At 46.7% G+C, this 139561-nt stretch overlaps 8 protein-coding genes and 1 non-coding gene across 30 annotated transcripts in view; 3 read left to right on the top strand and 6 right to left on the bottom strand.

Moving 5' to 3' along the window:
- LOC129519167 (paired immunoglobulin-like type 2 receptor alpha) overlaps positions 1-3830 on the top strand; it is a 16703-nt gene extending 12873 nt beyond the window's left edge. The window contains exons 4-6 of one of the 6 annotated variants that reach the window (XM_055339381.1): positions 3-33; positions 2323-2372; positions 2780-2893. In XM_055339381.1, coding sequence (XP_055195356.1) covers positions 3-33; positions 2323-2371 — 80 coding nt within the window. In that variant the 3' untranslated portion in view covers position 2372; positions 2780-2893. Of the gene's footprint in view, positions 1-2; positions 34-2322 lie in introns of all 6 variants that reach the window. The other 5 variants (XM_055339385.1, XM_055339379.1, XM_055339383.1 and 2 more) reach the window with 5 other exon arrangements.
- A 3461-nt stretch (positions 3831-7291) lies between these two features.
- MBLAC1 (metallo-beta-lactamase domain containing 1) lies at positions 7292-8783 on the bottom strand. Its single transcript, XM_055339376.1, has 2 exons — positions 8560-8783; positions 7292-8319 (listed from the first exon to the last, which is right to left on the bottom strand). The coding sequence occupies exon 2, from the start codon at positions 8301-8303 to the stop codon at positions 7551-7553; it is 753 nt and encodes a 250-aa protein (XP_055195351.1). The 5' UTR covers positions 8304-8319; positions 8560-8783; the 3' UTR covers positions 7292-7550.
- A 168-nt stretch (positions 8784-8951) lies between these two features.
- Positions 8952-13547, bottom strand: CNPY4 (canopy FGF signaling regulator 4). Its single transcript, XM_055339377.1, has 6 exons — positions 13290-13547; positions 11299-11425; positions 11107-11203; positions 10752-10874; positions 10136-10253; positions 8952-9728 (listed from the first exon to the last, which is right to left on the bottom strand). The coding sequence occupies exons 1-6, from the start codon at positions 13399-13401 to the stop codon at positions 9580-9582; spliced, it is 726 nt and encodes a 241-aa protein (XP_055195352.1). The 5' UTR covers positions 13402-13547; the 3' UTR covers positions 8952-9579.
- Positions 13548-13757: 210 nt separating this feature from the next.
- Positions 13758-22347, top strand: TAF6 (TATA-box binding protein associated factor 6). 3 transcript variants are annotated; one of them, XM_055339372.1, is made up of 15 exons: positions 13758-13835; positions 17413-17628; positions 17733-17819; positions 17963-18116; positions 18277-18333; positions 18448-18567; positions 18798-18943; positions 19050-19127; positions 19235-19336; positions 19443-19625; positions 20085-20159; positions 20281-20406; positions 20904-21077; positions 21323-21520; positions 21780-22347. In XM_055339372.1, the coding sequence occupies exons 2-15, from the start codon at positions 17473-17475 to the stop codon at positions 22158-22160; spliced, it is 2037 nt and encodes a 678-aa protein (XP_055195347.1). In that variant the 5' UTR covers positions 13758-13835; positions 17413-17472; the 3' UTR covers positions 22161-22347. The 3 variants fall into 3 exon arrangements, with proteins under 3 accessions (XP_055195347.1, XP_055195349.1, XP_055195348.1); XM_055339374.1 differs by having other exon boundaries at positions 13827-13875; XM_055339373.1 differs by lacking the exon at positions 13758-13835 and adding an exon at positions 13867-13941.
- Positions 22264-26140, bottom strand: AP4M1 (adaptor related protein complex 4 subunit mu 1). The gene is made up of 15 exons (XM_055339375.1): positions 25929-26140; positions 25744-25832; positions 25295-25401; positions 25119-25215; positions 24877-24987; positions 24718-24798; positions 24425-24487; positions 24252-24318; positions 24093-24146; positions 23842-23948; positions 23646-23740; positions 23362-23406; positions 23075-23125; positions 22864-22975; positions 22264-22763 (listed from the first exon to the last, which is right to left on the bottom strand). Exons 1-15 carry the CDS (start codon positions 25984-25986, stop codon positions 22542-22544), a joined length of 1359 nt encoding a protein of 452 aa, XP_055195350.1. The 5' UTR covers positions 25987-26140; the 3' UTR covers positions 22264-22541.
- A 143-nt stretch (positions 26141-26283) lies between these two features.
- Positions 26284-33592, top strand: MCM7 (minichromosome maintenance complex component 7). 4 transcript variants are annotated; one of them, XM_055339367.1, is made up of 15 exons: positions 26284-26442; positions 27581-27660; positions 27958-28122; positions 28287-28411; positions 28488-28668; positions 28974-29111; positions 29417-29566; positions 29749-29863; positions 29953-30084; positions 30336-30419; positions 30699-31092; positions 31390-31473; positions 32050-32218; positions 32953-33062; positions 33224-33592. In XM_055339367.1, exons 1-15 carry the CDS (start codon positions 26412-26414, stop codon positions 33423-33425), a joined length of 2160 nt encoding a protein of 719 aa, XP_055195342.1. In that variant the 5' UTR covers positions 26284-26411; the 3' UTR covers positions 33426-33592. The 4 variants fall into 4 exon arrangements, with proteins under 4 accessions (XP_055195342.1, XP_055195344.1, XP_055195345.1 ...); XM_055339369.1 differs by lacking the exon at positions 26284-26442 and adding an exon at positions 26950-27009; XM_055339370.1 differs by lacking the exon at positions 26284-26442 and adding an exon at positions 27213-27345.
- Positions 33593-34475: 883 nt separating this feature from the next.
- Positions 34476-37186, bottom strand: COPS6 (COP9 signalosome subunit 6). The gene is made up of 10 exons (XM_055340564.1): positions 37039-37186; positions 36692-36817; positions 36367-36498; positions 35924-36012; positions 35769-35831; positions 35406-35453; positions 35214-35328; positions 35028-35120; positions 34835-34935; positions 34476-34728 (listed from the first exon to the last, which is right to left on the bottom strand). Exons 1-10 carry the CDS (start codon positions 37160-37162, stop codon positions 34588-34590), a joined length of 1032 nt encoding a protein of 343 aa, XP_055196539.1. The 5' UTR covers positions 37163-37186; the 3' UTR covers positions 34476-34587.
- A 16030-nt stretch (positions 37187-53216) lies between these two features.
- Positions 53217-121862, bottom strand: ZNF3 (zinc finger protein 3). 12 transcript variants are annotated; one of them, XM_055339935.1, is made up of 9 exons: positions 121662-121862; positions 111608-112123; positions 110789-110942; positions 108517-108608; positions 108127-108253; positions 104839-105657; positions 74563-75108; positions 74443-74449; positions 53217-59752 (listed from the first exon to the last, which is right to left on the bottom strand). In XM_055339935.1, the coding sequence occupies exons 2-9, from the start codon at positions 112031-112033 to the stop codon at positions 59047-59049; spliced, it is 2877 nt and encodes a 958-aa protein (XP_055195910.1). In that variant the 5' UTR covers positions 112034-112123; positions 121662-121862; the 3' UTR covers positions 53217-59046. The 12 variants fall into 12 exon arrangements, with proteins under 12 accessions (XP_055195910.1, XP_055195903.1, XP_055195901.1 ...); XM_055339928.1 differs by lacking the exons at positions 74443-74449; positions 74563-75108; positions 104839-105657; ... (3 more) ...; positions 111608-112123; positions 121662-121862 and adding exons at positions 61774-61900; positions 62199-62290; positions 63329-63466; ... (2 more) ...; positions 66224-66261; positions 66866-67824 and having other exon boundaries at positions 53217-60116; XM_055339926.1 differs by lacking the exons at positions 74443-74449; positions 74563-75108; positions 104839-105657; ... (3 more) ...; positions 111608-112123; positions 121662-121862 and adding exons at positions 61774-61900; positions 62199-62290; positions 63329-63466; ... (1 more) ...; positions 65935-66056; positions 66224-67824 and having other exon boundaries at positions 53217-60116.
- Positions 115488-115592, bottom strand: LOC129520331 (U6 spliceosomal RNA). Its single transcript, XR_008666567.1, has one exon. It is a non-coding gene; the product is annotated as a U6 spliceosomal RNA (small nuclear RNA).
- Positions 121863-139561: the final 17699 nt, after the last annotated feature.

Raw genomic sequence — 139561 nt, 5'->3', positions numbered from 1 at the left:
AGGTCTACAGACTACAGCCAGAACCGTAGCCAGGTGAGAGCTTGTCCTGCTTGGGAAACAGGAAGTTCCTCATGGGAAAAGCACAGGGTACCTGTCACTGCTCTCCTCCTCCTTTCCCAGTGGGCGTCTTTTTTTTTTTTACATATACTTTATTTTTTATATAAATTTATTTTTTATTGGTGTTCAATTTGCCAACATATAGAATAACACCCAGTGATCATCCCGTCAAGTGCCCACACCTCAGTGCCTGTCACCCAGTCACCCCCACCCCCCCGCCTACCTCCCCTTCCACCACCCCTAGTTCATTTCCCAGAGTTAGGAGTCTTTCACGTTCCGTCTCCCTTTCTGATATTTCCCACTCATTTTTTCTCCCTTCCCCTTTATTCCCTTTCACTATTTTTTACATTCCCCAAATGAATGAGACCATATAATGTTTGTCCTTCTCAATTGACTTACTTCACTCAGCATAATACCCTCCAGTTCCATCCACGTCGAAGCAAATGGTGGGTATTTGTCGTTTCTAATGGCTGAGGAATATTCCATTGTATACATAAACCACAACTTCTTTTTTTATTTTTATTTATTTATTTATGAGAGAGAGAGAGAGAGAGAGGCAGAGACACAGGCAGAGGGAGAAGCAGGCTCCATGCACTGGGAGCCCGATGTGGGATTCGATCCCGGGTCTCCAGGATCGTGCCCTGGGCCAAAGGCAGGCGCCAAACCGCTGTGCCACCCAGGGATCCCAAACCACATCTTCTTTATCCATTCATCTTTCGATGGACACCGAGGCTCCTTCCACAGTTTGGCTATTGTGGACATTGCTGCTATAAACATTGGGGTGCAGGTGTCCCGGCGTTTCATTGAATCTGTATCTTTGGGGTAAATCCCCAGCAGTGCAATTGCTGGGTCATAGGGCAGATCTATTTTTTTTTTGTCTAATATCTTTTATTTCATATCGTATTTAGTATTTTTTATAATAAATTTATTTTTATTGGTGTTCACTTTGCCAACATACAGCATAACACCCAGTGCTCATCCCCTCAAGTGCCCCCCCCTCAGTGCCCGTCACCCATTCATCCCCACCCCCGGCCCTCCTCCCCTTCCATCACCCCTAGTTCGTTTCCCAGAGTTAGGAGTCTTTATGTTCTGTGTCCCTTTCTGATATTTCCCACACATTTCTTCTCCCTTCCCTTATATTCCCTTTCACTATTATTTATATTCCCCAAATGAATGAGAACATACACTGTTTGTCCTTCTCCGATTGACTTACTTCACTCAACATAATACCCTCCAGTTCCATCCACGTCGAAGCAAATGGTGGGTATTTGTCGTTTCTAATGGCTGAGGAATATTCCATTGTATACATAAACCACGTCTTCTTTATCCATTCATCTTTCGATGGACACCGAGGCTCCTTCCACAGTTTGGCTATTGTGGACATTGCTGCTAGAAACATCGGGGTGCAGGTGTCCCGGCGTTTCATTGCATCTGAATCTTTAGGGTAAATCCCCAACAGTGCAATTGCTGGGTCGTAGGGCAGGTCTATTTTTAACTCTTTGAGGAACCTCCACACAGTTTTCCAGAGTGGCTGCACCAGTTCACATTCCCACCAACAGTGCAAGAGGGTTCCCCTTTCTCCACATCCTCTCCAACATTTGTGGTTTCCTGCCTTGTTAATGTTCCCCATTCTCACTGGTGTGAGATGGTATCTCATTGTGATTTTGATTTGTATTTCCCTAATGGCAAGTGATGTAGAGCATTTTCTCATGTGCGTGTTGGCCATGTCTATGTCTTCCTCTGTGAGATTTCTCTTCATGTCTTTTGCCCATTTCATGATTGGATTGTTTGTTTCTCAGCTCCTGGCCTCCCTCCTTCCCTCCCTCTCTCTGGAGGTTTCTTCCTCTTTACCCTCCCACCTCCCCTTCTCTCCAGTCCATCTCAACTTCTTTCCTTCTCTCCAACTCCCCCCCCCCTTCTCACCTGGGAACCCACCAGAAGACCTGATATGGGTGGAGCTGGTGTTCATTCTCCAGTCTGTACCAATACCATGCAGCAGACAGGACTTCACCCTTTCCATGGCTCTTCCAAGAAGGCTGCTTCTCCAGGATCATCTGCCTTCAATGGGCCCTCGAGATCTCTACTGGCTACACTGCAAACTGTCTCTCAACCTTCCAGGAGACGTCCTGAGAGTCTCAAACCGTAGCTCATCTGAGACTGTCAGGGGGTCACAGAGGCCCCACACAGAGAACCAGCCCCACACAGGTTTGAACTCTCTTCTGCACAGCCTCTTAACACACTTCCCACCTTCTTCTTCCTATACAGGGGATCCCTCCAAAATACTGAGGAGAAGTATGAGAACATTGGGATTTAAAGTAAGTTCTTAAAACCATCACTCTCTGTCTATCTTGGCCTGTCCTTCCCCATACACTCCCTGCTCAAACACGTGCCCCACCCATCCCTCCTGCCTGACCCTGGTCCTGACTCAGCAGATGACCTCACTGCTGGAGGCCTCTGCCCATTTCTCTACCTTGGCCACCACACCACCTGACGCCCATGTGCCTTGATTTTTTTCTTGGAAAACAAAGACCCCCCCAAACTGGACCCCAAGGTAAGTAGCTCAAGCTAGAGCTTTAAGGAATCTAGAGAAGTTTGGAGAAGGTGGGATGGAGGGAAGAGAGGGACTGTGGTCACTTAGGTGTGCAGCACCTAGGCGTGGGATTACTCCCTAAGGTGGGGGCAGCTTCCCTTCCACTGTCTCACCCCCTTCTGCCTTCTCCAGCAGGATGAAGCCCAGGATAACGGCGGCATCCTCTATGCCTCCCTTACCCTCTCCAGTTCCTCCTCACCAGCAGCACATCCCACCCTTCCCAAGAAGAGCCCCCAGGAGGAGACCCTATACTCTATCCTAAAGGCCTAATGGGTGGGATTGAAGGATGACCTCCTTAGACTAAGCTGCAGAGCGGGTCACAGCTTCTGATAACAACTCTGGCCAGACACAGAAGACTCAGAAGTCAGGGGGTGTGGAAGGCCACCAAGGACTGCAGAGAAACAGAGCCATCTGCTCCAGTGCCCTCTCCACCTTCCCAGCCCTGCCCACAAGAATAAAAGTACCTGTTGAATTTGCCCAAAAGCATCTAAGGAAAAAACTGATAGCACCTTCAACTTCTGTCTTTTGCCTCTTGCCAAAAATGAACTATAATAAACAGCTCCCACCCCAGATCCCTCCTCCAGCACTGGAGTTCCGTGACTGCCTCCAGGCAGGGAACAATAAACCCCAAATGCTAGTAACCAGCCCAGAAGCCAGGGTCTGCCCCCCCAACTACCCATTCTACTTCCCCTACCATCAGAACCAGCATGTACCGTGTGAAGTGCACCACCTCATTTAAGCATCTCCAACCACCTGACCCTGGACTGGTCACAATCACCTGAGGCGTGAAGAGATCTATAAGTTTGTGCTTTTCTCAAAGCCACACACCTATTAAGGCTGAGCCCGGGTCTGAACCCAGACCTGCCCATCTTGACAGCCTCCTCCCCGAACTCGGGTGTCCCTGCCTTCCCAGATTCCTATACTGTGCAGGCCTCCCACAGAAACAGGGATGCGCCACATCCTGGGATGCGCGGAGCAGAGGGAGGGAAGCCAAAGGAGAGCATGTAGTTAGAGACAAACTACTTAAAGCAGTAACCTGTTTATTAACACATAAACCTGCACAGCTGTGACTGTGGCCGATCAACAAACCCCACATGTAGCAGCTTCTCAGGGACCCTCCGAGGGGCTTTCTCTGATGCTCACAGGGAAGGGGGTGAGAGAGCAGCAGGGAGGCAGGAGCACACAGCTAAGCTATTCCTCGAAGAAGGCCAAAGTGAACTCCCTGGGGTCGTCTCCACACTGTGGCTCCTCCAGCTGCTCTGGCTCTTTTCCAACATCTTCCAGGATTTGCTCCAGATCCAGGTCACTGAAGGCTTCATCGTCAGGAGGGACACTTCCAGCTTCCTGAGGACACTTCCAGCCTTCTGTCCCCATCACAGGACAAACCGCAAGATGAGCTGGTGGGGTCAGGCCCTTTGGTGCCATCCTAGCTTCTTTGTCCTCAGACAAGCTGGTTACTGAGGCTTTGCTTTGGGGAGCTTGTTACTTAGTATTAAGTTTTTCTCCCTTCTACAGCTTTGATCCATCAACTCTCATACCACCCTGGGATCCCGGCCCCAAAGCCCTCTGACAAGACACCCAGAGCCTCTTATAGGAAAAGGGGAACAGGGGAGTCTCTGAGTGGTACCCCTGTGTTTGCAGTTTGGACGAGACACTGGAGCCTCTCCAGCGGAAGAGCAGGGACAGACACTGAAGTCCTGGGCAAGAAGTCAGAGCTGGGTCACAGATAACAGATGCCCAGAAAAATCAGAAAATAGCATGCATTTATCACATGGCATTTACAGACAAAACACCAAGCTCTGGAGCATTCAGATAAGCATTTTTTCTTACTTCCTGCTCTCTCAAAGGGCACAGTGGGAAGAGGACATTTCCAAAGAGATCACCAACACCAGCCATATCTAATGCTAAGTGAATAACAGAGAACGCATTACAAGAGTTTAAAGTAGGGCTGGAAAATTCAAAGTTTTTTCTGTGGGAGATGAGCTGAGTTGAGCCTGAATGGTTGGGACCCTACAGAAGAGGGAGGAGAGCAGGATCAAAGGGGGGTGATGAAGAGGAGGACGGGGAGAGGGAGGAGGCCATGAGTTGGGCTGGCAGCAGGCAGTCCAGCCAACCTGGAGCAGAGTTTATCTTAGACAGGGCTGGGAGAGAAAGTTTGGGTTATTCTGCAGGTAGTGTGGATGGAGCCCCTGAATATTTGTGAGTAGAAGTATCTAATCATAGGGGTCAGGTTTTCCCAAGAGTTTACACAAAAGGGAAGCTGAGACACTTTTCTAAAGAGTACAATCACTCTGTGCCCACCCTTTAACACTGCTTTCCCTGGGTTCCTGCCGCCTCATAAGGAGTCATTTCCACCAGTGTTTGTATCCACCCAGGACTCCTCTTGTTGGGACTGGAAATGCAGAGTAGCTCAGAAGCAAAGGGGGTGATTAGGTGACTGAGGTATGCAGGGGTGGATCTGGTTTTCCTAGCTCAAACTTGTCTGCCATGGGGTCTGTTTCTCTTAACTGCTCTTTTCTGCTTCCTACTGGTCAGCCTTAGCCTCAGCCTCCCGCTTGGCCCCAGCGCCCATCGGCTCTTCTCACAAGGTGGCATATAACCTATCCTCTCACGTCAGGTTTTTTTTTTTTTTTAAGATTTTATTTATTTATTCATGAGAGACACACACAGAGAGAGAGAGAGAGGCAGGGAGAGACACGGCAGAGGGAGAAGCAGGCTCCATGCAGGGAGCCCGAAATGGGACTGGGGTCTCCAGGACCACGCCCTGGGCCAAAGGCGAGAGCTAAACCGCTGGGCCACCCGGGGCCGCCCTCACGTCAGTTTTTTAAGTTTATATTTAAATTACAGTTAAGTAACATACACAGTGTAGTATTGGTTGCAGGTGTAGACATGGTGATATATGTAAATATAGTGACTCAACACTTCCATTCATCTCCATGTCAGTTTTTCAGGAAAGAACTAGACTTTTTTCCATCAGCTCCAGCAAAACCCTGAAGATTGGCCAAGCCTGGATTAGTTTAGGTGACCTGTCCATCCTGTAGACAATCAGTGTGGCCAGAGATGTGTTGCTCTAGATGAGCAGATCTGAGTCATGGGCAGAGGGTCATGTTCTGGAAAGTAAGTCAGGACTGGACTTTTTATTCATACGAGTTGAAAGTACATAGTTCTTAATAACCCCATCTGCTCCTTCCTTCTCCCTACAGCCCTGAAGCTATTGGATCTTCGCTCCACATATCAGACAGGGACCCTGATGACCATGGAGACCATTCAGGGCACAATGCTGCATTAGTGGGCACATAGCTGGCCCCTAAACTCCCTCCACACACCAGTGGATTCCCTGCACTCCGTGGCCCAGAAGCTGGAAAACCTGGCCAAAGACCTCCACACCAAGCTAGCTCTGAGGCTGGGTGCCCACATTGCCACCTTCACTCCATTTGTCCTTATCTGGTGACTGGCAGGGATCTGGGCAGCTGTGGCTGCACTGTTGGCCTGGGAACTCTGCACTCTGTGGTCAACATGGCCAATACCAACTACAAGTCTGTGTATGGCAGCTACTTGTTCACTCTGGGGGAAACGGCTCCATTGGGCTGCCTTTGGTGACCTCCACCTGGGCTTTGTGGACACTTAGGAAATAATCCCCAGCCAGCGCTGCCCTGTGGCATCCACTCAGGGAGGCTCATCATCTGCAACAAGGAAGACTTGCTCCTCTCCTTCATCTGGCCCACCTGAGTGCTTCTATGGGTCCCAGAACTGTGTGGATGGAAGGCCTGGGACACAGTTGTGAAGAGGACCAGAGCCATAATAGGATTTCTAGGACTAAACCAGGTGCCACTGATTTCTCTTGCCTGGAAAATCCCAAGTTTCCTAACCAGTCCAGCTGATTCTATTCTTGCCCCATTCTGATCTCTTCTCCACACAGAACAAGAGTAGTTACTTTAAAACATAAATGAGACCAAGTCATTAGTCTGTTTAAAAGCCAAAACCTTCTCAGTATAAATCCAAACCCCTAACTATAGTCCATGATGGCCCGGCCAAACTCTGCATCCCCATTTGTTGTCCTTCTTCTCTGGCATTCTGCAGTCCAACCCCCAGCTCTTCTTGCTGCTCAACCAGGTCAAGCTGTCCTGCCTCAGGACCTTTATACCTGCTGTTCCTGTGCCTTGGCACATCTGCTAGATCATCATAGTTGGCTTTCTTCTCCTTTGGCTCCCTGATCAAACATCATCTCCTCAGAGGTTTTTCCTGACTGCCTTAAATAAAAGAGGCCATCATCCCATTCCTGCACTCTATGCCCTTCTTGCCCTCTTCTTTCATATCACTAAACACAATCTCTAATTATTTACTATTACTACTTGTCTTTCTGTCTCTGTAGAACGTAATCTCATAAGGAACAGGGAGTTTGTCTAGCTTGCTCGCTGTTCTGTCCCCATGACCTGGAACAACGCTTGAATCACAGCTGCTATGTGTTAAATATTCCTTGAATGAAGAGATGGATGAAAGTCAAATGACTAAGGTGTTATTTCTATGCCCTGCACCTACTTGCAGCAAGCCTTCCTCTTAGGAGAAATAAGCAATTGGCCAAAGTGCCCCCCCCCATTGCAGTTGCTAACTACCAAATTTGCATGATTATTACTACTAACGATGCACATTTACATTGGGGCTGCATGATTTTCCACGCAGCTTCCTATTTTTATTTTGGATAACCCCCTCAAGAACATTCTTCCATTTTATGGAGGCCCCAAGAGGTGGCACACAGTTGAGCCAGTCCTTGGTCCTCATTTGGCTGCAAAACCAGTGATATCCATGACTGTTCTCGCTAGGAACCCGCCTCTTGCGAGGGCTGGAAGGGATCACCCCGGACTCCTCTGGCGCGCTCTCACTGGGTCCTCTGGTCTTCTGGACGTCAGTTCCTTGGCTGAGGGGCTTCCCTGATCACCCTAAAGGGGGCTCCGTGACCAGGCACGACCACGTCCGCAATGCCTAGGACCCTCTTACGGCTGCGATCCTGGGCCACCGGGTCTTCGCTCAGCGCTTGCCATGAGTCTTCGTCTCCACTGCGTTCAAACACATCGCCCGCCACCACCACGGTGCCCAGGGCCGTGCCCGCCACCACCACACTCACGTCCCGCTGGCCCCCATGGCCCGGCGTGGCCCACACCTCGAGCCCCGGGCCCAGGCGCAGGGGCAGCTCCTCACCCAGCCCATAGGGGAGGTAGCGGCCCCCCGGGAGGCAGAAGTCGTGCGAGACCAGCAGAGCCGCCGTGGGAAAAAGCCCCAGGTTCCCGATGTGATCCGAGTGTCCGTGGGTGCCCACCACGAGAGTCACGTCTCCGGGGGCCACGCCCTGCCCCGCCAGGGCCCCCAGGAGCGCCTCCCGAGCCCAGGGGCCCCCAGTGTCCACGAGGATGGGCCCACGGGCCGCCTCCTCCAGGGCGGTTTTCGCCCCAGCGCCCTCGGGCGCGGCCTCTCGGTGGCTGGAGGCTGAGCCCCAGGCCTGAGGCAGCACGAGCGTCACGGAGCCGTCCGCCCGGACCGCGTCGTCTACCCCCTCCGGCTCCGCGTAGCCCTGCAGCAGGACCACCACGGAGTAGGGGTCGCCGCGCACCAGCAGGGGCGGCTCCCCGCGCAGCGGCTCGGTCCGCACTAGACCGCTCATGGCAGGATCGGGACAGCTGGAAAAGGGAAGTGGGGCTGTGGGTGACCGTCCAGGGCCTTGGGGTTCCCACAGGCGCCCCACCTTCCAAGTCGGTTCTCTGCCACCCCCCTCGCACCCTTGGATGGTATCCCCCTTCCGTAGTTTCCCCTCAGCGTGAACCCGCCAGTCCCTCGGTGTCTTCGGCCGTCGCCACACTTTTCGTGCGGTAGGTCCTCACCCATCATCCCCCAAAGGGCAGCCTCTTTATTTCCCTCACCTGACCCAGGCCTTGGACGTCGCCTCGTCGCTACTCCTAATCCTTGCCGCACTCCAAGGGAAGATCGGCCCTCGGAAAAGCGCGCGCGAGATCTTGTCCTCTGCGAGCTCCCGTAAGCCCGAAGTATGGTGGCCGAGAGGCGCTGCCGCACGCTGCTATTTAATTCCGGTGCGTTCTCCCGCACGAGTCGAGGGGGGTTGCACAGACCCGCGCCTAAATAGTTATCGGCCCTCCCCACCCCCCCGCCAGCCCCTGCCAGCCTCCCTGGACTGCAAACTACAAAGCACCATTAGCTTCTAACAGCCGGCGCCCAACGGCCCTATTCTCTGGGCGCTGCTACATCGGCCAGGTATGACGTGTGCAGGGCAGCTGTTTGAAACTACGGGCCCAGCTGATATTTAAAAATATTTTTACTAGCGATTAGAAAATTTGGCACCTGTGAAATTACATGGTGGGCCCTCGGTGAAATCGGTATTAAGTAGATAGATATCTACCCCCACCTAACTTAACATCGCTCCTCATTAGTGTCCCCTTCGCCGGTTTGTTGGCTTGTAGCCTCCTAGACGCAGGCAGTGTGCATAGGTCGGAGAGAATGAATGTCCATGCTGGAGTTTTTAAGGTCTAAAAAAACAGACCCCGAGAGCAAAGTGACTCCCAAGACCCTCAGCTCCAGTGCCTTCACTGACCTTTGGTGGGGTGGGGAGTCCTAGAGAGATTTAAAGGGGAAAGCCTTCAATGCCGTCATCACACACACCTGACACTTAAGGGGCTAGATGGCAGGCAGAGGACTCATCTGTTGGAGCAGGCCTTCCACCTACTGCTCCTTCCTTTGTTGCCATAGCTGTGCCATGCTGCACCACCAGGATCCTGCCTGAGACCAGACAGGAGAGAACAGCTATAAGCTCTGGGGTGGGATTACGCACACATACACATATGCCCTTATGTGGAGCAGGGGGACCTTAGATTTCAGAAGGCTCTTCTCCATGATTCCTGCTCTTCCTGGGGACTCAAAGGCAATGGTCAAAGATCCTCTGGGTCATGCTTGGAGTGCCCTGGGGTGTTGATCATCTCTTCCTCTTCCTCCTCCTCCTGATCTTGCTCTTCCCCTTCTGTTTTCTCTTGCCCATCCGTGATCTTTTCCTTTCCAGTCCAAGTTTCCTGTAGACACGCTAGGTTGGGTGATAAAAACCGATTCAGTCTTGTGTATTTGCAAACTATATCAGTGTTTTTTTTTGTTTTTTTTTATAAAGATTTTATTTATTTATTCATAGAGACACAGCTAGAGAGAGAGAGGCAGAGACACAGGCGGAGGGAGAAGCAGGCACCATGCAGGGAGCCTGATGTGGGACTCGATCCTGGGTCTCCAGGATCATACCCTGGGCTGCAGGCGGCGCTAAACCGCTGCGCCACCGGGGCTGTCCTATATCAGTGTTACTGTTGACAAATAGTTGAAATAAAGTGATAACAGATGAAAAAACAAAACAAAACAAACAAACAAAAAACCGATTTAGATATTACTCTGGGAGGTAGAGGAGGTTGTGGCCTGGCAGGTAGTGGGCCAGCCCCACACACTTACCAGTTTCAGCACGGGGGAGCACATGACCTTCGCAGAGAAAATGCTGTAGGGGCTGTTCCTGATGGTGGAAGTACCAGTCTCCTACGACATCTTCGAACTCCTCCAGCATCGTCTCACACTGATCAAGTGGAAGTGTCAGAAGGGAATCTAGACTGCTGGGCTTTGGAAACCCTCCCCTCTTCACTCCTGTCTGCCCACTCCACCTTGGAGAAGCAGGTAGCCAGGAGACTAAACTTGGCTTACTAGATGTGTGATCCTTACTCATTCAACAAACATTTACTAGAACCTGTTCTGCCAAGTAGGCTATTAAACTCTGTGTCTCGGCCCCTTGCCTAAAAAATGGGAAATGGTAACAGTACCTACCACATGAGGTTGTTTTGAGGGTAAAATGAGGCAGCAGCTGGAAAGTATGTGGCCCAAGTCTGGCACATAGTAGGTGCTCAGTATGTGGTCATAGATATTATTAGCCTCCATTATTACTCCTGTAATAATGCTCAGTCAATGACAGGGTCCTCACTCCGCCCCCTTCTCTGTGCTCAGGTGGACCTCCCAAGAATCTAGGTCTCCCATCAGGTTCCTTTCTCATTGCCCTGGGCAGTGCAATATCCAATCCTACCTGCTTCTTGAGGAACGTGACTTCCACACTGGGCTCATCCCACAGCTCCAGAGGGATCCCCAGATCCACCTTCACCCCCTTCTGCACCAGACCTTTCAGTGTTGCCATGGTCTGACTCTGACCCTGAGAGACAGGAATTTGGGATCAGCCCAGCTCACTGCCCCACCCACCCCCCTTCCCCTTTCTGCCACAGCAGCACTGTCAACTACCAGGGACTGAGAGGTGGGCTCCATGAGGGTGACATGAGGGAGTCTAACAATGGAGAGGGGACACACTCCAGAACTGGAGGGAGATGGGTCCCAGGGACCCCTGTCATTTCTGTAAAGGGGAAGGCTGCTCTAGGGAAAAGTCTGACCTTGGCATATCTCAGTGAACCCTTGCGCTCAGCATGAACACTGTAATCCAGGATCCTCTCACACAAATTCTCCAAGGCCTCTTCCAGCCTTGTCTCTCTGTGGGAGGAGGGGAAACAAAGATTTCTTGGATGCTGTAGGAGCTCCCAGGGCTCCCCTAGGGGTTGGAAGGTAGAGGAGCACCAAGAACTCACGAAACACTGTAAGGGACGTGTCTCTTTCTCTTGCCTGTGTCTAGCACCTGCCCCAGTTCCAGCACTTCTCGAGATCGGCCAGTGCGACTCAGCTCTTCCTGTAGCTCCAGGCTCAGCAGCTTACACACTACATGTCCAAAAGGATGTGAAAGACAAACAAATATTCCAGCAACTCATTCTGTAGATGAGCAAAAGCAGCAGAGCCTAATGGTTACAAGTGCAGACCAGAGCCTGACTGGCTAGGTTAGAATCCCCTGACTCAGCCACTTAATAGCTATGGGGCAATTCTGCTGTGCCTTGGTTTCTTCATCTCTAAAATGGAGATAACAATGTAGTAGAACCTCTTTTGTAGGGGTGTGGTGAGGATTAAGTAAATCAACCAATGTAAAGCCCCTCGAATAGTACCTAGCATATAGTGAACACTGTGTAAGTGTTTGCTTTTATTCTGCAGTTATGTATTGAGCTCCTATATACACGAGACCAATAAGGCCCATAATTCCTATTCATGGGGCATTGCTGATGTAGTTGGGGACAGATAAAAAATGATGACAATGTGGTATGATGGGCTCTATGCTAGAGGTTAATAGAGATTTAATCTCTTTAGGAAATGCAAAATTCATTCAATGGTCATTTGACTTCCTGCTAGCTTGTGATTCCCTTAAGGATGAGCATTGCATATGTTCCACCACTGTCTTCCAGCAACTAGCACCTGCCCTGCCCTGAGGTGGGTCCCAGGAAAGGGAATGGCCTATACAGAAGTGCCAAGCAAAGTAAACCCAGAGCAAGTAACAAAAGTGCCTAAAATGTTCCAGGCACTATGCGAGGACTTCAGACACACAGGTACTCCTTCCCTCCAAGGGCTTACAATATAGTGGGAGGTGACAAAGGAAGAAGGCTTCCAAAGAAATTGACATCTCAACTAAGTCTTTAAGAACCAAATACAGAAGGGAGAGGGTTTTTCCAGGCACAGGGAAAAACAGTGTACTAAGGTAATGAGGTGCAAGAGGATAAGGCAGGCTCAGTGATAGCTGAGTTCAGTGTGGCTGACGGATGCGCACGTGGAGGATGGGAGCTGAGGTACGGAAATGTGAGAGAGGTGGACGCCATACAACAAAGAGACTTAGATGCTGTGCCAAAAAATGGGTGTATTCTAACCACAGTGGGAGGCCTGCAGAGGTGTTACAGAGAAGACTGACAGGACTGGGCCTATAGAAGTAGTGACAGGAGGAGAGGTGAAGTTAGGCTCAGGTCATGCGGGTGGAGCAGGGTGAAGGGAAGAAGAATCCAGGGAAGAATTAAAGTCAGGAAACCAACACACTAGGGAGCCAGGGCACTCAGTGGCCCAACTCTGAGGTGTTTCTTCTCAGCTGCCCCCCTGCCCCATCACCGCCCTCATGCAGCCACAGAAGATGCTGCTCACAGTAAAATCCAAAAGTACACACCCTCTGCAAAGCCTCAAACGTAAGGGGAACCTCCTCCACTTATGTGGCCGCCTCTTTATGAGCTTCAGGGGCTTATTCACGTATCCCCAAGCCCTCCCCAGGAGAGCGTGGGGCCTGTAATTTGAGAGCGTCGCTGCATGGGTGGAGCAGAGGATATCCACAGGTATGAGCCTCACACCCCCGTCCTGCAGGCTCCCCAGATTTAAGTTTAGTGTCATGGGGGAAACACACTTAAGATGCTCAGTAGAGTGGGTAATCCGGAGCACAGAGTCTCTCAACTACAATTCCCACAGATCGCTTGGGGCTACGCTAGCAAGAAAAAAGCGTACTTCCTCTGGATGTCTCATGGGAATTGTAGTGCCACAGTTGTGGGATAGCGCTCTGTTGCTCCTTTCCTCCCCCCCCCCCCTTCGAATTCCGCCAGGCTCCACCAGAATCTCCCTCAGGTCTAAAAGGAGATCGAGCGACCCACCCATCATGGTCCATTTGGTCCGGCCCAGACTAAAGAGATGGGCAGAGAGGCAAATAGGAGCCATTCCCTTTAGATACCTTCGCATTTGCTGGGCAAGCGTTCTGTGTCATCGTCCTCCTTCGACGTCCCAACCCAAGCGCCGTACACAACCAAAATGAAAAGCAGCATTCCCAACCGTACCGGTCCCATGACAAAGTGCTGTCAACACCAACAAGCCCTTGCCTCAAACCAACTTCGGGAAGGCAACGGGCCCTTTAAATTCCGAAGGGGTCGGAGGGAATGTCCACCCAGTCAGGCTTGAGATGCGCACGCGCAGTCCCGGTTCGGAAGGAGGTGGGGCCTCATTGCGCTGCCCGCAATCCCGCCTCGGGTTTTGTGGCGCCTCCTGGGTCCTGGCTGCTGGGTAGTGAAAGAATAAACTGCAGTAATTGCAGCAGGAGGGTGTGTTCCTTGCTCGTAGACAGAAAAACTCATTTGTTTATACCACTTCAGGCTGTGAGCGTAGGAGACTCATTGCAGCTCGGGAAGGGGCAGTGACTCCCTCTCCTCTGCCAGGACCTGCTCCCGAGAGGGGGCGGGGCCAAGATGGCGCCGAGCGCCGGGTGAGCGGCGCTTTGGCGGCGGTGAGAGACTTTTCCTGCGTGGGGCGTTCGGCTGGAGGGGGTGGGTCTGAGTGCTTCCCCGGAGTGGGCCCTTTGAAGGGCCTATGTGGGAACCTGGAGGAGGACGGTGGGTTGTGTGTCCGTGCGCGTGGGGACTCCGTGTGTGCATGTGTCTTTGCATTGAAGGATGTTGGGGGGATGAGGTGGGCTCTCCGTGCCTTCTTCCCCGCGCTACCCCATTGCTTGGGGGACTCGGCTCTTCCTTGCCGGGGAATCGACTACACCCACATCTAGCTCAAGTTAGCCCTCTTCTGTGAAGCATTCCTGCCGACTCCGCTGACCTGAGGGCTCCTGAGGTCGTAGCGTGTTTTGTGAGCCGTTACTGGCAGAGGGTATGGAGGGTGTTGAAGGGTAAGAACTCGTCAGTGACCTGGGACACCTGGGACAGCGTTCTGTATACCCAGCGCCAGGCACGGAGTACATGTTGAATAAATGTGTTCCCGGAACACGAAACAACGGGACGAGGAGACCAAGCCCTTTCGTCCCCGCGCTCGCCCCTCCAGCACGCCGCCGTCAGCGCCCCGCAGTCAGTCCTAAACACTTTGGACACTAGTCTTCCTAACGCCAACGTCAAGCGAGCCGCTCTCCTTTTGGCCACAAAGCAGGTCCCAAGCTTGGGCCTAAATCTTGTTCATCTTGATAGTAGTGGTACCGCGTATTTATTGAGCACCTGCATCTCTAAGCCTTATAATTCACTGATTTATTCAACAAATTATTTACTCAGTACAGTGGCTCAGGCACCAGTGTGGGATCCTGTATACGTTGGTGAGCATAACAGATTTCTGTCCACACAGTAGGGGGTGGAAAAGGAAGATGTGGTGGTGATAGACAATTAGGAATGATACGGTATACATTAGCAGATGTTAAATGTCATGGGGAGAGAAAGCAGAGTGGGGTTGGAGTGTGGTGGTAAGTAGGGTGATAGGAATGAGCAGCCAAGCTGGCATCTGGGGCAGAGCATTCCAGGCAGAAAGAAGAGAGCAAAGCCTTAAACCAGAAGCTTGCCTGTGAGGTTTGAATAGCAGGAGGACAGTGGAGCTGGATCAGTGTGGAGAAAAGAAGGAAAGCAGATCAGAGATGTAATGAGGTGAGGGCAAATTGTGAAGGCCTTAGAGACTGTAATCAGGATTTTCGATTTTACTCTGTGGTATACGGGGAGCCATTATAGGGTTTTGACCAGAGAAATGACCCAATCTGATTTATATTTTGATGGAATCACTCTGGCTGCTATGTTGGGATAGATGTGGGGAGCAAGGGTGGATGCAGGAAGACCTTGTCGGGAGACCCTAGAAGTTAGCCAGGTAGGAGGTAATGGTGACTTGGCTATGCAGTGGGAACAGAGGAATCGGGTTGGATCACCTGGCCAATGTGAGGGCTCAATGAAGAGAGTGCCTGGGTAGATGGCTTTGCTGTGAAGATGAAGAAAACGAGCAGGTGGGAACAGGAGATCAGGAGTTCAGTTGTAGAAGAGATTTTAAGTCGACAGTTTGATATACAAATACGGTGTTAGGAAGAAGGTTCTGGGCTGAGGATATAAACTTGGCCACCATCGGCCTATAAGCAATATTGAAAATTGAGGGTAGTTGACATCACAAGGGAATAAGTGTAGCTACAAAAGAACACCAAAGACCGAGCCCAGGATGCACCAGCATAAGGCCATGAGAAGAGGAAAAACTGCTCAAGGAAACCAAGAGGAGGGTGGCCAGTGAGGTAGGAGGAAAGCCAGGGGAAGACCATGGAGTCAAGAGTTTTCAAAAGGGAGTAGGTAGCTATAGTGTGTGCTGCTGGTAGGTCAGGTATGATGACAATGGACCATGGACCTTGGGTTGGGCAATGTGGAGTCATTCGTGACCTTGAGCAGTTTCAGGGAACTGGTGGTGTCAAAAGCCAGCTTGAAGTAGGTGCGAGAGGAGAGGAAAGGAATTAGAAAGTTAAGATAACTCTTTCAGGGAGTGTGGTTCCAAGGAGAAGCCGAAAACGGTATATGTTGGAGAGAAAGAAAAATGAAGAAAATACTGTTTTATATTTGTAATTGTGGTGAAATACACATAAGCTCACCATTCTAAATCATGTGAAGCGTACAGTTTAGTGAGATTAAATGTGTTTACATTGTTATACAACCATCACACCATCCCTCCTTCCAGAACTACTCCTTATAAAACTGAAACTCAGTTGCCATCAAACACTAACTCCTGATTCTTCCCTCCGCTGGGTCCAACCCAGTTCCACTTTCAGAACCTATGAATTTGGCTCCTCTAGGAACCTCATATAATTGGAATCAGACACCATTTGTCCTTTTGTGGCTGCCTTATTTCACTCAGCATAATGTCCTCAAAGTTCTTCCATGGTGTAGCATGCATTGGAATCTTCCTTTTTAAGGCTGAAAACTTCCATTGTATGCATAGACCACCATTTTGTATTCTTAAAATGGGAGGAATAACTGCATTTTGTAGGCTGGTAGAAATGACTAATTCCTTAGGTTGAAAACTTGATGGTGGTGCAGGGAGGTGGAAGCAGTGTTGGAGTTGGTGAGGGGCTGGAGCACCTTCTCTAAAGTAACAGGTGGGTGTGCCTGGGCGGTGAAGCATCCGACTTTTTTTTTTTTTAAGATTTTATTTATTCATGAGAGAGAGCGAGAGAGGCAGAGACACAGGCAGAGGGAGAAGCAGGCTCCATGAAGGGAGCCCGATGCGGGACTCAATCCCAGGACCCCAGGATCACGCCCTGGGCCAAAGGCAGGTGCTCAACCACTGAGCCACCCAGGGATCCCAAGCATCTGACTCTTGATCTTAGCTCCTGTCTTGATCTCAGAGTGGTGAGTTCAAGCCATGTAATAGGCTCTGTGCTGGGCATGGAGCCTACTTAAAAATATCTAAAGAGGTGAGAAGGCAGAAGAGAAGGATGTGGGTGCCAGTGCTATTATGTTGGTGAATGTGAGAGTCTGTGGAGGTCTCTTCTGATGGCCTGAAGTGAGGGGGAGAGGAGATGTCACTTAGGACAGAGAGAGATGGGGTACATGGAGGTGTGGTATGATTGTCCGGCAGTGTGTGGGGAACCATTGGAGGTTCACAGCTACAAGTGTAAAGTGAGAACTGTTTGGGATGGTTGTAGGTTTTTGCATCATGTTCAGTTGTACGGGTGTATAGGCTCCAAGTGGGAGTGTTGTATTTAACTGTGACTGCGTTTGCATCAAGCACGAATAATGGTACAAGAAGAGGTAGGAGAGATGCAGGTATACAAGAAACAACCTTAGGAAACAAGGCCTTTCCACATTCCACATACGGGATAGAAACCCAGAGCTGGGAGAATGGAAGTACTTGGCTCAGATAACCAGCTACGGAGTCTAGGGCCAGGATTTCAATTGAGGCCATGTCTATTCTACTGTGCACGGCGCCCAGCACAGAATCAGAGCTCAGCACATTGTGTTGAACTGGATCGGCTTGCCACCTGCTTCTGTTACACCCACTGCTGACTCACATTTCTTTTCCTTTCTTTTTTTTTTTTTAAATCTCTTCTGCCTATCCCATCCCCCTGCCAGGGTCTCCGTCTCTCCACCCTGGGGTACCACTCTCTGGAGGAGGGCAAGAGGGGCTCCAGAATGGCTGAGGAGAAGAAGCTGAAGCTCAGCAATACGGTCCTGCCCTCGGAGTCGATGAAGGTGGTGGCTGAGTCGATGGGGATCGCACAGATTCAGGAGGAGACCTGCCAGCTGCTGACCGATGAGGTCAGCTACCGCATCAAGGAGATTGCCCAGGTAGCCTGACCTGCCTCCCCAGCCCTGCATCATACCCATGTGCTGCCGGGGCCCCCTTCTTCCTCAAGCTGTCAGACTGAGGTCCTTCTGTCTCCCACCCCCAGGATGCCTTGAAGTTCATGCACATGGGGAAGCGGCAGAAGCTTACCACCAGTGACATTGACTATGCGCTGAAGCTGAAGAACGTCGAGGTGATGGGGACATGTGGGACTGAGGTTGGGGGGAGGTGGAGGGGCCGGATGGTGAGATCCATCCTCCTAGATACTGCATTTGCTGTCAGCCATTCATCCTCAGGCTCCCTATCATCCCAGTGTCTCTCTCTTTCCTGATACAGCCACTGTATGGCTTCCACGCTCAGGAGTTCATTCCTTTCCGTTTTGCGTCTGGCGGGGGCCGGGAGCTTTACTTCTACGAGGAGAAGGAGGTTGACCTGAGCGACATCATCAATACCCCTCTGCCCCGGGTGCCCCTGGACGTCTGCCTCAAAGGTTGGGGATGGGGAGAGCAAGGTGCCCGGGAGGAGGGAAACTCTGAGATCACTGGCAAGTTGCAGGAAGTGGGAACAGGATGGAAAACAAATTCCTAGGGTGGAGTGACTCCTTAGGGTCCTTGCCCAGCAGTTGAACTTGACACCTTCTTTCCTCGCAGCTCATTGGCTGAGCATTGAAGGCTGCCAGCCAGCTATCCCGGAGAATCCACCCCCAGGTAATCTTGTCCATGCCCAGAGTCCCCCTCTCTCTATCTCCCCTCCCCTCCCCTCTCCTTCCTTTCCATCCCCTGCCACTCTTATCACCCCCGCTGTGACTGCTTTGCCACCAGCTCCCAAAGAGCAGCAAAAGGCTGAGGCCACAGAACCCCTGAAGTCAGCAAAGCCAGGCCAGGAGGAAGACGGACCCTTGAAAGGGAAAGCTCAAGGGGCTGCTCCAGCTGATGGCAAAGGTCAGTACTGCTAGGCCAGGCCTCTCCTGGCTCCTGGCCTAAATCCAGATGGCCACCTGTAAGGTGGCTGAGATCTGGGCAAGGAATGAGGGCCAAAGGGCCCAGGTGGGGATTAAGAAATCTGAGAGGAGCCGGGCTCCAGGTCTCACTGGGTAGGGAGCATAGGTTTGTCTAGTCTGAAGCCTCTCCTGGAGCTTTTGTTTTCAAACCTGTCTTCCCAATTCACACAGGGAAAGAGAAGAAGGCGCCGCCCCTGCTGGAGGGGGCCCCTTTGCGGCTGAAGCCACGAAGTATCCACGAGTTGTCTGTGGAGCAGCAGCTGTACTACAAGGAGATCACTGAAGCCTGTGTGGGCTCCTGTGAGGCCAAGAGAGCGGTGAGGCCCCACTGACCACCTGTTTTTACCCTGGGATTCCTTCTCCTGGAAGTCCCATGAATCCCTTCCTGATTGTCTGCCCCGTCACTCACTCCTTCTCCTGCAGGAGGCACTGCAGAGCATTGCAACAGACCCTGGGCTCTATCAGATGCTGCCACGGTTTAGCACCTTCATCTCTGAGGGGGTGAGAGGACGCAGATGGCCAGGACCCAGGAGGGGGCTCTGGGCAGTGAGAGGGAAGTGGGGGAGCTCCTCCGAGGGTCTCACTGCCCCCTTGCCTCCCTCCCACAGGTCCGTGTGAATGTGGTGCAGAACAACCTGGCCCTGCTCATCTACCTGATGCGCATGGTGAAGGCCCTGATGGACAACCCCACTCTGTATCTAGAAAAATATGTGAGTGGTCCTGCCCACCCACCTTTCCATCCAGGGTTGGGGCACCTTGCTGCCACCAATAGGAAGCCATTTATCAGAATTAGCCAAATTGCCACTTATCGCCTAGGTGCATGAGCTGATTCCAGCTGTGATGACGTGCATTGTGAGCAGACAGCTGTGCCTGCGGCCAGATGTGGACAATCACTGGGCACTCCGGGACTTTGCTGCCCGCCTCGTGGCCCAGATCTGTAAGCATTTCAGCACAACCACGAACAACATCCAGTCCCGTATCACCAAGACCTTCACCAAAGTGAGTGAGAATGAGGGGTGCAGGGGTCCTTGCGGGGCTCAGTTGGTGGGGTGTCTGGCTCTTGATTTCAGTTCAGGTCATGACCTCAGGGTTGTGGGATCGAGTCTCCCGTGCTCTGCACTCAGCAGGGAGTCTGCTTGAGATTCTCTCTCTCTCCCTCTGCCTCTACACCCCACTCCCTCAAATAATTAAATCCTAAAGAATGAGGAGCATAAACAGTTTCATATCTGTATCCCAAGGTGGTGACTAGGACAAAGAGCTTCAGCCAAGCCAAAGGCGGGTCCATGTGGTGAAAGAAAAGGACACTGAAAACACAGGGCAGAGGGATAGGACCTGGAACTTGGGCCACATCTGTAATGTCTTAATGATCCACAACAAAAACGTGTTCATGAGACTTGGTCTTTAACAGTTAGCCTCTCGGGCCCCTTTACCCAGATTTCTCTTCCTTCCCCTTTACAGAGCTGGGTGGACGAGAAGACTCCATGGACGACACGTTATGGCTCCATTGCAGGCCTGGCAGAGCTGGGACATGATGTGAGGCCCTGGCTTGGCGGGAAGCACTGGGGTATCCTGGGGCCTAGTGGGAAAGAGCGCCCCCGCTGGGAGACCCTGTGGTGACCCAAGGCTCCTGGCTTCTCCCCTTACTTTCCAACAGGTGATTAAGACTCTGATTCTGCCACGGCTGCAGCAGGAAGGGGAGCGGATCCGCAGCGTCCTGGATGGCCCTGTGCTGAGCAACATCGACCGCATTGGAGCTGACCATGTGCAGAGCCTCCTCCTGGTGACCGGAGCCCCCCTCCCTCCCTGCCCTCCCCCGTCTTCCCACCCTTCCCCTACACACACAGAGGTACAGTGTTTAGCCAGCATCGCTTGTCTTTTATTCACTCATCCCATTTTTGCCTCATATATTCAGAGTTTAATACTGTTGGGCAGATGGAGACCAAGGCACCAAGAGATTAAGAAAGAAGTAAGAGGTCTTAACCCTCAGCCTATGATGTCCCCCGGACTGGGCTGCCCCCAAGGTTTCTGCATCCCTGTGCTCCATTCTGTGCAAGGTGTCCCCCTATGGACCAGCCATCCCTTAAAAACCACCAGCGTATTCAGCAGGTTGCCCCATCACACCAGTTGGTGCTTGGGTTTTCCTCTCACGCACACTGCTGTCCCAGGCATCTGGGACACACAGAAATACCAGGCACTTTCCTTTCTCAGCCTTCCCTGGCACACTTTCCGAGGGTCCCAGCCTTTCCACCTACCGGCTTTCCTTTGCTTTCTCTGCAGAAGCACTGTGCCCCTGTTCTGGCAAAGCTACGCCTACCACCTGACAATCAAGATGCTTATCGGGCAGAATTTGGGTCCCTTGGGCCCCTCCTATGCTCCCATGTTGTCAAGGCCCGGGCCCAAGCTGCTCTGCAGGCTCAGCAGGTCAATAGGACCACTCTGACCATCACTCAGGTCAGTGATGGGTAGGAGGGGTTTGGTGGAGAAACATGCAGGAGGGCGGGACAGGGCCCTGGTTCCCTTCAGGGCAGGGACTCACAGACACAAGCTTGGTTTTGTAAAACACAGGGTCCTCTGAGCAGTGTTGGCTGAGTCTGGGCCCTCTTTAGTGTGTGATTCCCCAATCCCAGTGAGACCTGCTGAGGAGCAGCAACAGGTGCCTTTCCTTGCTCTTAGACCTTGATGCTTTCTTCTTGCAGCCCCGGCCCACTCTGACCCTCTCACAGGCCCCTCAACCAGGCCCTCGAACCCCTGGCTTGCTGAAGGTCCCCGGCTCCATTGCATTGCCTGTGCAGACACTGGTGTCTGCGCGAGCTGCTGCCCCGCCTCAGCCTTCTCCTCCCCCAACCAAGTTTATTGTGATGTCGTCATCCTCCAGCGCCTCATCCACCCAGCAGGTACTAGGAACCATGTGGGACCAGGGAGGGTGGGGAGCATGACCAGGGTTACCTCCAAGTACCCAGTTCCCTCTGTGCCCAGAGAAAGGAGCCGGAAGGGGCATTTCGAGAAGGCCCACAAGGCCATGGCTGCTTGTCCTGAGCATGGCGCTCAAGTTAGCAGCAGCCTCTAGGCTCCTAAGGACCTCAACTATCATCAGCTGTTCCTCTGGAGCAGGTGAATCCTCCCCCACGCAGTGTCTTTTCTTTCTACCCCCAGGTCCTGTCCCTCAGCACCTCAGCCCCCGGCTCAGGCTCTACTACTACCTCTCCCGTCACCACCACGGTCCCCAGCGTGCAGCCTATCGTCAAGCTGGTCTCCACGGCCACCACTGCACCCCCCAGCACTGCGCCCTCTGGTCCCGGCAGTGTCCAGAAGTACATTGTGGTCTCTCTTCCCCCTACAGGGGAGGGCAAAGGGGGCCCCACCTCCCATCCTTCCCCAGCTCCGCCCCCATCCTCGGCCCCCTCCCCGCTTGGGGGCAGTGCCCTGTGTGGGGGGAAACAGGAAGCTGGGGATAGCCCCCCTCCAGCTCCCGGGACTCCAAAAGCTAATGGCTCCCAGCCCCCTGGATCTAGCTCTCCTCAGCCTGCGCCTTAATGCTGTCACACATCTGCCAGCCTCCTGTCCCCAACTCTCTCTCTCTCTCTCTCTCTCCCACATACACACATACATATATATGCTGGGTGGAAGTAAGTAATAGTTTGCTTCCTCCATGTTATTATTATTATTATTATTTTTTAGATATTGTACAGCCAGTTCCTCAGAATAAAAGTTTGATTTGTAAGTTCTGATCCACCCTGTCCCTTCCTGTGTCAGGTACCACAGGAAGGTCAAACTTGTGGACCAGGACTGGTATCCTGGCCTCTCAGGACTCTTCGGCCAGGTCTGTAGCCACAGGCCAGAAGGGGAGAAAAAACACCATCATCCTCCATTCCACGGGCTACCATGTTTGCTGCCCATGTCCCCATCTGGAGAGCCTCAGATCCGGATGACATAAGCATCGCTGTGGCTCAAGTGTCGCACCCACTTGTGGGGGCTGGTGCTGCCACAGGGTCTGAATGCCAGCCTGAGGAAGCGAACCTGGAGGCCTGAGCACGTGTGCCGGGGAAGTTCAAAAGAGAGGCTGGCAGGGCCCAGGCCCAGAGGGGCCATGGTGGAGTGTCCCTGGCCAGGAGGCCCAGGGAGGCCTGGAACATCCATCTGTAAGGGACAGAGGCCAGGGAGGCTCACTGTGAGGAGGGACAGGCTGGGGCTTAATGTGGGGTGGAAGAGAGGGTCTTAGAAAGTCAGCAGCTTGTACCTGGAAGAGGCCCGACAGCTGGGAGCCACCTTGAACCCGAGGCAGGTCCCAGCGAAGTGCTCCCTCCCCCAGCTCTGCTTTCTGCTCAGGGCCACTCAGCTCCTGGGACAGGCTGCAGTTTGAAGGAGACAGGCACTGCGCTCAGCCCCAGCCTTCATGAGGCAGGCCAACTCCCTACCTCCCCGGTCCACTCTGTGGCTCATCCACTAACCTGACCACCCCTCGTGGCAAGGGAAGGTGCAGCCTGACATTGAGAGCTTGGCTACAAAGGAAAAAGGAAGAGAGTCAGCCCCCAGAAGGCAGGGACTCGTTCCCACTCTTAATGTCACAGCTAGGGCTCAGCACAGTGCTGCCCCATCCTCTTCCCGAGCCCTCCTGCCTCTAACTGAACAGGATTCCAAAGCCAGTGGATACATCTGCAGGCAGGAGCAAAACATATGTGAGCCCTGTGTCCCACCCCACAGAACAGAACCAGGCTTGGCCAACCCCCACTCATACCTCTTTGGGGGCAGGTCACATCGTAACTTCAGGTAAACCTGGAGCCTGGGTAGAAGGGCACAGTACTGTTATGCACTGGCAGCTCACCATCCCTGCCCGGCGCCTCCATGCTGGGTGGGTCGTGTCCCAAGCAGTGAATCCACTAAGGGCTGAGTCCCTATGCCAGGAGGGCATCTTTTTCTGACTTCAGCCCTATTACCACCCCTCCTCCACAACAAGTTTGGGGAACATCTCTGTATCAGCTTAGACTTCAGAGCAGTTCCAGGACAGGGAAGTGGTCTCACCTGCCTGAGCCTCGGTCCCACTGCACAGAGGGAAAGAGCCTGAAGGGGAGCGGGGAGGGGAGGTCGTCTGAGAGTTGGTACCGCATCACTGTCAGCTGAGACCAGATAGAAATGGAGATCAGTTTGGTCTCCTCACCCCTGAACTGCCTCCCTTCCCCGTGGTGGACAGAACATGCTAGGCCAGCCCAATCCTGACCTCGCCCTGAGGTGGCTGCAAGCGCAGAATTCGATGAGATTCAAACTCTTCCAGAAGCACCGAGCTGTGAAATGAGACCTCGTCCACCCGGATTCCTGGTCCATAACCTGGAAGGAGAGAAAGTCTCCTCCTCGAACCCACATCATGGGAGGGGTGAACAGCCAGGGGAGAGGCAGGGGAGAACCTGTCTCTGTGTTCCAAACAACTTCTGGCGGTGACCTCTACGGAGGAGAGCAAGACCTACTTCTCACCTCTCAGTTCTGACTTCCCCACACAAAATTCTTCTGTCAGGCCAATGCGCATCTCTGTCAGAGGAAAGAATGTCAGAAAAGGCTGCCAGATACCACCATATACAGCACCGAAGAACCTGTCCCAAGCCCCGCCCTGGGTCAAGCCTGCAGACTTCTCACCAGAGCCACTGGGAAGAAAACTCTTGAGCCGGATCTCTCCCTGCACGTCTACCTTCAGCAGTGAGCCCTAAGAATGGCACAGAGGTCAATCCCCAGGTTACACAGCCCCTGCTCCCAAAACATTTCCCAAGTGCCATCTGTCCTCAGTTCCAGACTTGGGGGCCCAAACTTACATTAGATGCTATCAGCACAGACAGCCTCTCAACCACATCCAAAAACACTTCATTCTTCTGGCTCTGAGGAAGAGAACGGATTTGGACACTTGGAGGCTGAACAGCCTGTGTTCTAAAGTGGACAGGCAGAAGGGACAGGGCAGTGGAGTCTAGGACCCGGGGGGGGGGGGGACACACGGGTAAGGAAAAGGATTATCCACATTTGAGGATATCCACATCCAATACCAGGCTCTTGGTCTCTCGTGTCCCAGAAGAAAAATCAGAGGATCTGAATCCATCATGCCCCTGCTCACCTGGTCAGAGCGGCTGGCCAGGACCGGGCGGCTGGCTGCAGTGCTGGGGGCCACTTTGCTCTGCTGTGTCTCAGCCCCAAACTGGAAAGCACCCAAAGCTATGATCTTCAGGTTTCACAGTACCCACCAGCCTTCCTCCTCTTATTTCCCTCAACTAACCAAGCCAACGCTGCTGAGGTCAAAGAGGCTGAAGGGCTTGCTGACCACAGCCTCTGTCTGGATGAAGTTCCTCAGCATCTCCATGGATGTGGTCTGCACATAGCCATAGTCCTGTGGGCAGAGGAAGGACAGCCTTTGGGTGGTGAGTGGAGGAAAAAGGTGAAAGTGAATGGACTTAGTTTTCCCACCCCAGCCCACATTTGCAGGGCACTGGGCACTTGGGGGAGACCCCTGGCCCTCACCAGCACTTCATCCAGGAGTTCGTAGACAAGAGCCACGTTACGGGAGATGGTCCCCTCACTCAAGGAGCCACAGTAGTCGCCCAGGAGAGTGGCCAACCTGAGAAAACAGGGCTGTGTGTGCATACCCTTGTACGGTCGTATCCCCGCGCCCAGGTGCCCAGCCCTGCCCTCCTCACCGGGAGAGCAGCTCTAGAAGGCTGAAGGGAGAAATGTTTTCTGAAGTCGTGGCTACCAAATAGAGGCCGCTGTGTCTGATGTGAATGAAATGACGGTCATCGTGGTGCTGAGGCAGAGGCGAGGAAGAGAGCGTTAGGAAGAGATGTGATTAAGGACCCGCGAGACTTGCTAGCGGTGGGCCTTGGGGCGAGCCAGGAACCTCGCCCCCGCCCCGGGACCCAGCTGCCTAATGTGGAAGTGGAAGTGGCCCTGGTACCTACCCCGGACTGGTGGAGCTGCGCCCCGTAGAGTGTTAGCGCTCCAGAAACTGTCGCTCCGATTATTTGGCAGAATGTACCCCCCGCCCAGCCCGCGCCCCCCAGCGGCAGCTCTCAGGGAAACGGTCCGGGGAGGAAGGAGGCGCCCCCCAGCCCTCGGGGAGCCTACCCCAAGCCCCGCCGCAGGTTACCATGACAACCGGGGACTCATCTCCGGGCAGTCCCGTTAGCTTCCGGTAGAAGAGCTCGGCCACGTCCCGACCGCCACTGTCCCCGCGGACTGACCGGGTGGAAGGACAGCTAAGGAGTCGGCGACACGGGCGGGCTCTAGGGCACTACTCCCACCCAGGCCTCCCGCCCCGCAGGTCAAGGATACAATCCTTGTAGATGAGCGGGTCCCCTTTGGAAGACAGAATGAAGAACTGGGAGATCATGGTGGCTGGAGAGTCTGCAAGGAGAAAGCGAAACTTGGGCCTGCCCCGCCCTGCGGCCCCGGAACAAAAGGACGCGCGTAGGCTGGTCCTTTAAGAGCAATTTCTCTCGGTCCCAGCCAGCTCGGACCGCGGGAAACCCGGCGCCCGCCGCGCCCCGCCCCGCCTCTCCGCAGCTCGGGTGCCCGCGCCGCTGCCCCGTCACTCAGTCCAGACTCACCTGGTGATTGGCCGAAGCTATGGCCTGCGGGAGAGTGGGAGGGGCGAAGGGCCTCCTCTGTGATAGGCCTGCACGCAGCGGCGCCCGTCACGTGGGCGGCGACGTTTCGCGCCAATTTCGGTTGGTCGGCAGGAGCCCGCCGCGCGGACGCTTTTCTGCTGTCCTGGGAGTGAGCGCCTTGAGCCCGCCAACCGCTGCCGCACGGGCGATGGCAGTTAAAGACTACGTGCTCGAGAAAGGTGAGGATATGCAAACTTGGGAGGAGCGTCCCGCGCGGGAAGCCTGCGGTCCAACACCTGTTGGCGTGAGCCGGCGTCCTGGGGCCCTGGGGCCCCGGGGCGCGCGGCCAGAGGCAGGGTCGAGAGGCTGCAGGGCAGAGGCAGACGGTGCGTGGGAGGCGCGCGGGCCGCCGAAGTCGAAGAGCCAGTCATGCCTGGGGAAGGAGTGGCGGATCGCGGTGGGCGGGGGAGGGGTGGATAGCGGGGCTGGAGGCTCGGGGGGAGGGTCGCGCCCAGGAGAGACCGGGACCTCAGGAGACCCAAAGGGCTTTCCGCCCCCAAGGACAGGACCCCGGGCCCCCCTCCCTGCGCGCCCTTAGACGTTCGGAGCGCCCGCGCCCTCTCGAGACGCGCCGGAGTCCCGGGGGCGGGCGGGCGGGCCCCGGCCGCTGAGTGCCGGGATTGGCCATTTTAGGCCAACCTCTAAGCGGAAGTGAAGGCGGGCGGAAGTTGCGCGACGTCGCTGGAGGGAGTGTCGTCTGTAAACAGTGTCCTTCCGCGCCGCGGCCTCGGAAAGAGCTGCTCAGGGTGGGGGCGTGCCTGAAACTGGGGGGCTTCGCGGGAGGCCGAGAAAGGAGGTGGTCGGGTGGGACGGAGTGGCCCTTGACGAGCCGGCCAATCGCCGGACGGGCTCCCGCCCTGGGCGGAGGAATCCCGGGCTGTGAGGCGGCTGCATCTGGGCCCATGTGCTTCTTTGTTTACTAAGAGCGGAAGCAGTGGCGGGAGAGGGGGTGGGGTGCAGGACGGGCCTAGTGGAGAGACTGAGGAGACCGAAAGAAAAAGAGGAATCTCAACGCGTGGAAGAAAAACTGAGAACCTTGAGCTCAGAGCGTGTGGCGGGGTGTGAAAGGCCTTTGGGAACGAGTACTGAGATTTGTAACTAAGGGAGATATTGGGATTCCCTGGGGGAAGGTTGTTGGGCAAAGCTCCTGACTGCCCGGGGCCCCTTCTCTAGGTGAGAATAGACCTGTTAGAAGGAGTTCTGCTCTACTTGGTAAGAATTACGAAGTAAAAGCGAGTTTTTTAAAGAAGCGTATCAAGGGGTTTTGTGGTAAAGTATCTGAAAGACTCATTCTCATGATTTACGTTTTCCTTACAGAAAAGGTTAAGAAATTCCTACAAGAGTTTTATCAGGATGATGAATTTGGCAAGAAGCAGTTCAAGTATGGGAACCAGTTGGTGAGTCATAGAAAAAGTGGAGGGAATGGGTGGTTGCTTAAGGAGCTGTAAGAGGTGGCCTGGCTTGCTTCAGTAAGTGTACATGTAGGTGACAGCTTCAGTGTGATTCTTAATATTTAGTAAGTGGAAGGCATTCTATGTGGGTAATGATCAGTGTGTTCTTTAGAAGTTAGAGGGCTGTCTTTGGGGGGCTGAGAAGTGAGTATTGCTTTGTCTCATGCTTCTTTCTACCCTTGTGGATGGGGGACACTGCTGACCATGGTGTACACAGCTCTTACTATCTCGTCCTTACCCCAGGTTCAACTGGCTCATCGGGAACAAGTGGCAATGTACATAGACCTAGATGATATAGCTGAGGATGACCCTGAGTTGGTGGACTCCATCTGTGAGAATGCCAGACGCTACACCAGCCTCTTTGCTGATGCTGTACAAGAGCTGCTGCCTCAGTACAAGGAGAGGGAGGTGAGTGGTTGCAGGACAACACAGGTTGCTTTCCGGAAGCTTCTCAGATACCGGTTTTTCAGAGTTGGCAGAAAGGGGGCAGTAATTTCTGCCTGGTTCCTTTTGTGGTCTTTCGTTCTCTAGTCCTGCCACACATTTTTTCTTCTATTTTTCTTTCTCTTGAGGTGGTAAACAAAGATGTTCTGGATGTTTACATTGAACATCGGCTGATGATGGAACAGCGGAGCCGCGACCCTGGGGCAGCCCGAAGCCCGCAAAACCAGTACCCTCCCGAACTCATGCGCAGATTGTGAGTGGTCTCAGCGAGGAAGGCTGTGGAAGCTTGTGCTCCAGAACCTTTGTAATGACTCTTTTCTCTCCCTTAGTGAGCTCTACTTTCAAGGCCCAAGCAGTAACAAGCCTCGTGTGATCCGGGAAGTACGGGCTGACTCTGTGGGGAAATTGGTCACTGTACGTGGAATTGTCACTCGTGTCTCCGAAGTCAAACCCAGGATGGTGGTGGCCACTTACACTTGTGACCAGTGTGGAGCAGAGACCTACCAGCCGGTATGTAGGGAGCAAGGAATAGGAACATACTTGTTAGTGGTTTGCCCCAGAATTACTTTTAACTGCTGGTAGTTATCTGCTGTTTGCTGTGTTTGTTATGAAACACAACTGTGTGTTCACTTCTCATTGTTTTTCTGCTCCGTGGTGGTCTTTCCATCATCCTTTATGGGTTTTTGGTTCCTATGATTATTGACTCAGGACAGGTCAGAACGTTGGCAGTGTGCAATGTGTGCTGTGGGGAAGAGGAAATGTTGACTCAGGTGACGGACTCATGGCTTTTTGCTTTTTCTTTTCTTGCATCCTAGATCCAGTCTCCTACTTTCATGCCTCTGATCATGTGCCCCAGCCAGGAGTGCCAGACCAATCGCTCAGGAGGGCGGCTGTATCTGCAGACACGTGGTTCCAAATTCATCAAATTCCAAGAGATGAAGATGCAGGAACATGTGAGTTTGTGGTATGTGGCCCAGGGAGGGTGGGGTTCTGGTGTCCACTTAGGTTCTATAGTCACAGAGCAGAAGAAAGAAAAAACAAAAGGGGCTAAGGCAGAGAGGTCACCTAGAGTGGGAAGGAGGTTTAACTTGAACTTTATAGTTGAGTTGGGAAGGGGCAAAAATCGCAGGCTCCCTCCAGCCGGTTCATCTGAGGCTGAGAAGTAGGGTATGGGATGCCTGGGCCCGAGAAAGAGGAGGTCCTTATACATAGGCTTTGTATTCCTTTCTCTGTGCCCATGGGTCTTCTCCCCTTGTAGAGTGACCAGGTGCCCGTGGGAAACATCCCTCGTAGCATCACCGTGCTGGTAGAAGGTGAAAACACAAGGATTGCCCAGCCCGGGGACCATGTCAGCGTCACTGGCATCTTCTTGCCCATCTTGCGCACTGGGTTCCGACAGGTGGTACAGGTGAGAAAAGGGCTTGAAAGGAGGAGGAAATGTTCCTCTTTTTCCACTCTCACCGCCTCCACAGAGAATTGTCAATGATAAAGTAGCACATAAAGTTTTTAAGCAACTCTTGAGGGAATCCTGTTAACAGGCACATTAAAGGATCTTCATCCATAAAGATGGCCCTGGTTTTCTTGCCCAAGGGTCTCCTCTCTGAAACTTACCTGGAAGCCCACCGAGTTGTGAAAATGAGCAAGAGTGAGGACGACGAGTCTGCAGCTGTAGAGCTAAGCAGGGAGGAGTTGACGCAAATTACAGGTGAGTCCCCTGGGGGAGCCTGGGAACACAAACTACTTCCTGGCCCCCACCCCTCATCCCTCTCCCAAATACTCTGAACTTTTCTGCAGAGGAAGATTTCTATGAGAAGCTGGCAGCTTCCATCGCCCCGGAGATCTATGGGCACGAAGACGTGAAAAAGGCCCTGTTGCTCCTGCTGGTGGGAGGGGTGGACCAGTCTCCTCGGGGCATGAAGATCAGGGGTAAGGTGGGGAAATGAGGGGGTGGTTGGCAGGGAGCCAGGATGGCAAGGACCAGTACCCTGTGACACAGATCAAATCTGTGATGCTATGTTCCGGGACAAAAAAAAGAGTTGGCATCTTGGCTTCATGGGCCTGGGGAGGGATGAGAAGAGACGGTACTGGTTCCTGGGCAGAATCTCAAAAGAATTGGTCTGTTGTTTGGCACTTGCATGGACAGAAGGCTCATCTGGGGGCTTCACCCCTTCTTTCAGGCAACATCAACATCTGCCTGATGGGGGACCCAGGTGTGGCCAAGTCCCAGCTGTTATCCTACATCGATCGCCTGGCACCCCGCAGTGAGTAGCGGAATCCTGGGAGGGGTGCATGTACCAGATGGTGGGACCCCGGCACTTAGTCTGTCCCTTGGGTGGGGAGGGGGGGTCAGGGAGGAGAGGGCTTTCCATTGCATACACTTGATTCTTCACTGCCTCACAAAAGCCTGAACCTAATAGGTCGGTGGAGTGCTCCCAGGCAGACCTCATTTCAGCCCTGTTCTTGCTTCTTTCCTTGTTTTATTCCTTTTCCTCTTCCTTAGCATGTCTGCTTTTTTTCCTGTTCCTGATCCTGCCGTGTAGGCCAGTACACGACGGGCCGGGGCTCCTCAGGAGTGGGGCTCACAGCGGCTGTACTGAGAGACTCTGTGAGCGGAGAACTAACCCTAGAGGGCGGGGCCCTCGTGCTGGCTGACCAGGGAGTGTGCTGCATTGATGAGTTTGACAAGATGGCCGAGGCAGACCGCACAGCCATCCATGAGGTCATGGAGCAGCAGACCATCTCCATTGCCAAGGCCGGCATTCTCACCACACTCAATGCCCGCTGTTCCATCCTGGCCGCCGCCAACCCTGCCTACGGGCGCTACAACCCTCGCCGCAGTCTGGAGCAGAACATACAGCTTCCTGCTGCGCTGCTGTCCCGATTTGATCTCCTTTGGCTGATCCAGGACCGGCCTGACCGGGACAATGATCTCCGGTGAGTAAAGCTCAGCACTCCAGGGGACACACATCCCTGATGATCCGTAGGGAAGCAGAAGACATTGGAAACTCCTCCAGTTCCCTACTTATAGAAATTCCCTTCTTAGTGTGGGAGCTAGACCATAGTTCTTTAGGAAAATGGAGGTCAGGAGTGAAATACTGGTGAGAGTTTGCTGAGAGAGACTCCCAATCACATTGTGAAGAAGAGATGGTAGAGCTGAGGCATGACTAGAGAGCTGGGCACAGGGTGTGGAGTCCCAAGGACGTGGTTTCTACTTGCCTCTGCTCTTCCCAGGTTGGCCCAGCACATCACCTACGTGCACCAGCACAGCCGGCAGCCCCCAGCCCAGTTTGAGCCGTTGGACATGAAACTGATGAGGTAGGAGAACCAGGGAGAAAGGCCAGGATGCGCGACGTGTCACCCCACGTAGTAGCAGTTGGTGCTGTGTGTCTCCGGGAACACAGGGTGGTTTTCACTATCGCCCCATGTCTGGGGCTGAGGACAGGGAGTCTGGGCACCCCCAACCTGGCCTCACAAGAACCTGGCATCAGAACCTTTCACACCAACTGCCAGTCTCCAGGTGGAGGCAGGTTCAGATCTTGTGTAGTTGGATGCTGCTCCAAATATTTGCCTGTTTGCTCCCCAGGGTCTGTCCAAGGGGTCCCAGTAATCACTTAGTTCTCCTTCTCTGTTACCTTGTTCTCTTGAAGTAAACAAGGTGTATTCCTCCTCACCCCCAGGTCCTAGCTTCAGGGAGGGGGACTTGACCATCTTTTATGACAGATGTATTTATCTTATCTAACTCCTGTAAAAACTCTTGGGGAACTCCCATCAGTGATGTTCAAGCTAATTTGTTTTTCCCCCACTTACGTGGCAGGGAGGGGTGTCCTGTAAGTGTTTTTCTTAAATGGAAAACTCTGGGTCCTGCTTTCCCGGGAACCTTCTCTCCCATAGACGTTACATCGCCATGTGCCGGGAGAAGCAGCCCACAGTGCCAGAGTCCCTGGCCGACTACATAACAGCAGCGTACGTGGAGATGAGGCGAGAGGCTTGGGCCAGCAAGGATGCCACCTACACATCGGCCCGGACGCTGCTGGCCATCCTGCGGCTGTCCACCGCCCTGGTGAGCGTGGTGGTGGGGGGCCATCCGCTGCTTACCGGGCCCCCGCCTGCTCCGCCCCAGGCCGCCTCCCTCCCACTCAGGCCCTGCCGGTGCTAAAGTGCTGACAGTGCAGATAGCGGTCCTCCGTGCTACCGCACTGTGGGTACTTGCTGCTCCGGCAGGGCACGCACGGCGTTCCCGGAGGGAAAGGTCTGCGCCCACCGTTCCAGCCTCACCCATGGGATGGACAGGGTCGCCTCCACTCCCTGGGATGTAGGCCCCTCACTAGAAAGCGGCCTTTGTGGCCGCACGCCTCGGACCTTAGTCCCGGGGGCTCCAAAGTGCTGTTCGTGCAGGTAGTGTGATTACCTGACCTACTGCTGAGCTAGCACTTCCCGAGCCCCAGGGATGCGACCTCTCTGCCAGTCGCCTTCTTGGCCGAGCTCCCCCTGCCCTGTCTGTCCCGCTGTGGGGGAGCCCCCGGGGGGAGCTCAGAAGGGTCTGGTCTCCCTCCCAGGACAGCTGAACCCCGGGACTGGCCAGCGTTGAGAGGCGGAGACTTGGGCAATTGCTGGACGCTGCCCGCGCATTGCACTTGTCTCGGTCTGACAGTGCCGGCCCCGCACTGCGGCTGCTGGGCGGGGGGTTCTCCTCTCAGGGTTGGGGGTGCCTGGCTTCCAGCCGCAGCGAGGGGGGCTCCCTGACTTGCTTCCATTCCCTCCTCCCGTTCCCATCTCTCCCTACCTTCCCCGCAGGCGCGTCTGCGGATGGTGGACACAGTGGAGAAGGAAGATGTGAATGAAGCCATAAGGCTAATGGAGATGTCAAAGGACTCCCTTCTGGGCGACAAGGGGCAGATGGCAAGGTGAGTGGTATGAGCGGAGAAGGCAGCAGGAGGTGCCTTGACTTTCTCTGAGCAGACTAATCTTTATCTTTACAGCTTCTGCATCCACACGGGGGGATGTTGGCCTCAGATCCTAACACTGGCCTGGGGTCCTTTGCTCTTACACACCCATGCTCTTCCAGGACCCAGAGACCCGCAGATGTGATCTTTGCCACTGTCCGGGAGCTGGTCTCCGAGGGCCGAAGTGTGCGGTTCTCAGAAGCGGAGCAGCGCTGCATATCCCGAGGCTTCACGCCTGCCCAGTTCCAGGCGGCTCTAGATGAGTATGAGGAGTTAAATGTCTGGCAGGTTAATACTGCCCGGACACGGATTACTTTTGTCTGATTCCATCCAGCTTGCGAGACATTGGGGTCCCCCTTTGTGCTGACCCACCCCTCCCTCAAGAGACCTCATGATGCCTTTGAGGGGAAAGGAAGACCCCCCCCCCGTTTCTCCTGAGCTGCACTTGTTTTATTCTTGCTAATAAAGTGTTTGTAGATTGCTATATTCTATTCAAACAGGGTATTATGGGTTTTCTAGAGTCTCGTTCCCTTCAGTGTCTTACCCCGTAGACTACATAAATTTACGGAGTTAAAGCCCCCACTCTGCCTGCCAGGAACTGATCCTCCCTGCTGTGTCCCTGGCCTGTACGTAGGTTCTGTGTGGAGATCATATCTGCACTAGATCTCCAGTCCCCCTGGGCCTACTGTGCCCCCACCCCCTGGCTCTGGAAAGCCTCTGAACCAACACCTCTCCTTTTCCACTTGTTGAAATGCCTCAATGCTCATATCTTCCTTTATCCCCAACTCCTACTCTAAAGCTCTGTCTAGGGGCGATGATGGGACTGGAGGGTGGCAGGTGGAGATGGAACAACTGGCACACATAATTGTATATACCAGTCTCTCTAAAGTATGCGCTCTGCCTCCTAGTGTTGAGGGGTGCTCCTGGGTCGGGTATGGATAAATAGCGCTGTAGTAAGCACTCAGTAAACATTAGCAAAGAAGACAAGAGAACCTCTCCCTCTTGGCAATAAATTATGCCATGGGATCAGAGCTTTTGGGCAGTCCTTCACAGAAATGAAAATACTCCTCTGCACTTGGTGAAAAAGACTTGAATTCACTTAGCCTGGAGAAGCAGTCATTTGTCAAGTGTATATGGTTGGTCTCTGCACTGGGAGATATTAGAGAACAGAGCTCGCCTGGGTGGAAGCAGGCAGCCTTTGGCCCAGTATAGATGCATCCACCTGACAGGACAGGGGGTCACCTCAAGTGGCAGAGAGTTCCCAATCAGGCTGTCCTGCCGAGCAAGGCTGGAACCAAGGGCCTCCTTTCAAGATCCGAGTTGAGAAAGCCGTGTTGTGCCCAACAGAGAGGACAGAGCCACTGCAAGAGGTGCTGAGGGGCTGCTCCTCTTTTATTATCAACAGGAGGTTTCTCTAAAGGGAGTGTGATGCCCCTCCCCTGTGGGACCACTGTCCAACCTGTGCATTGTCCCTTCAAGTACCCTCTCAGAAGAAGAGCCCCCGCATCCGCCTGCCGATGCCTTGTCGGTCATAGAGGACGTTGAACTTGTTCACAAACTGGTTCATGGTGTTGCAGGTTTTGGTGATGGTGCCAAGGTAGGCCATGAGCCCCACGTCATTGCATTGCTGGAAGGAACAGAAAACCAGTTGCCCAGGGAATGTCTGAGTCCCAGGTCCTGCGTGCAGACATGATGTACAAACCCCACTTCCCCAGCCTGGATTTTAGACTCACATCGTAAAAGTCTGTCTTGAACTTGTCTGTACTGAGCACAGGGAGGCAGTGACACAGAGCATAGGCCTCCCGCAGGATCTCATGGTTAAAGGGGACCTCTCCTAAAGGCACAGAAGGACTGCATTAATGTGGATGAGGTCACCCTCAGGAGTGAGAAAAAGTGGTAGGCGTGCCAGGGAGACGCCTGTCCTACCCGCTTCAGAGGCCTTGACATATTCCAAGATGAGCTTGACCCGGCTGTGCAGCATCTTAATGGCACTGTGTTGCGCTATCAGGTGTTCGGCCACTGGGGGGAGATAAGGAGAGGCCAAGGTTGAAAACCCACCTGGCCACGCTTTCCACCCCCCACTGCCAAGGATACACCTCCAGTCTTCCTTACCTGTGGAGTTCTCGCCGCTGCCTGTGGCTGTCATCCGGGCCACGTGGTCGACGCCAATGCGTTCAGCTTCCTCTGTGGCCAGAGTGTAGGTCAGTTCCGCAAACAGCATCGTGGCCTACAGGGCACAAAAGCAGAGTCAGGAGCAGGAAAGGCCAAGGAGCAGGACCGCGGGGTTGAAAGGCAGGGCATTACCTCTCCGTTGATTATATCGATGACAGACTCAAAAACACTGACGGGAAGCTGTAAAGCAACGAGAGACAGCTCTTACATCAAGTGCACCTGGGCTACTGTACTGGCTCTTCTGCAGATTTTCCCACTCAATCTTCCCAAGGGCCCACTGAAGTAAGGCTAACCCCCACCTTATACATAGGGCAAAAAGCAGTTCTGAGATTAAATGATTAACCTAAAGTCACACAGCTGCTGAGCGGAGAATTCACCTCAAGTGAAGATTCAGCCCAACAGAGATGTAAAGCACAGCAGGGGAGGAGGGTAAGATTGTCATGCTTGTCCGCCACGGTACCGTGCCTAAGTGGGCATGGGGTCAGTATTACTCACATCTGTGTGCTTGGTCATAGGATTCAACTTAAGAAAGAGGGGGCTCTCGATGATCTCGCACACCTGGAAGGGAATGGGGACGTGGGTGTCAATGCCCATCTTTCTCCCTCCCCTGCTCAAGCCCTGCCCCAGCATGCCCCAGCATGCATGTGTACCTGCTTGTGGACGTGGATGTCAGAGGGGTCAGGTGGCCCCCCGGTGGTATACCAACCCAAAAACTCCAGCTCCTTGAACACCTGTTTGACTGCAGAGGAAAGAGCACAGGGTATCATTCTTTAAATCACCTTCCCTTCATTGGAAACTCCTGGTATATTTTTCATCAGCTTCTCCCCTCCCCGCTCAACTCCTGGCTCAGTTCTCAATAATTAGTCCCTTCTATCTTCTCTCATCTATTACTGTCGGGGTGGGGGGGGGGGGGTGGGGGGGTGGGGGGGTGGGTACCTAAACTGTTCCTTTTCTGAGATCCTTTGTGATACTCTCCTCACACAAACACAGTTCTTGTCCCATTCTCCTATTTTTTCCCATCACTCTCCATCTTCCCTACTCTGCCTTTGTTTCTCACTCCCACTCCTCACCCCCGAGTCTATCCCCCTCTCACACTGCTCCTCCTTGGTGTAGTAATACTCCTTGTCAATGATAATCTTCTCCTCCACGGTGTGGGACAGCAGCTCAAAGGAGTTCATCACCTCGATATTTCTGCCCTCCTGCTTCCCGATCAACGCCCCAATCACTGGGGGAGAGAGCGACACGTAAAACAGGAGGGTTAAGAATCCGGTCCCTGGGTCGAGGTCAGTGGGAACGCAATGCTGGAGACACGGTGACCTGGGGAGGGGGGAGTGGCCTCAGGAAGGGAGGGGGCAAAGACCCCTACTTGGGGGGGGTGACCAAGGAGAGGGGGTTGGAGATTTACGCCCAGCACGCACCCTGCATAGGCCGCCCCTCCTGGGAGCGCATGCGAATCCAATGGTCTGAAATGTTGAGAATGACGAGGGGATGAAGAGCGACGGAGACGCTCCCCGTCACGCCGGAGGCCATCACGCTGGGGACTACTGAGGGTGGAGGAAAAGGAGGACGAGTGAGCGCCGGGGCCACACGTTCTGCCCCGGAGCTGCGAGCGGGAGACGGCAGAGCCGGAGCCATACATCCCTCCCGCAAGTTAGTCCAGGGGGCGGTATTGCCGTCCCGACTGCTGACTCCTCCCGGGAGTCCAGGGGGGCCTTGTCGCTCCCCGGGGGGCGTCACCAGAGGCCGCCTCCGCGAGGCCCGTTACCTGCTGCATCCACCTCCATCCCGCTGCTCCCTCCAGTCCCGTTCGCCGCCGCCGCCATTTTCCCCGCGCCCGCCAGCCTCCGCCCCGCCCCCTCCCTGTCGGCTTCCGTAGGCCAGCGGCGCATGCTCAGTGGGCGCGGGGCCTCGGCGGGTGGGGCGGCCGGCCCCGGAGCGGGTGGACTTCGGAAGACCCGGTCCCGCCTCGCGCTTGCGGCGGGGGCAGATCTGGGACAAATTACTTCACCCTGCGCGCTCCCAGCCTTACTGTCCGTCAGTAAAACCGGGATAAAACGGCCCAGTTCCGGGATCCCTGGGTGGCGCAGCGGTTTGGCGCCTGCCTTTGGCTCAGGGCGCGATCCTGGAGACCCGGGATCGAATCCCACATCGGGCTCCCGGTGCATGGAGCCTGCTTCTCCCTCTGCCTGTGTCTCTGCCTCTCTCTCTCTCTCTCATTCTGTGTGACTATCATAAATAAATAAATCAAAAAAAATTAAAACGGCCCAGTTCCTAAGACTGTTGCAGAATTAATGAAGAACCACGTTATTGCCCTCAGAACAAGATCCGAGCCCCCGGCCATGGCGTGCAAGGCCCCGCAGGGTCACGACCCTGCCTGCCACCCGGCCCTCGGTCCTCGTGCTTCAGTTCAGCCACGCCGGCTCCCCTGGCAGTTCCCTTCGTATGCCCCACGCCCACGTGCGGGCCTCTGTCGCGTCCAGCCCGACACCCAAGGACCTAAATAGGTATTTCACTGAATGGATAATCTGAGGTGAAACCTGGTCGTGAATGGTTCACCTGCGTGTCCTTTCCTCCTTGCAAATACCGTATTACCTACATACTAGGAACGTGGCCAGCACTCCAGCCCTTCCCGGCCTCCCTCTATCCTCCATCTCCAGCAGCCTTTCAAAACTTGGGACAAACCCAGCCCACTCCGACCCCTCCCCACTCCTACGCTCAAGCATGTCGCTGTGCACTGCATTTACTCCCCCTTGCTCCCCTACCCATTTGTCTAGCTGGCTCTTTCAGTGTATGCCTGTGCCACATCCAAAGTGAAAGCTCTCAGAAAGCAGGTGAAGACCTGTGCCCTGACCCTGCAGAGCCCACTCCAGTGCCCGCAACCAGCAGGTACCAGGAAATGTGTTCCAGTTTCCTTCAAGTCCAGTGTTTTAGCAGCATCTTCAAATCTTTTTCTTTGTCCCTCTGTTTCTGTAGTCACATCGCCTTGTGCAATAAAACCCCTCCTTGCTTCTTTCTTATAAAGACACCTGGCATTATATACACTGCCCACTGGGATAACAAAGGATAATCTCCCCATCTGAAGATCCTTAATCATAAATCCACGATAATCTCCCCATCTGAAGATCCATACTTCACTCAGATCTGCAAAATCTCTTTTTCCCTGTAAAGTAACATTCACAGGTTCCAAGGATGGGACCTGGCTGTGTTTGGGGGCCACTGTTCAGCCCACCACAGCACACGCAGCCCACTGTAGGGGAGCTGGAGAGCAGCACCCTCAATCAAATGGTCATTGTCTTTATGATCCAGAATTATGTCAGTCCATGAAGAGAATCCTGGTGGCCGAAATAAAATTAAGTTGGAGTTTGCTAGGCTCCCTTTTGCCTGCAACCAGGATGGCCTGGGGTAGCCATGGGGTGGGGAGAGGGGGGACAGGGAGAAGTGTCATTCCAAGGCATGGTCAGGGCAAAATCTTTAATTTTCAGAACAAGTCTAGAAAGCCCTCCTTCCATCCTAATCAGTACCCTCTGGTCAAGACCAACCAGGAGGAGACAAACACATTCAGGGGACAGCCACATTTAGCAACCAGGATGCCTTACTAAGGTTCGTGGACCAAGAGGAGGTAAGAGAGGTAGGAATGATTTGGAGGACATCGTTCCAGCCCTTGGCACTCAGATGCTGTGGATGGCAGGGAGCATAGAATGTCCATCCGACACCTTAACTACTGACCCATTGTTAGGTAGATTTTGTGAGAAAGAGCTTTGTGCACCCCAATGTCAGACTGTAGATGGTCTGCAAAATTGAAAACATGACACAGCTTAGTTTCAAGGGCCATAATGATATGGCCTCAATCAGGGGACCAGACTGTACAAGGACATCAGCACCAAGAGAGCCCCTAGAAGGTGTCAAAGGTTCAATGGAGTTGATTTAAGCATGAGAGGGAGCTTCTGGACAGTGCAGGCTTGATCAGCAACTTAAAAGTGCTGGCCTTATCAGAGACCAGGTCCCCGCCACAGGCATACACACGAGTGACTGAACTGCCAGAGCCAAGGTGTGTTCACTGCCCCAAAGCATGTGCCTATAATCTTCCCTGTCATTTCAAGTGGCAAACCAGGCAGCCAGGCCACTGGCCAACAGCCCAAGTCAGTGAAATGTAACTAGGCTCCTGGGGCTTGGGGTGGGGGGGTGGGGAGGACTACTGGCCTGATTTATGATGAGAACAGCTTTGAGTTCTGCCCACTGAGCAGAGCCATGACATTGGCTTTCTGTTTTGTGTGGCTGGCCCTGCCTGAAGCTGGGCAGCAACAGACCCCCGCCCCATGGGCCCCATCAGAGTTCACCTTAGCTGAGCCATCAGGGAACTCAGCCCAGGCATTCAGGGGAAACTGAGACTTCTGGTCCCTACTAATCCACCCCTTGGTTTCAGGTTTCTTCCAAAGCAGTAGCACCACTTCATATAAAACCCCTTTTGAGGGATCCCTGGGTGGCGCAGCGGTTTAGCGCCTGCCTTTGGCCCAGGGCGTGATCCTGGAAACCCAGGATCGAATCCCACGAGCCTGCTTCTCCCTCTGCCTATGTCTCTGCCTCTCTCTGTGTGTGTGTGACTATCACAAATAAATAAAATTAAAAAAAAAAAAAACCTTTTGGGCCAGACCGACTGTGCTCTTAAATATACCATTCCTGGCTTACTAGTGAGGCCTTCTAGGCTCTCCCCATCTTATTATTCATCACTTTGACTTGATTCACCCCAACGGAGCTATCAGGCTATAGAATTGAAGCTTCCTGGGTCCGGAGCTCTTCAGCGTCGTGTGCCCGGCGGCTGTGTCCCGCAGGTGGCGCTGTTGCACGGAGCAATGCCCTCCCTGCCTACACTGGCCCCGCTTTTGAGTAAAACTGTGATTTCCCTTTCTCCTCCTCTACCTTGCGAGATCGGCGGGTCCCACTGTCACCCTCTACAGACAGCAGTCCCAGAAGGGAGAATCCCCTCTAACACTTGTACCCACCAATTCCTACTTACATATTTAGGTATAGAAGCAGCAAAGACACCGGCCGAGGCAAGATCACTTGAGCCTCTTCTCCTCTGCAAACCTTGTCCAGACCCCAGCAGCTGGATTCAGGCACATCTTCTCCTACAGGAACAAGGACTGAGGAATCTTGCGTGCTTGTCAGGGGCTACAGCGACAACCAGCAGGAGACCTCACTGATCTCCAGACCAGAAAGACAGGGCCCAGTGGAGGAGGCACCAGGGAAACTGACCCCTCAGGCTCTTTGTTTTTTCCTTGGCCTTTTGCTCCAGAGTCAGCAGCCACATTTCAGTACCTTCTCGGCTCGCCTGGGGAGGGGTGGTACCTCCTGAATTTCTGGGTAGATTGTGTCTTTCTGGACTCCTTTCCAGTAAATAATTTATAATACCTATTCTGAAAACAAGGTTCTTTTTAGTTCTTTGGTTTCTGTTATTAGGGTGAAAATATAGATACAGGACAGAGGTCTGGCTGCTGGAGTCCTTTGTCCCAGCTGAGCTCCTTCTAGTCACCATTATTACCTTAAGGGGATTTTCCTCCTGAACCAACATAGTCAATAATCCTCTGAGCCTTCATTTCTTCTTCTTCTTTTTTTTGCCTTCATTTCTTCTATGAATATCTTCCTAGTTCTTGTGATAGAGGAGTGACACATCAGTGGGATCAAGCACAAGAGCTCTAGGTTCAGTTTCCCCAGAGTTAAAAATAAAAGGCTAATCTCATCTCAAATTCCTTAATTAGATTTATAAAGATCCTTTTTCCAAATAAAATAACAAGTTTCAGGGATTAGAGTTTGACACCCTCGGGTGGCCATTATGTAACTTACTCTGGTGGTGTATCTTGAAATAATGGCAAGATCTATTTTAGGGACAGATTTAATTGAAAGTAGGATATGACTCTTATTTTGCAATTGTTTTTCTTCATCTATCAAACTGGCTATTCTCCACTACTCCAAATTGCTTCCAACGTGTTGATAACATTCCTCTGTCACCCGGAGACCACAGGTAGTGACAAAATGTGGTTTATGAGCTGGTTGCTGGGCCAGGGGTGTGAAGGCAGGGAGAAGTAAGGCAGGCCGTGGCTGGAGGTAAAATATCTTCCTAGGGGAGATGCAGTTAGCCGAGAATGGAAGCATTAAGAACATTGAAGTTAAGTTGATTATGAGTGTGGGACACAAGGGCATTCTTCTTCTTCTTTTAAAGCTTTTATTTATTCATGAAAGAGGCAGAAGGAGACATAGGTTCCCTGTGGGGAGCCCAATGTGGGACCCCATCCCATGACTGGATCCCAGGACCCCAGGATCATGACCTGAGCCAAAGGCAGACGCTCAAGCACTGAGCCACCCAGGTGCCCCATGGGCATTCTTGTTAAAATCTCTTCCTCTTCTGGGCAGCTGCCAGAAACCCACGTTGACCTATGTGCGAAGGAGAATGTACTTAACAAGTGCTTGTTGTTGTTGCTGTTGCTGTTGTTGTTGTTGTTGTTGTTGTTGTTGTTTTAAGTAACCTCTCCCCCCAACGTAGGGCTCGAACTCACAACCCTGAGATCAAGAGTCACACACTCTACTGATTGAACCAGCCAGATGCCCCCAGCAAGTGCTTTTGGAAGATGACACCAGCTACTGTTTACTGAATAAGTATGTCACGTACAGTGCTTGTGGCTTTCACACACATTCTGTATCCAAAAAAATCTGTGAACTAGGTAGAATATAGTTTCTATCCCTACTTCACACATGAGACTCAGGGCCTCCAAGCAATTCAGTGGTGGAGCTAGAATTCTCGCTGAGGCTCTGTCTGCCTCCAATGCCCGGGCTGCCTGCCCGTTTATCTCATAGTCGTGTAAATCATTCTAGACTTTTTGTGGAATGTTTCTTTTCTTTACCACAGAGATTAATGGCATTTACCTTCCAATTTGTTATCTTAGGCTAAAAATTGACAACCAAGGATAAACTGAGTACTCCAGGAGGTGGTGATCATGAAGCAGCAGATATAAATGGAAGAGTTGACTATTCCTAATCTACGAGCTGTTTAGAAATAGCAGCAAAATTCCACAAGACAGAGAGAAAAGTATCCCCTTTCTCCAGGTCTTGTTCTAGCAAAGCAACAATCGTCCATAGAAACCTCCTCCTCCCCCACTGGGGAAAAAACCTGTAATCATAACAAAGCTGACAGAAATGTCAACATCCCATAGAAAGAAAGATCTTATGAGGCATCTGGTTGACTCAGTTGGTAGAGTGTGAAACTCTCCATCATGAGAACATGAGTTCAAGCCCCACACTGGGCATGGAGCCTACTTAAAAAATAAATAAATAAATACTAAAGAAAAAAAAGAAAGATAGGAGTTAATTTGGGGGGCACTTGGGTGGCACAGTCGGTTGGGCATCTGACTCTTGGTTTTGGCTCAGGCTGTAATCTCAGAGTCATGAGATTGAGCCCCACTTGGGCTCTGTGTTCAGTGTGGAGTCTGCATAATATTCTCTCTCCCTCTGCCCCTATCCCCCTCATAAATAAATAAATCCAGAAAGAAAGAAAGAAAAGAAAGAAAGAAGAAGAAAGAGAAAGAAAGAAGAAAGAAAGAAAGAAAGAAAGAAAGAAAGAAAGAAAGAAAGAAAGAAGAAAGAAAGAGTAAACTGGGTTGCTCAGTCATTAGTAAGCATCAGAAAACCCCCAAAGTAAAGAATTCCTCTTATGTAGTGTATGGGGAAATCTGCTCAGAAACCCCCCCTTCTAGCATCTGAGAAAACATGCCAGAGAGAAGCCCTTTGTGGCTAATGAACATAGGAGAGCAATCACAGGGCGCTCTGCCCTTACTCAGCCCTGGAAAATCCACCACAGGGAGAACTCATTTATGGGCAGCCACTGTGGGAAAGCCTTGAGGCAGAACGCACCTCACTGACACCAGAGAATTCATCCCAGGGAGAAACCATATAAACGTGCGTGTGGAAAAGCATTCAGGAATTGCTCATGGCTTTCTCAACATCAGAGGTTGCACAATGGGGAGACACCTTACACATGCATTCCTTGGGGGAAACTGTTACTGGTAAGTCTTTGCCTACAACAGAGAAGTCACACTGGAGAGAAGCTTTATAAATGCAGGGGTTGTGGGAAATTCTTCTACCGGGTTCAAACCTTATCACACCCCAAAACATTGTCATCAGAGAGAGGCCCAACACGTGTGATGGGGGTGAGGAAACCTGTTTGAGCAGGGATCTCACCAAACGTCAGGGTGCTCACACTAAAGGGAAACCTTATAAAAGCAAACAATGAAAAAAGTCTGCTCACCCGTCAGTGTGTCCACACTGGAGAGAGACCTTAGGACTGTGCTGGGTGTGACAAAGCATTACGCCTTGATGGGCTCTCAGCAGCCACCAGAGGGGCCATGCTATAGAGAAACCTTATATATGCACACACGTGAAACTGCTTTCAGCCACATCATCAGTATCCACACTGGACAGAGGCCCTATGCATTTGGTTAGTATGAAAGAAACTTCTGTCTCAAGAGGGACCTTAGCAGGGCGCCTGGGTGGCTCTGGTTGAGAGCTGGACTCTTGATTTCAACTCAGGTCCTGATCTCAGAGTCATGGAATGGAGCCCTGCATCTGGCTCTCTGCTTAGTGGGGAGTCTGCTTCTCCCTCTTCCTCTGTGTTCATGCGCTCTCTCTTTCTCTCTCAAATAAATAAATGAATCTTTTTTTTAAGATGGTAAAATTTATGTTAAGTATATTTTACCACAATTTTTAAAAAGATTTTATTTATTCGTGAGATACAGAAAGAGAGAGAGAGAGAGAGAGAGAGAGAGAGAGAGAGAGAATGGGAGAGGCAGAGACGCAGGCAGAGGGAGAAGCAGGCCCCAAACAGGGAGCCAGATGCGGGGGTGGGGACACTCCATCCCGGGTCTCCAGGAACACACCATGGGCTGAAGGCGGCGCTAAACCGCTGAGCCACCCAGGCTGCCCAATTTTACCACATTTTTAAAATTACCCAAAAAAGTGCATCATGCTTGGTGTATGAAACAAACCCCCCCTTTTTTATGTAAAACAAACAAACAAACAAACAAACAAAGGCTAACAGATGCTTGAATCCTATTCTGTAACTGTGGAGTCTATCTTTTGAGGAAATGTAGAGTATGTTAAAGACAGAAGATGCCTTATTGTCGCTCAAAAGTATGTTAAAACAACAGACGAGATTAATCTGAAAGAGTCTGTAAATGCTCTTTAAAAATGTTTTGGGGGATGTCCATTCTGTCTAGAAAGACAGACACCATAGGACCTGTGTGGGGCCTCCCTAAGCTGTGAATTGCACTTGGTAGATCCTCCTACTGATGTGAATGGTTAGTAACATGTCCTGAGAACACATCCTTGCAGCCTCTAGGCAAACTCTTGGCCTCATGCTGGCTTTTAAGCCTCACAAAACTCTGATCTGGTAACTACTGTTCACAGAAGTAACAACTGAGGCTCAGAGAAGGTGAGTCACTAGCCAGAGGGTCACTCACAGTAAGTCAAGGGTCAGCTAAGAACATTTGACTCTTGAACCTGTTGTGTTGGCTCCATGCAGACACGGACCATTTCTGAACAGAGTCCCGGTGGCAGTTAAATTCTCCGTCAAAGGATCTGCTTAGGTTTGTGGTAAGATAGTATACCGAGAACAGTCTGTGAAGTCAAGAGAAGTAGGATGTGGCTTGATAGGTAATCCCCAAGGAGTCAAGGATCTGATTGGATAAAAGTCTGTCTCAGTTCCAGGGGGCCTGGCTGGCTTGGTCAGAACAGGAGACCCCTGATCTCAGGGTCGTGAGTTTGAGCCCCACGCTGGGTGCAGAGCCTACTTTAAAAAAAAAAGTGTCTCAGTTCCACCAGGACTTGATCACATTTTGAGTTCATTATGCTCTTCACTGACTCAAAATAACTAAGTAAATACACCAAGTCCTTGTTGCCTTTCCAGTCACAGTTAAGTGACAAAGGAGAGGCCTTCAGACGGTGGGAATTTTACCAGTGGCCCGCCAAGGTTCTCAGCCCTTTAGATGCAGACTGGATTATACCACGAGTTTTTTGGTTCTAGAGCTTGTGGGTGGAATATCACGGTATAGCTTAGCCTCCGCAATTGCATGAGCCCATCCCCATGATCAATCCCTGCTGTACCTGCAGCCCTACCGCAGGGCCTGGGCCGCTGCTCAATACGTAGTAACTGAATAATGATGCTTGAACCTCTGCGGCAACACCCGGCTGCCTCCTGAGCATTCCCGCCTCTGTGACTGGCCGCTGCCTCCCAGGCCATGCCTTTACCTCTCGACAATCTGACCGCCGGCCCAGACCTCTCTCTCATGGCTTCCCCTCCTGACCGCTGACCGTGTCCAGCCTTCGTCTCCTCTCCCTGGCATAGCCCTTCCTGGGCTTTCCATGAACACCCACACACCTCCGCTGCTTCCCAGCCCCCGTGCCCTCTGAGCGTGATCCTCTCCACGTGTCCCTCTTGGGGTGGAGAGGGGTTCTCATCTCCCACGCTGTACGCACGCAACCTCGGACCCTGGTGGCCTTGCTCTCAGGCCTGTTGACTCCAAGTTGGCCGGCAGAGCCATTCTTCCTGCTCTCGTAAATTTACTTTGGTGGTTAGAGGACTGGCAAGTCCTGCTATCCTGGGCCATGTGCCTCTCAGCCCTGGCTGTCCTCTCTTCTCCGGGGCTGGGACCCCCCCTCCCCCAACCTGGCCCACTGCCAGCATTTAAGGCAGCTTGTCCGGCCATGAGGTGATGGGTTTAGAGAGAGAGGGAGCTCACAGTCACTGGCCGCTGGGATTCAAGGGGTCCGGAAACTTCTAAAAAGTGGGTGCATGTTCTATGAGCAAGTGGCACAGAAAAAAGTGGATTTACAGACCAGGTAAAAGAGGACACTGTGGCTTTCCCACTTTATTGGGGCATCTGCCTTGCAGATTGCCAGCAGACTGGAAAGATGATTTAAGTCCGGGTTCTCAGACTTGCATTGAAATCACCCTCGGGGGATCCCTGGGTGGCGCAGCGGTTTGGCGCCTGCCTTTGGCCTAGGGCGCGATCCTGGAGACCCGGGATCGAATCCCACGTCGGGCTCCCGGTGCATGGAGCCTGCTTCTCCCTCTGCCTGTGTCTCTGCCTCTATCTCTCTCTCTCTGTGACTATCATAAGTAAATAAAAAAAAAAAAAAAAAGAAAAGAAATCACCCTCGGGTGGGGGTTGGGGTATGTAAGGAACCGAAGTATTGCAGGCCCCAACCCCAACCGTCTGATCCTACCTGGGCAACGTGGTGGTGTCCTCTGACCCAGAAACCCAGCCGTGCTCCTGCTCCTGAGACCCAGAGTCACAGTCTGCAGCCCTTTGGGGTCAGAGGAGGCTGGAGGCACTAGTCCCACACTGCCCGGACATAGGGTGGTTGGGGAGGGTCACACACACAGCCTGCCCTGTGGGTCTGGAGGCTCATCTGGCAGGGGAGGAGCTGTCATGGCTGTTCCCAAGCTGTCCTCCACGCCCCTGGCTCCCCATGCATGCATGGGTCTCAGGTCTCCACGTCAGGAGACTTCTCCTGGATGCTCACGAGCTCTGAGGGTCCCTGTTAACTGCTCGGCGCCCTTCTGACCAGTCCCTCCTGGGGCTTCCCAAGCCATCTTCCCTGCCTGCCAGCCCCACCTTTCCCATTCATCATGCTTCCTGTTTCGCCAAATTAACTGAATGCACTGTTTGGTGCACTGGACATAGATTGTCTACCCAACAATCCATGAGGTTGTTACTTTATATTTTTAAACTTTTAAAAATGATCACACAAAGTGAGATTTTCTTCTTTTTTTCAGTCCTATGAACTTTAGCACATGTATAGATTCGTAGAACCCCTATAGACCGGCCCCATCAAAAATCCCCTCCCACTGGTCCTTTTAGAACACAATCTCCCTCCACTTCTAACCCCTGGCAACCACTGACCTGATCTCTATCACTATAATTTTGCCTTTTCAAGAATGTCATATAAATGGGATCATACAGCATGCAGCTTTTTAAGACTGGCTTCTTTCACTCAGCATAATGCTTTTTAGATTCATCCAAGCTGTTGCAGGGCAATAGTTCATCCCATTTGACTGCTAAGTAGTATTTCCCTCACCCAATGTACTGCAACTTAATAACTTGGTTATCCGCTGACCACCCAGACACTTGACTTGTACCTGTTTTTGGAGGTTATGAATAAAGCTGTTATAATATCAGTGTGTAAGTTTTTGTGTGAACATAACTCATTTCTCTAGGGTAGATCCCTGGGATTGGAACTTGGTCATATTGTATGTTTATGTTTAACTTTATAAGAAACTGTCAAACTTTTCCAGAATGGCTGTACCATTTTACATTTCCACCAGCAAGTGTTTCTTAGATGGGACACGGGGATGGCTAATTTTATGTGGCAATGTGACTGAGCTAAAGGATGCCCAGAGAGCTAGTAAGACATTATTTCCTGGTGTGTCTGTGAGGGTGGTTATAGAGAGATTAGCATTCAAATAGACTAAGAAGATCTGACCTCACCAATGTGAGGAGGCATCATCCCACTGGTTGAGGGCCCCAATAGGACAACAAAGCCGAGAACCAGGTCATTTCTGTCTCTCTCTCCCCCCCTCTTCCCTCCCTCCCTGTCATCCATCCTCTACCCTCTGACATCGGGGCTGTCCTTTCTTCTCAGGCCTTCAGACTCTGGGCATTATACCAGGAGCTTTTCTGGTTCTAGAGCTTGCAGATGGAATATCATGCCATAGCTTAGCCTCCACAATTGCATGAGTGAATCCCCATGATAAATCCCCTCTTTTGTATATCTCTATATATCCTATTTTTTAATTAATTAATTTATTTATTCTTGAGAGAGGCAGAGCCACAGGAAGAGGGAGAAGCAGGCTCCCTATGGGGAGCCCAATGTGGGACTTGATCCCAGGACCCCAGGATCACAGCCTGAGTTGAATGCAGATGCTCAACCAGTGAGCCACCCAGGCGCCCTCTCTATATATCCTATTGTTTGTTTTTCTGGAGAACCCTAGCTAATACAGACACCCAAAGCATAAGGAACCAAAAGACAAATGGACAAACCGGGCATCACCTAAATTAAAACTTCCAGCTTCAAGGACACCATTAAGAAAATAAAATGAGAACCTATAGAATGGTAGAAAATTTTCATAAATCAGATATGTTTGATAAAGCTTAAACCTGGAACATATCATAGAATTCAATAATAAAAAGCCAACCAATTAAAAGATAGGCAAAGGATCTGAATAGACATTTCTCCAAAAAAGATATATAAATGGGGGTACCTGGGTGGCTCAGTTGGTTAAGCATCTGTCTTTGGCTCAGGTCATGATCTCAAGGTCCTGGGATTGAGCCCCACAGTGGGCTCTCCACTCAGCAGGTAATCTGCTTCTCCTTCTCCCTCTGTCCCCTGCCCACCCCCCATGCTCTCTCTTTCAGATAAATACATAAAATCCTTAGAAAAAAAGATATACAAATGGATGTAAGCAAGTGGAAAGATGCACTTCATCAGTAGCCATCAGAGAAATGCAAGTCAAATCACAATGAGACCACTTCGCACCCAGAACTGCTATAACAAGGATAGTGACAAGTATCATTGAGGATACAGAGAAATCAGAAGCCTATACACTGCTGATGAGCATGTAACATGGGACAACTACTTGGGAAGACAGTCTGGCATTCCCTCAAAAGGTTAAATAAAGCATTTTACCCAGAAATTCCCATCCTGAGTATATATACCCAAGAGAAATGAAAACATACATCCACAAGAAAACTGATACACAACGTTCATAGCAACATTATTCCTAATAGCCCAAACATGGCAACAACCCAAATGCCCACCAGTGGATGAAAGAATGAGCAGACTGGTAAATGCATATAATGGAGTGTCATGCAGCTATTTAAAAGACTGAGGTACAGATTCATGTGGCAACATATACAAATGAAGCTTGACATCATCACAAAAAACGAAAGAAGCCAGACACAAAAGGCCACATATTGTGCCATGGCAATTCCACTTACATGTAATGTCCAGAATAGGCAAATCCAGAGACACAAAAGTAGACTGGAAGTTGCTAGCGGCTAAGGGAATTAGGGGGATGGGAGTGACTTCCAAAGGGCACAGGGTCTCTTTTTGGGATGATGAAAATGTTTTCAAATTGATTGTGGTGATGCTGCATAGCTCTGAATACTAAAAACCACTGAATTGTACACTTCAAATGGGCGAACTATTATTACAATGGTTACTTATTTTTTTTATTTTAAAGATTGTATTTATTTATTTGACAGAGAGAGAGAGAGCACGAGCAGGAGGAGGAGACAGTGGGAGAAGCAGGCCCCCTGCTGAGTAGGGAGCCCAATGCAGGGCTCAATCCCAGGATCCCAGGATCATGACCTGAGCTGAAGGCAGCTGCTTAACCCACTGAGCCACCAAGGCACCCCTACAGTTGTTATTTAAACACACACACACACACACACACACACACACACACACGAAGAAACCCAAGCAAGCAAGCAAACAAGCAAGCAGTTACCTCGGGAGTACAAAGCATGCAGAGCCTTTGCCAAGGGGCCAGCCTTGGTGGAGCAGTGGGATGATTCACATTGAGGACCCTGGCTCTACACGGGGTGCTTCTTAGTAAAGGCTGCCTGTGGGGTCAGGTGTGGCTTGACAAGAAAAGATTCATACCAGCAGTTACCCTTGTGTATATTAAGGGTATCCAAATTTTCTATCAGAATTTCAACTGGATTAAGGATCAAGGATCTGTATGAGAAAACTCCTTCCCTGATCTGTCAAAATGCAACCCTTCTAGATCGTGATGTCCTGGCTGTTCCTGGAACATAGCAAGCACATTCCTCTCTGGGAGCCCACTGCTGTTGCTGCTCTTCTCATTTAGAATGCTTTCAACCCATATTAACATACTAGGATTTTAGCAATCAGGGAAGGACATTGCAAACAGAGGGAACAGCACCAGTGTTGTTGGCAGGAAGGTGAAGAGTAAACAGTGCGCTCATGAGAGAAGATGCCACATGGATCCTGGGGAGGCTGGTGAGCTCACAGGTCCTTAATGCCAGCTCATGGGGTAGGTGATGGAAACCCATAATGAGGCACCAGGACAGTTCCTGAACAGGTGTAAGACATGAAGAGTCACATGCAGCTGCTGTGGTAAAGTTTTTCTGTGGTGTAATTAGAACAGTAAGTCTTACTAAGAAATTATATTCTCAATTCAGGTACAAGATAGGTGATGTAAGTAGCTCACAAAGCATTTTTTTTTTTGTCATTTGTTACCATCTATGCTTCTGATGGTACATCAGCTTCTTCATACAGAACACCCAATCTTTTTTATTTTATTTAAATTCAATCAGTTAACATACAGCATATTATTAGAGAGGTTAAGGTCTGTGATTCATCAGTCTTATAGAACACCCAGTGCTCATTCCATCACGTGCCCTTCTCAATGCCCATCACCCAGTTACCGCATCCCCCCAAATCTTCCCTTTCAGCAACCCAGTTTGTTTCTTATGATTAAGAGTTTCTTATGGTTTGTATCCCTCTTTGATTGCATCTTGTTTTGTTTTTTTCCTCTCAGAAGAGACCATCTAAAGTTCCTTTTCACTGTACTTTTCATCCTGGTCCACATCATGATGAAGCAGACAGGAACGTGGGCAGGGCTGGTGGAGGTAAGTGTGTGTTTCCAGCCAAGCAGTTTTGTCTTAATGATTCCTACCTGCCCACAATCTTAAGTATCGTACCACACAGAGGAATTCTAGAGGAATATGAGGGAGTTTTGAGGGAAAGAAAAGTCACATGTTTGGGATGAAAAGAGAAATGGTTATCTCTGTTTTGCCTGTCCTTGATCTCAGGCTCAGATCTCAATGGCTTTAGTGCCATTTCCTCCATGAAGCCTTTTGTGACTGCTACATAGCTCGCATCTCCCCAAGGTTTTCCCTTACTTAGAAACTCAAGCAGAACACAAGAAACTTTCTTTGAGTTCCCCCATTTCATTTAGAGACAGTACAATGTAAATAAGAGCTCAATCTCTGGAGCCAGGCTGCCTGGGTCGGAATCCCTGCTCCACTACTCATCAATTCTATAACATCGAGTAAGTTAACACTGTGGGCTTTGGTTTTCTTGTAGCCCAGCGGTTTAACGCTGCTGCCTTCAGCCCAGGGTGTGATCCTGGGGACCCGGGATGGAGTCCCATGTCAGGCTCCCTGCATGGAGCCTGCTTCTCCCTCTCCCTGTGTCTCTGCCTCTCATTCTCTCTCTCTCTCTGTCTCTCATGAATAAATAAATAAAATCTTAAAAAAAATAAAAAATAAAAGGACTCACAGGGCCCCTGGGTGGTTCAGTGGTTGAGCGTCTGCCTTTGGCTCAGGTTGTGATCCCGGGGTCCTAGGATTGAGTCCTGTAGCAGAGCTCTGCAGCTTCTCCCTCTATGTCTTTACCTCTCTGTGTCTCTCACGAATAAATAAAGTCTTTAAAAAGTAAATAAATAAAAGGACTCACAGGGTCTATGATTGCTGTGAAGACCACACATGCTGGCAAGGAGATTAGCAGCCAATAAAGATGAGCTCTCGTGATCATGGTACCTCTGGTGTCTCACTCTGTCTCATATTATCCATACAGTCTTCCCGTCTGTATGGGAAGGGGACCAGAGCCCCCTTCCGTGCAGGAACCACGCTTCCCTGTGTCCCCTTCGGGACTCATGGAACTGCCGCTGAGGAGCTCAAGGGGCTGGTGGGAGGAGAAGGGGGGTCCCTCCGGTGATCTGAGAGAGATAAGGAGATGAAGCCAGGGGCTGGGGGTTCTGAACACCTTTGTACTTCACTGCATCATTTACTGTGTACCTGGGGGGCTCCCCTCTCTCCCTCTTTCCTTCTTTCCTGAAGAAAGGGACTAGAAACAGGGGCAGTAATTGTACCTACCATCACAGAATTGTGATGAGTATTGAATTAGGTAACATATAAAACACTTAGACAATGCTTGGCACATAGTAAGTGCTCAGTGGATGTTACTTCCTGCTCTTTTTTTTAAAGATTTGTTTATTTATTTTAGAGGAGAGAGGGAGCCGCAGAGAGTGAAGGAGAAGCAGACTCCCCGCTGAGCATGGAGCCCAACATGGGGCTCCATCCAAGGACCCTGACATCATGACTTGAGCCAAAATCAAGAGTCAGATGCTTAGCCAACTGAGGCATCCCGGTGACCCTCTTTCTTTTCTTGTTTTTAATTAAAGATAGATAGATAGATTGATTGATTTGACAGAGAGAGAGAACATGTGGGGGTGCGGGGCAGAGGAAGAGAATCTCAAGCAGACTCCCCACTGAACGCAGAGCCCAGCACAGGGCTTGATCTCATGACCCTGAGACCATAACCTGAGCTGAAATCAAAAGTCAGTTGCTCAACCAACTGAGCCACCCCAGGCGCCGTTTCCTTTTTCTTAATATTTATTTTTTTCTTAATATTTATTAATTTTCTGATTAAGAAAGCAATGCTTATTTGTGGTAGAAAAGTGTGAAAATGTAGGGGGGAAACTCACCACAGCGAGGGAGTCAGATGAGTAAGAGACAAGGTATAATAAGTGCAAGAAGTACACACAAGATGCAGAGGCGACTCAGTGGAAATGAACACAGTGCAGGTGAAGGACTATTCCTGGAGAGGCTCCATGGAAAAGGTGAGCTCACACATGAGGAGGTTTGCAAAGATGAATAAGAGTTTAGGTGGACAAGGAAGGGAGGACAGTCAGGAAGAAGGAACAGCATATTCAAAGGCACAGAGGCATGAAACAGCATGTGCGCCCCTGTAACTGTAACTGTGGCTCCAGTGTCAAGTATGTGGGAGGGGTAGGGGGAGGGGTTGGGACAAGAGGAGTGCTAGGGAAGTAGGCAGGGCTAGGAAATGAGAAGCCCTGTTTCTCTCTCTCCTTTTTAAAGATTTTTATTTATTCATGAGAGACACAGGGAGAGAGGCAGAGACATAGGCAGAGGGAGAAGCAGGCTCCATGTAGGGAGCCCGATGTGGGATTCGATCCCGGGACTCCAGGATCATGCCCTGAACCAAAGGCAGATGCTTAACCACTGAGCCACCCAGGTGTCCCAAGCCCTGTTTCTCCATAAAGAATTTGGTCACTGGCCTAAGAAATGAAAAGGGGTCATTGGATGGTCTGCGGTGGCATCACACACTTATCATTTTAGAGAGAGAGCTCGTGCAGAGGTACTTCTATAAGGCTGGGCCCAGAGTCTCAGAATGAGTTAAGGACAGCCCAGGCCAACACAGGAGTCAAGGGTGCACAACACAGGATGGGCTACATATCGCCTGACAACTGGAAGAGGTGGTGGGGTCGGGCTGGGGGGGTGGTAGGGAGATGAAGAGAAATAAGGCATCCGGAACAATTCCCAGGTTTCTGGCTTGGTTGATTGCAAAATGGATGATGTCAGCAACCAAAGCAGGAAATACACGAAGAAAAGCATGCTTGTGGAGAAAAACCACTCTGGTGATCAGATTTATCTTTATGTAAGAAATAGTCCTTGTAATTTCTTTTTCTTTTCTTTTCTTTTTTTCTTTTCTTTTCTTTTCTTTCTTTTCTTTTCAGTAAGCTCTACACCCAGGGTAGGGCTTGACCCCAAGATCAAGTCACATGCTCTGCTGAGTCAGCTGGTAGCCCTAGGCCATGGAATTTAAGATCCTCAGTTCTTCATTATTGACATATTTAAAATAGTGCAGGTGACTGAGCTTTCCTTTATCTTTTTGAAGTAGAAAAAATTGAAACTCCATAAACATTTTTTTTTTAAATTTAGGATTTTCTTTTTCACCACCACTCCATGGTTCATACTTCTGTCAGCTGAAATGTTCGGGTAAAACCAACGTTTTCCCTTACTTGGAAACTCATCACATAATACACATTCTCAGAACTGAGTTGGATCTCAAGAATAGGTATGACTTGGGATGGGTGAGGGGCACAAGGAATGAAACCGCCTTTGTTATGACGGATAATGTCCTTGGAAATCTTGCCCATCCCTTTCATCTACAGATGAGAAGCAAAAGCAGAAACTAACCATGGGAGGCAGAAACTTAGAAGGAGGCAGAATTCAGCTCAGATTAACTTCCAGCCATGAGGTATGCTCAACAGAGGAACTGCCAGATTTTCTGCTGCGTAACAATGGGCCTCTCATCCTGAAGAGAATAGATTGCCATCTGTCAGGGATATTGTTGAGTTTCTGCACTGAGCAAGAGGTTGAAGATGGTTTCTAAGGCCCTCTTGGACTCAGACTTTTAAAAAGATTTTATTTACTTATTTGACAGAGAGGGAGCACATGCAGGGGGAGCAGTAGAGGGAGAGGGAAAAGCAGGCTCCCCACTGAGCAGGGAGTCTGACACAGGGCTCAATCCCAGGAGCCCAGGATCATGACCCAAGCTGAAGGGAGACACTTAACTGAGTCACCCAGGTGCCCCTTGGACTCTGATTTTTATTGATTGAATGAATGTGAGGAGCCAGAGCAGAACATGGGAACACCGTGAGTGAAGAAACTCATGGGCGTGAACATAAGGTGTGCATGGCCCCTGTTATCACCTTGCTATTTAATGGGACAGATTCTTTGCTTGACCAAACCAAACTCAGTCCTGAACCTTCTCCTAGACCCATCAGTGCACTTCCTTGTAAAATCTAGCTTTAGAAAGAACCCCAAGAGGTCAGTTTACCAATAGTCCCTCATTTTCCACCATCACCCCAGGGTGGGATCACTCATCTGGGCCCATCTTCAGCAAGAATTGTTAGGTCAGTCTAGCCAAAACCCCTTACCCGTTTTCTTTCCTCTTAGATACATCCACTGACCCCTATCTTGACCCTTGGCTGTAAATTCTCACTTGATCAGCTGTATTGACATGAAACCAGTTCTTTTTAAAGTAGGCTCCATGCTCCATGTGGAGCCCAATGCGGAGCTTAAACTCACAACCCTGAGATCAAAACCTGAGCTGAAATCAAGAGTTGGACACAACCAACTGAGCTACCCAGCTACCCAGCCCTGGGCTGTATAGACACAAGCCCAGGTCTATACAGAGGTCTCTTTTCCTCTACTTCAATAGTACTGAACAAAATATTTTTACTGTCGTTAACTACTGAGCAGCGCTGTTTTTTCACAAATCTGGTTTTCAGATGTGTGAAGAGTAGCAAGCAGTCGGATATGGCTATATAGATGAGCAGAGACCAATTCAAAGAAAGCCTGACTATATGACTAAGGAGTTTGAATTTTATTCTTTCAAAAGATTTTATTTGAGAGAGAGCAAGCAGTGCATGGGGAATCACAGAGGGAGAGGGAAAGCACGCTCTGCTGTGCAGGGAACCTGATGCTGGGTTTGACCCCAGGACCCTGAGATCATGATCTGAGCCAAAGGCACTTAAACAACTGAGCCACCCAAGTACCCCTTGGATTTTATTAAGGGAGAAACCACTGAAGGAGTGACGAGTCAGTGCTTTAGGGAGATTGAGAGAAAAATAGAGACTCCACTAGCAAAGTACTTATCTAACCCAGGGGAGAAGCAATAAGGACCCGAACTCTAGGCTTAGCAGCAATGGAAGCAAAGGAATGACAGAGGTTGCAGAGCTGTAAGGGACAGGGAGGGGGGGATCACCTGGGTGAGGCTTATTCTTAACACATGCCTCCCCACCTCACGTGGGAGCCATCCAGGCCACAAGGTCTAGCCTCCCAAGTAGAGCAACTTAGGGTCTTCCATTTCCTGATCTCATTGTCATGTCTCACCTGGCAAGTTTACAACAGGGTTAATATTAACATCCGCCTCACACACAGGTGGCTGTGAAGATTACATGATTTTAATATCTGAAAACCAGGAGTGCCTGGGTGGCTCAGTTAAGCGCCTGCCTCAGGTTGGGTCATGATCTTGGGGTCGGGTCCTGGGATCAAGCTCCACATCAGGCTCCCTGCTCAGCAGTCTACCCACCCACTGCTTATGCCCATTCTCTCAAATAAATAAAATCTTAAAAAAAAAAAAATCGAAAACCACTTGGAAAAGGGCCAGGTGGAAGATATGTGTCAGCGACTATTATCACCGCTTGGAAATCCCACCTCCCCCATGACCTCAACTCTAACAATCTCTTTCCACTCCATGCCTACTGAACCTGCCCATGCCTCGATGGCGGTCAGATATAGAATGAGAATAACCAAAGAAAAACTCCAAAGGTCTGGACCCTGAGTTTACGGAAATTTTGTGAGGGGGCAGTTTATGAGAAAGATGTATCTGGTTTGAAACATGTAACTTGAAACTTTTAAAGGTCCAAGAGTAAGTGTCCTGCAGTCTGCCAGAGACCCAACATTGGAACTTAGGAGAGACTAGTACCACAGGTGCAGATTTAAAACTTATTTGCATAGATAATAGTTGAGACCACAGGAGTAAGTGGTTCCAAGGACAATGGTAAAGAAAGAGACAAACTGGTATCACAGTCCAACATTAAGGAATACTCAGGGACTGAGAAAAGAGGAATCATCATGGGAAACAGAAATAATCAGGAAAATCAGATGAACGGAATGTTACAGTAGCTTCAAAGATATTTAAAAATAAACATAATTTTCATGCAACGATCCAGATCATTCCCAGGTCTCACAGAGATGCTCTGAAGGAGGGAGTTGTGAGGTCTTTGTGGGGTGACGGGAATTCAGCATGCAGATAGAGAAGTGGTTGATCCTTCATGTGTAGTGACTATTCACCTAATTTTACCTGCTCAGGGGTCTTTTCCAGAGCTCCACAACATGATTGACACACAAGTGGACCTTCAGGCCCACCCCAAGCTATCCTGTCCGAAACCTCTTCTCCTCCAAAACATACAATGGTTTATAAGACCTTGCTCATATCCCTCCAGAAATTTTCTCTATCCCATTAGTTCTTGCTTTACAGTTTAAATTTTAAGGCTCTATCCTCAGAAATTGATAGGTTCAATTTGAGGCTCAGGAGCCTACATTACTAACATGCACCCTAGTGATTCTAATATGGATAATTCATGGCCTATGCTTCAAGAAACAAAGTTCTATTTGTAGGTATGTGGTGAGTGTCAAAGAAGAGCCAAAAAGAACAAGTTTCATTATAGCTTTAAGAAATTAAAAACGTATTAGGTGATCACAATATATGCTCAAAAATTTTTCAGAGGCCAGTTCCAGACACTTCTCTATCTTCTCTGTAAGACTTTCATCTCAGCCTTCTCCATGACTGGAACCTCCTCCCACCAAGAGACCAAAGAAGAAATCTACATATGCCCATTACAACCCAAAATCCAAGTACACGCTTGTCAGAGGCCCCACACCCAATAGTAACAATTTTCTAGTTTTGGTTGCTGGTCTTAAGTATCGTCCGACGTGTGGGTATGAGGTGGGAGTAACTGTGTACATGACCGAAGAGTCTGTGGCAGTATCTAGAGGAATATGATAGAGTCCTGACAGAGAGAGGTCATGTGTTTATGAAAGAAAAATAGTTGTCTGTAAAAAAATCTTAAAGATTAAAATTTAGATTCCAGTTATAGCCATGGTTTCCTATTTTAATTGAAATAGATTTGGCTCCTGCACAAAAACACAATGTCGCCTTCTAAAAAACTATTCTGTTTAATAGTGCACTTCATTTATGCTACAGGATGAGCAGGATTGGGAAAATATAACGAAAGATCATCCCCTCAGCTGGGAAAACTCAGGAGCTCCATCCTAACCCAGCAAGAAGCCCAACAGCCAGGTCAGGTCAGACTCTCTTCCCTGGGCTTTGCTTTTCTTTGCATTCAACTTGGCGGCTGAAGTCAGAGGTGAGGTCATGAGAGGTCAGGGGCTGGGGCCAAATGTCATAGGTGATAGAGGGCAGGGCAAGCGGGCTGAGTGAGCTCCTTAAAAAGCATTCTATTCTTAGTAACTAGGGGTTTGAATTAGATCACTTTTCAACACAGGAGTGGGGAGGGATGCAGAGAAGGGGAGGATAGGAAATAGGCCAATGCTAAATCTTTCTGATCCTCTCCCTGTTAGACTGATTATCAGATGGATTTCCCAATCAGACCTATAACAATAGGGAAGGACAAGTTCTTCAACAAAACTGCTTTGCTGCTCTCAGAGATGGGCTTGCTGCTCCAAGAGCCACCCTCAAAGTACAGTTATCACAGAAAACCTCGTAGGGTCCCCCCGCCAGTAAAATAACAAATCCCTCAGCACCACATTTCCATAATTAATGAAGTCATGAACAACGACAACAACCACAAACAGCACATTCCTTATCAAAACTTAAAGCTGGATTAGGAACAGCGGCTTTGAAATACAGCCCCCGTGTCCTCTTCTTAGCAAGTAGCAGGACTCAGAACATTCTTTGCACTGCCTTCTGTGCAGGCTATACTGATCCCAACTACAGGAATCCTTGGAATTTTATTCCTACTGTGCTTCCACTCCCCCACCTTGGAAAGAAAGGCTCCTCTGGTGTGAGAGAAATGGTCTAGTGCAAACTCCCTTCCAAAACGGAAGGTGACTGGGCCCAGAGCTTCCCTCTTATTCCCAGCACTCAACCTGCCACTTGCCTCCTGGTTTCACTGCTGGGGAAACTGACAGGTAGCTCATCACCAGGATGTGCCAGGATGATTTCCCCAACTTGGCCCATTCTCTAAAGTGAAAAGTGTGAGTCAGAAGGGACACATTCTAAGACGTTCATACTTCTATAGAGTAAGGCAGGAGCTCTTCAGACTCGGAGGAAGTGAGGAAAACAGGTGTGTGGCTATCTCTCAGGTAGACTCTCTGATATTTAATTCAGCAGTGACTCTGAGAGAAGTTTTGCTCATTCCCATTACATTCAAAGGCTTTTCTCCAGTGTGAATTCTCTGATGGCGAACAAGAGCTGAGCTATACCTAAAGGCTTTCCCACACTCACTACATTCATAGGGATTCTCCCCCGTGTGGATTCTTTGATGCTGAATAAGGCCTGAGCTATAGGTAAACTTTCCTCCACATTCCATACATTCATAGGGCTTCTCTCCAGTGTGGATTCTCTGGTGCTGGTAGAGGTGTGAGCTCTGGCTAAAGGCTTTCCCACACTCATTACATTCATAGGGCTTCTCTCCAGTGTGGATTCTCTGGTGATGGATAAGAGTGGAGCTCCTGCTGAAGGCCTTCCCACATTCATTACAAGCATATGGTTTCTCTCCAGTGTGGATTCTCTGATGATGAGTAAGGGTAGAGCTCCAGCTAAAGGTTTTCCCACATTCATTACATTCATAGGGCTTCTCCCCGGTGTGGATCCTCCGATGTAGAATGAGGGCAGAGCTACAACTGAAAGTCTTCCCACAATCGTTACATTCGTAAGGTTTCTCTCCAGTGTGGATTCTCTGATGCTGAATAAGATGTGAGCTCTGGCTGAAGGCCTTCCCACATTCACTACATTCATAGGGTTTCTCCCCAGTGTGGATTCTCTGATGTTGAATAAGGTCTGAAGTTCGATTAAAGCTCTTGCTACATTCATCACACTTATGGGGTCTGTCTCCCACAGGAAGTCTCTGATGTGAAATAAGGTTAGAACTCACAGTCAAGCTATTCCCAAAATCACTGTATTTCTCACTTCTCTCTCCCCCGGGGGTTAGCTTTTCCTCATCTGTCATCTGACCAAAATCTTGTATCTTCCTATCCAATCTTTCTCCAGAGGAATTCCCCAGTTGCCTCTTGAGACTGACATCTTGTTCATAGGCTTCTTCAAACTTAAGACCCTGAGAAATATCCTTTTGGAATCTTCCCAACAGCACCCCACGTGATCCTGTATCTTCAGAAATGTCTTGATCATGCTCAGTCCTGGTCTCACCATCTGGCACAATACAAAATACAAACATCACTTGGAAGAAGGAATCAAAACCAGAGGACAGGATAATTACGAGAAGGATGTTCATGGAGCTAAAAGCACATCAGGCTGGAGATAGCTGAGGCAAGCTGAGAGAACTGTGTTGCAGAAATAATGAAAGAGAAGAGCAAGAAGCAAAATCAAAGTGAAAAGAGCTGGCAGAGATAGAGACAGAGAAGGCTGGAGATGGGAAGAGAGGAAGACAGACCGGGTGGAGGTGTAGAACCAAAATCAGAAGAGAAAGGACATGTGTTTAATGAAGTGACAAAGTCCTCACAGAGATCAGAGACTGGAAATACAAGTGGAGAGATGGTGGCTTCTAGAAGATAGAGGAGAACAAATGTAAGCAAGCAAGCAAGCAGACGGGTGACATTAAACAGCCACAGAGCAAGAAGTGACAAGGAGGAGGCTACAGTGACAACAGCCGCATGTGAAAAGAACACTCACATCCGTAGGCCACACACGCCAAAGCCACGGTAACAAGCAAAAGACAGAGTTCAGTCCACCTCTGGGCCCCAGGCCTTGAAGGCTGGGCCAAGACGTGTGGATACTTAAACCGTCTTCTTGTCCAACTTCCCTATTTTCACTGGTCTGTGGTTTTCGTAGGTAACTTTGGGCAGAGAGGATGAGTGAAGGGGTCTAGACAGCTGGCATTTTTAGTCTATTGATTATTTTAAAAAGTAAAGACAGGGCAATGAGTGTTAGGGACAGAAACAGCTGTTTCTCCCTCCCCTAAAGAGGTACCTCTCAGGACCTCTCTGTTCTGTTTCCTTCAAACTCAGGACCCTTGGCTTTTCTTCTGATTATAGCCCAAAGATTGTGTCAATGTTCAGAAATGGAAATCCTGCCCATGGGCAAAGACATGGGACAAGGTTTATCCTGCTCATACCAAGTGGTCCCAGAGGTCAACTCTAGACCCAGGATTTGCAGGGGCCAGAAAAGGAAATGTCTAGGGAGGATTCAACAGAAGTGAGGGAGACCCCTTAGCACTACAATGAAAATGTCCTGACAATGAGTGACAGACAAGAGATTAACAGTCCATAGACTAAAGGTTAAAGAAACCAGTTGCTCCCTAAAACAAGCTACAATTTCTACTGGAGCCACAGTTGCACTAGGTCCTGAACAAAGCAACAGGTCTCCAAACTGGTACAAAAGAAAAAAGGAGGAGGAGTTCCAGAATGTGCACTCGGGCACAGAGCAGTACCGCACGCATTTAGGGATCCTGGTATGTTCATCTTTTGGAAAAATCTCTGAATTATACATTTAAGAATCACATAGAAAAAAAACACCAGATTTGGAGCTGAAAGACCAGAGCTCAAGTCCTGCTATATGTCCGTACGCAAAGCACTGAACACCTCTGACTTCTCTGTCCTCAGATAGAACACAAGAATACCAGCGACCTCCATTACTGTGTTGCTGCAAGGTTTCCATGACAGAATATACATGAAAGCTCTTTATGAGCTGCCAATTACTATATAAGCAGGAGTTACTGTCATTATTGTTGTTAGAATTTTCTGAGACTACCTTCATCTTTAGGTGATCATTTTGTGACTCAAGTGTCACTAGCAAACAAGGAAACAAAGGAATGCCAAAGGAGTTTTATTGAGAAAGTGTAACTCCTTACCCAGCGAGAACACATTCCCATAATTCTCCAGCATCACATCCCTATAGAGGTCCCTCTGAGCAGGCTCCAAACGCTTCCACTCCTTCCGGATGAAGTACACAGCTACATCCTCAAACGTCACCAACTCCTGAAACAATACAGTCTTGCATGCAATTTCAGGGATGAGACTGGCAGCACCAAAAACAAAACAAAACCAAAGAAAAAAACAAAAAAAAACCCACACCAACAATCTGGGTTTGAGGATGCATATCTAAGAGGTTGAGGAAAGGAGTTTATGGCTGAGGAAGAGAGGGGCCTGTTATTCAGCAGGAAAGGACAATGTTCCTAAAAGAGGGAATCATAGTTTGGGGCAATAAATGGATGTCATGGCACAAATGTTTATATGAAATGGGAAGGAAAGAAGGAAGAAGGGAACCACAGCTCACCTGGGACTTGGCCTTTAGGAGCGCAGCTGCCAACATCTCATCCCCCAGGCTGTCCTTGTCAGAAAAGGCAGGAACTTTCGAGGAAGGAAGAGCTGAAGGACAACAAAAGGGTCTGTGAGCGAACCCATCTACTCTCTGGCCTCCCAATCCACAGAAAACTCATGGTGTCCTAGACCCAACAATCTAGACCCACTGCCTCTTGAGATGAGATGTTCAAAGCTCTGTTGATTCTGCTCTCCACCTGCCCAGGTCCCTTCCTTTCTGTTTAGTCATTGCACTCTCTGGGAAACTGGTCCAGTCCTCCCATTAGTGATCAGTACCTTCTTGTTCTTCCTCTCAAGCTTGGCCAGCAATGCAGACAGTCCTGCTCACACCCCTTCCATCCCTCTCCACATCTCTGAATGCAAACTCAAGCACGAAGGTCTCTTGGGTCGGAGGAAACCAGCAGCCTCACCCAACCCCAAATGAACACCATAATGCTCATTCTCCTTTCTTCTCATCCCCAAACCAAATCTACACACTACAAATGTTTCCTGCTTCTGTGCTTGATCACATCTCTTCTATAATTCTTAAGTTAACATATCTGTCCCTTAGAGACTCTAAACCCCCAGGGACAGAAGATTGTCTGCAATCACTGGACAAAGAGATCATTGAGTGTTTTTTTTCTGATAAGCATGCCCTTTAGGACCGCCATTGGCGCCTAAGTCAGAGGCACAGGTGATGACAGCAAAATACAAATATGATAGTGGCTTCTACTCATTTTATCCTTTTGCCTGTGACCTACAGAGTGCTTGCCCAAGAGCCTAAGTGCATGCCCCTAAAGAACAAACTAGGACTATGAAGGCAGCTGCTACCAAGTGCCTGGAATTCTGTGATCATCACAGTTTTCTTAATCCTGCATGTGGTCCCACTAGCCCTTCACAAACGTCTCAGCTATAAAGCCTACCAAGCTGTACATTCACTATTGGCTTCAGGCAGCTTTCCCACTTAGGCTGTGAGCTACTGAATGGAAAGGACGGTGTCTCAGCCACATCTGGGTTCTAGTAGTTAGCCCAGTTCCTGGTAAGCAAGAGATCCAGCATGACTGCTGAATGCCTGAGTAAAAGAAGAAATGAATCTCTATTTCTTACCACTCTCAAGCAGGGCCTGAGGTTCCTGAGATACGCAATCAGCCTGAGTTTCCATGGGTAGGGCTAGAAGCTCTGGGTCTCTGGTCTACTATCTGCAGACTCAGCACAAAGCAGGTTTTGAATGAAAATGAGGAAGCACTGCAGAAGCAAAGTTCAAGGTTCAATGGTTTTAAAAAAAATACCTCAAGGGAGCCTCCCAGGAGCTAGCTTTTCAGTTAGTACCTAAGATGAACAAAAGGAAATGTAGCAACCAGGATCAGTCTTCCAGATCCTGGTAAATACATCCACTTGCTCCCTGTGATGAGATTCCATGAGCACCACAGAAAGGGCCCCTGTTCCTAGACAATATCCCACCTGTGGCTCCCACAACATACTGAGTGATATAACAACAAAAAACATGGAACGCTGGTGCCAAATAATGATACTAACAATGAATACCAAGCAATGATTGAAAGAAAAAAAAAAAAGAATAAAATGAAAAAAGTATATGCCCATAGATTTGCAAAATGTTTATGTATTGTACCAACTTTATCCATTATCAGCTTGGAATAGTGGATAAAGCTATTTACAGATTTTTATTTTTATTTATTTAGTTATTTTTAAGTAGGCTCCAATGTGGCATGAACTCATGACCTGAGTTGAGATCAAGAGTCAGACACTTCACCAACTGAGCCACCCAGGTGCCCCTGTTTGGATTTTTTTTTTTTTTTTAAACCTCATGAACAGGGGAGCCTGGGTGGCTCAGTCAGTTAAGCATCTGCCTTCCGCCAGAGGTCATGATCCCGAATCCCAGGACCAAGCCCCACACTGGGCTCTCTGCTCAGTGAGGAGTCATCTTCTCCCTCTCCCTCTCTCCCAACTCGTGCAAGCTCTCGCTCTCTCTCAAAATAAACAAAATCTAAAAAAAAAATCTTAAAAACCTCACTCGTAAACACTAGAACTAGTTAAAAAAAAAAAAAACTTTCATTATATTTCTAGTGGTCATATTAAATTTAGGTGTTATTCTTTGAAGAAAAGAGAAAACAGCACCCAAACAGCAGAGAGCAGAGAAACTTTCCATGAGTTCTTGGTCTCTCATTTAAAAAACCCTGAGGAAATGACACCTGATACCCAGAACTAGAGCAAATAGCTCAGATCTACTAATTAAATAAGATAAATCCTTCCTCCTCTTTCTAAGCTGTCTGCTTCTAGTCTCAGGCAATGGCAGGATGTTACTGAGGGACGGGGGCCCCTTCTGTGGTCCTCGTACAATGTAAAATTGCAGGGAGGCGTATGTACTCACCAGATCTAGAGGCCTGGCCCCTATGACCGAGAAGGTAGCAGCCAGCCTTCTTTCTACCTTCCTTTTCTCCTAATACATTTCCTTGGATCAGAATATAAGACCCTGAAACAGAGACCAACACTTCTTTTTTTTAAAAGATAAAATTATGGGGACACCTGGGTGGCTCTGCAGTTGAGTGTCTGCCTTTGGCTCAGGGTGTAATCGGGGTCTGGGGATCGAGTCCCACATCAGGCTCCCAGCAGGGAGCCTGCTTCTCTCTCTGCCTGTATCTCTGCCTCTCTCTTCTGTCTCTCATGAATAAACAAATAAATCTTTAAAAAAATATGTAAGATTACCTATTACTTCATTTTTATCCATACTGACAACCCCACTTCCCAGATGCTATGATAATCAAAAGAGGTCTGTTCTCTGCAGCTCTAGTGAATAAAATATATAATATATAAAATAAAATATAACGTCAGTTTCTAGACGGAGGTTTGGATCTCAAGGAGAAGTTTTTACTTCATACTTGAATGCTGTGACAACAATCAACAGACCAAGAACAGGCATAGCACCCACCAGAGCTTTCCTACCTTTAGGCAAGAGCAAAGACAAAAAACCCTGGATTTTGTCTACCTCCCTCTTCATTTATGTGCTCATATAACAAACAACTGTTGAGTGTCTCTACATTGCAAGGCGCTGCTGGAAAGAATCCGAAAGATATTTGCTTCATCATTATAGACTGCTGCATTCACATAAAGCATAAAAAGGGGAGGGGCCCTGAGAGTTGCTCAGAGTTCACAGAACTCTAGTGTTTGGGCAACAAGGCGGTACAGAATGCCTACCACCAATGCCTTTACACAGAGAAAGGCACTGAATGAGACAGGAGTCAGGTCCCATGGCAATCAAGGTTGCCACCAGCGCCCTCCTTGCTGGGTCCCTTCCACTTTGTCTCAGAGCCAGCCAACTTTTGTTCTTATCAACCAATTGCACAATTTCCAGGACTGTTTATAAGCAGACACCTCCAACAAATCAGCCCTTAGTTCAAATTCTCTTTAGAAAGTAAAATCAGAGGCTCTGACTCCAGTGAAAAGAAGCACGCCTCCCTCCTCACAGCTCAGTTAACCCAAGCTAGAACTCAAAGGCATATTGTTGAGAACAAGTCCCCAGTGTCTGGATCAGCACACAATGTTTCTCAGAGAAAGAAAAATCTCCATTATGCCCCCACAACTTCTGGTCCAGGCAGGGCTCTTCCCTGCTCTGCTGCCAACACCTCTCCCTGAAGCTGCTCCCAGGGACTGACAATGATGACCTGGCAGTGAGAACGAGTCACGGAAAGCTTTACCTGCTGGAATCTCTCCTTCCTTTTTTTGGAGTTAGGTCCCAGAAGACCAGAGAAGCAATTATTAGGAATTTTGAAGCCTCTGTTCAAGTTCCTGGGAATTCTAAGTTAAGCTAATGCCAGTGCTGTATGATGAAGGAAGTGGAAAAAAAAAAAAAAGAATTAAAAATATTCACGTAAACTTCATCTACTCAGATAAAAGGAAAAAAAAAGAGAACATATAATAATCAGCACAATTGGTCTATATATACAATGAAGTATTACTCAGCCATTAGAAACGACTAATACCCACCATTTGCTCCAACGTGGATGGAACTGGAGGGTATTATGCTGAGTGAAGTAAGTCAATCGGAGAAGGACAAACATTATGTGGTTTCACTCATACGGGGAATATATAAAATAGTGAAAGGGATTATAGAGGAAAGGAGAGAAAATGAGTAGGAAAAATCAGAGAGGTTGACAGAACATGAGCGACTCCTAACTCTGGGAAACGAATAAGGGGTAGTGGAAAGGGAGGTGGGTGAGGGGATGGGGTGACTGGGTGAGGGGCACTGAGGGAGGCACTTGACCGGATGAGCACTGGGTGTTATGCTGTATGTTGGTAAACTGAACTCCAATAAAAATACACACACACACACACACACACACACACAAATAATCAGCACAATTAAGACACAATTGGTTATCTGTGTTGCACCCCTGGAGATGTGAAAGGCAACTGAACCTCCTCCAGTTCAACTGTCCACCCAAGTCTAAGAAATGCCTTCTCGGGTTTCCAATATTCTGATGGTTAACTAGCAAGAGACCCTCAACTTCAGCAGGGAGTCTGGTCCGTTGCTGCAGAGCTTCACCATCAGAGAGGTATTCGGTTGCTGAGGGAAAACCTATCCCCTTGGACCTTCACCTCAGAGGCCTAGCGCCCTGCCCTACCGACCTTCAAGTACACAATCTTCTCCTTCCACACAGCTGTTCGCCGAACATTTGTAAACCAAACGATGTCCACTCTCCACAGACTCTGCTTGAGGATAAATACTTTTAGCTCCTCATTATTCCACAGATTTCGGGTTCATCATCCTGCTTATCCTCTCCTGGAGTTTACAAACGCCATTCAGAGCGTAAACATCCACCTGCAATCAATTCCACTTCAAAAGCGGATCAAATCAGGGATCTAACACAAGTGAAGGCGGGAGCCTGACACAGCTGTGCCACTCTCCGAGCGACTTGATTTACTGAGCGCCCGCGGGATGATTCCCGGATCCGAGTTTGCACGCCGCCACCCCCCCGCCCCCGCCTGCCGCCGGGTCCCATTCCAGACCTAGTTCTAACTGCGAACACTTCGTAGAACTCCTCCTCCTCAGAGCCTCAGACTCGGCTAAAAGAGGCTTCTGTCGCTGGCGCGAATTACTGTGTTAACACCAAATAAAAGCAGTGTTTGGGAGAATTACCAAGTTCAGGGCGCTGTCATCAGCTGTCCTAAAGAGAGGGACCCGTTTAAAGCCATACTGGAACTTTAGTGCTCGAGCTGGGCTAAGGCACAAGACCAGCACCGGAGCCCCTTGCCTCCCTGCCTGGCGGGGCCTCCCTCTGAAAGAGGGAGGTCCCCGGGGAAGCGGAGTCGGGGACCGGCTGCGGGGGAGGGAGCGGCTCCTCCCAGAGGCACCCTGCTCCGGGCGGGCCTGGGGACCCCGCGGGCCGCAGCGGCGCGGACACCACCCCTTTCCCCGACGGCCACAGCCTGCGTCTCACCGCGAGCCCCGGGGGCGGCCGGACTCACCCTGGGGGCAGGGACGGGAGATTTGAGGGGCCAGACACGGACCAGGCCCCGTTGGACCCTGTCACGGACCCACACACCGGGACAGAACAAAGAACGGAAGTTCTCTCTATTTCGCTTCCGGGTCGGTGCGTTTCACTACCCATCCCATCTCCGTAGCCCCCACGCCCACTTGTTCTCTCTAGGAACACTGGAGGTGTTCGCCTCTCGGTGATTCGCTGACTCCGGGCCTAGGCGGCGCGGCAACCCCGCCAGCCCTGGCGCTCCCGCCCGCCGCCGCGCCCCCTGTTGGCCGGACGGAGCGAAGCGCCGCGTCCCTCGGCTTCAGGGCCACGCACCCGCGCCGCAGACCCGGAGCCGACAGCGGGCGCGGCGGGGGGCCTCGGGCGAGTCTTCGAGGGCGAAGGGGAGCGCACCTTGCCCGAGCGACCCGGGTCTCCAGGCGACCTGCAGCAAAAAGAAAGACTTTTGACAGGTTCATCAATAGAAAAAAAAATTCACCTTTGAAATTTCCAAATGAATCAAGTTTATGCTACAAGAACCAAGTTTTGTCTGTTTCATGCAAAAATGCTCCCTTCAAATTACTAAAATCCGAAGGAAACAGTCCAGCCCATCGGAGTTCCCGCAAGTACAAAACTTGTACAAGCGATGTAACCGATGCATCCGAATAAACCGGGTGAAGCCCGCCTCCCCCGCCAGGAGCCAAATGTGTGAAATGCTTGAGGGGAGGAGGGGGAGGGCTTTGTCGTGGTTCGCTCACTTGTATGGCCTCACAGGAGGAGCCCTGTAGTGTGGAATCCGATCCTTCCAGATCACACAGAGCAGGAAACCTTCCTGAGTGAGGAGGGCATTCCTGGCCCCCCTTCCAGTCCTGCCTCCATCGGATTCCAGCTTCCACTGCATCCAGGACGGGTGGCGCCCACAGCCAGCTCTGTACATGCAATAGACCTCACTCTCTGGTGACAGTTTAAGGACAGTAATTTAAATAACCAATTCCAGTAAAATATGAAAAGTGCTAGGAAAAGGAGACTTTTCACAAGTGTGGCAGGCTCCGGACGGGAAGGGTATGTTACAGGCAGAAGTAATAGCCAGGACAAAGGCCCGGAGGCAGGACAGAACCAAGGCACAACTAACTAAATACAACTTGAGGGTGGCCTGAGCTGGGTGGGTGCCCGACCGGTGTCCAGTCCTTCCAGACCATAGTAAGAATTTGAGCAAACACTTGGCCCAGCCAAGCCACTCAAAAGTCAATAGCCACCTGCACCACCACCAAAACAAAAAAAAACCCTCAGACTTTTTTTTTTTTTTAAATCTCCTCCATTCCTTTTTGCTCCAGGCCAAGAAAAACAGATGAGGAAGGAGGAAGTGGCAAGGAGAGCAGGACAGGATGGAAATGATCTCCTCAAAGCGGGAAAAGCGGGATAGTTTGTTCTGTAAAAGGTCTCCTTAGGAGGATCCAAAGGGAACAGCTCTTAAGACTTCCAGTACCTTCAGTGCAATCAACTCTATTACTCTGGGACACAGAAGTCAACTTGTAGCGCAGGGTTGGTGTTTGGCCCAGAACCCAGCCAGCTGGGTAATTCCCAGCAAGTTCTCAAAAGCCATGCTCTTTTTTTTTTTTTTAATTTTTATTTATTTATGATAGTTACACACACACACACAGAGAGAGAGAGAGAGAGAGAGAGAGAGAGAGAGAGAGGCAGAGACACAGGCAGAGGGAGAAGCAGGCTCCATGCACCAGGAGCCCGATGTGGGATTCAATCCCGGGTCTCCAGGATCTCGCCCTGGGCCAAAGGCAGGCGCCAAACCGCTGCGCCACCCAGGGATCCCAAAAGCCATGCTCTTAATTGTTATTCTTGGGAGTCTGTGGTCTCCGTAGTATCATGAGTCACCAAGGAGATGCTCAAGGCAGTCCAAGGTGGGAAAGAAAGTATCTAAACTTTTGTAAAGCTTTTATTTAAAAGGAAACAAATTGAGTATGAAGTAACCCTTATCAAAAGTCAGTAGAAGGGAGGACACTGGTGGCCTCACTGGGGTCTCATATCAGACTATATAGTCTTCAGGCAAGATATGAGCAGTGAACCTGGCAAGTAGGGATGGGGGGTGGAGAACACAAATACTCTCAGGGTCTGTGTAGATGGCTAGTTTTGAGAGAATCAATTACCAGAACCTTAGATTTTCTATCTGTACATCTTTAAAACTGCTCCCTTGGCAAGGGTGCCCTCCATCATGGCTGTCCTCCCTCCTGATGGAAGACAGGCTATTTATCCCCAAATCTCATAGCAATGTATTGCCCTGGGGTGCCAAAACTTTTGGGGTACCAAACAAAAGAACTCCTTTGAAATATTGCTGACAATAAGGATTAGGTGAACAAATCCTTTGTGATTCAAGTGGTTTCCTATTACCTCCAGTAAAAGGAGAGGAGGACAAAACTATCTGTTGGTAGATCATAGTGTGATTTTGCTATATAAAATCAACATAGTGGGCGCTTGGGTGGCTCAGGGGCTGATAATCTGCCTTTGGCTCAGGTCATGATCCCGGAGTCCTGGGATGGAGTCCCACATTGGGCTCCCCACAGGGAGCCTGCTTCTCCCTCTGCCTGTGTCTCTCATGAATAAATAGTCTTAAAAATAAAATCAACATGACTAGAACTATTCCTTTTCTCACTCATCTTCTCATTATGTGAGCAGGATTTCTCAACATTTCTCAACATTTACGTGTTCAGATTCTTCTTTCTGCTGATAGAATTATGCATGCAGCTCCCACCTGAGGTGGTAAGTCTTATGCCATCTACACTTTTTTTCTCCTGCTAATTCTCTGATTTGACAGGATCCTAAGAAATTTAACTTTAGTGATTTTGGGACCTTGAGATATTCCATTATTTCATAGAAGTAAAACCATAAAGCTCTTAAGGAGACTTAAATTTGTATTTGGATATTTTATGCAGCTTTGTCCAACTCAAGGTCAAAACTTAAGTCTTTTTAGTGCTATTTCCTTTGACTCAGAAAATACTTCACCGATGTATTTAAATTATGAATTTCATTCATCAATATTGTAAAGTAGTCCATAATACCATGTTTGAATAACAAGATGCAATAAAATCACTTCTCATTCTCAAAGAGCTTCCCAATGACCATTCTTTTAGAATATACTTTTCTTTTTTTTTTTTAGATTTTATTTGACAGAGAGCACAACCAGGTGGAGCAGCAGGCATAGGTAGAGGGAGAAGTAGGCTCCCTACTGAGCAAGGAGCCTGATGTGGATGTGGGGCTCAATCCCAGGACCCTGGGACCATGACCTGAGCCAAAGGCAGATGCTTAACCAACTGAGCCACCTGGGTGCCCCTATACCAACTTTTTTTTTTTTTTGTACCAACTTTTCTATCTTTGTTAATCATTGTAGACTCTGGCTCTTTAGACTAAATATATGACAATCAACCTCAGCCAATATTCTTTGTCACAACTCTGGCCAATGTGAGCTCATTTCAGATTGGTCCCTGTGTCATTTCAATATAACCTCATTAAATATGAAAGCCTTTTAGCACAGCAAAATTGCCAGGCTCACCTTATATCTTTTCTGAATATAAAATTGGCTGTTTTTCTAAGAAACACTGGTGCCACATAGCAAGGGAAAAAGAAAAATATGCATATTAGGTTTCATATTATTTCTGGGCACTTGCTCTTGGACAGAAATAAAAAAAGGTAGTTTTTAAAATTTTGATTGTAAAGAAATAATATTGATATGTCAATACAGTTTTACTTAAATTCTCAATTCTACAAGTATACTTCTGTATCCTCTATTGATAAGTCTTCATTAAAAAAAATTTAAAAAAAAATATTTTTTTTCAAAGTAAGCTCTACCCGCAATGTGGGGCTCAGACTCATGACCCTGAGATCAAGAGTCACATGGTCTACTGACTGACCCATCCAGGAGCCTCCATTTCAAACTAAGTAATTATAATGGCTTATTTTCTCTGACATTTAGAGTAAATAGTTCTCAAAGCAACAATCGATTGAGCCACCCAGGTGTTCCTGAAATGAGGGATTTTCTAAGCTTAATATAAGCTTAAAGTTTGTCTTTTTTTTTTTTTAAGATTTTATTCATTTATTCATGAGACCCAGAGAGAGAGAGAGAGGCAGAGACACAGGCAGAGGGAGAAGCAGGCTCCATGCAAGGAGCCCGACATGGGACTCAATCCTGGGACTCCAGGATCACACCCTGGGCAAAAGGCAGGCAGGCGCTAAACCACTGAGCCACCCAGGGATCCCCTCTAGGTCTTTAATGTGATATATTTTAAGGTGTATTAAAATTTATATGGTAAATTTTGTTGTGTATTTTACAATTTAAAAAGTTGAGAAAAGGATGCCTCAATGGCTCAGTGGTTAAGATCTGCCTTTGGCTCAGGTCCTGATCCTGGAGTCCTGGGGTCCTGGGATCGAGTTCCACATCAGGCTTCCCTGCCAGAAGCCTGCTTCTCTCTCTGCCTGTCTCTGCCTCTTTGTGTCTCATGAATAAATAAAATCTTTTTAAAAAAATAAATTTGAGGGCAGCCCAGGTGGCTCAGTGGTTTAGCACTGCCTTCCGCCCAGGGCGTGATCCTGGAGACCTGGGATTGAGTCCCATATCGGGCTCCCTGCATGGAGACTGCTTCTCCCTCTGCCTGTGCCTGTGCCTGTCTCTCTCTGCCTGTGCCTCTCATGATTAAATAGAATCTCTAAAATAAATAAATTAATTAATTAATTAGAATTTCAGATAAACACATCTCCAGACCAAGCCTCAAAGCCTCAAAGCCCCCTGGGAACAATTTCTTCCCAGTCTACCAGGGGTTCTCAACCACTCTCCTGGAGCCAGGCAGGCACTGCCTCCCAACCACAGGTAGGCCTGGGGATTGGAGCAGAGCTCAAGTACACCAGTTTCTCCCATTTCTTGTTGTTCTCTGAAGGTCCCCAGATTTGCACTAGTTGCCTACAGAAGCCCCCTGCTCCACAAGGCACCCATTATTGGTTTTCTTCCGTCCCCTCCCTTCATGATCCCTCATACTTGGCTTGAGTCCTCTCCTTAAACTATCTGCCCTCAAGCCCTTGTCCCAGGCTGCTTTAGGGGAAATCCAAGCTGTTAACCATCGGTACTGGAAGTGGCCCTAGAAACTGAGCCCTCAGGATGGGACTCTCACTGGTCAGATGGCTATTAAGAGCCTGGTAATGAGTGCAGTAGTGATAGCTCCTGGCATGCTCTACCATGGCAATTATGAAGATTCTCAGTAGTTATGGCAGGAGATGAGGTGCAGGTAGAAGGGGAAGCATTAGCTTCTGTAATAGTCCTAGAACTTGAAACATTATTGGGATAGTGGCAATTATAGGACTGCAGTTTGTCTCTCAAGCTTTGAAGAAAGAAAAGTATAGGGTTAGTTCAGCCAACTATCATTTCAGGGCATGTTGTGAAAGCCAAAGTCTCCCACAAGAAGGATTAAAGAGGGGATCCCTGGGTGGCGCAGTGGTTTGGTGCCTGCCTTTGGCCCAGGGCGCGATACTGGGGACCCGGGATTGAATCCCACGTCGGGCTCCCAGTGCGTGGAGCCTGCTTCTCCCTCTGCCTGTGTCTCTGCCCCCCCCCTCTCTCTGTGACTATCATAAATAAATAAAAAATTTAAAAAAAAAAAGAAGGATTAAAGAGATCCCCATCTCCTGCAGCAAGAGCAGACTGGCCTGAAAACCAGAATAGGGTTTATTGTGAGGGTGGCAGAACTGCAGAGACCGCTAAAGGCAAAGCCCTTGCCGAATCATTTGTGCCAAAATTCTGGGTCCTGATTGGGAAAGATTCAGATCGTGATGGATGGGACACCTGGGCAGGTGTGCTTGAGTACCTCAGGCCCCAAATCCTCCAGAACCCTCTGGCCTAACATACACATCTCCCTCCCCCCTTGCTGTAGGAGAACAGACTCTTCTTGCTTGGAGATCACGTGAAGATCTCACCTGACTACAGTCAGTGAACAGACAGGATGGACTTAAAGGAATCACGCTGGATATTATTGAGTTGTGGAATTTAGAAGGAAGTTTTGGAGTCAGATTTTCAGACTCTGGCAGAGATAGGATATACACAACCAAAACGCATATGAAGCTGACAAATGTCCCTAGTGATGAAAAAAAATGTATTCAGTATGCACGGGGGGAAAAAAAAAGCACAACGTAGACCAAGATGCAGCTACTCTATATGCTCTATCCTGATTTCCCAAAACTCACCTTTGTGAGCACTGAAAGTTCTAATTACCCCAAATCCAAATTTCCCAAAACCTGAAATCAGAAGGAATAGTTTCTTCTCTTGAGAATAAAGTTCAGTAACCAACATACCATTTATTTTAACAGTCCCAAGGCATTACAAGATGTTATGTTTATTCCAAATCAGATTAAATTGCATTCTACATGGCTCAATTCTTTACAAATCATACTTTTCAATATATGTTAAAACAGTTCAATAGTTTCAGTGTTTCTTCCTTAATTATACTGGATATACTCAGTTTAACTATAGAAAAGGCAATGCTGGCCTGACTTACGGGACTCAAAGTGTGGTGAGGGGACCTGGCTGCAGCAAGCTGGCCAGTGAGGAGTGCTCCAACATCCTCCAGCACTTCTTTGTCATTGTGCTACCACTGAGCACCCACTCCTCAGGCACTCCTTGACGTTGAGTGAAACAATATCTACGACTAGAGTTTATATCTCAATTACTGGGCTTTTCCCTAGCATCCATAGGCTAAAGTTTAAAAAAAAACAACAAAAACCATCCAGAGAGCATACCTCACAGTTAAAGCACCTCGCCCTCTCCAGTGTGGATTCTCTGGTGTTTGGAAAGATTTGATTTACTACAGAAGGTTTTCCCACAATTATTACACCAATAGGGCTTCTCCCCAGTATGGATTCTATGATGTTTATTAAAATTTGAGCTGTGATTAAAGGCTTTCCCACACTCCTTACATTTATATGGCTTTTCTCCAGTGTGGAGCCTCTGGTGGGAGCTAAGGCCTGCATGCTGACTAAAGCTCTTCCCACACTCATTACACTGGTAAGGTTTCTCCCCAGTGTGTATCCGATAGTGTCGGATGAGGCTGCCTTTACCACTGAAAGCTTTTCCACAATCTTTACACTGATATGGCGCCTCTTCAGTGTGCATGCGCTGATGTTTGAGGAGGTCTGAGCTCTGACCAAAGGCTTTCCCACACTTACAGTCATAGGGCCGGTCCACCAGGTGTGTTCTGTAATGAAGGGTGAGGTTTGAACTGTGGCTGAAAGCTTTCCCACACTTGGTGCATACGTACGGTTTCTCCCCAGTGTGGGTTCTCCGGTGTTTAGTAAGATTTGAGCTATTACTAAAGGCTTTTCCACACTCAGCACATATGTAACGCCTCTCTCCTGGGGCAGGTTTAGCAGGAATCAATTCTCTGCCTTTCTTAGAACCTTTGTCTAGGAGAGGAGTTTTTGTTCCTCTTTCCTTTTCAAGGTTTACCCACTGCCTTTCTAATCTGGCCTCACATTTACTAGCAATAATCATGGGAATAACATCCCTTTTGAATTCTTGACATTCTTCAGAACTTTTCTGCTTATCTGTTGATTCTTCATTCTGGTTGTTCGATTTACGATCTGAAACAAGGAGAACGAAAACAGGTCAGTTGTTTTGTGTTCTGAGAAGAAACTGTGGAAGGAGAAATAGAAACGTCACATGATGTGGATGGTGACCAAGTATCGCTCAGTGAGAGGTCACAATATCACACTGATACAAAGAAGTCACCACTAGCTCTAGTTTACAGTTCAGGCTTTGACACCAGCCCCTCAGCTGCAGGTATTATGATATGACAAGTACATAGCTTTCTCTCCCAGAAGAAGAATTTCATATAAAGAGGGCAGGAAGAAACAAGCAAGAAATATTACTGAATGGTCAAAGCTGATTAAGAAAATAAAAACGGTAATTAACGGAGACAAGGCCAATGGCAAGCTCAAAAAATCTACATTCTCCCAGAAGTGGAATATAAAAGCAACAAAAGAGGACATTCAGTCCACGTATGACCATTCTAGTCCCAGATCATTTTTAATTTAGACAAGATCGGGTGTGTTCAGGGTGGTATGGCCATAGAGCAGACCATTTTTAATTTAAATCTAAGTGCTCACCTCCCAGGAGGGTTTGATTCCCAGCACATAACCTACAGTGGCTATGCCTTACCACTCTTAGTTCTAAAGTTGATTCTGCTCGAACCAGACTGAAGCAATATATCTTTTTTTAGAGCACTGCAATGGACAGCCACACTTACAAGTCCATCTAACCTGTCTACATACATGGAAAAGGGGAGTAAGAGAAATCCACACCCAACCAGGGGCTCCCTGAGACCTGGTGGCTTGTGAGTACAGAAGCCTCAGCCAACAAGGTTACTTTCCTCTCATCCCCTTTCCTGGTCCCTGGCGCTCTCCTTCCACTTGCCATCTCTTTTCCTCCTGCCACCAGCAGCAGCTAAAAGCCCCTTCCACTCTGGGTGATAAGCAATCACTTGGTCTCATGTACAGACTTTTCTTCAAGCTGCCATGTATTACATGTGGGAAATAAGTAACTCAGTAAATAAGCTAAAAATTTTAAATAATCTTACGAGGGAGAAGTTGAAAAGAATTTACCAGGGACCATTTTTACATAATCCAATGCTTTTAACAGGTTCTTCATTCAGTCATTAACAAATGAATAAGCATCCATGTCTCTCACTGGTTCATTCAACTTCTCACATCCCTGTGAACAATACCTTTTTTCAACTCAGACCAACCCTTTTAAGAGTATGTCATGTCCCCAAGCTAGGACTCTGGCTGAAACATACCTAGGGAGGACAGGCACTGAGGCACTCATTCTGCACAGGCAGCCGGACCAGGCAAGTCAGTCTAGGAGGACTGCTGCCCACAACCAGTAGTTAGAATTATTCTGTTTCTTCCACCACAAAGGCCTGGGGCATCAAGCACACACATGACAGTCCCTACCTTGACTCTTCCTCAGCTCTGGGGTGAAATTCTGCTCTTCCCCAGTCTCCTGGATGTATAAGGGCTCCCAACCTTCACATTTATGACTGGTCACCACAGACTGGGGCTGTGTGCTGCTTGGAAACTTTACTGTTCCTGAAGAGGACTTCTTCTCCCACATCTGTTCCTGTTCACTTGGAGGAGATGAGACCTAGAGACAACCAGGAAGGGCAGGGTTTGTGCACAGCTCACCTCAGAACTACAGGTGACCCCTGAACACGGGTCTGAATGACACAGGTTCACTTACACACACATTTTTTTCGATACATACAGTATAGTAAATGTATTTTCTCTTCTTTATGATTTTCTTAATGTTTTCCTTTCTCTAGCTTACTTTATTATAAGAATGTGGTATATAATATATCTACCATACAAAATAAGGGTTACTTGACTATTTATGTTATTAGTAAAGCTTCTAGTCAACAGTAGGCTCTTCAGAAGTTAAGCTTTGGGGGAATCAAAAGTTATATTGGGATTTTCAAATGCATGTGTCCTGGGGGTAGGGGATTGATACCTCTCACCCGTGTTGTTCAAAGGTCAACTGCTGAATGAAAGAAAACCTCAGGAGAGCTAATGTACAAGCGCTAGAAAAAGGAAACACATCCATATCATTCATTTCCCATGGCTAAAGATCCATACTAAACAGTAGAAGAAAAATAGCAGGAAACATGATGTAAGCAGAAACTTCCATTCAGCTCCTCCCATTGGATGGATAAACCTAGGCCTGCCCAGACTACTGTATTCCCAGTCTCATACCATAAAAGGTCTTCCCAGCCTACCTGCTGTCCTGGCTCATCCAGTTCTTGCTCCAGATCTTCTAGGAGAGTGACAGCCTCTTCAGCGCTCTCTGGGCTGTGCTCCTGTACCCAAGCCTGGAGCTCCTGGGGCAGGATGGTCAGGAACTGCTCCAGCACCAGCAGCTCCAGGATCTGCTCCTTGGTGTGGATCTCGGGCCTCAGCCACTCGCAGCAGAGCACCCGGAGCTGGCTCAGGGCCTCCCGGGGTCCAGGTGTGTCATGATACCCAAACTGCCTGAAGCGCTGGCGGAACACCTCAAGGCTAGGAAGGCACTTCCCTTCCTCTTCTTCCTCATCTTTAACCACCACAGGGCCTCTCACCTGTGGAGGCCGAGGGCCCCGAACTGCAGCCATGCTCAAAACCTTGGTCATCACACAGATTCCAGAAATAGCCTCACTAAAGATGGGACTCTGTGTAGCAGGAATACTGGTTCCTTTGGGTTTCTGGTTCTTTAGGGCTACACGTTAAACCTAAGAAAATATGGTTACCATGAATTACAAAAAGGATTTTTTAGGTCTTTACAGCCACACCTTTAGCACAAGAAACTGGAAATTATGGCCATCATAATGTAAAATTACTGTTCAAAATCATTCAGGAGTCAGCTCAGGATATCCTAATTTTATTTTGTCTCCACTCTAATAAAAAGTGCACAATGGCATAAATTTTAAAATTATATTTAAATTAACTTTGCTCCAAAAACTGTTTCAGAATCTTACACTCCTGAGATCTCAACAGGATATCTACAGGCCAAATGCAGCCTATCTAAATCAAGGGTACATGGCTGGCTCAGTCAGTAGAGCATGTGACTCTTGATCTCAGGTTCGTGAGTTCAACCCCCACATCAAATCCTCTACTTAAAAAGGTTGCTAGTCAAATGATGGAGCTAGTTAGCATAACCAGGAATCATGTTAAAGGGTTGGAATTAACTAGAATATTTTAAAATAATTGAGTATAATTAATAATTTAATTAAAAAATTTTTTTTCAAAGATCTCATTTATTTATTTGAGAGAGAGAGAATATGAGTATGCAAGGAGTAGGGGAGAGAGACAAGCGGACTCTACATTGAGCATGGAGCTCCTCGCAGGGTCAATCCCATGACCCTGAGATCATAACCTGAGCTGAAACAGAGTCAGACACTTAACTGACTGAGCCACCCAGGTGCCCCAAATGATGCAATTTTGAGTAGGGAATATGCAAGTTTTTAGATGTCTTTCACCTTTAGGTTTCATAGAAAGACAAGTGGGAGATCAGTGATTAGATTAAGAGTACTCTTAAAAAGGTCATCTGCCAAAAAAGTGAAGTCCGTTCACTCAACATTTACTTGAACACCTGCCATGGGCTTGGAGCTGGGAGTGTAATGATGAACAAGCCAGATGCATTCCCACCCCCACAGAGCTTTCAAGTTTGTGGGAGAGATGGAAAATAAATGAGTAAAGAGACATCAGAATCAGACTATAATTATCAGCAGTCATTAAAAATACTCTGAAAGAAACCTGCATAAATTAATCTTCCATGCTTGGGACTGGCTTTCCTGAGCATGTTTCCAAACTGTGGCAGCACTTGTTATCTCACATAGATGTTCCATTCTGGACGTGGATAACAGAGCAGGAGAACTCCACCAGTCTCAACAAAGAGCCAAACAGATAAAATCCTCTGTGGGTTTTTGTTACATGAAATTATGTTGATAACAAGGGCAGAGACCATAAAAAGGGTGCACAAATAGCTTACAGAAGATGAGGAAATAGGAGTGACAGATAATCCAAATCTAAGGCATTTAAAAACTTGAGTATGCTCATGGCTAACATGCACGTCATTCTCCACAGATCTGGCTTTTATCACCAGAATATTAAGTCTCACATGCAGACCCACAATTACAGCAAAGAAAAAAAGATAAAACACAGTGATATTGCTGAGTTATAGACTATTTCAGTTTTTTAAATTCTTTTTTTCATTTCCCAGATTTTCTATAATGGGTATTACTACTTTTATATCAGAAAATCAGGGTGCCTGGGTGGCCCAGTTAGCTAAGCATCTGCCTTTGGCTCACGTCATGATCTTAGGGTCCTGGGATTGAGCCCTGAATTGGGCTCCCTGCTCTGTGGGGAGCCTGCTTCTCCCTCTCCTGCTCCCCCAGCTTGTGCTCTCTGTCAAATAAATAAATTTAATTTTAAATTTTAAATTAAAAAATTTTTTTAATAATAAATAATTTTAAAAAAATTTAAAAAGAAAGAAAATAAGAATATCTTGAAAGACAAACAAAACAGGGATTCCTGGCTCAGCGGTTGAGCATCTACCTTCAGCTCAGGGCATGATCCCAAGTGCCAGAATCAAGTCCTGCACTGTGCTCCCTGCAAGAAGTCTGCTTCTCTCTGTGCCAATGTCTCTGTCTCTCATGAGCAAATAAATAAAATCTTTAAAAAAAAAAAAAAAAGGGATCCCTGGGTGGCTCAGTGGTTTGGCGCCTGCCTTTGGCCCAGGGCACGATCCTGGAGACCCGGGATCGAATCCCACGTCGGGCTCCCGGTGCATGGAGCCTGCTTCTCCCTCTGCCTGTGTCTCTGCCTCTCTCTCTCTCTATCATAAATAAATACAAATAAAAATAAATAAAAATAAATAAAAAAAAGACAAACAAAATAGGTTTTACTAATGCCAGAACTTCATGGCCTTCAAAAACAAAACAAAAAACCCGCAAGAAAACAAAAAAGCAATTCCAGACCACAGAGAGCCCCCTACCTGCTGCCACAAATGTACATCTATGTTACAGCTTTTTTTTTTAAGGATTTTATTTATTCATGAGACAGAAAGAGCGAGCGAGAGAGGGAGAGAGGCAGAGACACAGGCAGAGGGAGGAGCAGGCTTCATGCAGGGAGTCCCACGCGGGACTCGATCCTGGGTCTCCAGGGTCATGCCCTGGGCCGAAGGCTGCGCTAACCCTTGAGCCACCCAGGGATCCCGTTACAGCTTTTATACCGTTATTTAGTTTCACTATTTAGTAAACACACATTTAAAACATACTATTTTTATTTTTTAAATGATCACTAAAACATACATTTTATATGAATGCTCTCCTTCAGTTATTTCTGTGACGAATCCTGGTAATTCTTAAAAAATATGAAATGGAATTCTAGTACTAGAACCTCAATATGTAACCTTTTATGAGAAATGCAATAATTAGGGGATCCCTGGGTGGCGCAGCGGTTTGGCGCCTGCCTTTGGCCCAGGGCGCGATCCTGGAGACCCAGGATCAAGTCCCACGTCGGCTCCCAGTGCATGGAGCCTGCTTCTCCCTTTGCCTGTGTCTCTGCCTCTCTCTCTCTCTCTCTCTCTCTCTCTCTGTGACTATCATAAATAAATAATGATAAAAACAACAACAACAACAAAAAACTATTAAAAAAAAAAGAAATGCAATAATTATCAGCTGCTAATTAGTTCAGAATTCTAGGAATGTCAGTACTTGGGACTCCTCTCTACTGAACCTCAATTCTGAAGCATCCTATGAGACAGCAATAGGTGTCCTGAAGGGTGGACCAGAATGAGCGCCACCTATTCCTTAAGGCTGCTCTGCACATCAATACACTGGTGGAGCTCCCAAGTTCAGGATAACTTGAAAAGAGCCAAGACAAGAGCAAATCACCTCGTTTTCTCAAATAAAGGTACTAGCACTCAAGGCTTAAATAATCTCAAAATAACAGATGTAGTAGTGCCAGGAGCATTCATTTGAAATGACTTTAAGTAGGATCTCAGCAGTGCTGAAATCTTTTTTCGTAACTGGTTTGAAAATTTCACACTCCATCCAGAGAAGGGCATCCCTGTAACAGCAAAGACACTGAAATGCTTGGGCTGCTCAGTTTCTGGGATCAAGCCTGGGAAACTCAGCAAGACCCAAGAAGTTTGGTAACACAGGGGGCATTCAACAGGGAGTGACCTATCTTTCATGTGAATCTATTACCAGAAGAGTATATCCAAACTCACAGATCATGTAACTGCCTCTGCAAAACATGTGCATAGTCACAATTAAAGAAAAAAGTTGGGGCATTCGGCTGGCTCAGTTGGTAGAGTGTGTGACTTGATCTTGGGGTTGTGTTTGACCCCCACATTGGGTGGAGATTATTCAAAAACAAGCAAACAAAAAAGCTTACAAAGAAAAAGTTTCCCTCAGATGCCCACAATTCAAATTCATATCTTTGTAAGATCACAAATGAGCGGAGGGCCAGGTGCTTGGACGCCTTCCTCTTTGCTGTATTCATTCTCCTTGGAGATTTCATCTAGTCCTATGGCATTAATTACCACCTATATACTCCCAACTGCCCATTTATCTCCAGCCTGGACCTCTCTTCTGAACTCTAGACCTATACGAACAACTACTACTTGATGTTGCCACCAGTATGTCCAATTGCACCTCAAGTTTAACATGTCCAAAACTGTAGTCCCCATCATTCCCCCCAGAGCTATTCATCTCAGTTAATGGCAACTCCATCATTGTTTTCTTGGACCAAAAAACCTGTTTATCATGACTCCTCCTTCACATTCTACATATAATTCATAAGTAAATCCTGTGAGATCCAACGTTCAACCAATTCTCACTACCTCCAACACTGTCATCCCAGCCCATCACCTCTTGCCCAGTGTTATTGTAAAGAGCCTCTTAAGTGCTTCTGCCCTTGGCCCTCAATCTATTGCCAACAAGCAGCCACAGTGATCCTGTTAAAATATGTCAGACCACATCATTCCTCTGCTCAAACCTTTCAGGGTGGTGTGTCAGAGTTACCACAATGGCTGACAAGACCTCACAAGGTCTCAGCCCTATTGCCTCTGATTTCATCTCCTACCTCTCTCTTGTTCATTACAACCCAAACATACTGTCTGTCCTGAACGTCGAGGCATGCTTCCCACCTCACAGCATTTGCTGTTCCCTCTGCCTAATGCTTCCTCCAGATTATATATGGCTGGTCTGTACTCCTATGTTCTCTTCACCAAGGCAACCCTGCCCATTGTTTTAAACTGCATATAACCCTCCCTTACCCCAGAATTCCTTCTGCTCCTAATCTACTCTTTTCCTGCATCATCACTTATCTCTATATACTTTACCTTTTTAATTAAAAATTTTTAAATTTTTTTTCAGTAATCTCTACACCTAACATGGGGTTCAAACCCACAACCCAAAGATCAAGAGTCTCATGCTCTTCCAACTGAGCCATCCAGGCGCCCCTAACTTTTTTTTTAAACCTTCCTGAATATATCAACTCTTAAGGGCAGGGATTTTCATCTATTTTCTTCACTGCTATTTCTAAAGATCTACAATATGCCTGGTATTTTGCAGGTATTAAATATCTGTGGAGGGGATCCCTGGGTGGCTCAGCGGTTTATCGCCTGCCTTTGGCCCAGGGCGCGATCCTGGAGTCCTGGGATCGAGTCCCACGTCGGGCTCCTGGCATGGAGCCTGCTTCAGCCTCCTCCTGTGTCTCTGCCTCTCTCTCTCTCCCTCTCTGTCTGTATCTATCATAAATAAATAAATAGATAAATAAATAAATATATTTTTTAAAAGTGTTAAATATCTGTGGAAAGAATGAGATATACGGACCTTTGGGGCTACTCAATAAAAACTGTAAAATCAGGCTTTAAAAAATAGTAAAAATTTAAGCTAAAAAAATATGGCAGCATAAACTCATGCTTAGTTTACTACAGGTGGATACAGAATTAGGTAAGAGTGTGCACATGAATTAGTATATAGACATTTATTTCCTAGTTCTGTCTGCTGTGAAGGTTTAGAAGCAATGACATCTCACAATCAGCACACCCAGAGCCCCGATCTCAGTTTCTAAATATCATTCTCCAGTAAAAATTACTAGAAAATGGAGAAATAGTTGATTCTAGATTGGGGAGCATATAAAATGAGCCTGGAGCAAGCTGTAGTGACAGAAAGTTAAAAAACAAAGCAATGGGCGTGTCATAGGGATACAAAAACCAACTTGGAAAAGAAAAAGCCATAAGCTACTATGACCATAGTTAAAACTTATCTGTGAGTCCACACTATGTTTAAAAAGGGGGGGGGGGAGAAGAACCTGAATAAACAGAGAAGAGACAAATCTCCCACTCAGAATTATGCCAATTTATTTATGTAGATATTCTTCTGTCAAGAAGGCGGATTTCACTTCTTACTCCTGGACACTGGGCTGCACTTAGGGACTTGCTGCCACAAGGAGACAATGGAAAGGAGCTGAAGGGAAGCACTACCATGCAGATACCTGACAAACACTAGCTGAGCTGGGTCACCAAGGGGTTGACATAACATCACTAGGGGTTATGTTAATGATAATGACAACAAAGGTACAATACCTCTGTGGCCCTTCTCCACACCCAGATTGAGAGACATTCTATAAAATACCTGACCTGTACTTCTCAAAACTATCAAGGTCATCAAAAACAAACAACGCCTGAGAAACTGTCATTGACCAGGGCACACTAAGTAGACTTGAAGACGTATATCATGTGGTACCCTAGATGGGATCCTGGAACAGAAAAAGGATATTAGGGGAAAACTACTACAATTTAAATAAATTGTGGAGCTTAGTTAATAGTAACATACCAATGTTGGTTCCTTGGGTGTGGCAAATGTACACAGTAAGGTAAGCAGTTAACAGTAACTGGAGAAGAGGTATATGGGAATTCTGTACTATCTTTGAGCTGTTATAGAAATCTAAACTATTCTAAAATAAAACATTCAAGGGGCACCTGGCTGGCTCAGTCAGCAGAGCATGTGACTCCTGATTTCTGGGCTATGAGTTTAAACCCCACATTGGATATAGAAATTACTTAAAAATAAAATCTTTAGGGGGGATCCCTGGGTGGCTCAGTGGTTTAGCACCTGCCTTAGGCCCAGGGCGTGATCCTGGAGTCCTGGGATCAAGTCCCATGTCGAGCCCCCTGCATGGAGCCTGCTTCTCCCTCTTCCTGTGTCTCTGCCTCTCTCTCCCTCTCTCTGGGTCTCTCATGAATAAATAAATAAATAAAATCTTAAAAAAATAAAATAAAATATAAAATAAATAAAATAAAATAAATAAAATCTTTAGAGGCACCTGGGTGGCTCAGTCAGTTAGATGGCCAACTCTTAATTTTGGCTGGAGTCATGATCTCAGGGTTGTGTGATTAAGCCCCACATCAGGTTCCTCACTCAGCAAAGAGTTTGCTTGAGATGCACTCCCTCTCCCTCTGCCCCTGCTTATGTGCTCTCTCTCTCTAAAATAAATTGGGGTGATGAGAACAGAGGGCTAGCTAAGGACAAAGCATAAGCTGACATCCCACAAATGACCCCCGCCCCCCACATCCAGGGTGATATGTGTGTGATGTTCCTCAGGAAGTTCCTATTGTTGGGAATCCCTGGGTGACTCAGCAGTTTAGCACCTGCCTTCCGCCCAGGGCGTGATCCTGGAGTCTGGGGATGGAGTCCCATATCGGGCTCCCTGCATGGAGCCTGCTTCTCCCTCTGCCTGTGTCTCTGCCTCTCTCTCTCTCTCATGAATAAATAAATAAAATCTTAAAAAAAAAAAAAAGGAAGTCCCTAATGTCTTAATGTTAATGCCTAGCTAGAGGGAAAAACAACAGTGGCAAGGCCTCTAGTATCTTGAAGGTCCTCTTTAGCATATGAAAATCCTTTTCAAATATCCCTTTTCCTTACTTTCCCTAACTTTGCAGGTATATAATCAGCCACCTCTCACTAGCCTGGGACAGCAGTTCTTCCAGCCCAAGGGTCCTGTCCCCTGCTTTAACAAAACCGCCATTTTGCATCAAAGACATCTCAAGAATTCTTAGTCATTGGCTCCGGACCTCACTACACCAACCCTCACCTATATTCCAAAACTACAACAGGGGAAGCTGGGTGGCTCAGTTGGTTAAGCATCTGACTTTGGCTCAGGTCATGATCCCAGGATCATGGGATCCAGCCCTGCATTGGGCTCCCTGCCCAGTGGGAAGCCTGCTTCTCCTCCTCCCATTCTCCTTGCTTGTATTCTCTCTCTGTCAAATAAATAACATCTTAAATAAGTCTTTAAAAAACAAAATAAAATCTTTTAAAAATAATGAAATGAAATGGGAAAAAAATTAAAAATATGGGGCAGTGGGGGGAGGAAGCAGCTTCGATAAATGCTATTCTATTACGGAGTGGTAGTAAAGACAAATATATTAGCTGTTAACTTCAACACTTACGATGTTGAAGCACATCATTCTGAGAGTTAATTAGACATTTTTAAAAAAGTTATGAAGCCTTTTTCTTTTACAATTTTTTAAAAGGTGCCTGCTTTGTCTCTAGGAGCAATAATTAATTTCTGACTCTCAACCAACAATAACCAGAATATTGGCCTAATGAAATAAAGTTTATAGCAGATCTACTGCAAACATAACACAATGCTTACTTTTACTCTTATCAAACACTTTTAACTAGTTGACAACATTATGACAAATTCTTCTTCCTTTGAAATCATACAGGACATTTTCCAGTTTGGCAACTCCAATTCCAAGACTCAAAGGCTACTAGCAGAGGTTTATTAATTTATTTTTTATTTTTTAAAAAATGGGGGGGGGACCCTGGAAGCTCAGTTAGAAGAGCATGTGACTCTTGATCTTGGGGTTGTGAGTTTGAGCCCCACTTTCAGCATAGAGCTTACCTTAAAAATAAAAATGCAACAGGAGAAAATCAAATTTAGCTTTGTATGTACAGGGAATCCACACAGACATGAAAGTATGAAGGCAGTCAGGCAACATGGAGGCTTATAGAACAACCTAAGCTAAGGAGAGGGGTCTGAGGATACTAAGATAAGGAAGAACATTAGCAGGAAGGTGAGAGAAGTTTGCAAAACAAAGGGTGCCTTATTGTGTAGGTTTTTAGGTAAAGAAGAATCTCATTAACAACTGTCTTTCTGGCATAGGCAGGCACTTGAGGGGGAAGGTGTAGAGCTTTTCCTGAATCTGCTGGGATTCAACTGCTTTTAACTCAAAATGCTATTCATGCTAAAGTACCCCATCTTGGGGCAGCCTGCCCTCGGCCCTGGAAGTTCCTTCTTTTGAAAAACCAGTTTCACACATTAAAAGTTGAATACCTGCAGAGGTTTCGAATAAAAATCTGCACATATCACCCGGCTGTTTACAACCATTTTATTAATTTCTCTGTTTGGCAGATGAAAGTCACAACCTGGCCTCTGCCTCCTCAAACTGTCTCATCACTGTCGTGCTCATTCCCTATGCTCTATCAATGCTCAATTCTCAGGGCAGATTTCTATATGTCTTTCAAATCTCAGCTTAATAATAAATCCACAAAAAGATCCTTAACCTTAGTTATAATAAAAGACGGGAAAATTAAAGCTACAATGAAATGCTTCCATCTCTCAGGCTGGCATAGATTTTTTTAAAAATCTGATAATGCTCTGTCTTGACTTATTTCCCCTGAGCAAAGCCAATTATTTCACATTTGGTCATGTTGAAATTGCCCAAAGGTTTACTTAGGGATCCCCTCCAGATCTTGGCTTCTGAATTTTTCTTTTCTTTTTTTAACTTATTGATTGGTTGACTAACTGACCATAACCTCTATGCCCAATGTGGGGCCTCAACTCATGGCCACGAGATCAAGAGTTGCATGCTCTACTGACTGAACCAGCCAGGTGTCAAGGCTTCTGAATTTTTATTATTCATTTATTTTTTTTATTTATTAAAAATATTTTATTTATTTATTCATGGAGGACACACAGAGAGGCAGAGACACAGAGGGAGAAGCAGTCTTCCCGCATGGGGCCAGACGTGGGACTCGATCCTGGGCCGGAGGTGGCGCTAAACCGCTGAGCCACCCAGGCTGCCCAGTTTCTGAATTTTTAATAAAATATTCATAAAATAAAAAGCAAGTGGATAGAAAACACGAGTCTTTTATTACTAAGTCACACTGTTTTCACAGTGAACTACTTTCTTTAGGCTATCTAGAATGTTTAGCACAAGAGGCTCATACCTTCACGGTCAACTATAACCAGAAGAGAATTGTTCCTGTTCCCAGTTGTTCCGTTTCCGCCCGCCCCCCCCCGCCCCGCCTTTTATGCCAATTTCCCAAGACCTATACTCTTTTATAAAAGTGCCCCAGGTCCATTATGGAACAAAATGAGGCATAAATAAACCAAATTATCAGATTCTAACAACTGAATGGTACTTACCAACTAATGCTAGAACGCCTTTAACACACTCATTGCGTCCCTGGAAACTCATAAGCAGGCATATTTGGTAATTGAAGCACAGAATTCTACTGTACAGTACTTTCTTCAGAGTAGCCTTCTAATCCCTGAAAACAACTGCTTTTTGACTCGTAACACTCTTCTTCATAGTCCTTTCAATTATTCCTTATATAACATAAGTATCCAAGGACATCACCTATCAGATCACCTTTCTCTCGACAAACTATTTATAAATGCTAATGTAAAAAATGCGTTTCCAAACTCGAGCAGATGCCTGCTGTACATGTGCCTTCTAATCTGAACAAAGCCCAAAGGTACTATTCCCTCTCCAGGATCAGCCGCTACCCGGGACTTTAATGAAGCTCCGCAAGGTCCCCAAGCCCCTCAGGCGTGTTCTCATCAATTAGCTCAGAGTTCGGACTTTCCTTTTCAGAGCAACGGTAAGAGAGACGGCAACCTGGGTCCGACGAACAGACGACGCGGCTCGGGGAGAACACAGAAAAACTGCTCTGGACCGAGAACGAGGCAGTTTCATTTGCGAAGCCCCAGGGGCGAGAATGAAAAGGCTTTCCCGGGAGCGCTTCCACTCCCTGGGGCTGGGCAAGAGCACGGGGCTCCTCCCAGGAACCGCGGGGGTTCCCCAGGGGCCACAGCTGCTCAACCCACTTCTCCTTCCCCGAACCTTTTTGGCATAGGCTCCCTCTCCCGCCCGCCACGCGAACCAGGAATCGAGACGCTCACCTGATTTGAAACCGCTCGAAGCGCTCAGACACCTCTATGCACCTCGCGGCCGGCGCGGACGGAAGTACGTCAGAGCCCCGCCCCCACGGGAGGTGCACGGGGCCTGTAGCGGCCCCTCTAGGAACCCGGGAAGTCGTCTCTGCATCTCGGTGTCTCAGGCTCGTCCGGGGTCGAGGCTCCCTGGGGACCCGCGGAGTCGCTTCACTGCGGGAACTGGGAACCTAGTGCTACCCCTCCCCCCAACTTTTTTTTTTTTTTTTTTAAACCAAGGAAGTGCCGACCGGTTGAAAGCTTTGGCAGTTCTCCCACCCGATCGCCGTCGTCCGGGTCCAGAGAGAGGGACCGCCCGTGGAGTTTGGAGTCCGGTTCATCTGTGACCTGGGCCCGTCCCTTCGTGAGAACTTGATCCACGTTTCTGGACGCAGAGCCCCACGCTTGGCCCACGAAGCCGAAGACTGAGTCGATCGCTCTCAGACTTGAGGCACGGTGGCATCAATCTGAACAGAATTCTGGGCACACATTTTAGAGGCTGCTTTCTAAGTGCTCCTGATGCAGTGGGGCTTGTTGAAGAAGTTTCTGCCTATCTTTTTTTGCAGCTGCTCTTGCTCAGCTGCAGTGTTTCTTTCCCTAGCCGCCAATGAGTTTGTTTTTGCCTGATCTCCCTCAAAGGGCACATGAAGGACAGCAACATGCCTGTACACGAAATTCCCTGCCTAAATGCACCATAACTTTATAGAAACATGACATCATTCCCCCTTATTTTCTTAGAATGATTTAAAAAACAAATTTTTAAAAAATTTCAAAGACGAGTGGCACCTGGGTGGGTCAATGATTGAGTGTCTGCCTTTGGCTTGGCCTTTTTTTATTATTATTTTTTTATTTTTTAATTTTTATTTATTTATGATAGTCACAGAGAGAGAGAGAGAGAGGCAGGCTCCATGCACCGGGAGCCCGATGTGGGATTCGATCCCGGGTCTCCAGGATCGCACCCTGGGCCAAAGGCAGGCGCCAAACCGCTGCGCCACCCAGGGATCCCCTGGCTTGGCCTTGATTCCCGGGGTCCTGGGATCTCCACAGGAAGCCTGCTTCTCAAAATGCCTATGTCTCTGCCTCTCTCTCCATGTGTCTCTCATGAATAAATAAATAAACGCTTAAAAAAACTGTTTTTCAAAAACAAAAGTAGAAGGGATGACAGTGAGCTTCCACGTACCAACTGGCCAGTTTCAACAGTCATCACATGGTCAGTCTTGTTTCATTCATTCATTTCCCCCGTGCATGGTCAAACATAAAGATGGGTAGGTTTCTTGGTGCCACCTGTTAAGAGGCACCAAAAGCCAGTGCTAGCCCAGAAATGAGCAAATTACTCATTGAGCAAATGAGCAAATTCAGGGTGTGAGGCCTGAACACCATACCATTCCACGGAGAGAACCTGAATTTTTCTTTACTTTAGGTAGGAGAGGAGAAGGGAAGAATGAGGGAGTAGTCAAAGTCGAAGAATGAGGGAGTAGTTGAAGTCGACTTCGAAAGTAGTCGAAGTTTTCAAATATATCAAGAGTTGTCATTTCCAAAAGAAATTTGTTGTATAGGACCCCAGAATTCAGGACTAAGACCAATGAATGGGAATGCTAGAAAAGTTCAATATAACGAAGGACTTTCTGATAGAGTTGTTCAAAATGGCCACTTCTGGGATCATCTGTTGCTGTCTCGAAGAGGTGGGAGAGCCCCGGGGATGGGGAAGACAGGAGTATTGCAGAGCGCATTTTGGGGCTAGATGACCTTTAACATCTTCATACAGCTTGCCCCATACTCCTGTTAGTTTTTCCTTGACTTCCAAACCTTTCATAGCACTCCTTCACTGTTATCATTCCTTCATATACCTCCTTAGAGCACTTACTACAAGCAAAGTACTGTTAAGCACTTGGTTTCACTTCTTTATTGCTGCGTAAAAAAACCTCAGAACATAGTGGCTTAACAAGATAGCCAACAACATTTCTCATATTATCTCACAATTCTGTGGTTTGGCTGGGTTCTCCTGCTTCCTGTGGTGTCACCTAAGGAGCTGGGATAGCTGGCAGATGGTGTTGGCCCACAAACTGGAAGCTCAGCAGGAATGTTGGCCTGGGGATTCGGTGCTCCTCCCTGTGAGTGTCTGCATGGCTGCTTGGGCTTCCTCATGATATAACTGGCTTCCCCAAGAGGAGTATTTTAATAGGTGAAGATAGAACTTACATTTAGTGCTTAGTCCTGGAAGCTACACAGCATCATTTCATCATGTGTTAGATTGTTAAAATAGGCCACTAGGCCAGATTCAAGGGGAAGAAGAAAAAGACTATTTCTTTGTAACATTACAAAAGAGTATGTGGGGATGGGAAATAACATGACTATCTCTGGAAACCATCTACTACATACATTTATCTTCATGATATCAATCCTATGAAATAATATAGTCCTGAGAATACTTAGCCTGTGAAATAATAAAATCTCTGCTTTACAGATCAGGAAACTCTAAGTACCAGCTCAGAAAAGTAAGTGCTGTGACCAGAATCATACAAGTGATCTGTGGGAAAATCAAGATTCAAACTTGGCTCTTTCTCCAAAGACTATGTTTTTAGGTACTCTGTTGCCTCTGAGTTAGACTGGAGGAAGAGATGGTTGAAGGGAACAGAATCATTAGGGAAAATCAGGAAACCTGCACAATCCCATGAGCTATGTATGTTGATGCCTTGGTAGTGCTCTACCCAGCCTCTTAGTCAAAAGGATCTTTGCCTTGCCACGCAATCAGTGAGCTGTGTTGGGGCTTGAAGGAAAACCTTCCAATTCCACGCTTGTCGCTCTTTCTAAAGCAAAGACAGGGCATCTGGATGGCTTAGTTAGCATCAGACTCTTGATTTTGGCTCAGGTCATGCATGACCTCAGGGTCATGCTCTGCACTCAGCAGGGAATCTGCTTGAGATTCTCTCTCCTTTTCCCTCTGCCCCTCCCCCTGCTTATGCACTCTCTTTAAACAAAAAAACAAACAAACAAATAAATAAAATCTTTTTTAAAAAAGCAAAAGGGCCCAGAGCTGGAAAATATTAATGCCAAAATACACCTTAAGGATAACCTGGTTAAGCTCTTGTTTTCAGATAAAGAAACCAATGCCTGGAGAAGTCAGATCCAAGGCACACTAGTGAGCTAGTTAGTAGTGGAGCTGAGAGTAGAATCCAGATTCTCTAATTCAATCCTGTATCCTTACTATATCTCAACATTTTTATTTTTTTAATTATTATTATTATTATTATTATTTTTAAAGATTGTATTTATTTGACAGAGAGAGAGAGAGGGAGAGAGAGAGAGAGAGCAAGCAAGCACAAGCAGAAGTAGCTGAGGGAGAGGGAGAAGCAGGCTCCCTGCTCAGCAGAGAGCTCGATCCCAGGACCCTGGGATCATAACCTGAGCCAAAGACAGATACTTAATCGACTCAGCCACCCAGGAGCCCCTCAACAGATTTTTTAAAATAGGGTTAGGAAGATCAAAATGCTATCTATCCAAATCATCCTATATTACAGCAAGTTAACTGAGGATGAGTTATTTTTTGTTCCATTAATATAACTATGACAACATGGTACAACCACAAGAGAGCAAAGGGAAAAGTTAGCTACCTTGCCTGGTGGCTCACCGTAATGTGTCACTTGCATTTCTTCTTCAGAGCAGTTTTGATTTCCAAGAACCTTATACTTTTCCAGTGAATTCATTCAACAAACACCAAGAATGTACCAGGCATTCTGTTAAAAGCACAAGGAAGAGGGGCACCTTGTTGCTCACCGACTCTTGATTTCAGCTCAGGTCATTGATCTCAGGGTCATGCGGTGGAGCCTCAGCATGGAGCCTGATTAAAATTCTCTCTTTCATTTTCACTCTTGCTAGAAAGAAAGAAAGAAACAAACAAACAAAGAAACAAAGAAAGAAAGAAAAGAAAAGAAGGAAAGAGAAAGAAAGAAAGAAAGAAAGAAAGAAAGAAAGAAAGAAAGAAAGAAACGAAGCACAAGGGAAAAATAAAAAACACACAAAGTTCTTGGCTGATATGTATAATTGCAGATGTGGTCAATGAGAATAGAGCAGAGGCCAACAAATGGTGACTGAATGTGTCATCTTGGTTGACCACATCTTGGTTGACCACAGTCTAACCTCTTGTAACAGACATTCCTATGACAACCCTTGCTTCTAACCACTTACATGGCAGAGAGCTTACTGATTTAGAGAATAGCTCCCTCCTTTCAGAGAGTTTGAATTACTGAAAGTTCTATAAATTAAAGAAAAAATCTGGGGTGCCCGGCTGGCTCAGTGGGTGGAGCATGAAACTCCTGATCTCAGGGTTGTAGGTTCAAGCCCCATATTGGGTACAGAGATCACTTAGAAATAAAAAGTAATAGGGGCGCCTGGGTGGCTCAGTCAGTTAAGAGTCTGACTCTTGGTTTCACCTCGGTAGTGATTTCAGGATTGTGAGATTCACTCGGCAGTGTCAGGCTCCACACTCAGTGCAGAGCCTGCCAGTTTCCCCCTTTCCCTCTGACCCTCCCCTCACTCACTTGCTCTCTAAAATAAATAAATATTTTAAAAAATACATAATAATAATAATAATAAATTGCAGCAAAAATCTGTTTTCCTACAATTTCAACTCATTGACCCTGGTCTTTATCAGTCCTTTTCTCTCACACAATATAGTTGTTCTTGTCAGTCCTTCAAAATATTTAAAAACTATCATGCCCCAGAGATCACCTACAGCAGTTCCACGATTTTGTCTGAAAGTTGCTGCTGGATCTTGGACTGTAAGTCCCTGCCTTGGCAGCAAATATACTGAATCTTGGACTGTAAAATGTCTGAACTGACTGAGGGTCTTTGAAGGGTCCACGGTTCCTAAATGACCACCATATTCCCCCATCTTTCTTTCTCTATACTACCCAGTTGTCTTTTGTTTTGAAAGATTATTTGGCTTGAAAGAGAAAAAACGTTCTCCTCTTCTTTGTGGGAGAAGTTTGGAAGGGGAAAAGCTATCAGTGATTACTGTAGCCTCTGGCTTCCTCTTTCCCTTTTCAGCAGCCTGGTGGTCATGTTTCTCCCTCAAATGGTGATTTTCTAGATCTTGCTCATTTTCACCTTGCTTATCTTTGCTGCTGTCACTACGCTTGCCCAGTAGAGGGTGATCATACCTTGATTTCTTCTAGAACAGGGCTAGGCAAACTTCGCACCCATTACAACACAGCTGTGAAGACTTGCCTTTTTATTTCCCAGGAGGAGTCTGCATGAACAGCATGTTGGGGAGTTGCAAAGACATTCAGCTAAAGAAAATGAAAGGCGGGGGGGGATCCCTGGGTGGCGCAGCAGTTTAGCGCCTGCCTTTGACCCAGGGCGCAATCCTGGAGACCCGGGATCGAATCCCACATCGGGCTCCCGGTGCATGGAGCCTGCTTCTCCCTCTGCCTGTGTCTCTGCCTCTCTCTCTCTCTGTGACTTATCATAGATAAATAAAAATAAATATATTAAAAGAAAATGAAAGGGGGGAACTTGGCTATCTCAGGTGCAATGCTTGATCTTGGGACTGTAAATTCGAGCCTTACATTGGGTGTATAGATTACTTAAAAAAATAAAATATTAGGGATGCCTGGGTCGCTCAGCAGTTGAGCTTCTGCCTTTGGCTTAGGGCGGGATCCCAGGGTCTGGGAATCAAGTCCCACATCGGGCTCCATGCAGGGAGCCTGCCTTTCCCTTTGCCTATATCTCTGTCTCTCTCTGTGTCTCTCATTAATAAATAAAAATCTTAAAATAAAATATTAAAAAAAGAAAGAAAAAAGAAAATGGAAGAGAATAAAAGCAGAGTGATGTAGTTAGACAACCCTGCAGCTTACAGCTGGAGCCCTGTGGCAAATAGAGCCTTGGGAGATTTAGATCTGCAACTTGATTATTTGGAAAATGGGCAAAACACTACCTTCTCTGACAACTTTAAGAAATTTCTGTACCCAGCTCAAACTCACAACCCTGAGATCAAGAGTCTCACATACTCTACTGACTGAGCCAGCCAGACGCCCCACCTTCTCTGACAACTTTAAAGCATTTGGATTGCTTGAAAGTGAATGAGCTCTGTAAAGGACTATACCAACAGTAAGAGATTCATAATCTTCAACACTCTTGGCTACAATATTATTTCTGACCTCTTCTCTGGTTTAATGTTATCTCCCCATGCCTTCTCCCCCAAGGATAGATGTGGCTCCACCTATCACAGATTCTTTTTTTCCATTCTGCCCTCTTTGGAGAGAGCCACCTGCCTTCTTAATAAGAGAGGGTAGGGGCACCTGGGTGGCTCAGTCAGTTAAGTGTCTGACTCCTGATTTTGGCTCCTGTCATGGTCTGTGTCCTGATGTTGAGCCCCACCTTGAGGCCCTAGATGGCGGTCATGCTCTTTGGGGAATCTGCTTGAGATTTTTTCTCTCTCCCATTCCCTCTGTCCCTCCTCTCCTCCCGTGTGTGCACTCTCTAATAAATCTTTAAAAATAAATAAAAATCTCAGAATAGAAGATTACAAAGGGCATCCCTCCCTCATCCAAAGTCTCCTCCTGCGCAGGCCCTCTGGAGGTCCCCCAGCCATACCTGATGTGCCTGAATTGATGCTGCTCTGGCTGGCTCCGCTTCAAGGTTCTTTCTGCTTCCAATGGCTTCCACAAAGTGCTACTCCTGGTCCTGCAGCTTGTGTCCTGCTCCACCCCAGGGGCCACCATTTGCCTTATTACAGGGAGTGATTGATGAATTGTATGCTTATCCCAACTTGTCAACAGAAGGCAGTCTAGTGCCTTGAGGATGGGGTGCTTTTTTCTAATTTGTCCAAGTCCTGGTAGCAGTGAGGTAGAGCGACTTCGTTTATCTGCCTGACCCATTGCTGTTACTGCTTTCCTTTTCTTATTCCTAGCACATGGCTGGACAATAATGTTTGTTGAAAAGGATCTTTGGCTCTGTGTCTTGGAGTCATGTGGAACAAATGGAATCCCTCTGGTATCCCTCCTTAGATATTTGGTGCAGAAGCCAAGTTCCAAGTGGGTTTTCTCTTCCCCAAGGAAAACACTTTATTGGACATATGTGGTGGTTTTGCTTTTATTATCCTGCACATGGACTGTTTCTCTTCTAAGATGTGGAATCTAGAACCAAATGTAGGGCATGTGATGACAATAAGCCAGGTAGGGAAGAGTCAGACTACCACCTCCTAGGTTCAAAGAATAGAGTGGAGGCCATGCTTTAGACTTGGGGGCAGTGGTGACAAGTAGCAGAGGGACATGGGTTGTTTGGGACGAGCAAGGCTCCTTAAGCCTGTCAGCAATCTCTCTTATTCCAGGGGTAATCTGGCTCCTTGGAGGATTTGGGATTGCAAAGGCATGTGAATCTGAATCTGAAGGAGAGGGGTAACTTAAGAAAACCCCAGAGACTGTGAAATTTTGTACCTAACATTTGGGACTGAAACGGTGCCCAGAGCCAGGTTCCCCAGTTTCACAAAGACCTAATTTCAAGGTTATGTGTATTTTAGGGACTTGTGGGATGGAGAACATGGCAGCACGTTTCGCTTAAAAAAGTGACTTTGGGACACCTGGGTGGCTCAGTGGTTGAGCATCTGCCTTTCGCTCAGGGCATGATCCCAGGGTCCAGGATCAAGTCCCACATCAGGTTCCCTCCATGGAGCCTGCTTCTCCCTCTGCCTGTCTCTTGTCTCTCATGAATAAATAAAATATTTTTTTTAAAAAGTGAGACTTTATGAGGGGTAAATAAACATTCAGGAAAGATCGAGGGGCCCCTGGAGAAAGCAATAACAGGTAGTATTTTTCGCACACTTAGGTGTGCATGCTTTACATGTAACTAAGACACAGCAGGTAGGTGGTGGATGAAGGATTCGATACTAGGCAAACTGGTTCCATCTGATGCCCTCGGATGGTTAACCATTGCACTAGGCTGCTCCATAAGCATAGTTGTGGGATCATGTAAATGACTTATCAAGGATGGAGAATTGAGCTCATAGAGGAGAACAAGGGACATTGAAGTAGCACTAGAGTCACACACTTGGCTTTAAAATCCAGCTCTGGGAGCACCTGAGTCCATGGAGCGTGTGACTCTTGATATCGGGGTTGTGAATTCAAGCCCCACATTGGGTGTAGAGATTACTTAAAAATAATTTTTAAAAAAACCCTAAAAACTAAAAACAATAAAATCCAACTCTGCCACTTGTTGGGTGAGCCGCCTCACTTTCTGGGCCCGTTTCCACACTTGTAAAATGAGGCAATCATCTTTGCAAAGCTGATGTGTGGATTAAGAGAAAATTCATGGTTATTATTCATGAATAAAAGGGCAGCCTGATACAAGCCACTGCCAAGAGTTTCAAAGAAATGGCCAAATGTTCTAAAAAAGGGAGAAGGAAGACAAGAGAAAATGCTGTCAAGAACACTGGTCATCTTTCGTGGCACCATTTAAGCAGTTGAGAGAAGAGTTAAACTCCAGGAGCCTTAACAGGGAGATGCGCAGCAGACCCAGGAAGTGGTCATGGTCCAGTTGGTTGGGGAATTTGTTAGCCAAAAGGAAAGGACAAAGTCAAATCAAAGATTGTTTTGTTCCTTAATGCTACTGGTATGTGCTTATTGGAACATGGAACAGGTGTTGCAGGATGAGGAGGAACATGGAGGCACCAGAGAGCAAGGCCAGGGGCTTGAGGGAGCAGGAGGGACCGGACAGTGAAGCATGTCCCAGTGGCCTCCGGCCGCTGGGGAAGAACACTGATGGGCAGCTGACAGTGACATGAAGCCATGATTAGCATGGGGGTTTGGAGAGTAGGGGACACTCGAACTGGGAACCCAAGACTACAGAAGCGAATAGGACTTGTCTAGCGGGGCAAGGGGAGAAGGCCATATCTGCACGTTTCCATCTGGCAGCTGTGACAAAGACCCAGGAATAGAGGTAGTGGAGGCAGCCACCAGGTTTGACCTGGACAGCACCGAGTGAAGAGGGAAGCTCCCTGGAAGAAACCCTGACCCTTGACTCTTGTGGCTCCTCTCTGCCCTTCAGGCTGCTGTAAGGTTCTAGTTACTTCTGGCCAAGGCTGGTATTACCAGCTCAGGGCTGGAATCTGCCTCAGAGCCTATCCTCCAAAGCAATAACCAAGTTCAGTAACATATTGGATCTTTCCCCATTTCTGCCTATACTGTCCCTCATTTTGATTCTCTGGAATCACTTCCTAAAATAATCACAAGCACACAAGCCCTCACTTCAGGTTCTGCTCTTGGGGCTGGGGGTGGGGGGTCACAGGAAAAGGTGAAACTTCTCTTGAATCGGGATTTCATTATGATCAATGCAGAAAAATATTTTTCTTTTTCTCACATGTACCACCTGTTACTTACTTCATGTAAGTTAAAAAAAAAAAAAAAAAAAAAAAGCTTATTTATTCAACTAGTGCCCTGGAAAGCAAGCAGGGCAGGAGTTAGTATTCCTTAAGGACCCTGAAACCAAAGCAGATAGAGCACTTGGTGTCTCAATTCTGGTTTCTTTTTTTTTTTTTTTAATTTTATTTTTATTTTATGATAGTCACAGAGAGAGGCAGAGACACAGGCAGAGGGAGAAGCAGGCTCCATGCACCGGGAGCCCGATATGGGATTCGATCCCGGGTCTCCAGGATCGTGCCCTGGGCCAAAGGCAGGCGCCAAACCGCTGCGCCACCCAGGGATCCCTCAATTCTGGTTTCTAAACAGGGTGAATAAATCAATTATTTAAACAAGACAAAGTAAAAAAAAAAAAAGTGGAGTTTGCTTCATTATATTATGCAACAAAACCAGGTTATTGGGTGAGAGGTCACAGTGTGAAGTTTGAACCATCAGTTCACATGTTGCACCGTTAGGATGTTTCTTTTTTCCCAAGTTTCATAAATCTGTCAAAGGTTGCACTTTAATGGTTCTATCTTACAGAAAATCATGTTTTGGGGGATCACTGAAAACTACTGTACTCCACGGTTTTTCATCTGGTTGTCCTCCTTCTGGGAAGCTACCCAGAACTCAAAGCTGCTGTGAAGAAGGGCACATTCATCTGGGTGAAGATGGCATGTAGGACACAGTTTCAGTTTTTAACTTTGACGTTCTACTTTTTTGCCTCATCCACAATGTGTGTATTTATACAACCAAGAATGAGAAAAAACAAACACTGCCAACATTGCCACCTAGAGGTGATAATTTATTGTTTTACCATGACCCAGAAGAGAAACGACATAGAGATATTTATTACAATTCCCCACAATTTCCTTCCCCATCTGCTCTAACATTTGTCAGACATCACCGGCCTCCTAAAATGGACCATTGACTACAAATGCATGTAACTGTTATTTGGCTGCCATTTCTCATGGAAATTTTAGTCCTCCATCAAGTTTTCACATTATTTCCAAGAGAGGAGTTCCTTAGCTTAAAAAAAAAACCCACTTTTCCTCTAAGATTCCATTATTTATTCAAAGAAGCCTTCCTAGAAAGGTTAATGAGGATTTGAAATGAACAAATTCAATTTAAAAACCACTTATTGAACATCTACTAAGCATCTGGACTCTTCTAAGACTAGTGAAATGAAAGGCCAGGTTTCAATAGCAATAACTTAATTCTGCGGGTATACAAAGACGAGTTTCTTCTTTTGGTCTAATTTATTCTAATCTAAGGAACTAGGGACTGGCAAAACAGGAAAGATTTGTCTTATCCAGTCTACAGATAAACAAGACATTGCCTGAGTTAGCTCTCTATATAGATTTAGGCTTATCATGTTGACCTGGTTGTAATAATCTATATTTAACTACAAGTTAATAAAAATACATATGTTCATTTTAAAATAATCGCTGATTTTGCTTGCAGTGCCCCCCCTTACCCTTAAACTCTTTTTATTTTTAGATCAAAATTTTCCTGCACAACAACCATCTGCTGCCTTCCCCCCCACCCCCATCTATTTGTTCTCACGGAAGAACCCCTGCTACTAGCAGAAGCAGCTCTAAGCCTAACATGCTTTGTCCTTGCTAGGGCAGAAAGAAACCTTACCTAAACTGTTCAGAGGTTGAGGTGAGGGGAAAAACAAGTGAGCACTGACCAACACACCTGAGTCAGGGCAATTTGCAGCTGCCTAGTCCCTTCCCTGGACCAAAGGAACTTTAAAACCCACATCTGAAACTGGAATGAAAATCCGAGTTTTTATGCCACCTTTCAATCACTCACAGGTCTCATTTTTTTCTTACTATCTTAAAACATTTAGCCTCACTGCTTAATGAGTGCTTGCTAAAGGGAGAAAGTTTAACTTTAGGACCAATTAGCTTTGCTAATAATTTCTGTGTAACTTGAAGTGAGCCATGATTCTTTAACTAAATGGAGGGGAGAAATCTTAATGACTTTTTTTTTTTTAAAGCTGTTAAAATAATATTGTTTAGAAGCCAACCTAGTGCCTCTCCTTAACTTCCACTGTTTCAGGATAAAGAGAAAAACATGAAATTTATGGTATCCACTGTTAAACAGAACCAGACAATGTGAAATGAAATTCTCATATTAAGACATTCTGTCAGATAAGATGTCCAAAATATTTCCCCAACTTTTGTTTGACCTGCAGAATCGGAGATGGCTTAGCCTCCCTATAACTTCAGGTTTGTTTTACAAAGCTTTGAAAAGTAAAACAGATAATTTCATCTTCAGATAGAATAAAAAATTAATCTGAGTAGCAAAATAAGTAACTGCTTTTAAATGTACAGTAGTGTGTCCATTCTAAAAACAAAACCTAAACCTATGTTAGGAAAACTTTTCAAATAATGCTTTTTTATTGAATTCTCCAGTAGTAGTTGAAATAAAAATCTACTCTAACTTCTACGAAAAGATCTATTTATACCACTTAAATTCCTCTTCTGATTTTACATTTCACTTTGCAACCTGCAGACCTTCATTTGGTTTCCCAAGTGGGGAACCCAGCCCCTTCATAAATATTTCTCAGAAGTTGCTCAGAGTGGGACTCACAAAAATATAGCTCCTCTGGCAAGTACTGCTGCCACCATTTGACTACATTTTAATACTGTTACTCCAATTCACATAACAAATCTTCCATGAGGATGGTAGGATAAACCTGGTTAGCTAGCTTCAGGATGAGGACTTCAGGGTGACCAGACCCCAGAATAAAAGGTGATCAACTCTAGGATAAAAAGGAGGAAAAAAATTCCTTCACAACTATGAATCTTCACAAGCCTTCCAATGGCAGGGAAAGAACAATCCCAGGAAGTGAGTGCGGGGCAGGGAAGGTACATAGGAGCACAAAGGGAATGCTGCAAAAACGGTTCTCCAGCCATATTAGAAAAACTTAATGCTGTGTAAGAAACTGGATGCATCTGTGCCTATTTTCAAGGAAAGGGTCCATCATGGTGCTTTGCTATCCCAAATTTCCTAAGCATGAAGATCAGAGTTAGTGGGGGAAGCAGGACTGGTTTCCACAATCTGGTCACCAGGTTAAGTGGTCCCGCTGGCTTCTCCAGGGCACCTCACCAACTCTCAATTCACATAGAAGGCCCTCTCTCGCCCCACCACTACAAGCTCAGAGACCTATTTTCTTGGCATGGCAGGTAAGGGTCCACTTTCTGGCTTTGAAAACGTTCAGGAAGATGCAGATGTTTCTAGAAATGGTTCGATTTTAGAGTCCTATTAACCTCTCTCTCCTAATCTCCTCTCCTGACTTGGTAAGCCAACTATGAAGGTTTTCTCTCATTTCCCCTGCTCCTCAGCTCTGTAAACTGACTTTTTGTCTATACTCACATCAACTTCTTTAACTACTCATTCCAAAACTTTGCTCTTTTGGAGTATGTGTTCTGTCAAATAGATTAAAATAAAATACATTTTTTATAGGGAATATACAGAACGACGACCTGGGGTAGAGGTACAAACATGGGACACTGATGTTGTGGTCTTACAAAATATATAGAAGTTACCGAGCAGGAACAATTTTTGCCTTCTTTTTAGCATTTCCCCACATTTTCCCCTTCTTTTGTGGATCCTCTGGAGTTAAGATTGAGTTTCCTCTGCAGTGTTTCTGAAATTCATTACATGATTGGAACACACTGACGGAATTCATTTTCTGTCCAAAGCAATGAGTGGTCTACATGAAAGTTTTCCTCACATACAATATTAATAAAGTTTATTTACAGTGTGAGCTTTCTGATGCTAAGGGCTGAGATGTGATGGAAGGCTTTGCCATATTTATCGCATTCATGAGGTTCCTTTCTGGAATGAATTCTCTGATGTATGTAAGATGTCAATTGTCACACATGTCAGACATGGCGAGCTCTCTGTACATATTTAGCAGTTTCACTTTTATGTCTTTAATAGAATACTAAGTGTCTTACATATCAAAGATGCCTCACAGATGCCTCTGATTCTCAGGCTGTAGCCTTGCCTGCCAGGCCAGAGCAGAAACAAATTCCCCACAATCTGAAGAATTTTACTTCTCTTCTTGGCAGGTATATTTAAGGTATATTCCTAAAAACCCTTAAAAAACTTCCATTAGGTCAACTAGCATGCTAATGGTTAACTACAGAGTACTCAACTTAAAGGCTTCAGCTGGTCAAGAACTTCTGAATGTCCAGACACTAATGAGCTGTGGTAATAAGCCTTTCTGACCATGACCCAATTACACTCTGCACTGGGCAGCCAATAAATGGACACGACGTGAATGGTTTTAATCAACAGCCATAGCCTCTTTTCTTCAGAAAACACATTTTCAAATGGCTGCTTGAAGAAATGCGTCTGCTAAAGATCTGAAGGCAACCACTGTGACCATCCCATGGTCAACGTGGGACAAAGATGCAAGGCGCAGGTTGCAATGAACTTTCCTTTTCAAAAAACACAAATGGTGGCTGCATTATGTCAGCATGTGATTGTGGCTAAAGAAAGGTGAATGTGGAACCAACCAAAGTTCATTGCTTCTTCAGAACAGTTGGTGCGTTGATCTGTGCCTGGGCCAAGTGCCCCAGTGCTCCCAGGGCTTCCCAGGGGCAAGTCTCTGCTGACAAGCACCAGCAATTTTGTGTGAAGCCTCCATTGTGGCTTTTTGAAGAAAACATTAAAAAAGCACTTCTTCTACTTTCATTTAGTATAAAAAAGCTACTTAGGTATATATACTCTTCTCGAATATCTCTTCTGTCGTTCTTAAACAGGATGGATGGAAATATCCTGGTCACCAATGGGCCTCCTTTAAGTTTCTGCAGGCCAACACTGATGGAACGGCTTAGAAGCTCCAGGAGAGTTGTAGTTGGTCCCAGTTAGAAAGAGAAGCCAGAGAATCACTGCTGCACAGAATTTGTTTGGTCTGGAACTGAAGCCACAGCTGCCCCAATCTCACAGTAAAGCCATACTGTCTTGTGGGCTTGAGCTGTCAGTCAGCAAACAACTGATGAAGGATAGTTTTAGTTGTTTCTTGATGGAAAAACTCATGTGGGGTTCTCCCATTAGGGGGAGAGTCTTCGGGTCTCTTTCTAAGTTTCTGCAGGGTTGTCCACCATCATTTGCATGCTCTCATCAACAAAGACCTCTCTACCTAAGTCCCTAAGGACTGCCTATGTTGCCCATGATAGCTGGGTCTCCCATGTGTGTATCTGAAAACCATCTGTCACTAGCTTCTAGGCTGTCGATTGCTTCGATGGAAAAGATCAGTTTCATAGCCTCCCCTCAGTCTTCAGGGGATGAGAAACAGAAAAAATTGTGCAGTTCAACCATGATACAGCCACATCTCAGCTTGTTGGTGAACTTCTCAGAGCAACAAACATGTTGGGTAACTGCCAGCTAATGGTATCAAATGCCTTTACCAAGTTTCTGGAAAGTGTGGGGGAAAAATGCCCTTTACACCTTTCCTTTTTTTGAAATGCAACAAAAATCACATCTTCTGTGCTGTACTTTTAGTTACAAATGATTCAGAAAGTGCCTAAATGATCATGTTGTCCTTCAGCTAACTGAAGAGAATTCTGGCGAAGATCTTTTGCCCCAGAAAGAGGTCAAGACACGGCCTTAGTAAATATTCCTATTTTTCTTAAGATAATGACGAGAGAGTTGTTTCTGACATTCCATGGTATTTACTCACAAATCTGTGTCTAGGAAGAGTCTATGCAGGCAGCAAGCCAGTGCCTTTCTTTTATAGTCAGGATAAAAAGAGCATCAGACCTGGAGCTGTTAGCATGACTTGGACTCCAAAGGTCCTCTTCAAAAGCTGGGCCAGGCTACTTACTTCTGGTACTCATGATTCACACAGGGTTTTATCATAAGCGTGTAAGTACTGTCAGAAGTCAGGTATAACAAGTGCCTCTTAGGTGTTCAGCACTGTCTCCAGTGCTATCTGGGATAAAATAGATCCCTTGACAATTGAAGCATCTCTTTGGGGAGGGAGAGGCCATGATGAAAACTTTCAAACGCGAAACAATGGAGGATTAAAAGACAAGTCTACAATCAGTCAAGTGCTAAAACTTGTGGAGAAATTCATTTCAGAGTGCGAATAGTGCTTTTGGGATTTCGAGTAGGGAGAGAAGGGCTTTGAATCATTGTTGCCATTTCAGTAGAATTTATCTCAGCAATGAGGATAGAACCATCTACATTTGTTGCGTCCTTTGGAACTGTAGACTGGTGCACATACCCTCTTTCAGGAAGAGCTAGAAATCTTTGGTTTGATACCCATCAGCACAGTCCTAGATTTCTATAGCTTTGGCAGGCTACCAGTGATCATATATATAACTTATCATATATATAACTAGTTTGAGCAGCAAGTCCCAATGCAGTTTAACTGTTCCTTGTTTTTGAGAAATAAGGTATAACAAGTTGTTGGCCAAGTAGGGCTTGTTTGTGGCAAGCAGCTTTAAACCCCAGTATCACTTTTGCAGAGCCAATCTTAATCTTTCAATCCTATATTGTGGTTGCTGAGTCTGAGAGGGCCTCAATAGGTATCCTGATTACTGAAAAGCTTGACATTTGACGTTATGTGTGCTTTTATCTTGCATGGACATATCGTGTGGATTCTCCATGTGACTAGCTTTTCCCTGCAGGGGCCGTGTGGAAGGATTACATGCCCACAGACAATGCAAAGGCAGAACACTGCTGATGGAACTACAAGGATCCTGAAGTGTGATTTTTTTCCTTTGAATCTGTTAAGGCCCTCTTTTTTTTCCCCTCCGTGGGCACACATATCTCTGAAGTAATTTTGGAAACAAAAGGGGGAAATGGCTTGCTGACAAATTCTTGCTCTACACACAGCTTTTCAGGAATGCACCAAATGCATCAAGGGAGGCAGGGCTGTACTCAGAGGCTCGTTCTCTGGTATGGATCCTGTGATGCAGAGTGAGGGTCGAGCTCCGGGTGAAGGCCTTACCACACTTAGTGCACTTATAGGGCTTTTCTCGGGTGTGAATTCTCCGATGCAAAATAAGGTATGAGTTTCGGTTGAAAGCTTTTCCGCATTCACTACATTCATAGGGTTTCTCCCCTGTGTGGATCCTCTGATGTTTTGTCAGGTCTGAGCTCTGGCTGAAGGCCTTCCCACACTCATTACATTCATATGGTTTCTCTCCAGAGTGGATCCGCTGATGGAGAATGAGATTTGAACTGTGACTGAAGGCTTTGCCACACTCATTACATTCGTGAGGTTTCTCTCCTGTGTGGATTCTCTGATGCAGGACCAGGTTGGAGTTAAGACTGAAGGCTTTCCCACACTCGCTACATTCATAGGGCTTTTCTCCAGTGTGGATGATTTTATGGCGAATAAGGCTTGAGCTCCTTGTGAAGCATTTACCACATTCATCACATCTATGGGACTTTGCTCCCGTCGGAGCTTCTTCAGGGGTGTTAAAGTTTGAACTCAGGCTGAAGCTTCTTCCCAAACCTTTGCCCTTCTCCCTTGGGCCTCTCTCTCCTGTGGCGGGCTTTTTTTCCTTGGTTGTAGCTGGCCCCGAATCTCTTTTTTCTCTTCCAGTTTTTTCCTCAGGGTTTCTCTGCTGCCTCTCTACTGTTCTGCCCTGCTGCTCACGTTTTTCTCCAAAATCTTTTTGGAGTCTTCCTGTCATCTCCCCACGTGGCGCTGAGTCTTCTGCGATTTCAGCCTTTGAGGTTGACTCCTCATTCTCATTCCTGTTTTCACAACCTGACACAATAGAAAATAAAAATGGCACCATTTTCTTTTGAATATGTGGGTTAATCAAGTGACACTGTTTTCCTGGAAGCTTCTACATGCCTGCAAACTGACCTCACAGGATTAATTGGGATAAAATCAGAGGACAGGGGGAAAGAATGGGGACAAGAGGGAGTTGAGCTGGGGAAGGAGAGGGTGGGCCGAGTAGAGGACAGCTCCACTGGGGGGGTGAGGGGGAGGACAGAGCAGAGGAAGCAGAACCGGTTAGGGAAGGAAGAGATGAGGGATGAAGAATGAAGGAACGTTAAGGGGGTCACAATTCACAGTTCTACAATTGGTCACCCAATAATTAATATGGAGGAATAGACATTTTCAAAAAATCCATGTTCCATTTCTAATATTAAGCATGAGTTTGAATGAAGAGAATGGACAGGTCTTGCCTAGAAACAGTAAGGGTACCAGCCCACAAAGGAAGGCAAGTAAACAGTTAATAAAGGAAGAGTGAATACTCCAATTCTGTGAGATTTTTAACAAGTCCATGGTTAACGGACAACACAAGAGCTCTGGACTTGGCAGGTAGACAGATCTTCAGATACATGAGATTTTCTCCTCCAGTAAGAGCAGCCCGGAGCTGACAGTGCTCAAGTATCCGGGGTGAGGGCAAAGAAGTTGGTTGGGGCGTTAGTAAACATAACTAAAACCTTCAGTGACAGACCACTGAGAATACCCGAGAACAGAAAAGACACTGAAAAAAATCCTGGACATGTTCCACAAAGGAGATGATGTTAAAAAAAAAAAAAATTATGAATGCAAAGCTGATCCTCTCATTTGGCAACCAGCACATGAAAACACTGGAATATATCTTTATTACAATCTGCTAGAGTCTGTGCATCTTTATTTTTAAGTAGAGAGTGAAAATTGTTCCATGAACATGCACTATTTTATAGATGTTTACATTCATCTGGGAAAAAACCCAAGATGTTGCAACCCTATTATTTATTTGGCCTTACGCACCCTCCTTTCCAAGGGGGTCTGCGCTATCCCAGAGGCCCCTGAATGCAACCACAGAAAGAAAAGTATCTAAGCCCTGGCTTTAGTGATGAAATCGCATAAATACCGACCCTTCCTAAGGAAGAGGAAATTGGTCCACTTCTTTTGAATTCCAATCCAAAGTCCTTGGTAATTGGGATAGTTCCCAGACTGTATCTGATTTTTGTTTGCTTTTTTTTTAAAATATTTATTTATTTATTTATTTATTTATTTATTTATTTATTTATTTATTTATGGTATAGAGAGAGAGAGAGAGAGAGAGAGAGAGAGAGAGAGGCAGAGGAGGAGGGAGAAGCAGGCTCCATGCCGGGAGCCCAACGTGGGACTCGATCCTGGGACTCCAGGATTGTGCCCTGGGCCAAAGGCAGGTGCCAAACCGCGGAGCAAGCCAGGGATCCCCTGATTTTTGTTTGCTTTTTGAAGTTATCCTGGGGTAGGTAATACTTAGCTCATAAACACAGATCAGTTACTTGGCTTAATTTTCAGACCGTGGTCCAAAGAGCAAATACCAAGAAACAATCACCCGGTTAGGTCTATGGTTCAAAATAAAAGCTGAAGCTTCTTCAGGAATATTCTTTCTTCAGTTCCCTTCACCCACCTACCTTCTGCCCTCCCCAGGCAGAAGTCTCACTGTGGACTTCCCATGACACAACTATGTGAGAACTGCTTTGCAGGACTGTCTTCCAGGGATTGAGGGAAGAGGACAAATGGGAATGTTTGTCAATTGTGTCACCTTGTCTGAACTGGCTGATGCCTCTTAGAGCTTGTTTTTGTTCTTAACTGCACTGCTACTCTATGGAAGCAGACCTCTCCATAGAAGAGCACCACTGTAGTCGGAAACAGGGAATCCTAATTGTAAGGGAGGCACAAGCCATGAATTACACAAAGTTATTGTGGAGCAGCACTCCCAGGATGGAAGATGGAGTAAAGCCCATGGAAGGATGCCTGGTAAGTCCAGGAATGCAGTCCTGGGTTAGGATCAGATTGATGATTAGGTCTCACCTGGACCTTTATAATAAGAAAAACAGATTCCATCCCCTTGACAGAGGCACCTACATTACAGCCCACAGGGGCTGGAGAAGAATCTTAAGTATCAAAGTGGTTCAAGAGGTGAGAACTCAGAACATGAGAGGACTTCTGATTTCAAATAGCAAAAACTACATAAAGTTAAAAAATCCATTTGGAATCAGGGAATCACAGTATCAGGTGCTGGGGGTTAAATGAACACAAATGGGCTCCTTCCTCTACCTGGCCTGAAGAGAGGGGGCTCAGTAATCTTTCAATCCTTGTCAACTCTCAACTGAACACATCAGAGATCCCACAACAAAAAAAAAAAAAAAAAAAAAAAAAAAAAAAAAAAAAAAAAAAAAAAAAAAAAAAAAAAAACCCACCACAAAACAATCTTAGACGATGATCCTGCATCAGTCTTACCCTGGGAAAACACGTTCCCATAATTCTCCTGCCTGTTGTCCCTATTGAGATTCTTCCGAGCCAGGTTCTGACATCCCCATTCCTCCAGGATGAGGGACACGGCCATGTCCTCGATCTTCACCATTGCCTGAAATAATATGAGATCCCCACACTCAGTTCCCCCAAAGCTTAGGAACAATCCCATCACCCAAACCTGGAGTCAGGGATAGAGTTGGATGCTGGGAAAGAATAGGTGACCATGCCAGGCTCTGGCGGATGCGGAGGGTGGGAGTGGGGCTACTCTGTGGGTAGGGGCATCAAAACTGCGTCCTGGGTGGAGAGAGCTAAAAGAGCTCCAGGAAGAGAGGCAGCCACAAGGGTCTCAGGAGGGCAGAGGGGCCCACAGCTCACCTGGGAATCTGCCGTGAATAGTGCAGATGCCATCGCTTGGTCTCTGGGACTCCCCTCGTGATGAGGGGCAGGAACGTGTGTGGCAGGGAGAGCTGAGGGAGGAGAAAGGAGCTATGAGTAAAATCAGCTCTGCTCTGGACCCCCCGTCCAAGAAGGACCCCAGGGCACTCTCTTTCCTGCACCTGTGTGTTTGATGTTCAGTGTTTAACTATAGAATAGGTAACTACAGAGAATCTAACGAAGGAAAAGTAATGATCTCTGCTTTCCCGAGACGTTTAGGCAGGAGTCACAAGGAGTCATAAAAAAGGTCCTTGGGATCCCTGGGTGGCGCAGCGGTTTAGCGCCTGCCTTTGGCCCAGGGCGCGATCCTGGAGACCCAGGATCGAATCCCACGTCGGGCTTCCGGTGCATGGAGCCTGCTTCTCCCTCTGCCTGTGTCTCTGCCTCTCTCTCTCTCTCTGTGACTATCATAAATAAATAAATAAAAAAAAATTTAAAAAAAAAAAAAAAAGTCCTTAAAAATCACCTGGTTCAATCCCTTTAAAGAGGGGGAAACCAAATCCCAAGAGAGTAAATGACTTGCCTAATAGCACACAGCTAAGAATGGCAGAGCCAACCCGGCTTCTTATTCTCAGCTATGGAAGTAGGTAACTTTCAGTCCATGATTCAAGTTTGGCTCACAATTTAATTTTCTCCAGTTCAAGGAATAGTACCAGAGCATCAAAATCTCATTTAGTTGTGGAAAACACAAACGTTAACAACATTTAGGAGTAATATCTTGTAACGCAAGGTATAAAGGGGGTCTTTTCTGGCCATTTTTTATCCTTCCCGTTTTCTCCCTCACTCAGCCAGTTTTTTTGAGAAGATGTATACGAGGTTCAAATATCACCAAGACATTTACTAGTACACAGAAGTGTGGGTTGACACCTGATCTAATACAAGACCTCTATCACACGATCACACAAACTGCAATATGTAAGAACAACTATACAAGTTTTTAAACCACAAAATTAAAATCTTCCCTTGCCAAGTAATATTAGATTTGGAAATGTTGCTAGATAAACAGATGATGTTGCCCTAGCTGCAAAGAATAAGAGAAATGAATTTGAAACTGAATTACTAAACCATGTGTAACTATTTCAGACCATACAGTTATAAGCTAAAGCAAAATGTACAAAAAGATCAAGTATCCAGCATTTTAAACTTCCAAGAACTAGGAAAGACTCTGGAAAAGGAGTAGTGCCAAGAGGGATCTGAGAATAAAAGCATACAGCTGAATTCCAAGGAGAACTATTTACAAGTATCAACTGTTTGTGACAGGGTCTCTAAAACTGCTACTCTGGCAAAGGGAAACTCTAATCTGGCACTTAAAACTAAAAATATCCTCTTCAATTTTCTGATTTCCCCCTTGTGGAGGGAGGGTGGAGAGACCTCACAAGCCCTGCATAGGAGATGATTGGGACTGGATGGACAGTAGTGGATGCACTGATTTGCAGATTCCTTCAGAATGCATGGAAGAGAATGTTTTCTGAAGCTCTAATATTCCTGGCCTTAAATGTCATCACAAATTAACACATTGGTTAAGAAACGTGCCTTTATCAACTCTTCTTCAACAATTAGACTTTTAATATGTTGTTTTTAATGATATTCTATGTACCTACTTTGATTTTTAAATTGGATTAAAGATATTGTTAATATTTACCTCAAAGGAAAAAAAAATTAAACGGACTTTTATGTAGATGACCCTGAAATGATTTTCCCCCTCATGTTTCTCAAATAAAAAAAAAATATTTTTCCATCCTTTTCCCACTGTTTGAAATTTCTGAAAACTAGAAAAAAAGGTTATATAATACTTTTATACATTTTAAATAAAATAAATTTTTAAAATGATCCTTTTTTTAAGGCAATTTATGACATTAACCAGAGTGTTTCAAAACCCAGGCTGGAAATATATAACTTCTTCCTAGTACTTTCCTGTTAAAAAAAAAAAAAAAAATCTGCTGCACATCCAAAATGCTAACAATTCCAAGAATAATGTAATGTCCTCCCAAATTAATTTCATTTACCTTCTCAGTAACATCAACTCCTGAGGTTGGCCTATAAGTTAGATTTTCCACAATATTTAATTAATAATGACAGTAGTGTGTAATGATAAAAAAGAAGCATGCTTTTTTTTTCTTTCTTTTTTTTAATTACAGACCCTCAGCAACACAGAGAGTGCACTCCCATCTCAAATAGTTTGCTTTTCCCCACATGAAACTTTGCTTCTTACCGCGTGACTGTAAGAGACGAGGTTTCCGAGATGAATGCTTGAAATGGGCCTGGGTGGCCTCATGATGAAGGTCAAAGCTCGAGGACTCCTGCACTGGATCCAGAGGCACCATCCCCCTTGCGAGCATCTCAGGTCCATGAACTTGACCTGGGACCTGAGGACAAATAGAGTGGGCTCGCAGGTAAATCATTTTTTCAATTGGACTTTAAAAATTTTTTTTAAATTTTTATTTATTTATGATAGTCACACAGAGAGAGAGAGAGGCGCAGAGACATAGGCAGAGGGAGAAGCAGGCTCCATGCACTGGGAGCCCGATGTGGGATTCGATCCCGGGTCTCCAGGATCGCGCCCTGGGCCAAAGGCAGGCGCCAAACCGCTGTGCCACCCAGGGATCCCTCAATTGGACTTTAAACAAACAAAAATATGGTAAGTAGACCAGTGGATGTAGGGGAAGGAGGCCAGAACGCCTTTTTTTTTTTTTTTAATTTATTTATTTATGATAGTCAGAGAGAGAGAGAGAGAGAGAGAGAGAGAGAGAGAGAGAGAGAGGCAGAGACACAGGCAGAGGGAGAAGCAGGCTCCATGCACCGGGAGCCCGATATGGGATTCGATCCCGGGTCTCCAGGATCGCGCCCTGGGCCAAAGGCAGGCGCCAAACCGCTGCGCCACCCAGGGATCCCCAGAACGCCTTTTAGTAGAGCAGAAAGAGTAACCAGTATAAATACTACTGGTGCCAGCTCTAAATTGTAACTTGCTGTTTGCTCCAGGCTTAAAGCCCATGTGATGCTTACATACAATAGATTTCACACTTTTTCTTACCTGCTGTCCTGATAAATCAAGCTCCAAATCTTCTAGAAGGGTCACAGCCTCCTCCCCACTATCGGGACGGTATTCCTGCAGCCAGACTTGGAGCTCCTTGGGCAGGATGGAAAGGAACTGCTCCAGTACCAGCAGCTCCAGGATCTGCTCCTTGGTGTTGATCTCTGGTCGTAGCCACTGGTGACAGAGTTCTTTCAGTCTACTCAGAGCCTCTCGAGGCCCAAAAGTGTTCTGGTAACAGAAGTGCCTGAAACGCTGGCGGAAAATCTCTGGGTCAGGAGGAGGCGTCTCCTGTAGGCTGGAATCCTGCCCCCACATATGGTCTTCCTCATCTTCCTCCTCTACCTTCACGATCACAATCCCGTCCTTCTCCGGGGCAGCCTGGGGGGACAGGCCTGTGGCTTCCCTCGACTCCGCAGTCATCATTCAGGCTTAGGCGGTGGGCTTGATCCAAACAGGGTCTGTGCTCTCCTTCCTGTCCTAGGAGATGTTTGTGGATATGTTTCGGTACTGTTCCTGATGCAGGAAACAAGATTATTAGAGTTTTTATGAAAAGTGACCTGTGTTACCCCTTCACATAAGGCTGCAAAGGTTGAACACAACCTTCGAATGGCAAAAGAAAAAGCCTCCAGGGGTGTACTGTTTTCACTGTCACTTTTCATATTAGGTTTGCATGGGGATCCCTGGGTGGCTCAGCAGTTTAGCCCCTGCCTTTGGCCCAGGGCGTGATTCTGCAGTCTCGGGATCAAGTCTGGCATTGGACTCCCTGCATGGAGCCTGCTTCTCCCTCTGCCTGTCTCTGCCATTCTCTCTCTCTCTCTATCATGAATAAATAAATAAAATCTAAAGAAAAAAAAAAGAATTGGGTTTGTCTTTAAAAAAAAAAAAAGAAAGAAAGAAGGTTTGCAGAGGTGTGCCTGGCTACTTTGATCAGTAGAGCAAGTGACACTCTCGATCTTGGGGTTGTGAGTTTGAGTCCCATATTGGGTGTAGATTGCTTAAAAGTAAAATCTTATGGGGTGTCTCAGTTAAGCATCTGATTTAGGCTCAGGTCATGATCTCAGGGTCTTGGGATCTAGCCCTGAGTGGGGCTCCCAGCTCAGCAGGGAGTCTGCTTGCCCTTTTCTCTCTGCCCCTCACCCTGCTTGTGCTGTCTCTGTCTCTCAAATAAACACATAAAATCATTAAAAAAAAAAAAAGTTTGCGGAGAAAAATCTCCAATAAGCCAATTCTATCCTCAGGGTGTCTGCTTGAATCTGAATACCTAATCTCCAGGAGGACAGCAGGTTAGGAGGTTAGGACACCATGCTTTTATAGCACTCAGCCCAGTGAAAGCACAGTGTTATTTAGCAGGGTGCCAGGCACCAGGCTTCAGGCAGTACATGTATTATTTTATTGCCTTCCACAATAGCCCTAGCAAGGAGGCACAACCGCTAGTACCATTTTACAGATGGCATGTTGCAAAATGACATCACACCCTCCCCTTGTTAAGTGCTGAACTGTCACATGTCACAGGGTACATCCCAAGGGAAAAGTGGAGGCCTCCCTCCCTCACACAGAGAGCTGCCAAAGTACCCTCATTTCACTTGCTCACTTTTAGGTATTGTGATATTTCTCGGTTTATCTGAGACCAGTTATGTGGAATAATGGATTATTTTATCTAGCTTGAATGAATCTTGCCTTCATAAAAGAGACAAGTATAGGAGCCAGGCATGAAGGAGGTCAATTGTAAGACTTCCAGGTCTAAAATAAATAAGCCATAAGAATATAATGCACAACGTGGTGACTAGCGTTAAGAATACTGTATTGCACATTTGAAAGTTGCTAAGCCATCTTAAAAATTCTCATCGCAAGAAAAAGAAAATTTGTTAACTGGTGATAGATTTTTTTTTTTTTTTTAAGATTTATTTATTCGAGACACACAGAGAGAGGCAGAGACACAGGCTAACGGAGAAGCAGGCTCCCTGCGGAGAACTTGATGCAAGACTCGATCCCAGGACCCTGGGATCACCATCTGAGCCAAGGCAGACATTTAACCACTGAGCCACCCAGGTGCCCCTGTGGTGACAGACATTAACTAGATTTACTGTGGTGATCATTTTGTCCAAATAGCGAATCACTATGTTGTATACCTGAAACTAACATATTGTTACGTCAATTCTAGCTCAAAAGAAAAGAAAAAGACAAGCAGCTTAGACCCTGGCAGAGAAACTACAATTTGAAGAAATACTAATGGTGCAAATACACATGCAAAAACAAATGGCATAGATAAAGTTCTATCTAAAGCAAGGTCTTACTCACCCAGATTAGTAGGTAAAAACCAATGTCAATCTAAATCAAACAAGAGGTCAACCAAGAAGTGACAAAATAGCTGTTTTTTAAAAAAATAGTGCAGAAAAATTATTATGAGAACAGTTGTATGCTGGGAAACAGTCTCCACTGTTATATAATTTTAACTGTTAAAAACTGATATTAAGTATCCTGGAAAAATTTTATCATCTACATGTTAAAAAAAACTTGTAAGTATTTTCTACTGCTTAATATCTTCCAAATGAAGTTTTATGGGTCTTGTAAGTCTGTTTTTTAAAAACACAAAATACCTTTTGATTAGCTTTTTTAAAACTAATAGGCTCTATTAGTAGGCTCTATGCCCAACATGGGGCTTGAACTCACAACCCATAAAATCATGCTCTACTGACTGAGCCAGCCAAGCATCTCACCTTTTGGTTAGTTTTTAAAAACAGGTGATTTAAGGGTATAGAAACAGATGATTTAAGGGTATAGAAAATTTAAGGGTATAGAAAAACTAGTGTACTAGCTGAATTTCAATAACAAAAATTTAACATGCAAGATAGGAACAATCATGAGTTACTAAGCAGAGCTGACAATGTGTTTCTTCTACCTGAACTGACAAATCTTTGTGAGGGATCTTTTTCAATTCAAAGGCATCAAATTCAAGTTTCAGAGACAGAGCATCCAGCTACTGTACCATCCAAAGCCAGGAATTTTATTTATTTTTTTATAAGATTTTATTTATTTGGGAATGAGAGCACACACGCACATGAGCTGGAGAGGCAGAGGGAGAAGGGAGAAGCAGACTCCTGGTGACTGAGCAGGAAGCCAGCTGCAGGCTTGATCCCAGGACCCTGAGATCATGACCTGAGCCAAAACAAAGGCAGATGCTTAACCAAAGGAAACACTTAAGCACCCCTAAAGCCAGGAATTTTTAAACTAACAAAAAGCATTTTTAATTACATGGTTCTCATTAAAAGAGTGTTAGTAATTCTGGTGGAAAAGGGATCACATACATTTAAAGCACAAAAATTATTTTTCAAAAGCATAATTTAATGTATTTTTTGTTTTATTATACAAAACCCTTGGGAAAAAAAAAAAAAAAAACCCTTGGGTAGTGGGTGGCTCAGTGGTTTAGCACCGCCGTCGGCCCAGGGTGTGATCCTTGGAGACCCAGGGATCGAATCCCACATCAGGCTCCCTGCATGGAGCCTGCTTCTCCCTCTGTCTGTCTCTCTCTCTCTCTCTCTCTCTCTCTCTTTCTGTGTCTTTCATGAATAAATAAATAAAATCTTAAAAAAAATACCCTGGGGTAATAGTACACATACACAATTTTTATAAATAATTTTTACAGATGGGAATATGTATCCAAAAAAAAGGCTTGGGAGGGACACCTGGGTGGCTCAGCGGCTGAGTGCCTGCCTTCGGCCCAGGGCATTATCCTGGAGTCCCGGGATGGAGTCTCACGTCGGGCTCCCTGCATGGAGCCTGCTTCTCTCTCTGCCTGTGTCTCTGCCTCTCTCTCTCTCTCATGAATAAATAAATAAAATCTTAAAAAAAAAAAAAGGCTTGGGAGATGACTGTTTTGGTTTTAATGGAATCCTTTACAAATTTGCATGTCATCCTTGTGCAGGGCTCATGCTAATCTTTTCTGTATCAGTGATTTTAGTGTATGTGCTGCCGAAGCGAGCACTGGAGACGACTGTTTTAATGGCGAAGACTATGATTTTAAACTGAGATTTATCACCGGATTAGTTTTTCTAGCTTACTTTCTTTGTCCTTAAAAAATCCAATGCAAACCCATTCTCCAGCCTTTCCTGTTGATTTCCTACAGACCCATTTTGAAGCCACCTTCCTTGCTGCAGTAAATATATCTGTTTTTCAACTTCAGAGCAGCTTTAGTGAAGTCCTTACAGCTCCAATTATTCAATTTCCTAAACACCTCTCTAGATCTACAATGTGCAAAGCGTCCTCCTAGACTAAGGGGAATACAAAGATGAGAAGCCTGATTCCTATTTTTTCACAAATAATTATAGTACAAAGCAGAATGTGCCAACCGTTCTAAGAAGCTTTCAGCATCAGAGCTAGAGGAGCTAGAGAAGTAACTGATGTGTCTACAAGGCGGCTTCTAGCAAAAGGCACCCCTGGAGCTGGGGTATCAGAGTAGCCAAGACTTCCAAAGGAAAGCTTCCTCCAGAAGAGGAAGTGAGGTGGCAGTCTGAGAAATCACTCCTTTGGCTAGCTTCTTCCCAACTGGAGGCTAAATAATTCCTATGAGCCTTAAGTTTTTTAAATTGCATTTTTTTTAAGATTTTATTTATTTGAAAGAGAAAGAGAGAGAGGACAAAGAGCATGCCCAAGCAGGGGAGAGGGTGAAGCAGGCTCCCCGCTGAGCAGGGAGTCCAATGCAGGGCTCAATCACAGAATTCCGGGATCAAGACCTGAGCCTGAGCCACCAACTGAGCCACCCAGGTGCCCCCTTTAATTGCATTCTGAAAAGTCAAAAGAAAGATCACCTTTTCCTGCTGCGCCTCCCACAATTACTTTCCACCACCCTTAATTCAGGCTCCAGATCTCCCACCTAAACTTGTGATAGGGTCCTGCAGTTTCTCCAGCTGCCATCTCTCCCCAGTCCAATTAGAGCAACAAACTGAGGTCAGTGCAGTATTGCCCAAGAATGCTTCTGGCCATTCCTTCCTTCCCCTCAATTAGCATCAGTGAATCCTTGGTATCTGCCAGTTGAGTGCCTACTCTACTTTTCCAATCTTATCTCCCACTACGTTTCTTAGTAATGATCCCCCATATTTCAGTCTATGTGGCCATTCATGTTCCCTACACAGGATGTAACTGTCCATCTTCAAGCCTTTGCTGTGAACAATTTCCCACCATATCTACTTTGTTGATCAAATTTTTACTTACTCTTCAGGATGTAAAAGGTCTCCTCATATTCCAAGTTAACTAAGAGATCTTTCTCTTTTGAACATCCTCAATCTTTCTTTGTTCCTGTTTATGCTACATATATTCTCCTTACATTATCCTTATTTGGCTTGCAGTTCCTATCACCTTCCAACTAAATTCTAAGCTCCTCAAAGACAGTCTTCTTTGAACTTATCAACTAGAGAGCCTGGCAGCTTAATTCCATTAAACTCAGAAGAAATAAGAACTACTCAAAATATCACCACTCTCCCTGCCACTTATTTCCTTTTAGTGGTAATTAGCGATCAGATATTCTACAAATACCTCAATCACTAAAGTCCCAAGTCTCACCTTCCTAGATTCCTCTCTCCTTATATGGATTCAGTCTCCAAGCACCAGGGAGAATCAAATTTGGCTTTCTCTCTTCACTCCCCTTCCCGCTACTTCATGTCCTATGTTACTCTCAGATTATTTTTACAAAAACTCTGTGGCTTTCCTGGCACCACCCTGTAGTACCTGGTTCCAGTTTCCCCTCAAACTTCACTGTCCATCATTGATTTGTTCCACTCTCCTGTGAGTCTTTTCTATCCACAAAATGAGTATCTCCTAAATATGCCTTGGACCCTGATCACCATCCCTTTTTCACCTCACAGTCTATGTCTGGGATCTCCTCTCCTAGTCTTCTCTGCCTTCCCCCTCCCCTTTTTTTGAGATTTTATTTATTTATTCATGAGAGACACACACAGAGAGAGAGGCAGAGACACAGGCAGAGGGAGAAGTAGGCTCCATGCAAGGAGCCTGATGCAGGACTCAATCCCGGGTCTCCAGGATCACGCCCTGGGCTGAAGGCGGGGCTAAACCACTGAGCCACCCGGGCTGCCCTTCTCTGCCCTTTCAAATCCTACTTATCCTTCAGAGCTTAGCTAAAATGCCTCTCACCCCTCATCGCTGTTCAAGAACATTCACTCAGATGCACAGAAAGCACCATCTAAGTCTTTCATGTAACAATCTTAGCAGGTAGTAGCTACAATTCTCATCTCCCTTTACAATGACAAAATTAAGGTTCACTGACCTTAAAATAACACACCCAAGGTCACATGGCAATTAAATGCTAGAGCCAGGATTTGAAATTCAGTCTGTGGGTCCCCTCAATTCAAGCCATAGCCATCATACTGAGCTCATTCTGTCCCACACATGGATTAAGGAAGAGCTTCTGTGGACATAAAGATTCTTTTTAAGAGGAGGGCCTAGGAAAGTGCCTGTGAAGGATGACCACCCGAGAATGGGCCTTATCTGCCATCCGCTATTTTCACCAGAGAGCTGTGTGGCTAAGGACACACAGCAGGAGATCCAGGTAGGAATCATCTCAAATCTAACCAGGGGGGACCATCCAACAGTCCATTAACTGAGCAGGACTGGTGCAGAAACTAGCTTAGCATCAGAAATCTCTATTTTTATGAAAATTTTATCATGTCTCGGCTATACTAAGGAGAATACAGGAAGGAAAGGAATTTTGATCTGTATCCTGCATAGGCAAGAGTTTTAGAGTGGGATACTTTTGGGGGCACCTTGCTGGCTTAGTCGGGGGAGCATGCAACTCTTGATATCGCAGTTGTGAGAGTTCAAGCCCCACAATAGGTGCAGAGCTTGCTTGCAAAAAAAAGAGTGGGATACTTCTTAGGTCAGTAGGACTCCATACGAAGAGACTGAGGAGGAAGTGATATCCAAAAGGACAGAGATGAGAGCACAGGCACATCCTCTCTTCCCCCATCTCTCAACATTTCTGCTCCTACTTTGGTAAAGAGAAAAGTCACAACAGCAATGGAAGGGCTGGGTTTTATTTTAGGTTTCTCAGATGATCTCAGCAAACAATCTTTTCTCCTCTCTCAAGTTCTGGCCCAAATGCTCTCTACCAATCATCTGCCATGGAAGTTCTTACAATATTTCTTTCTCTGTGATTTAGTTTTTCATGCCTTCTTCCTCAACTGGACTGCTAAGGGTATGCTTTGTTTCTTTTTTCTTAAAGTGAGCGCTATGCCCAAAGTGGGGCTCAAACCCACCACCCTGAGATCAAGAGTCCCCCACTCCACCAACTGAGCCAGCCAGGCACCCCAGGGTATGCTCCTTTGCACCTCTTAGACCACTTAGTATGATTCCTTGCAAATATTAGTTGTTAAGAAATACTTGATTAAATTTACAGTGTTATCCCCCCCCCCCACTTATACAGCACTCAATACTGCCCTCAAATTAGCTCCAGGGGCTACCTGGGGTATCTCAATAAGCTGTACCACCACTTTCCGGTCGATAATTTTAGGCAGGTCAATCTCTCTCTCTGCATTTGTGCAATGGGGAGAAAAAACATTTTCCTCACAAAGTTATTGTGAGAATTACATGAGTTAACATATATAAGACAATTAAAACAGTGTCTGGCATTTAGTAGGCACTAGAGAGGTGCTTTAATTTTTTTCAAAAAACGGTAAGAGAACTGTGCTCTACAATTTTCAGCCTGCTTAAAAGACTAAGCAACAGGAGAATTCCTGTAATCCTGAAAGCAGCATAGGTTGGAATACCTACATTCTCATCTCTCACAAATAAGTTACACATCCCCAAGTGAGTCATTCAACCTCTCTGGCCCTTATCTGTCACATGGGGGAGGGAAGTAAAAAACTACCTCTGGGGTCCTTTCTGGGCTGAAAAACATTCTGACACCCTATCCGATTTAGATAAGATTACCCCCAGCAACTGGTTCTCAGCGAGGATAAATACCAACGATTTTCTTACAAAAAGGGCTTGTAGTTACCAGCTCAATTTATTCCAAAGGCTATTTTCCAAACAGGCCAGTATCTTTTCCAGGGCATAGTCTTGAAAGTTTATTTTATTATTTATCTTTTAATTTTTATGTATTTATTCGAGAGAGAGAGAGAGAGAGAGAGAGAGAGAGAGAGAGAGAGAGGCAGGCACAGGCAGAGTGAGAAGCAGGCTCCATGCAGGGAGCCCGACGTCCGGGATCCAGTCCCGGGTCTCCAGGATCATGCCCTGGGCCAAAGGAGGCGCTAAACCGCTGAGCCACTGAGGCTGCCCTAGTCTTGAAAGTTTAAACAAACCGCACCCCCTTCCTGATTTTTTAACAGAGCTTTAATTTTTTTTTAAAGATTTTATTTATTCATTTGAAAAGAGAATGTGAGAGAGCACAAGCAGGGGGAGCAGCAGAGGGAGAGGGAGAAGCAGGTTCCCTACTGAGCAGGGAGCCCAACACAGGGGCTCGATCCCAGGACCCCAGGATCATGACCAGAGCCCAAGGCAGATGCTTAACCAACTAAGCCACCCAGGTGCCCCCCAGTTTTTTTTAAATACGAAAAAGCTTCCTTTGAAAGACAGCTAGCTACCCAAAGAATACCCAAAACTACTTCAAAATGAAAAGGTAAAGTTTAACATACCACTCATCTGTACTTAGGTGTAATATAAAGATAGAAAAAAAAAATTAAACGTTCAGATCAAGTAGAGAATCAGCAAAAGACTATCTGTATTACGTAGCCAGCTTCCCTGTTTGTACTTTCACACTGGTGAAAACTGCCTGATCTTGCACAGTAACTCAGAGACAATACAAACTTGGAGATACATTCTGGGGCAAATTATCATTATGGTTCCCTATGTAAGGTAAGCTATTTCTCCACAGTTGGCCAGCATATATACTAACAGTACTTCGTTTATCTGGTTACAATGAATTCCTCACAATTCGATTCAACAAGTATTTACTAACCACCTCCAATCCGCCTAGCACTGGCCTGTACAATAAATGCTTTCTTTGGTCCCAGGCCATGTAACAGCACTCTCTATAATGAAAGTATCTTATTGTGTATTGGAGGCCCTGCAGGAAAGGGAGGGGAGGGGCCCTCCCTAGTGTCAGGCTAAACTGTAGCTGGATTTCTTAATTACCTTGACTAAATCAAATCATTTCAAAGCTGGAAGGGCCTTTTGAGAAAATCGAGTTCATTTTATTTAAAGATGACAAAACTGAGAGCTGGAGAAGAGTCCTGTATCATCCAAGGTCACTCAGTCTCCTAATGGCCTGGTGCAATTTCCAAAAACTCCCTTCACTCTTCGTCCACTCTAAGACAAGCAGAGTAACGACCCAGAACTGGGGGTGGGGGAAAATCCACCTAATCTTCCGGAAAGATCATTTTTAAAGTCTTCAAAATATTCCGCAAGGCGTAAAGACACAGTGGGATGTCTAAAACCTCTACTAGATCCGAATCACGTCTTTATCCACTCTAAGCTTCAAATACTCTTTGATCACCGCTTGGGGTTGGGGGTGGGGGTGGGGCGAGAAGCAGGTGATTTGGAAACACGTAAGCGGCACCTCGAAACGTGTCCACTACTCGGCCTTCCGCATTTTTCACCTCGAGGTCCTGAAGGACCCCGGAAAGAAAAAAAAAGAAAATCTCACTGGAATCAAAGCAAATGGCGACGAAAGGAGGGCAGTAAAATCAGACAGGGGTCGGCTCGCTCACGAACCCGGTTCTCAGAAACGTCAAACGACGATGACGACACTGCAGGCGAGGGCTCCGGAAGGGGCCCGCAGACGGCTTGTCCCCAGGGCTCCGTGCACCCCCGGCCACCAGATCCTTGCCCCCTCCCCGCCTGGATCCGGGGGCGGGTTGGGACGTCTCCCAGGGGACGGCGCTTCCAACCGCCGGGCCTGCGGACGGACAGGGGCTTGGGGCTCTCTCCACACTCCGCCCGGACCGCCAGGAGGGGACCCCGGGGCCGCAGCTGCAGAGCCCACCCTCACGCACACACCCTGCGGCCCCGCCCGCCCTCCCCAGAGGACGGCCCCAGGTCTCACCGTGAGCCCCGAGAGCGGCCTGGGGGCGCTGGGCGAGAAAGGGGAGCTGACTCTGGGGCTCAGGCCGGCCGAAGGGCGCTGCACACGAACCTAGGCCCTCCCGACGCCTCGACACAGACACAACGAGTCACAAAGGCCGGAAGTGTGTCAGCACCTCGCCTTCCGGGACTACGCTGCGCTTCCGGGTCCCCTCTAGGAGCGCTGGAGGATTTTGCATCTCGGTGCCGGGATAGCTGGACCTGGCTCGTGTTCTGGATGCTCAAGCTTCCAGCCTCCAGGTTACCGCTCTGGGCTTTTGCGCGGGGAGTTAATGCGGGGGACGGGCGGGAGGCGGGGTTCAAGCGTCCCAGACACAAACAGGCTGCCCGGCTCACACACCAGTCCATAGGATAATTCGATTTCTCCTGTCCTTTCCATCCAGTAATTATAGTGACTATCAAGCAATAATGATTCTTAGTAATTGCATGTCTGTGGCAGAGCAACTGAAACAAGGGTGTGTAAACAGGAAGATCAAAATGAAGCCAGAGGTGGCTGGTTTCACAAAACTGCCCTGGTAGCTTCTCTCTGGTCCTAGAGGTGTCGGCCAATTGAGTGCGCGGTGTTTCCGAATCTTTGGCCTGGGGACAAAGGACGGATTTCCACAACCAAAGTCGTTATAGGAGTCCAGTTTTGCCCGAGTGGCGTCTGCTATTATAACAGTTTGAACGTTTTCAGAGTAATTACAGACACTTTTGCCCTCAGGGTGCTTTCACAACCTACAACAATTCTGGCTTTCACTTTTACCTGGGAAAGTCAACCTTGCTCCACTTTCTTTGCAAGGGAGGGTGACCTGGCTTTAATGGTTGTAACTTTGCTCTATGTTCCAAGTCAAGTTCATGGGAGAGAGACTGAACTTAGTAGTGGTTGCATGACTCCTATTACTTAAAACAACAACAACAAAAACCTTGAAAACTAAAAAGCAATTACAATATCATTAAATGAAAATTGCAAAGTGGAGAAAAATAATCACTTGTAATCCCTCCACCCTAACCAAGTCTGTGATGGCTTTCACTTATCCCTTTCCTCTCCACTTTCATATATATGCCATATCTTGTTTATTTATTATTTTAAACATAGTTCAAAACTAGTTGTATTGGATAGGTGGCTGGTATGCCCGAAATACCTGCCACATTTATGTTGTGTGACCAGAGTTGAATGGATTGGGTTTGGGCATGTGATGCAAGCACAGCTTACATATATCCTGACCTGCGTAACTACGGAGGTGGCCTGGCTTGAGAACTCTAATGGAACAGTAAGGAACTAAACCTTTGGATTCTCTTTCTTGGGGAGTTTCAATGGGAGAGACACATTTAAACAGTCCAAAAGCAGGGCAAGTGGCGCTGGCTGGCTCAGGCTGTAGAGCACTCAACTCTTGATCTCAGGGTCATGAGTTCAAGCCCCACATTGGGTGTGGAGATTACTAAAAACAAAAAATAAATAATCTTTTAAAAATGCTGTGAGTGTAGCACACCTTAAACAAGAAGGCGGGGGGGGGGGAATCCCTGGGTGGCGCAGTGGTTTGGCGCCTGCCTTTGGCCCAGGGTGCGATCCTGGAGACCAGGGATCGAATCCCACGTCGGGCTCCCAGTGCATGGAGCCTGCTTCTCCCTCTGCTTCTCCCTCTGCTTCTCTCTCTCTCTCTCTCTCTGTGACTATCATAAATAAATAAAAATTAAAAAAAAAAGAAGGCAGGGCAAGCAGAAATCAGTAAGTGGAAGCCATTAGGTAATAGAAGTATGAAAGTCACGAGTAAACAGAGGCTAGAAAGAGAAAGAAACTGAACTTTGGAAACAAAGACAATGAGGGGCTGGTGCACCCCATGGCAGAGCTCACAGACAGGTGGCATCTAGTACTTGGAACCCACAGCAGAATGAGGTGACAACCTGAGTAACCCTCAGGCCCCACATAATGTTCTATGCTCGGACTGTTTGACTTTGCCACAGATGTCAGTGCATACATACAATAAATCCCTTGCCAACAAAAGCGCCAAACTTTGTTTCTCACCACCTGGAAAATCCCAATCTGATTGATGTGATATCACGTGTACTATTTTAAAAAATATTTTTTTTTTATGATAGTCACAGAGAGAGAGAGAGGCAGAGACACAGGCAGAGGGAGAAGCAGGCTCCGTGCACTGGGAGCCTGACGTGGGATTCGATCCCGGGTCTCCAGGATCGCGCCCTGGGCCAAAGGCAGGCGCCAAACCGCTGCGCCACCCAGGGATCCCTTAAAAAATATTTTTAATTAAGTAATCTCTATGCCCAATATGGGCCTTGAACTCATAACTACAAGATCAAGAGTCACATGCTCTACTGACTGAGCCAGCCAGGCACCCTTCACATGCACTATTTAAAAACACTCGATAGGGACGCCTGGGTGGCTCAGCGGCTGCCTTTGGCCCAGCGCGTGATCCTGGAGTCCCAGGATCAAGTCCAATGTCGGGCTCCCTGCATGGAGCCTGCTTCTCCCTCTGCCTGTGTCTCTGCCTCTCTCTCTATCTCTCATGAATAAATAAATAAAATCTTTTTTTTAAATAAATAAAATCTTAAAAAAATAAAAACACTCGATAGAACTGGAGAGTATTATGCTTAGTGAAGTAAGTCAATCGGAAAAGGACAAACATATGGTCTCAATTCATTCTGGGAATATAAAATGAAAGCGATTATAGGGGAAAGGAGAGAAAATGAGTGAGAAATATCAGTGAAGGTGACAGAACATGAGAGACTCCTAACTCTGGGAAACGAACAAGGGATGGTGGAAAGGAGGTGAGCGGGGGAATGGGGTGATTGGGTGACGGGCACTGAGCGGGGCACTTGACGGGATGAGCACTGGGTGATATGCTATATGTTGGTAAATCGAACTCCAATAAAAAAATACAAAAAAATTAAAAAAATAAAAACAATATACCATTAACATTTCACATTTTGCTACACAAAACAGATAATTATTATTTAAATAGCTAGGTAGTATTCCATCGAACAACTGTACCATTCATTATTTAAGAATTCTTCTATTTCTAGGGGTGCTTGACTGGCTACTGGCTCAGTCTGTGGAGCGTGCGACTCTTGATCTCTGGGTTGCGGGTTCAAGCCCCACGCTGAGTGAAGTAGTTACTTAAAAAAAAAAAGCCTCCATTTCTAGACATGTAGAATACTTGCAAAGTTTTGCCAGTTGAAGAAATATATATTTATTTATTTATTTATTTATTTATTTATTTATTTATTTTTAAATAAATTAATTTTTTATTGATGTCCAATTTACCAACATACAGAATAACACCCAGTGCTCATCCCGTCAAGTGTCCCCCTCAGTGCCCGTCACCCACTCATTCCCACCCCCCGCCCTCCTCCCCTTTCACCACCCCCAGTTCGTTTCCCAGAGTTAGGAGTCTTTATGTTCTGTCTCCCTTTCTGATATTTCCCATACATTTCTTCTCCCTTCCCTTATATTCCCTTTCACTATTTTTTATATTCCCCAAATGAATGAGACCATATAATGTTTGTCCTCCGATTGACTTACTTCACTCAGCATAATACCCTCCAGTTCCATCCATGTTGAAGCAAATGGTGGGTATTTGTCATTTCTAATGGCTGAGTAATATTCCATTGTATACATAAACCACATCTTCTTTATCCATTCATCTTTCGATGGACACCGAGGCTCCTTCCACAGTTTGGCTTTTGTGGACATTGCTGCTAGAAACATCGGGGTGCAGGTGTCCCGGCGTTTCATTGCATCTGAATCTTTGGGGTAAATACCTAACAGTGCAATTGCTGGATTGTAGGGCAGGTCTATTTTTAACTCTTTGAGGAACCTCCACACAGTTTTCCAGAGTGGCTGCACCAGTTCACATTCCCACCAACAGTGTAAGAGGGTTCCCTTTCCTCCACATCCTCTCCAATATTTGTTGTTTCCTGCCTTGTTAATTTTCCCCATTCTCACTGGTGTGAGGTGGTATCTCATTGTGGTTTTGATTTGTATTTCCCTGATGGCAAGTGATGCAGAGCATTTTCTTATGTGCATGTTGGCCATGTCTATGTCTTCCTCTGTGAGATTTCTCTTCATGTCTTTTGCCCATTTCATGATTGGATTGTTTGTTTCTTTGGTGTTGAGTTTAATAAGTTTTCTTTATAGATTTTGGAAACTAGCCCTTTATCTGATACGTCATTTGCAAATATCTTCTCCCATTCTGTAGGTTGTCTTTTAGTTTTGTTGACTGTATCCTTTGCTGTGCAAAAGCTTCTTATCTTGATGAAGCCCCAATAGTTCATTTTTGCTTTTGTTTCTTTTGCCTTCGTGGATGTATCTTGCAAGAAGTTACTGTGGCTGAGTTCAAAAAGGGTGTTGCCTGTGTTCTCCTCTAGGATTTTGATGGAATCTTGTCTCACATTTAGATCTTTCATCCATTTTGAGTTTATCTTTGTGTATGGTGCAAGAGAGTCGTCTAGTTTCATTCTTCTGCACATGGCTGTCCAATTTTCCCAGCACTATTTATTGAAGAGACTGTCTTTCTTCCAGTGGATAGTCTTTCCTCCTTTATCGAATATTAGTTGACCATAAAGTTCAGGGTCCACTTCTGGGTTCTCTATTCTGTTCCATTGATCTATGTGTCTGATTTTGTGCCAGTACCACACTGTCTTGATGACCACAGCTTTGTAGTACAACCTGAAATCTGGCATTGTGATGCCCCCAGCTATGGTTTTCTTCTTTAAAATTCCCCTGGCTATTCGGGGTCTTTTCTGATTCCACACAAATCTTAAAATAATTTGTTCTAACTCTCTCAACAAAGTCCATGGTATTTTGATAGGGATTGCATTAAACGTGTAAATTGCCCTGGGTAGCATTGACATTTTCACAATATTAATTCTGCCAATCCATGAGCATGGAATATTTTTCCATCTCTTTGTGTCTTCCTCAATTTCTTTCAGAAGTGCTCTATAGTTTTTAGGGTATAGATCCTTTACCTCTTTGGTTAGGTTTATTCCTAGGTATCTTATGCTTTTGGGTGCAATTGTAAATGGGATTGACTCCTTAATTTCTCTTTCTTCAGTCTCATTGTTAGTGTATAGAAATGCCATTGATTTCTGGGCATTGATTTTGTATCCTGCCAGGCTACCAAATTGCTGTATGAGTTCTAGCAATCTTGGGGTGGAAGCTTTTGGGTTTTCTATGTAGAGTATCATGTCATCGGCGAAGAGGGAGAGTTTGACTTCTTCTTTGCCAATTTGAATGCCTTTAACGTCTTTTTGTTGTCTGATTGCTGAGGCTAGGACTTCCAGTACTATGCTGAATAACAGTGGTGAGAGTGGACATCCCTGTCTTGTTCCTGATCTTAGAGGAAAGGCTCCCAGTGCTTCTCCATTGAGAGTGATATTTGCTGTGGGCTTTTCGTAGATGGCTTTTAGGATGTCAAGGAAAGTTCCCTCTATCCCTACACTCTGAAGAGTTTTGATCAGGAATGGATGCTGTATTTTGTCAAATGCTTTCTCTGCATCTAATGAGAGGATCATATGGTTCTTGGTTTTTCTCTTGCTGATATGATGAATCACATTGATTGTTTTACGAGTGTTGAACCAGCTTGTGTCCCGGGGATAAATGCTACTTGGTCATGGTGAATAATTTTCTTAATGTGTTGTTGGATCCTGTTGGCTAGTATCTTGTTGAGAATTTTTGCATCCATGTTCATCACGGATATTGGTCTGTAATTTTCCTTTTTGGTGGGGTCTTTGTCTGGTTTTGGAATTAAGGTGATGCTGGCCTCATAGAACGAATTTGGAAGTACTCCATCTCTTGTCTATCTTTCCAAACAGCTTTAGTAGAATAGGTATGATTTCTTCTTTAAACGTTTGATAGAATTCCCCTGGGAAGCCATCTGGCCCTGGACTTTTGTGTCTTGGGAGGTTTTTGATGACTGCTTCAATTTCCTCCCTGGTTATTGGCCTGTTCAGGTTTTCTATTTCTTCCTGTTCCAGTTTTGGTAGTTTGTGGCTTTCCAGGAATGCGTCCATTTCTTCTAGATTGCCTAATTTATTGGCGTAGAGCTGTTCATAATATGTTTTTAAAATCATTTGTATTTCCTTGGTGTTGGTAGTGATCTCTCCTTTCTCATTCATGATTTTATTAATTTGAGTCTTCTCTCTCTTCTTTTTAATAAGGTTGGCTAATGGTTTATCTATCTTATTAATTCTTTCAAAGAACCAACTCCTGGTTCTGTTGATCTGTTCCACAGTTCTTCTGGTCTCAATTTCATTGAGTTCTGCTCGAATTTTAATTAACTCTCTTCTTCTGCTGGGTGTAGGATCTATTTGCTGTTTTTTCTCTAGCTCCTTTATGTGTAAGGTTAGCTTTTGTATTTGAGTTCTTTCCAGTTTTTGAATGGATGCTTGTATTGCGATGTATTTCCCCCTCAGGACTGCTTTTGCTGCATCTCAAAGATTTTGAACGGTTGTATCTTTGTTCTCATTAGTTTCCATGAATCTTTTTAATTCTTCCTTAATTTCCTGGTTGACCCTTTCATCTTTTAGCAGGATGGTCCTTAACCTCCACGTGTTTAAGGTCCTTCCAAACTTCTTGTTGTGATATAGTTCTAATTTCAAGGCATTATGGTCTGAGAATATGCAGGGGACGATCCCAATCTTTTGGTATCAGTTCAGACCCGATTTGTGACCCAGTATGTGGTCTATTCTGGAGAAAGTTCCATGTGCACTTGAGAAGAATGTGTATTCAGTTGAGTTTGGATGTAAAGTGCTGTAGATATCTGTGAAATCCATCTGGTCCAGTGTATCATTTAAAGCTCTCGTTTCTTTGGAGATGTTGTGCTTAGAAGACCTATCGAGGGTAGAAAGAGCTAGATTGAAGTCACCAAGTATAAGTGTATTATTATCTAATTATTTCTTCACTTTGGTGGTTATTAATTGGTTTATTTGGCAGCTCCCACATTTGGGGCATATATATTGAGGATTGTTAAGTCCTCTTGTTGGATAGATCCTTTAAGTATGATATAGTGTCCCTCTTCATCTCTCACTACAGTCTTCGGGTTAAATTTTAGTTTATCTGATATAAGGATGGCTACCCCTGCTTTCTTTTGAGGACCACTTGAATGGTAAATGGTTCTCCAACCTTTTATTTTCAGGTTGTAGGTGTCCTTCTGTCTAAAATGAGTCTCTTGTAGACAGCAAATAGATGGGTATTGCTTTTTTATCCAGTCTGAAACCCTGTGCCTTTTGATGGGGTCATTAAGCCCGTTCACGTTCAGAGTTACTATTGACAGATATGAGTTTAGTGTCACCATGATATCTATTCAGTCCTTGTTTTTGTGGATTGTTCCACTGAACTTCTTCTTAAAGGGGAATTTTAAGAGTCCCCCTTAAAATTTCTTGCAGAGCTGCTTTGGAGGTCACATATTCTTTCAGTTCCTGCCTGTCTTGGAAGCTCTTTATCTCTCCTTCCATTTTGAATGAGAGCCTTGCTGGATAGAGTATTCTTGGTTGCATGGTCTTCTCATTTAGGACCCTGAATATATCCTGCCAGCCCTTTCTGGCCTGCCAGGTCTCTGTGGAGAGGTCTGCTGTTACCCTAATACTCCTCCCCATAAAAGTCAGGGATTTCTTGTCTCTTGCTGCTTTAAGGATCTTCTCCTTATCTTTGGAATTTGCAAGTTTCACTATTAAATGTCGAGGTGTTGAACGGTTTTTACTGATTTTAGGGGGGATCTCTCTATTTCCTGGATCTGAATGCCTGTTTCCCTTCCCAGATTAGGAAAGTTTTCAGCTATGATTTGTTCAAATACATATTCTTGTCCTCTGTCCCTTTCGGCGCCCTGGGGAACCCCAGTTAAATGTAGGTTTTTCTTCCTCAGGCTGTCGTTTATTTCCCTTAATCTGTCTTCATGGTCTTTTAATGGTCTGTCTCTTTTTTCCTCAGTTTCCCTCTTTGCCATCAACTTGTCTTCTATGTCATTCAGTCGTTCTTCCACCTCGTTAACCCTCGTCGTTAGGACTTCTAGTTTGGATTGCATCTCATTCAATTGATTTTTAATTTCTGCCTGATTGGATCTAAATTCTGCAGTCATGAAGTCTTGTGAGTCCTTTATGCTTTTTCTAGAGCCACCAGTAGCTGTATAATAGTGCTTCTGAATTGGCTTTCTGACATTGAATTGTAATCCAGATTTTGTAACTCTGTGGGAGAGAGGACTGTTTCTGATTCTTTCTTTTGAGGTGAGGTTTTCCTTCTAGTCATTTTGCTCAGTGCAGAGTGGCCAAAAACAAGTTGTATTGGGAAAAGGAGAAAAAGAGAGAGAGAGAAGGAAAGAAAACAGAAAAAGAAAAAAGAAAAAGAAGAAAAAAAAGGAAAAAAGAGAAGAAAAAGAGAAATAAAAAGAAAGAAAGGTGAAAAAAAGGGGGTGGGGGAAGCAATCAGAAATCAAAAAGAAAAAAAAAACACAGCGGAGTATCTTCTGATTCTGTATACTTTAAGTCCCTTGACTTACCCTGGAACTAGTGTCTAGCTGGTCTTCTGGGGGAGGGGCCTGCTGTTTTGATTTTCAGGTGTTAGCACTTGGGGGAGCTGCTCTGCCCCCTGCCTGGTGCAGAGTTCAGTGGGGGTTGTTTACCCTGTGAGGCCCCAGGAGGAACAGCCACAGTGGCTATGGCAGCTCTGGAAACCTGGATTCAGCTCCCACAGTAACTACGGGGCTCTCAGTCTGCAGGGCCTGGAGGCTCCACTGATCTGCTCAGCCCCGGGCAGGAGCGTCCCCCCTCCCTTGAGGCCTTTTGTTTCTTTATTTCTTTTTCCCCGTCTTCCTACCTTGATAGAAGCCCGAACTCTTCTCACTGTAGCATTCCAGCTGGTCTCTCTTTAAATCTCAGGCCAAATTCGTAGATTTTCAGGATGATTTGAAGGTTATCTAGGTAATTTTGTGGGGACAGGTGATTTGGGGACCCTACTCTTCCGCTATCTTGCCCCTCCTGAAGAAATATTTAAATTAAGATTTTTGTGCAAATGTCTTTTGAATTATTTAATTAGGATGGATTCTTACAAGTGGGTTAGTGGGTTAGTAGATATGAACTTTAAAAATTTATTTATTACCACATTTTTCCCCCAAAGAGGTTTAATTCTTTTCTTTGTTTTGCAGCAAAGTTACTTGTAGCAGAAGGATGGCAAATGTCCTTCTGTTGACCATGCTTAATTTATTGGGTCACATAAGAGTTATAATAGAATTTATTTCTTTATTCAATATAACCATTTATCACCTATTATGTATCAGGGAGTATGCTTGATTTTGGAGGATACAAAAGTGACACTGAGCTAGTCTTCAAGAATTTTTCAAGAAGTCTGATAGGGGACACTAGACCAAGGCATGGGTCACCAAAATACAAAGTTAAAGGGTGCATAAACCCAAAGCCACATAAACACACTTCTCTGGCCTGGTTGCAGGTTTCCAAGGGCAGAATGAAGGGTTCTGTGGGGTCTGTCTTCTGCAGGGTACTCTCTGCTAGTAGAAAAGGGGTTTGTCTCAAGCCTGCTCCACAGTCAGCTGTGTTGCCACTTCTCCTCCTGCCTCAAAGTGCCACTGCCTGTTGTCGTCTACTCTGAGATCTCTGGTTTGGAATGGCATCTTCTTCAGTTTCCAGACCTATGAAAGGTCCATGACACATAAAATTGTTGTGCACAGTAGATTTAATCCCTCAATTTCTGAATAAATAAGGGAGATTATAAAAATGCTATCTGGAATCAACTCAAGGTGAATATTTAACATTTTCAGCCATCTCAACCATCAGGAATTTATCCTGGGCCAGCTTTCCAATGCTTATCCTCACTTGAAGACCTCTGCTTTGTCCAGAACCTTCCCTTCATCCCCTTTCTTCTAGGATCTTAACAGTCCCTTGGAAATTTTATTCCATTAAGTGTTGACTACTCTTCATGTATATACAATCTGCCCCACCCCCACCCCACTCCCAAATTCCCACAGATGCTTTTGATAGATGCTACTCAAATACTGGTTGATGCTGTGGGGATGCATGTTTCACTGAAAGAAACCTTCCAGAAGCACCTGTCAGGTGTGTGTGGTGAGGGGAGGGGTGGAGGCAGGTTGGTGAATCTTATTCAACAACATCCTTCCTCTTTTCCAAAGATACAGAAAACTTTTCCTGGAAACCACAAAGGATTGAGATGTAAAGATGTAAGGGAGACTAGGCTGTCTTTGGCCTTGTATGCCCTTTTAAAAGCAAGGAAAATCTTATAATTCTGCCCCATTCCATCCCAGCAGACTTTCACAACTCTTCAGCTATAAGAGCATCACATATCCATGCCAAGAACAATCAGAGCATAGAGGATGGGATTACCATGATTGGCCAAGACTTACGATGATTCATAACCTGGAATATAGAATATGTGAGCTGTATGGAAGGTGAGAGCCTGAGTAAAAGCAGCCAGCATGGAAAAAATAGGACAGCTGAGCTCCTTGGGGCAGAAGGGGCAGAGATTTTAGTACTGACCAGCAGATTCGGTACTGCTGGAAAAGAAACTGAAATATATAGGGCGGTCTTCTCTGCGATACTGCTAATTCCATTGGATGACTTCAGAAACTGGTGAAATCCTCTTCAGCTTCACCAGGTACCAGGCATAATGTACTTATTCCAGGCAAAAAACATTAGAGTAAAAAAGAGCTGAGTTCGGGGATCCCTGGATGGCGTAGCGGTTTGGCGCCTGCCTTCAGCCCAGGGCATGATCCTGGAGACCCGGGATCGAGTCCCACGTCGGGTTCCCTGCATGGAGCCTGCTTCTCTCTCTGCCTGTGTCCCTGCCTTTCTCTCTGTGTGTCTCTAATGAATAAATAAATAAAATCTTCAAAAAAAGCTGAGTTCAGATCTCAGCTCCACCATTAACAGGTTATGTTTGGGGGCTTTTTTTTTAAGACTTATTTTTTTAAAGATTTATTTATTTATTCATGAAAGAGAGGCAGAGACACAGGCAGAGGGAGAAGCAGGCTTCTCACAGGGAGCCTGATGCAGGACTTGATCACAGATCCCAGGATCACACTCTGAACTGAAGGCAGATGCTCAACTGCTGAGCCACCCAGACGTCCGTTTTTAAGATTTATTTATTATTATTATTATTATTATTATTATTATTATTATTATTATTATTTTTAGAGAGATAGAGAGAGAGAGAGAGAGAGAGAGAGCAGGGGGGAAGGGGCAGAAAGAGAGAAAGATTCTCAAGCAGACTCCGCACTGAGCAGGGAGCCTGACATGTGGCTCAGTCTCATAATCCTGAGATCAAACCAAGAGCCAGATGCTTAAAGGATCAAACCACTCAGATGTTCCATGTTTGAGGCTTTTTAGTAATCTCTCTAAGCTTTCCATTTTATAAAATGATGATAGTGAATAACTTATAATTATAATTATTGATAATAACTGGTAGCTGATAATGGTGATGCTGACCTCATAATGCCTCTGTGGGAATTATTTTTTTTTAATTTTTTTTATTTATTTATGATAGTCACAGAGAGAGAGAGAGAGGCAGAGACACAGGCAGAGGGAGAAGCAGGCTCCATGCACCGGGAGCCCGACGTGGGATTCGATCCCGGGTCTCCAGGATCGCGCCCTGGGCCAAAGGCAGGCGCCAAACCGCTGCGCCACCGAGGGATCCCCACCTCTGTGGGAATTAAATGATTAAATATGCATAAAGTGCATAGCAAAGCACTTGGCACACGGTGAATGCTCAATTAATGGTTATTTTTTTTAAAGATTTTATTTATTTATTCATGAGAGGCACAGACACAGGCAGAGGGAGAAGCAGGCTCCATGCAGGGAGCCCGATGTGGGACTCGATCCCGGGTCTCCAGGATCACACCCTGGGCCGAAGGCGGCAGCTAAACCGCTGAGCCACCCAGGCATCCCTCAATTAATGGTTATTGTTCTTTTTACCATCATCTTGACTAGAAAAAGAAATTATGGCATTTACGTTAGGATGGGGGAAAGAAACAATAACCAAAGATGATGCTTTTGCAGCGGCACTATGGCAAAAACAACACATCTTTGCACATGGTCATTAAAGGCATCTCTGGTTATTTCCTAAGGATAGATTTCAAGAAATGAGATTGCTGGCCCCACAAATAGGGAGTCTACACGAAATTGTGCTGGTGCCCCCAGGGTTCTACACCTGTCAGGGAACAAGCTCAGCTAATGAGATCAGGTGACATCCACACACTAGTTTCCAGTCGAGTTTTGAAAGAACTCAAAGTATCACTAAATGTAATGATTTACTATTACAAAGAAACACTGTACTTTCGGCTTGGCAGGTTGCCCTGAACAAATAAAAGTTTCTGAAGGGCACTCCAGAAACTGTGGGCTCCTGAGGCTGACTCCTGTGCAAACTGGTGTGGGTTAATACAGAAAGCATGCATCCCTGAACGTGCTGCCAACATCAGGCACTAGGGCTCTTGGGGGGTGTTCCCTCAAGTGTCTAGTGATTTCTTGTTGTGAGTTCCTCAGGGTGAGCCCTGGGTTTATAATGAGAATCTGTTTGATTCAGTCTTGTGCCCAGAAACTTTAATATGTTGGGGTCACTATAAACTAAATTGAGCTAGAGGGCTGCCTGGCTGGCTCATTGGTGGAGAATGCAACTCTTGATCTCAGGGTTGTGAGTTCGAGCCCCACGTTGGGTGTGTAGATTACTTTTTAAACAGATTTTATTTATTCATGAGAGAGAGAGAGAGAGAGAGAGAGAGGCAGAGACATAGGCAGATGGAGAAGCAGGCTCCACACAGGGAGCCGGATGCAGGACTCAATCCCAGGACTTCGGAATCACGCCCTGGGCCAAAGGCAAACGCCAAACTGCTGAGCCACCCAGGCGTCCCTGGGTGTGTAGATTACTTAAACTATTTTTACAAAAGATTTTATTTATTTGAGAGACAGAGAGGGAGAGAGAGAGAGAGAGAACGAGTAGGGGGAGTGGTAGAAGGAAAGGGACCAGCTGACACCCGCTGAGCATGGAGCCCAACACAGGTTCCATCCTAAGATCCTGAGATCATGACTGGAGCTGAAATCAGATAATTAACTGACTGAGCCACCTGGACACCCCTAAAAATAAACTCTTAAAAAATGCAGCTAGAGATCTTTTGGGTCACTTGGATAGTGTGATTTCAGGCACCAAACCTTTGTCAGGGCGGTCTGTGTTTAGGGATTTTCTAACACACAAATATCCATATATCCCCATGGTTTTCTTTGGTGTGGGTTTACTCTTATTCACCTTTCAGTGTTGTCCTTTGAGGTTCCTAGCTTTAGGGAGAGGGCTCAGTCCCTGGCTTTGTCTCCTGTCCCTGTCTACCTGTCAAGTATGGCCTGTTTAAACCCATATTGTAGGCACCAGAGATAAGCAGATACTCCAGAGAAAAGTCTCTGTGGGGTGTGCTTATGCCCCTGGATTACTGTTTCCTTGTCATTTCCAGCCTCCGAGGAATTTCCTTACTCTCCCACCTGGTCATTCATGAGTAAGTAGAAGACGCTTTTTGCACGGAAGCCATCATTTTTTCAGTGTGCTATATGGGGGGGGGGTTCTCTGTTTATGTTGGCTGCGATATGGCCAGAAGTGGAAGTCTAGGAGGATATATATTTAAGACTTGCAAGTCTGAAAAAGTATAGATGGTGTGGCTGGAGTAAAACAAGCTTGATCATCTTGAAACATTGGAATGAAGAAGCTCAAGCAGAGTACAAAGGACAAATACCTGGAGATACCGCTTTATAAAGAAGATAGTGTGTTTATGGGTCTTTTTCCAGGGGGACGAGCCCTCAACAAGCACTTGCTAATTGGATGGAAGCAGGTGAGGGCAGAGTTGGATGGACTTTTCAGTTGGTTGAATGACAGGACCCAAATTATATTAACAAATGCACAGCAACTTTGAATGCACTCTCCAGAGCCAGCTACTGCTGGGTTCTCTCCCATTTCCTGTTCAACAGGATCCTTTTATATGTGCTTTATATGAACCATTTCCTGTTTTATCAATGTTTTATATGGGAACGTTAGTGACAGAAAGTTAGATTTGTGCCTGACCCTAAGCTAACAGTGTTAACTTGTATGTCAAAGGATGAAAGGAACCCCTGTCCCTACACCCACACACATCCCAAGCAAGGAATGGGTGAGTTAAAATGTAATAGGGCCAAATGTTCTGCATGCAGATGGAAGAGTCTACAAAACATCCCTGTGGCCACCATCCAAGATGGAACATCAATCTGGAAAAAATAAGTAGAAAAGTACTGGACGTGGAAGATAAGGCTTTTTGACAGCAACAGTGGTGAGCAAGGCCTGGAGTGCCTCATGGACTGTAAACTCCAAGTGAGCCAAGAGTGTGGGTTCGATAACAGTTGAACAAATCTTGGGTTCCATGGACAGCAGCACAGAATCCAAACATGAAGTGAGAGATATGCTTTCTTCTGCAATGATCAGGTCACCTGGGTACAGGGCTTTGCCTTCTGGGCACCCAAACAAGCCAGAGTACAGGGAGAAAAAGATTAGCAACACAGGGAAGGAGCAATGGAAGCTAGGGTTCTGGCAGAAGAGCAAGGTTGGCTTAGTTTGAAATGGGAGCCTTGGAAGGAGACTGTGTTGGCTGGCTGGGGCTGCCATCACATAATACCATGGACTGAGCAGCTTCAACTATGGACATGTACAGTCCTAGGTCTGGAGGCTAGAAATCCAAAATCAAGGTGTCAGCAGGGCTGGTTCATTCTGAGGCCTCTTTCCTTGGCTTTTAGTTGGCTATCTTCTCTTTCCTGTCCATGTGCTTTCACGTGGCCTTCCCTCTGGGTGTCTGTGTCTTAATCTCCTCTTCTTTTAAGAACCCCAGCCTATTGGATTAGGGCCCACCTGGTGACCTCAATTATTTTATTTTTATTTTTTAAAGATTTTATTTATTTATTTGACAGAGAGAGAGAGAGAGAGAGAGAGAGAGAGAGAGAGAGTGCTCACAAGCAGGGGGAGGGGCAGAGGCAGAGGCAGAGGGAGAAGTAGACTACCTGCTGAGCAGAGAGCCAGATGCAGGACTCCATCCCAAGACCTCAGTATAATGACCTAAGCTCAAGGCAGAAGCTTAACTGACTGAGCCAACCAGGTGCCCCTAGATTTTATCTTTAAGTAATCTCTGCACCCAATGTGGGGTTCAAACTTACAACCCCAAGACCAAGGGTCATATGCTCTACTGATTGAGCTGGCCAGGCACCCTTGTCCTTAAGTAATTTTAAAAAGTTGAGATACAATTGACATATAATATTATATTAGTTTCAGGTGTACAACATAATGATTCGATATATATTGTAAAATGATCACGCCAATAAGTTTAGATAACATCTATCACCATAGTTACAAAATTCTTTTCTTGTGATGAGAATGTTTAAGATCTACTCTCTCAGCAGCTTTCAAATATGCAGTACAGTGCTATTAATTGTAGTTGCCATGCTGTATATCACATTCCCATGACTTATTTATTTTTTAATTAATTCATTTATTTTATTTTTTAAAAGATTTTATTTATTCATGAGAGACACACACACACACACAGAGAGAGAGAGAGAGAGAGAGAGAGAGGCAGAGACACAGGCAGAGGAAGAAGCAGGCTCCATGTAGGGAGCCCGATGTAGGACTCAATCCTGGGACTCCAGGATCACTCCCTGAGCCAAAGGCAGAGGCTCAACTGCTGAGCCACCCAGGCATCCCTAGTTCATTTATTTTAGAGAGAGAGAGAGAGAGAGAGAGCACCTGCATGTGTGGGGGGAGGGGCAGAGGGAGAAGGAGCACAAATCCCAAATAGACTCCATGCTGAACGTGGAGCCTGACACAGGGCTCCATCCCATGACCCTGAGGTCAAGCTCATGAAGTTAGCCAAAGAGTCGGTTGCTCAATGGACTGAACCACCCAGGATCCCCCTGCCACATGACTTACTTATTTTATAACTCGAAGTTTGTACCTTTGACCTCTTTTACCCATTTTGCTCAACCCCCCTCTGGCAACCACCAGTCTGTTCTCTGTATTTATGAGATTTTTCCCTCCTAGATTCCACATATAAGTGAGATCATACATATGCTGTTTGTCTTTCCCTGTCTGACTTATTTCACTTAACATAATGCCCTTGAGGTTCATCCATGTTGTCCCCAATGGCAAGATTTCATTCTTTTTTATGGTGACATAGTATTCCATTGTGTGTATCTATCTATCTATCTATCTATCTATCTATCTATCTATCTACCTATGTGTATATGTATATATCTCACATTTCCTTTATCCACTCATCCATCAATGGACACTTAGGTTATTTGCATGTGTTGGTTATTGTAAATAATACTACAATGAACATGGGGGAGCAGATATCTTTTGGAGTTAGTTTTTAAATTTTAAACATAGGGATTCTTAGTCTTATGCTTAACGCAGTGGTTAGACCATAACAAGGTGACCCAGAGGGAGGAGGAAGTCAAGTCCAGCTTGGTTCTGCTCAGCTGGGACCACTGGCAATTATTCTGCAGGCAATCGGTTCCCTCATTTATAGGCCCATTCATATCAGGGAACCAAACCGTCCAGGACTTCCCAGTAGAAGGTCACTCTAGAAGGTCACAGTAGGATTCTGATGGCCTTGGTTCTAATTTGTCTGTACTGTGTACTCTTAGCTTAGTTACACAACCTCTTGGGGCCTCAATTTCTCTGTAAAACTGAGATTATAACAGCATCTACACCATCAGGCTGTGATGAGGTTTTAGTTGAATTGATTCATGTAAAGCCACTGGCATAGTGCCTGGGACACTGTGAACTATGTGGCTAGTAATGCCATTGTTATCATGCTTATATTTTTGGACTCCCTCACATGGAACATAAGATGAGTTTAGGGCTCTGGACTGTTGAATGACCCTTGGGCTTAGGCTGCATGTGTAGGCCCATCTACCAGCTCTTTCTGCCTGTATGTCAGTGACAGGGTAGCCTCTATCTACAGCACACAGAGGTGGCAGGGACACAGGAGAGCTCCATACAACTCCAGTGGCTCCGGCAGGCACCCAACCAGGACAGGGTGGCCTTCTTCACCCTTTAAGAACCAAAGTGAAGAAGATAGTGATACTCTTGGGCTATGTTCCCAGGTCTGGCCTTCATTTGCCCAAGTCGTATGCAAATTTTGCATGAGCCTCTTTGAAATTCTGGGACTCAACCTTAGGACACAATACTTCTTTAATCATCAGTGTCAATCACAGGCAAACCAAGACTCATTCATAACAGCGCTTCCCCCAAATTGCCTTTGGTATAGAGCAAATGTCAAAGGAGAGAGATACGTGGCATGGAGATGCATCTCAGAGTTGGGCCAGAACCTGGAAGGCCGCTGAACCAACCCCAGAGCTTCCTCTAAACCTCAGAATAGTCTGTAAAGGAAGACTCACCATTTCAGGGAGCTTGGAGCATAAAGCACATGTGGGTGTGGAGACACATCCAGGCAGCTTTCATGGGCACATGATCCGTAAAAGCTTCTGGTTCCTGGAGTCACAGTCTGATTTTAACACTCGATGACTGGCACTGAATGTCAAGAAAGAATAAAGAGGGATACAAGAGAGGGCTAATTAGAATTTTGGGTGGGGATCCTTGGGTGGCTCAGTGGTTTGGCGCCTGCCTTTGGCCCAGGGCATGATCCTGGAGTCCCAGTATTAAGTCCCGGGATTGAGTCCCACGTCGGGCTCCTTGCATGGAGCCTGCTTCTCCCTCTGCCTCTCTCTCTCTCTCTCTCTCTGTCTGTCTCTCATGGATGAATGAATAAAATCTTAAAAAAAAAGAATTTTGGGAGGGAGGGAAGTGAGGACTTTGCATTAGGAAGATACTTGAAAGCTTATAAA

Source organism: Nyctereutes procyonoides, unplaced genomic scaffold (genome assembly GCF_905146905.1).
Source record: "Nyctereutes procyonoides isolate TBG_1078 unplaced genomic scaffold, NYPRO_anot_genome, whole genome shotgun sequence".
NCBI classification, from domain to species: domain Eukaryota; kingdom Metazoa; phylum Chordata; class Mammalia; order Carnivora; family Canidae; genus Nyctereutes; species Nyctereutes procyonoides.
This window is presented reverse-complemented; position numbering and strand designations above follow the sequence as displayed.

Coding starts and splice junctions, on each gene's coding strand:
- MBLAC1 (XM_055339376.1), bottom strand. CDS start 8,303: ATGAGCGGTCTAGTGCGGACCGAGCCGCTGCGCGGGGAGCCGCCCCTG.
- CNPY4 (XM_055339377.1), bottom strand. CDS start 13,401: ATGGGACCGGTACGGTTGGGAATGCTGCTTTTCATTTTGGTTGTGTAC. Junction 11,426..13,289: donor CTTGCCCAGCAAATGCGAAG/GTATCTAAAGGG, acceptor TTGGACATGTAG/TGTGTAAGCTGCTGAGCCTG. Junction 11,204..11,298: donor CACGTCCCTTACAGTGTTTC/GTGAGTTCTTGG, acceptor CTCCTCCCACAG/AGAGACAAGGCTGGAAGAGG.
- TAF6 (XM_055339372.1), top strand. CDS start 17,473: ATGGCTGAGGAGAAGAAGCTGAAGCTCAGCAATACGGTCCTGCCCTCG. Junction 17,820..17,962: donor TGAAGCTGAAGAACGTCGAG/GTGATGGGGACA, acceptor TTCCTGATACAG/CCACTGTATGGCTTCCACGC. Junction 21,078..21,322: donor CCACTCTGACCATCACTCAG/GTCAGTGATGGG, acceptor TTCTTCTTGCAG/CCCCGGCCCACTCTGACCCT.
- AP4M1 (XM_055339375.1), bottom strand. CDS start 25,986: ATGATCTCCCAGTTCTTCATTCTGTCTTCCAAAGGGGACCCGCTCATC. Junction 24,799..24,876: donor ACCTCAGCAGCGTTGGCTTG/GTTAGTTGAGGG, acceptor GGTGCTTTCCAG/TTTGGGGCTGAGACACAGCA. Junction 23,126..23,361: donor TGTGACCTGCCCCCAAAGAG/GTATGAGTGGGG, acceptor TTTCCTTTGTAG/CCAAGCTCTCAATGTCAGGC.
- MCM7 (XM_055339367.1), top strand. CDS start 26,412: ATGGCAGTTAAAGACTACGTGCTCGAGAAAG. Junction 26,443..27,580: donor AGACTACGTGCTCGAGAAAG/GTGAGGATATGC, acceptor TTTTCCTTACAG/AAAAGGTTAAGAAATTCCTA. Junction 33,063..33,223: donor GACAAGGGGCAGATGGCAAG/GTGAGTGGTATG, acceptor ATGCTCTTCCAG/GACCCAGAGACCCGCAGATG.
- COPS6 (XM_055340564.1), bottom strand. CDS start 37,162: ATGCGCCGCTGGCCTACGGAAGCCGACAGGGAGGGGGCGGGGCGGAGG. Junction 35,832..35,923: donor ACATCCACGTCCACAAGCAG/GTACACATGCAT, acceptor ATTCCCTTCCAG/GTGTGCGAGATCATCGAGAG. Junction 35,121..35,213: donor CAGCGGCGAGAACTCCACAG/GTAAGGAAGACT, acceptor ATCTCCCCCCAG/TGGCCGAACACCTGATAGCG.
- ZNF3 (XM_055339935.1), bottom strand. CDS start 112,033: ATGATGACTGCGGAGTCGAGGGAAGCCACAGGCCTGTCCCCCCAGGCT. Junction 108,609..110,788: donor TCGTCTCTTACAGTCACGCG/GTAAGAAGCAAA, acceptor CTCCTCCCTCAG/CTCTCCCTGCCACACACGTT. Junction 108,254..108,516: donor TATTCACGGCAGATTCCCAG/GTGAGCTGTGGG, acceptor ATATTATTTCAG/GCAATGGTGAAGATCGAGGA.